Here is a 110,036-nt window from a genome sequence, read left to right as displayed (position 1 = left end):
AACAATAATAATAATAAAAATAAAAAAAACAATGGCTGGCTGGTGGGTATTTGTGGTTTTCGTTCGGATCGTTCGGTCGGTCCTCAATCATTCATTTTCTTTCTTTTCATCCATCCAGTGTTGCAAAAAACTCTAAAAATCCAATTTCACTCACTCACTCACCACCTAGAAGAATCACGAATTTGAATTCTGATTCCATTGTATCAGGTTAGCAAAATTGTTAGGCGAGGGTGGCAATCGTCCCAAAACAACAAAATTATGAGAAGACACTAACTATACAACACGATTGCATACAGGCATGGAGGAAAAATACTATCATCTCCCTCATACACTTGGGTGCGTTATTGGTAAACATGAAGGGCATCTCTTTCCACCACTTGCCAAGCAATTGGAATATAAGTTCAACAACAACATAACTTGGTGTTGTTGCTGGCATTGCTGATTGCCTAGTTGAAAATTTCGTTGACGTGCCTAAAAGATTTCACTTATTTCGTTCGTGTCGGTTGGGGTCGGTCCACAATGGAATTCGTTCGTTCGTAGTCTCGGCGGTGTCTTGTTTGTTGCTCACGACGCCGTGCAACCACCATCAGAAACGAGTGAAGTTCGTCGTTATACGATACTGTTTCCTTTTGTAGCTGGCTAGAGTGTTTGGACACCGTGTCAACAAACACATGACAACGAACATCATCCATCGTGAGGTCTACCGCAGAAGAAGAAAAGAAACTGCATTGAAGTTATTAGGTATTAGGGGTGTTCAATTTTCAAAATATGTTCCAGAACTTATTAATTATTAAAATATTGAAATAATAACAGATTTGAAGGGGATATACTTTTTGCCTTTTAGGATAAAACAGATATTATCGGATTAGGATAGGGAACCATATTGTAAAAAATCCCATCCCAATTTTTCCTTAAATAAACAGTAAGGATTAGTCAAAACTCGGGCGGGCCGACCAAATGCAAAGACCTAAAATGGTAAAGACTAGACAAAATGCATTCTGAGCAAATGGTTTGTGGCTATACTACCTTGAATAACAGCTCATGACAGAAGCATGTTAATATAAAAAAACACAATTATAGGAAATAATGACAAATAAAAGTTTGTATAATCCAAAATATTGGTTTCAAAATTCTATTCCATATACCTTCCCAAATAATTGGATACTGCCTTAGCGGTTTAAGTTGCTTAACATTGGTAACTATGTTGTTACGATATCATAACAACAGAGGTATTTTTCACAGGGTTGCCATATTTTACTCTGTCTTGTCCTATCTTTATACTTCTATGTCTTTGCCAAATGATACCCTACACCACTATGCATATTTAGTAGAGCTCCCGTGACAAAGGAATTTATTTAAAGTAGATCGTACCACCTATCAACTTTCGGCTTTAGAGTAGTTATAGTTTGGTTTCAGAGGGAACTAGTAAATGGGAGGCATATCCAATTCTGAATCGATATTCACCAAAATTGGATGGAGAAATTTTAATCTTTTATACCAAATAAGATTGCTATGGAAAGCATGATATCACTTCATGAAGGATTATACAAAATCGAAACGTACGTCCAACAATTCACTCCATTTGGGCTGAAATAAGTCATTACTTGCACAATAAATCTGAAATCGGTTAAAAGTATATATGGGAGCTATATCCAAATCTTAGCCGATCTCTATAAAATTTGGCAAAGGTATTTCCGAGCTTTATAAGATATCTGGTACCAAATATCACTGTTGTCGAATTCATATTACGAATGTGAGGGACTTAAATACCAAATCGAATGAAACATATATTTGGGAGCTATTGCTATATCTGAACCGTATGTACTTGCTTCTAGACTAAATTCGGTAGGATGTACCGAAATACACTGACACTGACCATACCATGTGGGCTGATATTAGCCATTATATGCACAATATATCTGAAATCGGATTAAGGATACAAATGGAAGTTATATCTAAATCTTAGCCGATCTCTACAAAATTTGGCAAAGGTATTTCCGAGCTCAATAAGATATCTGGTACCAAATATCATTGCTACTAAATGCATATGACGAATATGAGTGACTAAAACACCAGATCGGATGAAACATATACGGGAGTTATAGCTATATCTGAACCGATTTCCACCAAATTTTATTTAATGAAAGCAAAAAATGTCGGAAACAGCATCAAATTTTAGAATAAGTTTAGATTTGTTCGATTTGGTCACCTTTGGACAATTATGGCATTCAAACGGCCAACGAAACCGTCACACGCTACCCGAATGTTGTTCTGCGGTATATTGGCCCATTTCCGGCGAAGCGCTTGCTTGAGATGATCGATACTTTGGTATTTTTTAGTGCCAACCTGGCTTTCCAAGATACTCCAGACACAATAGTCCAACGGATTGGTATCCGGAGATTTTTGGGTGGCCATTGTGCGCTGGAAATGAAGCGAGGAACCTCATTTTGTAACCATTCTTGGGTGGCGCGTGCTGAGTGCGATGGTGCTGAGTCCTGTTGGAATGTCCAAGGTCTGCGGCCAAAATGTTTGCGTGCCCAAGGCTTTAATACACCCTCCAGAATATTTTCGCGATAATATTCGCCATTTATTCTGATGCCACGGTCGATTAATACTAGTGGAGAGAAAACATAGGCTGTTATGGCGGCCCACACCATCACCGTGGCCGGCGCTTGAGTTCTGGTGGCCAATCGAAGGTGCATATTTTCAGCTGACCTCTTTGGCAAGTAACCGCGATTATTTTATTTGTTTACAAACTGCTGGACATCTAATGGAATGTTTTCTCACCGGGGAAACTGAATTCGGCAGCTCACCACTTTCGGCCAAGCGAAGTAACTTTTTAGTTCTTTTGAGTCTATTTTCTTTACGTTACGGTGTAAGTTCTTGCACTTTTGGAATTTCAATGGCTTTACCTCGAGCTCATTTTTTAATATTTGCCGAATTGAATATCGCGATATATTCAGCTCACGAGCCATTTTCGGCCACTGCGACGCGGTTTTCGATCAAGTCGCTTCTTTACTTTTCGAACCATTTCTGCTGATGTTGCTGTTTTCTTCCCTTCCGTTCACTTCCTTGACTGCGCTACATTGACATCGGACTACGCTACCGCTCACGGTAACGAGCGATTGTACGAGACACAAAAGATTTATTCACATTTAAATGCTGGAGTGCTCTAACGATAGTCACTTGTGATTTTCCAGCCAAATATAAAGAAATCACTCTATCACGCTTGAATTCCATCACGAATAAATTTTTATCCGGAAAATTCTCACCAAAATGCTTTTGTACGCTTGTAAACAATATAATGAGCTGTCACTGTCGGACTAGTGGTTTGGAAATGACAGCAGTCTGAAATTGGTTGCAGTTTTTTAGTTTCACCCTGTATATAGGCAATTTGGGGCACAATTAATTCGAAATCGTTTGAAAATATATGAGAGCTATATCTAAATCTGATCCGGTTATCACCAATTTTAATGGGGTTCGTTATTGGGCCATACAAATATTGTTTGGAAAATTTCAGCTCAATCGGATAACAAATGCGACCTGCGTTTTGTTCACAAAAATACATGGACAAACGAACGGACTGACATGCATAAATCGTCTCAGAAAGTGATTCTATGAAGATCCTCAAAAGTAACTATGGGTCTATCTCGCTTCCTTCTTGAGGATGTTTGCATTTTCTATGCCGTTAAAAAATTATTGATGTTATGCCCGCATACATCGTTTGTCCAGTAAAAAAAACTCATTTTATATATCTGCCCCTTTAATGTGTCCATGGCTGTAGTTGCAAAACATATATGAAATTAAAGGTAGCTAATAAACCTGAATACCCCTAATGCATTACGTTGTGTTTCTGTTTACATTCAAGTCTTCAATGCAGCCGTACACACAAACGCATACGACTTTTTTTTTGGCGGGAATGGGAATATTGTTTTCATTGAACACATCTATCGACTGGCGATGTTCAGTTTGGTTCGTTCAACCTCCTAGAATTTCTGTTCGCCTGTTTTAAATAGAGCTCGATGACGGTTTGATATCGAGAGAGTCAAACGATACGAACGACCGACCATTTTGAATGGTTGTCGTCGGTCGGTCGGTCAGTGCTGTTTGTGTATGTCGCGGCAATTGGTTGGGCGCTAGCTAGTTCGATATGAATGGATGAGTGTGCAGTCAGTTAGAAACAAAATATCATTAAACAAACTGAACACAAAGCCAAATTTTAGCGTTATTTTTTTAAATAAAGAAATGGAAATAAATTAATTTTCGTTATGTTTGTATGTCAACATTTATTAACGAATTCAGAAAATATAATAGAAAAGTTAATAAAATATAAAAACTCCTATTTTTGTGTTAGAAAATAAATCGATTATTGGAAGTTGATTTATTTATTAAAATCAAAAAATCGATTTTTGTGGAATTATATGTATATTTTTGGTCTGTTCCAGAACTGCAAGAATGTAAAAGTTTTCACTAGGATAACCCATGGTACAATAAGGAGGTAGAACAGCTTCGTAAAACTACAGAAATACAGCCCTGATGCTATGCACGCCTCCCGCTTCAAAATTATAGGCAACAAGTTGTTTTCATTTATTTGATATTTTTTGTTCATTTTTCAAATGAGTCAAATAGCGCGAAAACTGAAAAGCCTGGATGTTCTCTCAAAAATGTAATCCTATGTTTTCAACCTTTCTATCCCATGGCAAATCTGATTAATATTATTAATGCGCGCCCCGCGCTCACGAAACCAACGAAAATATTTTGTTTTTATTTTTCAAAACAACAAATACATACACAAATTTGGCAGATGCCGGGCACACTTAAAAAAAGTGTAATCAGCTGGTAGCTTTACCTTACTGTTTTATTGCACCATGGGATAACCGAGTTTCCCTTTTGTGATATCGAAGAAAATTGCAAAACTATTAAGCTGGGAATACATAAAGAGCTTATTTGGCTGGCTTAAGTCATCGGCTGGCTTCTTCGGAAATGAACAAAAGAGCCTAGGGTCAAAATCGAACTAAGTCAACCTAAAACTCCTTTGTTCATCTACGAAGAAGCCAGCCGATGAATTAAGCCATCCAAATATGCTCCTTATGTTTTTCCAGCCTTAGATTTTTGCAGATACTGTAACAGATCATTTATTTATCCAATTAAATACTATCGTTGGTGACGATTTGAATAAGTACAATGCAGAGTAAAAGGTGAGAATACATCAAATGCTTTTTTGACTGGCTTAAGTCATCGGCTGGCTTCTTCGGAAAAGAATAAAGAAGCATAAGGTCAACATCGAATTAAGTCAACCTAAAACACCTTTGTTCCTCTACGAAGAAGCCAGCCGTTGACGTAAGCCAGTCAGAAAATGTGTTTTATGAATTCTCACCTTAAGGGTTGCTTAACCAATTTAGAGCTATTTGTATGTCTTCAAATATGTTTTAGTATCCAATTTTGTCCCTAAATGACTCTATAGTGGAATAAGCATTATAGACTTGGCTCAACCAGCTTAACTTCAAGAAGCTACGAAAAATGCAACTCTGTAACGAAATCTTATAGTGTCAAATATTTTTTTACATTTTTTAAACAAATTTCTTATATTAGGGAAAACCCCCAAAGTATGGAATTGCACAAAATTGAATCTAAAGGTGGGAATACCTAAAGCGCTTATTTGTTTGGCTTAAGTCATCGTAGAGGTACAAGGGAGTTTTAGGTTTACTTAGATCGATTTTGGCCTTAGGCTTCTTTGTTCATTTCCAAAGAAGCCAGCCGATGCCTTAAGCCAGTCAAATAAGCGCTTTATGTATTTCCACCTTAAGATATTAAGACAACAAAGTTTTTGGCCAATATTTTACAATTCTCTGAGATAATATCGAATTATGTTATTTTTTATTTAAAACAATACACACTCATATACAAATTGTGTATATGTTTTGACAGAAAAGGAGCACCAAAAGAAAAAAACGATTAAAAAACCAGTAAGAACTTTTATTACTCTCCAACTTTTGGAAAGAATTTGGAATATTCCAAAAAAAAAAAAAAAAATTCCATTACAAATTTTAAAGTAGCCGTCATATTGGGGCCTATACGAAGACGTAGACCTGCATAGCCAACTTTTGTCATAAGCCATTACAATATTCAAATAAAATAAAATAATCAAAATACCTTATATTGTGAGTTACTGTTATATGGAGGCTCTCGGAAGACGTGGACCTGCACAGACAATTTTTTGTCATAGGCTGTAATATACATTACGAACTTCAAATATTAAATTCGAAACATTATGTATAATGTCGCTAAAATCGTCAAAATACCAAATATAGGAAGGTTCTGATATATGGGTCCTACACGAAGACCTGGACCTGCATAGACAATTTTCTGTCATAGACTATAGTTCCTATTACGAACTCTTAATACGAAATTTGAAACAACTCCGGTAAATAATGTCGCTAAACGCATCAAAATACCGAATATTGGGAGGTACCGTTATATCGGGGCTATACCAAGACATTTGCCTGCATATGCAATTCTTTGTTCCAAATACCAAATTTTAAACAATTTCGGTGAAAAATGTCACTACAATCGTCTGACAGTACCGTTGTATGTGGGCTATACGATATCGTGGACCTATATAGACAATTCTCTTTCTGGGAGTGAAGTACTCATTTTGTGGATTTTCAGAAAATTTTATTGAAAAATTTGGGTATAATCATTAAAATACCGAATATCGAGGGTACCGTTATATGGGGACTATACGATATCGTGGACCTATATAAGCAATACTCTTCCAGTGGGTGAAGTACTCAGTACTCAGGGATCTCCTTGTGTAGAATTTCAGACAATTATATTGAAAAGTGTGCCTAAAATCATCAAAATCGGGGGGTACCGTTATGTGGGACCCATACGATATCGTAGACCGATATAGCCCATCTTCGAACTTAACCTGCCTGCACACTAAGGGCTGTGCAAAATTTTGGCTCCTATCTCAATTAGCAGAGGGACGGGTGGACAGGGCTAAATCGTCTTAGAATTTTGCGCTGATCAAATTTTATTAAATGAAGCAAAAAATGTCGGAACTACCATCAAATTTAAGAATAAGTTTAAATTTGTTCGAATTTGTTCTGGCACGAATTATGGCCTTCAAACGGCCAATGAAACCGTCACACTTGCTTGAGGTGATCGACGCTTTGGTATTTTTTAGTGTCAATCTTGCTTTTCAAAATACTCCAGACACAATAGTCCAACGGATTGTTATCCGGAGATTTTGGTGGCCATTGTGCACTGTAAATGAAGCGAGGGACCTAATGTTGTACCCATTCTTGGGTGGCGCGTGTTGAGTGCGTGCCCAAGGCTTTAATACACCCTCCAGAATATTTTCGCTATAATATTCGGCATTTATTCTGATGCCACGGTCGATTAATATGAGGGGAGTACGACCATCGGATGTGCACATTTTAAGCAGACCTCTTTGACAAGTAAACAAAATCATTTTGTTTGTTTACAAACTGCTCTGCTGGACAACGAATGTTTTCTCATGGGAGAAAACCAAATTCGGCAGTTCATCACTTTCAGCCAAGCGAAGCAACTCTTTAGCTCTTTTGAGTCTATTTTCTTTCTGTTGCGGAGTAAGTTCTTGCACTTTTTGGTATTTTAATGGCTTTACCCCGATGTATGTATCTTGTTATGTCTAAAAGTATTATTTCATATTACATCCGGTGGGTTTCTCCTTTGTACCCCTTGCATATTCTGGAACAGTGGATAAGTGTACCCATTCGATTTGCGCTGCTATTATTCAATTGAATTGCTCTAAGTTCAGTGTAAACGTAGCAAGAATAATCGTTAAACAGCTGTAAGTCGGGCTAATCGATACAGTGAATAATCGATTGTCATATTATCGAATAACATAAAAAGACGATACGTTTTGTTATGGTTTTTGTTCGATTGGTCGAAAGTAGACCTACACATCCCTATTTTTACCGCACGTGTTTGGTTTGATTTGTCGGTGCAGTGCATGCTGGAAAGTAAATTTTTGAAGTAAATCTAATTTCTGTGCCCTATTAAACCCCTAATTCCCAAAATGTCAGACAAGTAAGTGTGGCTTGAATTTCCCCACGGAGATTAATTATTAATTGGCCTTTTCCCCTCCCAAAGATATGCCGTGCCGAATAAATTGCCTGGCAAAACCGTATCGGTTTTGGCCCATCGCAAACGACGTATTTTGCAGGATAAGGCCACTTTGGAACAAAAGAAAAAGTTGAAAACCCAACGTGTAGCCAAAGCGAAGCAACATCACAAATTCCGTAGAGCTGAATCGTTTGTTATGAATTACCTGAAAGCAGAACGTACCTCGAATCGTATCAAACACACACTGCGCACCACGAACATTTGTGACACCAACGATTCGACAAAAGTCAATCAGAAACTGTTGCTGGTTATGAGACACGCTGGCAAGAAGATTTTCGATGAGACAACCAACAAAATTATGAAAACATTGGGTTTGACAAATCGCCATCATACCGTCTTCTTGGAGAATAGTAAAGAAAATCAAATTTTGTTGAAAGTTATTGAACCATTTGTGGTGTATGGTTTCCCAAACATTGCTACGATACGTGATTTGGTGTTTAAGAAAGGATTCGCCACAATCAATGGCAAAAAGACTCCGATTCAATCGAATACCATGATTGAAGAGCAATTGGGTGATAAGGGTATCATTTGTCTGGAAGATATTATCCATGAGATATTCACGGTGGGACCAAACTTCAATGCTGTCAAAGATTTCCTGTGTTCATTTTTGGTGAGTATTTTAAAGAAGGAGGTATAGTGGTATAGAGGTTTATGGAATGTTTAGTTTTATAGTGATATATGTTGGCCTACCAGGCAAGGAGAGGTAAATTAAGTGCTTGAACGGAAAGTTAAAGAAATTCATGGAAGATTATGAAAATACTCTCACAAGAAATTTGGCTCTGTATTTTGCGTTAAGAAAGGGGTGTAAGAATTAGCTTCATTTTTTGCCAGTTTTTTTTTATATTCAATGACTTAAGTCGGTTTTCAGACACAGACAATTTTTTTTAGAATATTTTCCCAGAGGTAGGCTCTTGTGTCCGGAACACAACAACATATATTTGATATGGGGAATCCCATATCTCCCGATTTACAAGCTTTTACAAGTCGCAAGAATATTTTGGTCTCAATGGCGGATTGTTGATTTGGATCTGTACATAAATTAATAGTGAGTTTCAGTATGGAGGGTATATTGAGTTTGTCATTCCGTTTGCAACTCCTCGAAATATACATTTTATACAAAGTATATATATTCTTCAGCATAAAACTCTATGTCGATTTAGCGATGTCCGTCCGTCTGTGGAAATCACTCTAGCGTCCGAACGAATTGAAGTAGATTGATAAAATTTTACTCAAATGTATATTATGTCTGCAGGACTTTTGGTATTGAAAATGGGCCATGTAGGTTCACGTTTTGGTATATCCCCTTATAACGGTACCTCCCTATAATCGGTATTTTGATGATTTTGTCGACAATATTCATCAGAATTTTCTCAAATTTGGTATTTGATGTTCGTAATGGGTGCTACAGCCTATGACAGGAAATTGTCTGTACAGGTCTAGGTCTTCGTATAGTCTCCATATAACGGCAGCTCCCGATATTCGGTATTTTGATGATTTTAACGACATTATTCACCGGAATTGTTTCAAATTTAGTATTTTAAGTTCGTAATGGGTACTACAGCCTATGACAGAAAATTGTCTGTGCAGAACCAAGTCTTCGTGCAGAACCTCCTGATATTAGATATTTTGATGATTTTAGCAACATTATTCAACGAAATTGTTTCAAAATTTGGTATTTGAGGTTCGTGATGTCCATGAGGTTCGTGATGTCCGTGCAGGTCCACGCTTTGGTACCTCCCGATGTTCGGTATTTTAATGATTTTAACGACATTATTCACCGGAATTGTTTCAAATTTTGTATTTGAAGTTCGTAATGGCTGTTACAGCCAATGACAGAAAATTGTCTGTCCCCCATACATCGGTACCACCCGATATTCGGTATTTTGGTATAGCCTCCATATAATGGTACCTCCCTATATTATTTTGATGATTTTAGCTAGATTATTCACCGGATTTTTTCAAGTTTCGCATTTGAATATTGTAATGGCTTATGACAAAAGTTGCTTATGCAGGTCCACTTCGTCGTGTACACCCCAAAATAACGGCTACCTTCGGTATTTTTGAGATTTTAATAGAATTTTTAACGGTTTAATTTTTTGAAAATTGCCAAATTCGTTCCAAATGGTGGAGGGTATTCAAAGTTCGGCCCGGCCGAACTTACAGCTTTCTTACTTGTTTGAAATCAATAGGACTAATCATTTGGAATACAAGAAAGTAAATCGAGTAGTCCATCTACAGATACCCGTCCGTCAGGAATGTCCAATTTAGATAAAGGACCCTTATTCGTTATTTTAATAGTTGTCACTACATTTTTTTAATTCATTCTTCTTTTTAATGTCATGTAGGTCAATTAGTGTTGTGTTGGCCATTGCCATTTTGAATACCTCTCATGATTAGGTGTCGATAGGGGACTGACAAACCCTCTGTTCCAATATCCTCATTAAGAAACAAATGAATTGTGTTGTTTAGTATAGAAAGAAGTACCTAAATTGAGAATAAATGTTTAGCTCCCCAAGGGGAGTTTTTAATGATTGATGGATTGTACACAATTATTCTAATAATCAAACTTTTCTCTTCTGCAAATCAAAAATGTCTTGTATGATAATAAAATTGGATTTATAATAAATATATAAATTTTAAATCTTATATTTATGTTTCTAACACATTACAATTTTATCTCTAATTTTAGTTATCAAGTCCCCGCGATGGCTGGAAAAATAAGGTATCGGTTGCATACAAACGCGGCGGCGAGTATGGAGATCGTGGTAATGCTATCAATGAGTTGATACAACGTTGTATATAAGAAATTCAAAGCTTTTCTTTTATTTTATATTTGGATTTGATTTTATATAAATAAATTTTTAGCGTTTAAGTGTCTCTTATATAAAAGAAAAAAAGTATGTAGTTATTTTAATAATGAAAAAGAAAAAACAATTAAAATAATTTTAAAACAAAACACAATTTTTATGTACTTTGAAAACAACTTTATATTGCTACTAGTTTAGTTATAAAGGAAGAATATGATATGATTGTATAAATACACTTAGAAAATCGAGTAGGTGCCGAGCTTAGAAGACTGGGGGATCCCTTATGAAGTGTAACTTTACAAGGAAATAAAGCCATGAACAAATGTTATTGTTATGTCGATATAAGAGAAGATTCCCTCCCCCATTATGAGGCGATACCCTTAATAGTTTTAAGGGCAGCATTTTTGTACCTACATATACATGTGTTGTTTTGTCTGACACACATAATCCAGGTGTCCTCATTGAGGTGATCCACACTGCACTTTGGGCACAACCGGCTGCAACTCAAAGTCCTTTTTTCTGCGTCATTTGCACATTTCTCTACATAGTGTCACAAAGGAATGAAGTTCAGACCGGAACAGCAGAGTTAAGAACTGAACAGTTTATGGCTTTTGTATCGTTGGTTCCAGCAAGTGCTTTGAGGACTTTAGTCCTGGACTTCAATTTCTGGCTAGTATAGGCGACGTGAGAAGAGCAGTAAAGAGAAGGTTGTGAGATATAAAAAATTGAAAAAAATGGATGAAACAATTCCATTTTACGGAACATCCAATATGATTTTGCAGTATTTGTCTAACATTAAGGCAGATTACGAGCCGACGCTTTACATCATTTGAAAGAGTGTGTTTCAGGATGTTGCATATCAGTATGGAATGTTCGGATGTGTAGAGCGCTTTGGGGGCGATCAAGAGCAGGCATAATTTGCCATTCTGGCCGGCTGCCCTGATTTGAGATGAAAAAACTGTAACCAACTTCATACTGCTGTCATTTCTCAGCCACTCGCCCGACAGCTGTTAAAATTATTCCAGTGACAGCTCATTATATTGATTACAAGCCTACAAAAGCATTTTGGTGAGAGATTTCCAGAAAAAAAAGTTATTCGTGATGGAATTCAAGCGTGATAGTGTGAATTCTTTATATTTGGGTGGAAAACAACAAGTGGCTTTCGTTAGATCACTCCAGCATATATGTTTTGTGTCTCGTACCATCGCTCGTTACCGTGATATTGTAGCGTAGCCTAACGTCAAGCAGGTGGTCAAAAGAAAACAGCAACATCAGCAGAAATGGTTCGAAAAGTAAAGATGCGAATTGATCGAAACCCGTCATCGCAGTGGCCGAAAGATGGCTCGTGAGCTGAACATATCGCAATAGTCCATTCTGCAAATATTGAAAAATGAGCTCGGGGTAAAGCCATTGAAATTCCAAAAAGTGCAAGAACTTACACCGCAACAGAAAGAAAATATACTCTAAGGAGCTAAAGAGTTGCTTTGCTTGGCCGAAAGTGGTGAACCGCCGAATTTGGTTTTCTCCGATGAGAAAACATTCGTTGTCCAGCAATTTGTAAACAAACAAAATGCATCTTCAGTTGGCCATGGCGATGGTGTGGGCCGCCATAACAGCCGATGGTCGCTCTCCTCTCGTTTTAATCGACCGTGGCATCAGAATAAATGCCGAATATTATCGCGAAAATACCTTGGAGGGTGTATTAAATTGCCCAAGGCAAACATTTTGGCCGCAGACCTTGGACATTTCAACTCAGCACGCGGCACCCAAGAATTTTTTCAAATTCCGTATCTGAAATTCGTAATGGATACTACAGCCTATGCCAGAAAATTGTCAGTGCAGGTCCATATTTTATAACCCCCATGGTACCTCCCTATATTCGGTATTTTGATGATTTTATCTACATTATAAACATATTTTCTTCTAGTTCCGCATTTGAATATTGTAATAGCTTATGACAAAAGTTGCCTATTCACGTCCACGTTGTCGTATAGACCCTTATATACGGCTTCATTCGGTATTTTTAAGATTTTAACAGCATTATTTAACGGATTTTATTTTTTTTTTTGAAAATTGCCAAATTTGTACCAAATGGTGGTGGGTATACAAAGTTGGGCCCGGCCGAACTTACAGCTTTTTTACTTGTTTTATCTCACCCTGTATTTGAACTTTTGGCCTCGACATTGGACAAAGACTTCCCATTCTGGACGACTGCGCTGATTTAAACCATCTGAAAACTCCTGCAATGCTGTACTTGTTCTACGCGTCCCCGAAACGATATTGGTGAGCACCAAGATCGAAGTGCTCTTTCAGGGACGGTGGTTACAATGATTCTAAAGCTCTTGTTACGGGACAGGAAATTTTGCGGCAGTGTTCTCCATCGGTAGCGGATTTATAGATTTCAGAATCGGAATTACACGGCCTACATTCCAAATATAAAGGAACAATCAATTAACTAACTGATAATTCTAAGATCCTGGTCAGGTAACCCAAATCCATTGCACCCACCTTCTTTAACATCAGCGTTGATATACGATCTGAGTCAAAAGGTTTGATCTGGTTTGGTGAACCCGTTGAATTAAGGTCAATTTACTTAGCTTTGATAAAGAAAATCACGGCGTTCCGAGGTTATTTACTCAGGCAATATGTTAATGATAATGTGCCGATGGTTATGTCTGGTGAACTGCGGTAAAGAATCACATTTGGAGAGTATGAGGTTAGCTTAAAGGATGCGCCGTTGTATAAACAACCACTCCACTCGGAGACCAATTGGTCCATTGTGTTCATCCTAATTTAAGAAGATAGGAGAATAGAATATAGGGGAAAGAAGAAAATGAATAACGGATAGTGAAGAAGCGAGAATCTGAATAAAGAGTAGATAAATTAGTAGGTTTGCATCCACGGTGTATCAGCGTGTCGTCCTTAGCCATTTTAGTCTTCTGGCTAACTGAAGAATGAGAGGAGAGGGAGGACAAGTCTGCAGAATTTACTTACCCAGTAGCCTCTGTCTCACACCTATAAGAGTTGGGCAGTGGCAGAGTAAGTGCTCCACCGTCTCAGTTTCTTCCTCGTCCTGACAAAGCCTGCAGTATTCAGTGTTGTTACCTCCCCCCCATTTGGATGTCATGGCCTTTATGTTGCAGTATCCTGTAAATAGGCCCACCACAAGCTTGAAGTCCAGCTTCTTCATGGATATGACTGACCTTATTCTTCTTTCGGAGTTCACCGGCCAAATCTTTTTGGAGTCATTACACCCCCTTCCAGTTAACTAGTTCTGATAAAATTTCACAAGATAATGCTTATGCAGTACTTGGAAGGAGTGACAAGGGTGGCTTCACTGAGCTCTTATTCTCTAGATCTACTGACCCAGATCCGCAGTATACAGGGACCCAACAGAGTCTGACAAACGATTTAACCTTTTCCAGACCATTCCTGCATTCCAGAACTTCCATAGATTTGATTGTAAATGAATTTAGAGCCTTCGGGGCCGCTTGACTATCGACATATATAGTCACCGTCCAGTTCACTGATTCTATTTGCTAGTAGCTCTATGGCCTTCCTGACAGCAAAGACTTCTGCCTGAAAAACGCTAGAGTCGTTGTTTATTTTGAAGGATTGTTGGATACTTAGACTTTAACAGTAGACCCCATCTCCCGTTCCACTTTCAATCTATGAATGACGGAGTGTCCAAATGGCTGACTCCGCCATTGTCCCAGTTCATTGAGTCGCAGGGCACACCTAGAAGCTTGTTCCTCCTAACGATTTTAAATTGAGTAGGGTGTCTAGTGTGGATTGGGGTATGCTCCTAAACGCGCCTGTAATTAGTAGCGATTCAACTCTTTGGACTTTATCGACGCTTTCACTGAAGGTAGTTTTCCCTAAGGAGTGCCATCAAACAAGCCCCCCATAGGTTAGAATTGGTCGGACGACTGACTCATTTAACCATTTGATTATGTGAGGCTTAAGTCCCCAGTTTTTTCCCTCGGAGTTTTTGCAGGAATAAAGTGCTATTAAGCCCTTCTTCGCTCGCTCCTCGATGTTCCTCCTCCAGCTTAGTTTCTGGTCTAGGACGGTACCGAGATATTTGGCTTCCGAAGAAAGGCTTATTGGTAGCGAAAAGTGTGGGATTTTCCGCTTCCTTGTGAAGAGTTCGAGCTCAGTTTTTGATGGGTTCACGCCAAGTCCATTACAGCGTGACCGTCTGGAGAGTTGGAGAGTATTGACTCGGACTTACTTTTGATGGGACGAGTGCACCTTCAATGGTCTCCAAATCCATTTTCTTGCATTTTAGATTTTTTCGGAACCTAGGTAGTCCCAGTTCAAATTTACCAGAAAGAAAAGTAAGTGTTGAGGGTCGGGGGTTAATGTGGCTTATTTTTCAGTTCAACCCTCAGAAACAGACTTTTTCCAAAGGCCAAATGAATTGAGGCTTACACGGTAAACAGACGCGGAAAGTTTGAGAAAAAGAAAAAAAGAAGAGTTTTATGGGAATGAACGGAATGGGACTGGTAAAAAACAATTCTTCGTTTGTCTACTCGTTCTCTATCTCAAAAAAAAAAAACTCACATTTCTTTTTTGGAAAATAAATTGAAATATATTTTCAAAATAGAGAAATCGTCAAATAATTTAAAAAAATCTATTTTTATTCATTCACCCCTCTTTCATGGAGACATTTGATTTCTCAGGCGATCAGGATCGCCCTCTAATAGAATATCAATCGATTTCATCGCAATGTTCCGAGGAGATAATAGAACGTCCTGAACGTTTACACGAATGGTTGAAAGCGCATGAAATCGAACAGTTGCATGAACGTTTTGTGGTGAAACACAAGCTAAGCTATGACGAATTGCGTGAAGAATTGGAAAATCTCAATATCACCTTTAACGACTTGGAATATCAGCGATTGTTTTTGAAAATCAATCAAAATCGTGATTTCAAATGTGATTGGAATGAATTTGTATCGTATTTGATATTTGGTTTTCAAGATGATGATCCGGCCGGGCAGAAGGAGGCTTTGACCTTGCCCATATCTTCGCCACCAATTGTGAGGAAATCGGAACATAAGTCGACTGTTTGTTGTATAAGTTTAATGAAAGTGTGTTCGGATTATTTGTTGAATGAGGCAGAGGAGCCGGAGAAGTCTGAGGAAGCGGAGGGTAACGCCAGTGGTGATGATGATGAAGATCTGGATGAAGAGGCCCTAGAATTGAAACGTAAATTGGCCAGTTTGTCGGTGAATGATACACCGGATAATACCGGGGTTTGGATAACCGGAAGTAAGGAGGGCCAGATACGTTTTTGGACGCCAAACTTGGAGCCACTGCGCAGTGGCATGTCGGAGAGCAGTAAGTTGAACATTTTTTTGGGAATCTCAAAATTCTTTAACATTTCTTTTTAAAATCTCCTCTGCCTCAACAGTCCACTTAAAAATGTCCACCTGGATTTTGGCAGTGCAGGCCCTTTCAGATGTCAGCATTGTTTGTACCTCCTCCACAGAGCGAGAATTACGTTTCCATGAAACCATAGCCTCCACCTTTACTCTGCGGATTGTAGTGCGCAGCATGCCCTTTGCCGTATGCTGTATGTCCTACAGCTTCTATCCGAATGGGCGAACCAATTCTCGCCTCATACTAGGAGATTATGGTGGCAATGTTCGCATTTTAGAATTTAATCCCCATTTAAGAGGACCATTTCAATCGAAACCTGGTGCGGCATTAGTTGAAGTCTTTTGGTCGGATATACTCAAGGTGAGGAAAGAAGAGCGGAACAGATGGGCATTTTGATTTTAAAATTTCTTTGGTTTTTTAGGGAAAACTTCCCCAGTTCATTGTCCATGAATATGCCAACATCCACAGCGAACTTATCCAACAGACTTTCTATTCGATGCGTTTGAATTCTTTATTCTCAGCTGCCGAATATCGCAATACCAAAAAATATCGCGGACGATGTCCAGGCCTCATTGTGGCCAATGGGGAGGAGAGAACGATTTTTCGTATACCATTGGTAGGTTGGAATTCGTCTCTTTTTTAATTTTCCTTTTTGCGAAAAGGTCAGGATCTCCCCGCAAATAAAAAAAAAATAGAGAAATAATTAACTGATTGAGAATCAACGTCCAGACGAAACGGCTGAGGCTAGAATCTTGAAATTTTGCACGAGGACCCGTCCTGGTGCGTAGGCGTGTGATAAGATTGGGTTTTCGGAAATTCGTACTGAAAGGATACGAAAAGTCCGAAAGTGTACTTAAAATTAAATACTTTGTATTGGACAAATGGAGAATTTTGAAATTTGAATTTAGAGTCACTGATGGCGTGCAAAATAGATGTAGCAAAGGGTTTTTAGAAATTCAAACTTTAAGGTTACAAAAAGTTCTGAAATGGTACCAAACTTCTAAAATGGTACCATTTGGTATTATTTGAACGGATAGAGCTAAAAACTTGAAATTTAGAATGAGAATCAAGGTTGGAAAGTAAGTTTGATATATAAAGGTGGTTTAGGAAATATGTACCAAGTGTGCGAACTGTACTAAATGGTACTAAATTTGCAACAATACGATTAATGGTCAATGGATGAAGCTGAAATTTTAAAATTTTGTATTGGGGTCCCTGTTGGTGGTTGGTTTGTGATAAAGAGGTGATTTTGGAAATGGGTACTACAAGTTCGCGAAAAGTATTAAATGGTACTATTTTTGGTACAATTTGGTATATGAAATTTGGCATTAGGGTAGCTGTTCAAGTGTAGTCAGGACACATGGACTTGGTTTCAGAAATGTGTACTATAATTGTACGAAAAGTACTTAATGGTACTATATTTGGTATTGGGTGAAGGGATAAAGATTAAACTCTGAAATTTGATATTTAGATTACTGATGGTATCTGGAATTGAGATATGGTGTGAGTTTCGGAAATGCGTCTTATATTTGTACGAAAAGTACTAAATGGTACTAAGTTTGGTTGTTGGGTGAAGGGATAGTGCTGGAAATATCAAATTTGATATAGATGTCACTGTTGGTGTCTGTGCTTAAGACATGGAGGTAGTATTGGAAATGTGTACGATAGTTGTTCGAAAAGTACAAAATGGTACTAAATTTGGGTGTGCAATAAATGTATGAAAAGTACTAAATGGTACTAAATTGGGTACTAGGTGAAGGGATAGAGCTGGTATTCTGAAATTTGATATAGATGTCATGGTTGGTGTTTGTGGTTGGACGTGGTTTTTGAAATGTGTACTTTAAAAAGTACTAAATGGTATTAATTTTGGTATTGGGTGAAGGAATGTGGCTGGAATTATCAAATTCGATATTGAGGTATCTGTTGGTATCTGGTATTGAGATATGAAAGTGGTTTTGGAAATGTGTACTATAATTGTACGAAAAGTACTAAGTAGTACTAAATTGGGTATTGGGTGAAGAGATAGAGCTGGAATCCTAAAATTTTATATTGAGGTCTCTGGTATTGAGATTTGGAGGTGGTTTGGAAATGCATATATTTGTACGAAAATGTACTAAATAGTGTTAAATTTGGTATTGTATGATGGAATAGAGCTAAAATCCTGAAATTTAATATTGAGGTCTCTTTTGGTATCAAGAATTGAGATATGAAGGTGGTTTTGGAAATGTGTGCTATAATTGTACAAAAAGCACTAAATGCTACTAATTTAAGATTACAGTTGGTATCTGGGATGGAGAGATGTAGATTGTTAGATATACAACAATGGTATGACAAAAACTAAAAGGTTCTCGTCAAGAGGAGAAGAATTTTTAAAGTTTAGGACTTCCTAACGAATACAACCTCTTCTGAAGTCTTTTATTGAGGAGAACCTCTTCTAAGGTCTTCTAAGAAGAAACTTTGTTTGAGGTCTTCTATAGAAGAAGGACCTCATTTGAGGTCTTCTATAGAAGAAGGACCTCATTTGAGGTCTTCTAAAGAAGAAGGACCTCATTGAAGCTCTTCTACTGAAGATGACCTCATTTGAGGTCTTCTATAGAAGATGACCTCATTTGAGGTCTTCTATAGAAGAAGGACCTTATTTGAGGTCTTCTATAGAAGAAGGACCTCATTTGAGGTCTTCTATAGAAGAAGGACCTCATTTGAGGTCTTCTATAGAAGAAGGACCTCATTTGAGGTCTTCTATAGAAGAAGGACCTCATTTGAGGTCTTCTATAGAAGAAGGACCTCATTTGAGGTCTTCTATAGAAGAAGGACCTCATTTGAGGTCTTCTATAGAAGATGACCTCATTTGAGGTCTTCTATAGAAGATGACCTCATTTGAGGTCTTCTATAGAAGATGACCTCATTTGAGGTCCTTTACAGAAGAAGACCTCATTTGAGGTCCTTTACAGAAGAAGACCTCATTTGAGGTCCTCTATAGAAGAAGACCTCATTTGAGGTCCTCTATAGAAGAAGACCGCATTTTAGGTCCTCTATAGAAGAAGACCTCATTGGGGTCTTCTACAGAAGAAGACCACATTCGGGGTCCTCTAAAGAAAACGACCTCATTTGAGGTCTTCTATAAAAGAAGACCTCATGCGAGGTTTTCTAGAGAAGATGACCTCATGTGAGGTTTTTTAGGGAAGATGACCTCATTTGGGGTCTTCCATAGAAGAAGCACCTCATTTGAGGTCTTCTATAGAAGATGACCTCATTTGAGGTCTTCTATAGAAGATGACCTCATGTGAGGTCTTCTATAGAAGATGACCTCAGTTGAGGTCTTCTATAGAAGATGACCTCAGTTGAGGTCTTCTATAGAAGATGACCTCAGTTGAGGTCTTCTATAGAAGATGACCTCAGTTGAGGTCTTCTATAGAAGATGACCTCAGTTGAGGTCTTCTATAGAAGATGACCTCAGTTGAGGTCTTCTATAGAAGATGACCTCAGTTGAGGTCTTCTATAGAAGATGACCTCAGTTGAGGTCTTCTATAGAAGATGACCTCAGTTGAGGTCTTCTATAGAAGATGACCTCAGTTGAGGTCTTCTATAGAAGATGACCTCAGTTGAGGTCTTCTATAGAAGATGACCTCAGTTGAGGTCTTCTATAGAAGATGACCTCAGTTGAGGTCTTCTATAGAAGATGACCTCAGTTGAGGTCTTCTATAGAAGATGACCTCAGTTGAGGTCTTCTATAGAAGATGACCTCAGTTGAGGTCTTCTATAGAAGATGACCTCAGTTGAGGTCTTCTATAGAAGATGACCTCAGTTGAGGTCTTCTAGAGAAGATAAGGTCTTCTATCGAAGACTTCTTCTATCGAATTGAAGATGACCTCATTTGAGGTCTTCTATCGAAGATGACCTCATTTGAGGTCTTCTATTGAAGATGATCTCATTTGAGGTCTTCTATAGAAGATGACTTCTTGGTAGGTCTTCTTTCGAAGATGACCTCATTGAGCACTTCTATAGAAGACAGACCTCATTGGAGCCTTTCTATAGAAGAAACCCTCATTGGAGCTCTTTTATGGAAGACCTCATTGAGGATTTTTATTGGAGCTTTTTTGTAGAAGAGGGACCTCATTGGGGCTCTTCTATGGAAGAAGGACCTCATTGGAGTTCTTCTTTAAAAAAGACCACGGTTGAAGTTTTCTATTGAAGAAAGCCTCGTTTAAGCTCTTCTGGAAGACCTCATTGGGGTTCTTCTATTTGTGCTCATTGCAGTTCTTCTATAAAAGAAAGAGCTGGAAGACTCTCATTGGAGATCTTTTATGGCAAAAGGACCTCATTTGGAGCTCTTCTATAGAAAAGGACCTCTGCCTTCTTTCATAAAATACGACCTCTTCTAAGGCATTCCGTAGAAGAGGACCTTTTATAAAAACTTAAATGGATGGCTTCATCGGAGGTCTTTTACAGAAGTCCTCTTCTAAAGTCTGCCGCCCTTTTTGTAAGTCGTCTATAGCGGAGGGCACTTCGGAGGCTTTCTGTATTTAAAACATCGTTGGTGCTTTGTTATAGACTATCTCATTTCAGCCGTTTTTTTGCAAGATCTCATAAAAGTTCTTCTTTAGAGTATGATTTGAACTCTTCTGTAGTCGAAGACTTGATAGTTTCCATATCAGAGTACCTTTTCTAGGGTCTTCTATAGAAAAATATATCTTTTCTGATTTTCCTACAGAAGACCATTTTATAACTCTTCTAAAGATGAATCCGGCTTGTCCAGATCTGCCAAATTAGATTCTACTTGTTTCGAACACAAAATACCTTGTGCTTGCAATTTTGCTTGAAAACGTAGCCAGAATCCTTAAAATACCTATAATTGGGTGATGTAGTTATTTGGGTGGGTATTTCAAAATCTGGAGGGGAATTGTTTCTAACAATAACTATTTAAAAATATCCAATTGCATCCTCTTCGGTGGGAAAATGTGAAGAGGCCTCTTAAAGCACTAATATCGGTCGGTACCCCAATATGGCGCTTTTGGAAAAATATGGACCTCTGTTGAAATTTTTAGTTGGGAGAGAGTTTCCAGAGAATTAGGAAATATTTCTTAATTTTAGTTATAGGAAATTGTGGATTCGTGCTGAAATATTTCTACAAGGATAGATTCTACCGAACCCTAGATTTTAGATTATAGCGGATATAGCGGTGGCTGATATCTCTAAAATACAGAACATCAATGAAACTTTCAGTGGTTCTTAAAAATGTCTCTTATATTGGATGGGAAGAGAGGGGAAGAAAATTCTCTTAAGTTTCTGTCCTTATTTTTGTATTCCCTCTCTTTCTCTCTGTTAGGGCGTCACTACATTCTTTGTGGATGAGAAGAACAATATTGTGGTGACCGGTGGGCCAGATACTTTTGTACGTATCTGGGATGTCTATATACCCAGTGAACCCTCGGGAATTTTGACTGGACACAATGGCGGAATTGTTATGGTTTTTGTGCAATCCGATGAGAAGAAAGTTTACAGGTAACCTCATGCAGTTTAAGGGTCCTCAGAGAGTCAATAGCATATTGATTTTTGAAATCCCTTTCCCCCCTAGCGTGGACTATCAGAAAATCATCAAAGTTTGGGATCTCACGGAACATGTGCTACTGCAGACCTATGGCGATTTGGTACGTCTGGTGCCAGGGGAAACAGATTTGGCCTATTATTATCACACTCACATGCGAGTGCTGTTGGTGGGTGGTAGGAAACTTGTAGGGGTGAAATGTAATCCACGGGTGAGAGTTGATCTTACCGATGGCAATACCCATGCTGCCCCGGTTTCGGTTGTGTTATATAATCGCCTCTTTCGAAATGTGGTAACATGTGGCCTGGATAGTTATATCATTGTTTGGGATCCATGGACGGGACGAAGGAAGATTATAATGAAAAATTGCCACACTAAGCAGATGTATGGGGAGAACATTGACATCGAAATTACGGCGGCATGCTTTGATCCGCTGGAGCAATTTTTGTTGACTGGGGCGCGAGATGGCTCGCTGAAAATATGGAACTATAATAATGCAGTGTGCATTAGGAACATGAGCATAAAGGCGGAGCATGAGGTCACCGCAGTCATATGGGTGGTGGAGAGGTGAGGTGAAGAGGGAGACATCCGAATTATCATATTATTAATTCTCTACACAGAATCCTAGCCGTGGGCTGGGACATGCAGGTCACCGAATTCAACGATGTCGAGGGTCGTGAATATGGTGATGCCAAAAAATGGCCCATGTTCCATACGGACGACATAACCTGTGCTGATGTCAAGCTTGGGGAGGGTGTAATAACGGCCACCTATTCGGGTGAATTGATATTTTGGAAATTGGAAACTGGTCAACCCTATCGCCGTTACAATGTTGCTACTCCGGAAAAATTTATCGAATTAAAATATCGGCGCAAAGAGGATGAGGACGAAGGCGAAGATGATGAGGAGACACGTCGTGCCAGTGAGAGGCGAAGACAATCCTATCATGTTAGTATATCACGTTATGTTCGCAAATCAATATCCGATCGAATTCGGGAGCTGGAAAAGAAACAAACTAAGAGGGAGCGATTTAAGGGTCGACGTTTAAGGGAGGCCGATGAAGGGGAGGCAGTGTATTTAGAACAGCAAAGCGAACGCAATGAAACTTTGCCCATGTCTGTGCAGGCGGTATTGTTTCTACAGACCCGGCCCATGACCAAGGAGCATGGTGAGGAGTCTTATTCCAAATTTATTGTGGAGAAAAATTCTCATCCTTGTCCAAATTTAGGCAGCGTTTTTGTTTCCCTGGAAACGGGAGTTATACAAATCTATTCCCACCACCATCACGGCGGCTACTTGGATCAGTTCAATGCCATTCATAAAACCGGTGATTGTGTGCTGTCCATGGCCACAGATCGCAAGAATCGCTACCTTTTCAATGGCACCGCTTTTGGATACATCAAGATTTGGTATATTGAGAACTTCGGGTGAGTTTTTATATCCAAAGACGTCTTGGTCTTCTATTGTAAAATCTTCGGTTCATTTATACGTATTCCCTCTGGGTTCTTCAATAAATGGAAGACCTTCTAAAAAAGACCTTTAGGTCTTCTATGAGCAGACCTCCAGGTCTTTTCTGAGCAGACCTCAAGGATGTTCTCTGAGCAGACCTCCAGGTCTCCTCTGAGCAGACCTCCAGGTCTCCTCTGAGCAGACCTCCAGGTCTTCTCTGAGCAGATCTCCAGGTCTTCTCTGAGCAGATCTCCAGGTCTTCTCTGAGCAGACCTCCAGGTCTTCTCTGAGCAGACCTCCAGGTCTTCCCTGAGCAGACCTCCAGGTCTTCCCTGAGCAGACCTCCAGGTCTTCTCTGAGTAGACCTCCAGGTCTTCCCTGAGCAGACCTCCAGGTCTTCTCTGAGCAGCTCTCCAGGTCTTCTCTGAGCAGACTTCCAGGTCTTCTAAGAGAAGACCTCGTCGTCTTCTATGAGAAGACCTTGTCGTCTTCTATGAGAAGACCTCGTCGTCTTCTATAAGCAGACCTCCAGGACTTCTATAAGCAGACTTTCAGGTCTTCTATACGAAGACTTTCTGGTCTTCTACACGAAAACCTTCTGGTCTTCTATACGGAGACTTTCTGGTCTTTTGTGAGAAAGCCTCCACGTCTTCTATGAGCAGACCTCTAGATCTTCTATGAGCAGAGCTACAGGTCTTCTATGAGCTGACCTCCAGGTCTTCTATGAGCAGACCTTCTGGTCTTCTAGACGAAGACCTTCTGGTCCTCTAGACAAAGATCTTCTGGTCCTCTAGACGAAGAGCTTCGGATCCTTCTGCTGGAGTTCTCCACAAGCTATCAAACCTGTTGACTTATGTTTGTACGTTTCTATACCCTCCACCATTCTATTGAGGGTATATTAGCTTTTTCATTCCGTTTGTAACTTCTCGAAATATTTAGAATAGACCCTACAAAGTATATATATTCTGGATCATCGCAAAATTCTAAGAGGATTTGGCGATGTTCGTTTGCCTATGTGTGTGTCTATCTGTGCGCCTGTCTGTCCGTCTGTCTGTTGTAATTACGCTATCTTTTGCATGAAGTGAGATAGTAGGCTAAATTTTTGCGCACATGTGTATTTTACCAGTAGGCAGGTTAAGTTCGTAAATGGACCCTCTTGGTCTTCTATTAGAGAAGACCTCTTGGTCTTCTATGAAAAGACCTCTTGGTCTTCTTTGAGAAGACTTCTTGGTCTTCTATGAGCAGACCTCCTGGTCTTCTATGAGCAGATCTCCTGGTCTTCTATGAGCAGATCTACTGGTCTTCTATGAGCAGACCTCCTGGTGTTAAATGAAGAAGACCTCATGGTCCTCTATGAAGAAGACCTACTGGTCTTCTATGAAGAAGACCTCATGGTCTTCTATGCAGAAGACTCCTTGGTCTTCTATGAAGAAGACCTCATGGTCTTCTATGAAGAAGACCTCATGGTCTTCTATGAAGAAGACCTCATGGTCTTCTATGAAGAAGACCTCATGGTCTTCTATGAAGAAGACCTCATGGTCTTCTATGAAGAAGACCTCATGGTCTTATATGAAGAAGACCTCATGGTCTTCTATGAAGAAGACCTCATGGTTTTCTATGGGCAGACATCCAGATCTTTTATGAGCAGACCTCCTGGTCTTCTATGGGCAGACCTCTTGGACTTCTGAGAGAAGACTTCTTGGTCTTCTATGAGAAGACCTTCTGGTCTTCTATGAGAAGACCTTCTGGACGAAGAACTTCTTGTCTGCTAGACGAAGGGCTTCTGGTCTTCTACGAAGAAGACCTGCTGCTCTTCTATGAGAAGATCTACTGCTTTTCTACGAAGAAGACCTTCTGTTCTTCTATGAGAAGACCTTCTGCTCTTCGGAATATTTGTCTTCTACTGTGTGTATGACCGAGTAATATCCCCAACAATTTATCAGTATTAGTTTTGTTGGTGGGTGGAATATCCTGTCACGAAGTATAAAGAAAAAAAAATGACAAAACGAACTAATATGAAATTCCGCAAAAACTTATTAAAATTATGTTTGCATGACAGTTATGACTGACTGACTACTGTTGGAATTGGGGGTGGGAAAACTTTGACAAACTTTGAAAATTCCATCAGACAACATTCTTTCTCAATAGTTTCGTTACGAGGGTTGTCTATGAAGTCCATAAATTTGATATGCGGAATAAGAGTTTATTATAAAAATAAAAATATGGTGTCCCAAAGGAACAGGGCCACCGAGAAGCAGTGGAGCTTTAAATAATAGCCTGCTTTCAAGTTCTTTAAGAAACCCAGTTTTAGATTAGAATATATGCCGATACATTCAATTTTTGGCATTAAGGTAAAAATTGAAATATTTGTTATAAAGATGGGAATACATAAAGTGCTTATTTGGCTGGCTTAAGTCATCGACTGGCTTCTTCGTAGAGGAATAAAGGAGCTTTAGGTTGACTTAGTTCGATTTTGGCCCTAGGCTCCTTCCGAAGAAGCCAGCCAATGCCTTAAGCCAGCCAAAAATGTGCTTTATGTATTTTCACCCTTAAGGTCTTTAAAACTTAGAACAAAGGAGAACCATGACCAGTTTTGCCATTTTTTACCATAATTATTATGAGACCTTTACAAGTTATTAAAAAAGAACACTATGCTACAAATATAGCATATGGCACGGTGCCCATACTACAATTTTATAGGAAATTTTTAGCTGGATTTTATCTTTATATAGGTCTTTCAATATGGGGTGCGGAACTGTTTAGAAGTATTGGATTTTTCATCCCAGACCCACATCGAAAATACATTGTAGTACAGTGTATTTTGTCATAATTTGCTCTGGTAGAAACAAGGTTATTAGGAATACAATTTGTGTGTTTCGATGGAGAAGGTGTGTGGGGGAGCTAAATTGTTTACATGTCTACCGAACAGAAACATGACTGGCACAATTAATGACATCTTTATGAATTGTCATTATTTTGTGGGAGGACGGTAGCAATCCTTCTGCTGGAGTTCTCTACAAGCTATCAAACCTGTTGACTTATGTTTGTACGTTTCTATACCCTCCATCATACATAGTATGGAGGGTATATAAGCTTTGTCAGTCCGTTTGCAACTTTTCGAAATATTCAGAATAGACCCTACAAAGTATATATATAATCTGGATTAGCGTAAAATTTTAAGAGGATTTGGCGATGCTCAGTTGCCTTTGTGTCTATGTGTGTGTGTCTATCTGTGTGCCCGTCTGTCTGTTGTAATCACGCTATCTTTCGAACGAATCGAGATAGAAGGCTAAATTTTTGCGTACCTCCCGATATTCGGTATTTGGATGATTTAGGCGACTTAATTCACCCGAATTGTTTCAAATTTTGTATTCGAAGCTTATAATGGGTACTACAGCCTGTGCCTAAAAATTTCGTATGAAGGCCCACATCTTCGAATAGTCCCCATACAACGCTACCTCTCGATATTCGGTATTTTGATGATTTAGGCGACTTATTTCACCCGAATTGTTTCAAATTTCGTATTTGAAGCTGGTAATGGGTACTACAGCCTGTGCCTAAAAATTTCGTATGCAGGTCCATGCCTTCGTATAGCTTCCATATAACGGTACCTCCCGATATTCGGTATTTTTATGATTTAAGCTACATTATTTACCCGAATTGTTTCACATTTCGTATTCGATGTTGGTAATGGGTATTACAGCCTGTGCCTAAAAATTTCGAATGCCCGGTACCTCCCGATATTCGGTATTTTGATGATTTTGGCGACTTAATTCGAAGTTGGTAACGGGTACTACAGCCCGCGCCTAAAAATTTCGTATGCGGGTCCATGTCTTCTTATAGCCCTCATATAACGGTACCTCCCGATATTCGGTATTTTCATGATTTTAGCGACTTTATTCACCCGAATTGTTTCGAATTTCATATTCGAAGTTTGTAATGGATGCTGTAGCCTACCTTACATATAAACGTGTTTTTTGGACATTTTTTTTCTTCCTTCCAAAAGGTGAAGGATATTAAAAGTTCGACCATGCCGAACAAAGCTGCTTTTTTACTTGTTTCATATCTCCCCCCCCCCCCCCCCCCCCCCCCTCTTAGGATACCGGAAAAGGATAAAGTGAAAGTTAACATGCCATTGTTGCGGTTACAGTTCATATTTTTGCGAAATGACAGATTTCTAACGAGATCCAAGAGAGCAGTACGTCATCAGACGGAGCCAATGCTGGTTAGCTCCTACAAGGGGCATTTGAAGGCCATCAATTCGATTGCCTATATAAATCAGACGAAAATTTTAATAACGTAAGTATCTGCAAGAATATTTCCGCTGATGAAGAGGAGATTAAAGAATATCTGAAATTCCAGAGGTAGCCACGATTGCTCCTGTCGTTTATGGTCACTGGGTGGACGTTATTTGGGCACCTTGGGTTCACCATTGCCCTGGATGAAAATATCCCCCTTCGAGTCAGTTGAGGAGAAATATGAGAAGTTTCGCATGCCACCGGACATAAAAAAGGTGGCCAGCTCAACAACCATGAAAGTAGGGAATCATTTTTTTCAAGACACCCCAAAATTTTAAAGGTTAAATTATAAATCCATCCTTACCTCCCCAGGTCATTACCGGTCAACAATTGGATACTTTCCCAATGTCATTGGCAAAGGAAGAAAAAACTCCATCGGATACAAAAGATGATGATGAAGAGGACGAGGAAAAGGATAACATTTCCCGAATGTATGGCAAATCGTTGCGTGCCCCAATTCTGGGTAAACATTTCCAATTGCCTGGTCGCAGTGCAGTAGAGCAGCGCATAGATTTGGATATAACTGCGTCTTATATTCCCGTCTTTACTCATCTGAAAATTCATGAGGCCAATGAGTTGACCAGGCCATCAACACCACCTTCGATTAGGCGGGTAGCCACCGAAAATTATATGGAGTTCTATGAACCCAAATCGCGAGGAGATAGAGATCTTCAAGGAGGCGCGACAGATCGGCGTGATAGTCTACGAGATGTAGATCCATTGAAGTCAAGACGGCATTCAGTCGGGGTTAAACCAACTGTGGCCTTTGGACCGAACGAGGAAAGGGGAGTGGAATGAAATGGAATTTATGTTGTTTTGTAAATATATTTGTTGTTGGTTTTTTGGAACTTTTCTATTTTCGAATCAGAAGAAGAAGATAACGAATTAGTTATGTTTTCGCATTTCCAATTTTCATCGATTTCAGAACAAATTCTTAAATGTATGCACAGCATTATTCCTGTGCCCTGTCTGAATCTTCTCAAGACCCGATGAAGAAACTGAACTTTCTATCGATTTTGTTCAATCACCTTAACATCAACATTCGGTTTTGGAGATCCCAGGCCATTGGTGATCTCTTGGTTGGTACGTGGTTTTCCCGTCAGATGAGGCTATCTCAGCTGTAGCCAGGGTCTTCATAAGGACCCACTAAAACCAAGAAGAGCCGTTCAGTTGATGATCAGGGAACGTCTACAACGCAAGTGGGTCTATGATCCCCATTCGAAGATGAACGGTTTGTAGATAGTCGGGAAATTTGATGAATGGTCGTGGACAGGGCTGCCAACTACATTTAAAGAAAAATCGTTAATTCTTCAGAAAAAAATTGAAAGAATCGGCATTTGCATTTTTAAATATTGGCAAGAAATCGGAATTTTGAGGCAGGAAGAAGATTTGAGGGAGCAGTAGAGCTAGAACTCTTAAATTTGGAATAAATGTCACCATTTGAGTGTATGATATATGATCAAAGGGTTTTTGGAAATTCGTACTAGAATTGTACGAAAAGTACAAAAATGTACTACATTTGGCACCATTTCGTATCATGTGAACAGTAAGAGCTAAAAACTTGAAATGGGAATCAAGGGAGGTAGTTTTGGAAGTGTGTACGAAATGTACTAAACGGTACTAAATTTTGTACAATTGGAATTGGGAGGAACGGATGAAACTGGAGCCGGAGTGAAGGATTATGGAGGAAGGCATATGGAGGAAGTTTCCGGAATTTGTACTTGTGTGCACGACTAGAACTAAATGGTACCAAATTTGGTACAATTTCGATTTGGGTGAACCTATAAAGCTGGAAATCTGAAATTTGGTAATAAGATTACTATGCTTTCTAGGAATGAGGAGTGTAGGTAGTTTTGGAAATTCCTACTTATGTGTACTAAATGGTACTAAATTTGGTACCCTTTGTATTTGAATAAGTAGAAGAGCTAGAATTCTTAAATTTGGAATGAGGGTCAGTGATGAAGTGTATGCTGGATGTACCAATGGTTTTTCGGAAATTCGAAAGTACGAAAAGTACTAAAATGTACTACATTTGGTACCATTTCGGTTAGAGCTAAAAACTTGAAATTTGGAATGCGAATCAAGGTTGTAGAGGAGTAGAGTCGATGTAGGTAGGTAGTTTTGGAAGTGTGTACTCATGTATAAGAAAAGTACTAAACGGTACTAAATTTAGTACAATTTGAATTGGGAGGAACGGATGGAGCTGGAATCCTAAAATGAAATTAACATTAGTGGCGGAGTGTAGAATTGGAATATGGAGAAAGTTTTTGGAATTTGTACCTATGTACACGAAGAAAACTAAATGGTACTAAATTTGGTACAATTTCGATTTGGGTGAACCGATAGAGCTGGAAATCTGAAATTTAGAAATATGACTACTATTGCATTCTAGGTCTGAGCAATGTATGTAGTTTTGGAATTTTGTTCTTATGTATGTGTACTAAATGGTAGTGAATTTAGTACAATTTGAATTTGGAGAAACGTATGGAGCTGGTATCCTTATAAATAAATTTAAATTTTTAATTAACATTACTGACGGAGTGTAGGATTGGGATATGGAGGAAGTTATCGAAATGTATACTTATGTACACGAAGATAACTAAATGTTACTAAATTTAGTACAATTTCGATTTGGGTGAATCGATAGAACCGGAAATCTGAAATTTGGAACTAAGATTACTATGGCATTGTAGGACTAAGGTATGTAGGTACCTCAGTACTAAATTTGGTACAATTTGAATTGGGAGGAACGGATGGAGCTGGAATCCTAAAATGAAATTAACATTAGTGGCGGAGTGTAGAATTGGAATATGGAGAAAGGTAGTGCAGGAATCCTGAAATTTAATTTTAAGATTACTATTACATTGTAGGACTGAGGTATGTAGGTAGATTTGGAAATTTGTACCTATGTGTACTTAATGGTACTAAATTTGGTACAATTTGTATTTTGGGAGAACCAATGGAGTCGAAATCCTAAAATTGGAAAATAAGTTTTCTATTAGACTGTATGATATAGGTAGCTAAGAAAATGTTTACTTTAGTGTACTAAATGGTACTAAATTTGGTCAATTTATTATTGGCGTAGGATATGTAGTTAGTTTTAGGAATGTGTAATTATATGTACTAAATTGTACTAAATAAAGTACAATTTGTATTTGGGCGAATCAACAGGGGTGGAATCCTAAAATTTAGAATTCAGATTACTGTGGGAAATTGTAGAATTGGGAAATGTAGAAAGCTTTAAAAATTCGTACTAATGTGTACTAAATTTGGTACAAATTGGAATTGTTATGAACCGATGGAGCTGAAATTTGGAATGAGAGTCAGGATAGATGCACCAAAGGGTTATTGGAAATTTGAACTTTAAATTTAGGATATGTTCTAAAATAGTACTAAAGTTCTGAAATGGTACCATTTGGTATTATTTGAGGGAATAAAGCTAAAACCATGAAATTTTGCATGAGAATCAAGGTTGGAAAATAAGTTTGATATATGAAGGTGGTTTTGGAAATGTGTACTAAGTGCCCGAACTGTACTAAATTGTACTAAATTTGAAACAGTTTGGTTTAGGGAGAACGTATGTAGCTGGAATTTTGAAATTTTTGTTTGGGGTCCCTGTTGGTGGTAGATTTGTGATAAAGAGATGTTTTTGAAAAGGTGTACTACAAGTGCACGAAAAGCACTAAATAGTTCTACGTTTGGTACAATTTGGCTTTGAGTGAACAGAAAGTTCTTGAAATCTGAAATTTGACATTAGGGTCGCTGTTGATGTGTAGCCAGGAAATATGGAAGTGATTGTGTAAGTGTGTATTACAATTGTACGAAATGTACAAAATGGTACTAAATTTGGTATTGGGTGAAGAGATGGAGATAAAATTCTGAAATTTGATGTTTAGATTACTAATGGCAATTGTGTTTGAGATTTGCCGGTGGTTTGAAAATTTCTACGAAAAATACTAAATGATACTAAATGTGGTATTCGGTGAAGGGATAAGACTGGAATCGCGAAATTTGATATTCAGGTTTGTATTGGTATCTGGAATTGAGATATGTTGGTGGTTTTGGAAATGTGTACTATAATTTTTATGAAAAACACTAAATTCGGTATTGGGTGAAGGTATAGAGCTGAAATCCTGAGTTTCAAATGGATGTCAATGTTGCGTCCTATATTTTTTACGAAAAATACTAAAATTGGTTTTGAGTGAATACAGGGTGAGGCAAAAAACTGCAACAAAGTCAAACGCCATCATTTTTTATATTTTTTACATTTTATTGAATTCCCGGCGAAGCGCTTGCTTGTGGTGATCGACACTTTGGTATTTTTAGTGCCAAGATAGCTTTCCAAAATACTCCAGACACAATAGTCCAACGGATTGGTATCTGCAGATTTTGGTGGCCATTGTGAGCTCGAAATGGAACGAGGAACCTCATTTTGTAACCATTCTTGGGTGGCGAGTGCTCAGTGGAATGGTGGTGAGTCCTGTTGGAATGTCCAAGATCTGCGGCCAAAATGTTTGCGTGCCCAAGGCTTTAATACACCCTTCAGAATATTTTCACGATAATATTCGGCATTTATTCTGATGCCACGGTCGATTAATACGAGCTGTCACTTTAATAATCAATCAACAGCAAACTGCCATTGGATGGTAAAGACTAATCAACTTCTTGACAGCGGCTGCTTAGGATGAAAATAATGAAAGACAAAATAAGAAAAAGTAGAAAAAATATGTGTCAGAGGAGAATTTTTCTATACGAAAAATGTCTGTACTGGGCCAGAGCCGAATTTTTTCCTACACGGAAAAAAGTCTCAACTGTGCCAGGCGAGACATTTTTTCTATACGGAGATTTTTTCTATACAGAAAAAGTATCTACTGTGCCAGGCGAGAATTTTTTCCTATACGGAAAAAATCTCCTCTATGACAGACGAGAATTTTTTCCTGTACGGAAAAAAGTCTCCACTCTGACAGCGGAGATTTTTTCCTATACAGAAAAAATTCTCCCCTGTGCCAGAGGAGATTTTTTTATACGGAAAAAAGGCTCCACTGTGGCAGAGGAGATTTTTTTCTATACGAAAAAAGCCTCCACTGTACCAGAGGAGATTTTTTTTATACGAAAAAAAAGTCTTCTCAGTTCGGGGCCTCAGGGGCCTGAGGCTAATTTTTCTATACGAAAAAAGTCTAATCAGGAGTCTGAGGTTAATTTTCTCCCATACGGAAAAAAATCTCCCCTGTGCCAAGCGAGAATTTTTTCTTATACGGAAAAAAAGTCTCCCCTGTGCCAAGCGAGAATTTTTTCTTATACGGAAAAAAAAGTCTCCCCTGTGCCAAGCGAGAATTTTTTCCTATACGGAAAAAAGTCTCCCCTGTGCAAGCGAGAATTTTTTCCTATACGGAAAAAGTCTCCACTGTGCCAGAGGAGATTTTTGCCTATACGGAAAAAGACTCCACTGTGCCAGAGGAGATTTTTGTCTATACGGAAAAAGTCTCCACTGTGCCAGAGGAGATTTTTGCCTATACGGAAAGAGTCTCCACTGTGCCAGAGGAGATTTTTGCCTATACGGAAAAAGTCTCCACTGTGCCAGAGGAGATTTTTGCCTATACGGAAAAAGTCTCCACTGTGCCAGAGGAGATTTTTGCCTATACGGAAAAAGTCTCCACTGTGCCAGAGGAGATTTTTGCCTATACGGAAAAAGTCTCCACTGTGCCAGAGGAGATTTTTGCCTATACGGAAAAAGTCTCCACTGTGCCAGAGGAGATTTTTGCCTATACGGAAAAAGTCTCCACTGTGCCAGAGAAGATTTTCCTATAATTTTAACAGCTCTCTCGGAGTGGCTTAGAAATTACAGCAGTCTGAAGTTGGTTGCAATTTTTTCATCACTGTATTCTCTAATTTTTTTTAACAATTTTTTCTCGGACTTTTTTGCGATTTGATGTCTGAAAGTAACATTAAATTTACTTTTAGGCAGAAGGTGTCAAAGGAGGGAATATTCTACACAAAATTTCACTATGAATCTCAGAATAAACAATATATTTAGGTACGATAGTTTTTAAAAAAATCTTATTCGAAATGCATGTACTACAAAGCAAAAAATCAACCCATTTCTTTTGTGATCAAATCAAAGATGCCCTGTCCCCTCTTTTCGCTGCCTCTCCAATTCTTCCTTATTCCAAGTTGTCAAACCAACCCGAATTCAAGGTATAAAATATATTTATTTCAAAATAAAAATAAACGTTAATTATTTTCACAATAACAAATGCCCGTTAAATGCATAAACAACCCCGTCCAACTTATGATTTACTTTCTATGCCACAATTCATGTAATCGAACAAATGTAAGGCAGCTGTGTGGGGCAGGAGGCGGGTCCAGTTATTCAAATGCAACATACAGGGCGGCAATGCCACATTTGTCAGCTCGCAACGATGGGCTTCAATGATTTTCTCGGCCACATATTTGGCATCCAACATGGCCAGCATGGAGGGGAATCTAGAATGGACACTCTCGCAGAGTCCGGTGTCAACGGCATATGGATAGATGACGGTGAATTTTATCTGAAAAAATATTGAAAATTATTATTTAAATTCCTTTCTCCCTCCATTTCTTTATTTCACCCACCAAATTCTTATACGGACCCAAATGCATTTCATTGTACAGGGCCTCCATAAGACCGCGCACGGCAAATTTCGATGCACAATATGGCACCAGGTTGGGTATACCAACCACGCCACACATTGACGACAGGGCTATGATGTGTCCACGATTTTGTTCCTTCATGTGCGGCAGGAAAGCTTCCAATGTCCAAAAGTGCGCGAAAACATTGATCTCAAACGTCCTGCGTATGTCATCTGGGGTTTGTTTTTCTAACGGTTTTGTGGGCATAATACCGGCATTGTTTATTAGCACCGATACTGGACCAATATCACGCTTTATGTGTGTGGCTAGATTTAATACTGCTTCGCGATCCGTTACATCGCAGCTAAGAGGGGAGAGAGTGAAAGGAAAAATTGTTATTCAAGGCAATGTGATATCATTTTTATGAATGTGAAAGGGAGGGAAAATAGAGATTTTTTGAATGAATTCAAAATCTGGGGTTCATGAATAAAACATTTTTTTCTCTGGTTCAGAAGGTCCTTGAAAAAAAAAAAATAAAAATCCCCAGGTCGTATCGATAGAATATTAATTTGATGGTCAGTACAACAAACCACAACGTTAACTTAGGTGGTACCGTTATATGGGGACAATTTAAACAAACAATTTAAAAAAAATATGTTTCAGTTCAGAGGGTGCTTGGCAAAACATTGTTTAAAAAACCCATCTTTCAGTTTTTTTTTTTCAATCCTGGTTTTTGGTTTAGATGTTCAATTCAAATATGTTTTTAAAATCGACGAAAATCCTTAAAAATAATATTTATATTTAAAATTTTCACATTTTTTACGATTTTTTGTCTCGGATGATTTTTGGAAAAAATATTCCTCAAAAAATCCGTAATTGTTAATCAAAATTGTAATTTTTTGTGGGAAAGGTACCAGAAGAGGTGGTCCGATATCATCTTCACACCATATCTTGTATTAGTAGAAATATTGGGATGTGGAAGTTTAAAAAGAATCAGAAATCAGATGCATATTTCGCGTCTTATTATCGTTAAGGTTATTCAAAATTTTGAGACCTGGGTAGGGGAGAGGTTGAGATTTACAGAAGGGTCCGATATATTCCATCTTCACACCAGATTTTGTGTTCATAGAAATATTAAAAGACAATCACTTATTAAGAGTTATAATTATTTGAAAACCCACCATCAGATACCAAGAGAGACCTAAATATCAAGTTTCCGGATTTAAACTCTATCCCTTTATCTAATACCAAATTTGGTACCACTTAGTACTTTTCGAAAAATTATAGTACACATTTTCCAAACCACCTCTAAGTCTCATCCTCAGATACTAACAGTGACTTCCATATCAAATTTCGGAATTTCAGCTTTATTATTTCACTCAAAACAAAAAATTGGTACTATTTAGTACTTGACGTACAATTACAGCACGCATTTCTAAACTCCATATCTCAACTCCAGATACCAACAGAGACCTCAGTATTAAATTTGACTATTCTAGCTCTATCCGTTCATTCAATACCAAATTTAGTACCATTTTGTAATTTTCGTACAAATAAAGGACGTATTTCCAAAATACCACCAAATCTTAAATATTAGATACCATCCAAATCTCAGATACCATCCGTAATCTAAATATGAAATTTCAGAATGTGATCTCTATCCTTTCAACCAATACCAAATTTAGTACCACTTATTACTTTTTGTACAATTATAGTACACATATAATATGTCATATGTCCAGGCTATACATGAACAGCGACCTTAATAACAAATTTCAGATTTCGTGCACTATCTCTTCACGTAATATCAAATTGTAGCAAAAATAGTACTATTTAGTACTTTTTGTATACATGTAGAATGTGTAGAATGTGTACAATCACCAACAATGAACCCAATACAAAATTTTTAATTTAATTTAAATTTCAGCTCCATCAGTTCACCCTAAACCAAATTGTTCCAAATTTAGTACCATTTACTATAGTTCCCTCACATAGTACAAATATAAATTGTTCTTTATTTAGTTCAATTTAGTACACATTTCCAAAATTATCTAGATATCTCAATCCTACACTCCGACAGTAATCCTTTTTCCAATTTTCAGGATACCAACTCTATTGGTTCTCCCAAAATTTAAATTGTACCAAAATAAATACTATTTAGTACACATAATTACGAAATTCCAAATCTACCAACAATCCTCAGTCCTGGAATGCAATAGTGAAATTATTTATAAATTTCAGAATTCCTGCTCTATCGAAACTGTACCAACATCGAAATTGTACCAAATTTAGTATAATTTAGTACTTTTCGTGCACATAAGTACAAATTTCGAAAACTTCATCCATACGGCAACCCTGTATTCGACGGACCCATCTGGCAACGCCATAACTTTTGACAAAGATGTCACATCGCTTAATGGCATACCGCGTTTGAAGCGTCAGTCCAAGCAGATTTTTACCATGAACCAATACACGCCACGCGAACTCTCTGAAATAGTTGAAATTTACATTCAACAGAAGAAGTCTATTGTGAAAACTCAACGTGGTTTTAAAACATTAAAAAATGTGAGAAGTTCGCCTTCTAAGAACACCATTAAGCGTTTATACGAAAAATGTTCGACTGGTAAGGCTCTTTCTAATCCGAAGAGGCCATATAAAAGTCGACCAAGGCGATCGGCCGAGAATATCGCTGCCGTACGAGCGAGTGTTGAGAGGTCCCCAAGAACATCCCAAAAACGCCGTTCTCAGCAGTTGGGCATGGCTCGGTCCACTTTACAACGGATTATTCGCATTGATTTGCATTTGTTCCCGTACAAAATTCAATTGACGCAAAGAATGTTGCCTGCGGACAAGCCTCGTCGATTGGAATGGGCCCAAAGGCCCGTCCTGCCAGTAATGCTAGTTTCAAATCTCAGTATTCCAGCTCCATTCGTTCCTTCAAATGCAAATTGTACTAAATTTAGTACAGTTTAGTACTTTTTGTATACATGAGTACACACTTCCAAGACTACATTCTTACACCGACTCATCTCCTTAAACTTGATTCCCATTCCAGACTTTAAAGTTCTTAACTCAAACTGTTCACATGATGCGAAATGGTACCAAATGTAGTACATTTAGTACTTTTTGTACATATATAGTGCGAATTTTAAAAAGTCCTTTGGTACATCTCTCATAAAATTCACTTGACTTGACTCACTTGACCCTTATTCCCAAGTTTAAGAGTTCTAGCTCCCCTGCTTTCTCAAATACAAATGATACCGTAATTAGTACATTTTAATACTTTTTGTACCGTTCTAGTGTAAATTTCTAAAATCCCAGCTTTTGCTGACCCTGCCGACCAAGAGTGACCCTCATTTAAAATTTCTAGATTTTGCTTCAGCCATTTAGTCTGGGCGTTGATGAATCGTTTAGTCAGTCAGTCAGCCAAGTACTTTATCCTTCTATTAATATAGATTACAGTGTACCAAGTTAGAACCCGAATCGGTCCATAAAGCCATTGAGAGTTATTATGCGCTACAACCAGGCAGAAAGACGGACGGACACGTCTAGAACGACTCGAAATGAAACGACTCGAAAATTGGTTGGTCCTTGGAAGAAAGTGTACTTAAAAAATGTACGTATGTTGGTCCTTGGAAGAAGTCCCATCCCTTGGAAAAAGTCTCCTTTAAAAAAACACGTTTGCAGGAAATCTTCTTAAATAAATACACGTCTTTTAGTCATTGGAAAAGGTCTTCTTTAAAAAAATCACGTTCGTTGGTCCTTGGAAAAAGTCAAATAATCTCTATTTGTTGGTCCTTGATAAAAAGTCTTCCTTAAAGGGTCCTTAAAAAATCAACGTTTGTTGGTTCTTGCAAAATTACCACCTTCTTGAAAACCAAAACCTTCTTGGTTCTTGGAAAACAGTCGTATTCCAAAAATTGTATTAGTTTGTCCTTTGGTAAAAAGTCCTCTTTTAAAAAGTGACGTTTGTTGGTCCTTGGAAAAACAATTCTCTTAAGAATCCATTTTTTTTGGTTCATAGAAAAATATCTTCTAAAAAATCCAGTTTTTACAAAAATATTTTTTTTGAAAAAATCCACGTTTGTTGGTCCTCAGGAAAGGGTCTTCCTTATAAAATCCAAGTTTGTGGGTCTTTGGAAAATCTATTCTCTAAAAAATCCCCTTTTTTTGGACCTTGGGAAAATATCCTTTATAAAGTCCACGTTCGTTGGTCCTTGGAAAAGGGTCATCCTTAAAAAATCCACATTTGTTGGAAATTGAATTGAAAAAATTATTTTTTTTAAAAATTTTCGTTGTGTTAGGTGTTGGAAAAATATTCGTTAAAATTCCTCGGTCCAAGAACTGCCTGCCCTTGAAAAACATTTATACCCTTTGCAACTTACATATAACTGTGCACCACGCCCCGATTGAGGGCCTTGGCCTTTTTCAATGTCTCCTTATTGTTCTTCTCGTTGATGTCCACACAGATAACGGTACTATATTGACTGACATATTGCATTGTCAATTCACGACCAATACCATGTCCGGATCCGGTTATCTGAAAGAGAAAAATTCGAATTGTTTTACAAAGTGTCACTGGGTTATCTATTGTACAGCTGCCACTTCTTACCAACACAATTTCACCACTGACATCTTTGGGAGTTTTCCCGACTACTTTCTCCACCCCGGCCTTGAATACTTCCAATGTCATTTGACAAATTAATACAATAAAATCGAATATGTCTTGTATTATATCAAAGATATGCTTGAGGGCCGGAGTTGTTCTGGAAAAAAAAAATAGAAACTAGTAAGGCAAAGTAAAAAGTGGGGCGGGCCGAATATATGATACCCTACACTACTAGACATATTTGGTAGATCTCCCGTAACAAAAGAATTTATTTCAAGTAGATCATACCACCTATCAACGTTTGGCATTAGAGCAGTTGTGATTTGGTTTCAGAGGAAACTAATGTACAGGGTGAGATAAAAAACTGCAACAAAGTCAAACGGCATAATTTTTACACTTGCATGAAAGCAAAAAATGTCGGAAATAGCATCAAATTTAGAATAAGTTTAGATTTGTTCGAGTTGATCACCTTTGGCACGAATCGTGGCCTTCAAACGGCCAATGAAACCGTCAGACCCTGCCCGAATGTTGCTCTGCGATATATTGATATTTTTTAGTGCCAACCTTGCTTTCCAAAATACTCCAGACACAATAGTCCAACGGATTGGTATCCAGAGATTTTGGTGGCCATTGTGCGCTGGAAATGAAGCAAGGAACCTCATTTTGTAACCATTCTTGGGTGGCGCGAGCTGAGTGCGATGGTGCTGAGTCCTGTTGGAATGTCCAAGGTCTGCGGCCAACATGTTTTGCGTGCCCAAGGCTTCAATACACCTTTCAGAATATTTTTGCGTTAATATTCGACAATTATTCTGATGCCACGGTCGATTAATACAAGGCTGTTATGGCGAACCACGGCTCACGGCCCACACCATCACCATGGCCGGCGCTTGAGTACTGGTGGAAAACCGAATATGGTGCACATTTTCAGCAGACCTCTTTGGCAAGTAAACGCGATCATTTTGTTTGTTTACAAACTGCTGGACACCCAATGTTTTCTCATCGGAGAAAACCAAATTCGGCAGTTCCCCACTTTCGGCCAAACGAAGCAACTCTTTAGCTCTTTTGAGTCCATTCTCCTTCTGTTGCGGTGTAAGTTCTGGCACTTTTTGGGCTTTACCCCGAGCTCATTCTTCAAGATTTGCCGAATGGAATATTGCGATATGTTCAGCTCAAGAGCCATTTTCCGGCAACTGCGAAGCGGGTTTCGATCAAGTCGCTTTTTTACTTTTCGATACATTTCTGCTTATGTTGCTGTTCCTTGACGTCGGGCAACACTACCAGCATCACGGTAACGAGCGATGGAACGAGACACAAAACACTTATTCACATTTAAATGCTGGAGTGCTCTGACGATAGCCACTTGTGGTTTTCCAACAAAATATAAAGAAATCACACTATCACGCTTAAATTCCCTCACGAATAACTTTTTTTCAGGAAAATTCTCAGCGAAATGCTTTCGAACGATTGTAAACAATATAATGAGCTGTCACTGGAATAATTTTAACAGCTGTCGGACAAGTGGCTTAGAAATGACAGCAGTCTGAAGTTGGTTGCAGTTTTTTTCATCTCACCCTATATACATCGGAGTCGAGTTGTATAATATGGAAACATACGTCCCAAAATTCACTCCATTTGGGCTGATATTAGCTTTTATTTGCGCCAGAAACCTGAAATCGGATTATAAATATATATGGGTGCTATATCCAAATCTTGCTGATCTCGAATTTGGCAAAGTTATTTTCGAGCTCTATAAGATATCTGGTATCCAATAACATTCTTGTGGAGTGCATATTAAGAATGTGAGGGGCTTAAAGCTCCAAACCGACTTTCGCCAAATTTGATGTACTTGCTCCTAGACTGAATTCGGCAGGATACGCCAAAATTCAGGTAATTTGGACTGCGATTGGCCATTTTGGTGCACAATTAACCCGAAATCGGTTGAAGATATATATGGGAGCTATATCCAAATGTGAACCGATATTGATACAATTTGGCACAGGCATTTTTGGGCTGTATCTGATATCTGATCCCCAGGATCCTTCATGGTGGGTCCATATTACGAATATGAGGAATTTAAAGCCCCAAATCGGATGAAACATATATATGGGAGCAATAGCTTTATCTCAACCGATTTTCACCATATTTGATGAACGTGCTTCTAGGCTGAATTCGGTCGGACGTGCCAAGATTCAGGTCATTTGAACTAATATTGCCATTTGGTGCACAATTAAACCGAAATCGGTTGAAGATACATATGAGAGCTATATCTAAATTTGAACCGATTCTCACCAATTTCAATGGGGTTCGTCCTTGGGCCAAAAAAATATTGTTTGGAAAATGTCATCTAAATTGGATAATAAATGCGACCTGCATTTCGTTGACAAAAATACATAGACAGACGGACGGTCGGACAGACAGACGGACTGATATTCATAAATCGACTTAGAATGTGATTCTATGAAGATCCTCCAAAGTAACTATGGGTCTATCTCGTTTCCTTCTCCATGTTACAAAGACATAATACCCTGACCACCTTGTGGTGTAGGGTATAAAACTAGAAAGTAATTTAATGGCGAATATTGATTTGAATCCCCATATAATCCGCTTGGAAATATTAATTTTAAAATAACCTCCATGGAGGACAAACATTCCTTTCCATTTGATTATAACAAACAAACAATTTCTCATGCTGATGTTTATATTTTTTCGATATGCAAAAATGACTTTCAAACTTACCCCGTTTTTATAACTTGGTCAGCCATAATTTATGTTTTTTATTTTCTTGTTGTTGTTGCTTGCTTTACAATTTTCCTTGGGAGGAGAAAAACTCAAGCCTTGTGCACTTGTAAAGCTTCCTTCCACAACAAACACTTCCGGCTAGCGGCGAATACTGACTGGTCAACTGAAATACTGCCACAATAAGCGATGTCTGTTGTGTTGCGTTGCGTTCGAAGCTCTGCCTCGCTATGTGACGTTCTCTGCAACCAAAGAAAATGAAAGGAAAAACAAAATTCAAGAAAAACACATCAAAACCGATTTTTATCTTCCACAAATAACCGAAGGGAGGGTAATAAACGGAACAAAAACTCGTTGCACGTTGCAAAGACTTGCACTTTCGTTTGCCACACAAATTGCAGTGGTTGTTGTTGTTGTTGTTATTTATGTTTTTTGTTATTGTTGCCTTGTTGGTTGCGGGTAATGGCACAAGTCTCCAACCATGTTATGCGGTAATGCGGCCACCAGCTGCCATAAAACTTGCCATCAAACATTGAATAACTTTTATTGTCGAGTGCAACAAATAAATAGAAATGGCAATGACTCTGAATGCTTGTGTTTGGATGCACCGAGGTGACCAGGTTTGGGTTGAGATTTGTTTTGAAGGACATAAAAAAGGAGATTTTTCAAGGCAAAACTTGGATTTTCAAGGAAGATTATTTCAACATCCAAATACGTAGCATTTTTATACCCTACACCACAAGGTGGTCAGGGTATTATGTCTTTGTGCATTTGTTTGTAACAAGCAGAAGGAAACGAGATAGACCCATAGTTCCTTTTGATGATCTGCATAGAATCACATTCTGAGTCGATTTATGCATGTCCGTCCGTCCGTCTGTCCGTCCGTCCGTCTGTCCGTCTGTCCATGTATTTTTGTAAACAAAGTACAGGTCGCATTTATTTCCCGATCCAGATGAAATTTTGCACAGATAATTTGTTTGGCCCAAGGACGAACCCTATTGAAATCGGAGATAATCGGTCAAAATTTAGATATAGCTCCCATATATATCTTCGTCCGATTTGCCTTTTATTGTGCACCAAACGTGTAATATCATCCCGAATTGTATGGAATTTTGCACATACAACCAAATTAGGCCTGAAAATAAATATGCCAAATTTGATCGAAATCGGTGCAGATATAGCTATAGCTCCTATATATATTGTTCATCCGATTTGTTATTTTTGTCCACCGCCGCCGTAATATGCACTCTGTAACAACAATATTTGGGGAAATATATCAAATGCAGCTCAGAAATACATTTGCTAAATTTTATCGAGATCGGTTCAGATTTGGATATAGCTCCCATATATAACTTCGTCCGATTTACCTTTTATTGTGCACCAAACGTCTAATATTTGTCCAAATGCGATGCAATTTGGCACTTACGACCGAATTGGGTCTAGAAGCTAGTATGTCAAATTTGGTGAAGATCTGTTCAGATGTAGCTATAGCTCCCATATATACTGTTCATCCGATTTGTCATATTTGTTACCCACAGCCGTAGTATGCACTCCGTAACAACGATATTCAGGGAAATATATCAAATACAGCTCAGAAATATCTTTGCCAAATTTTATCGAGATCGCTTCAGATTTGGATATAGCTCCCATATATATCTTTATCCGACTTCAAATTAATTGTGCACCAAATGGGCAATACAGGTCGGAATTTAAAAGACACAAATGCTTCGGCATATTAAGTCCTTTGAACTTTAAATTATAATTATATTCATAGCGTGTATGATTGAATTATCCCATATAAACTTTTAATTGTTATGTGGAGCTCTACTTATTTAGCAAAGTGGTGTAGGGTATCATAAAGTCGGCCCCGCCCGACTTTAAGACTTTCTTTACTGGTTAAAGACTATTTTTATATGGACCAAGATACGTGGATTTTTTAAATAATATTTTTGCCTAAGACCAACAAAATAATAGGGTCGACATTTTCAGTTTTCAAACCAAGTCAGGAAAAGTCAAAAGTCAGGCAGGGCCCTCTATTTGATAGACTACACCACTACGCATATTTAGAAGAGCTCCCGTAACAAAATAATTTATTCGACCTATCAACATTTGTCTTTAGAGGTGTTATAGTTTGCTATAGAGTGCATGATATCACTTGGAAAAGATTATATTAAAAACAAGTAAAAAAACATTAAGTTCGGCCGGGTCGAACTCTAAATACCCTCCACCTTAGGGTAAAGGAATCATTAGAACCCAATATGACCCACAAATACCAATTTTTAGACATATTCGTGGGAAAATGTGGCAAAAAACCATCAAAATACCAAAAATCGGGAGGTACCGCTATATGGGGCTATACAAAAACGTGAACCTATACATACAATATTTCGCCAACGGAGCTATAACCTTTTAGGACACACAAATATCAATTTTCAGACAAATCCGCGAAGAAATGTGGAAAAAATCATCAAAATACCGAATATCTGGAGGCACCGTTATATGGAGGTTATGCCAAAACTTGGACCTATGTTTCGCCAACGGAGCTAAAACCCATTATGACCAACAAATACAAAATTTTAGACAAATCCGTGAAAAAAAATGTGGCAAAAATCATCAAAATACCAAAAATCGGGAGGTACCGTTATATGGGGGCTATACCAAAGCGTGGATCCATACATACAATATTTCGCCACATGAATTAGGGCCTATTTCGACCTACAAATACCAATTTTCAGACAAATCAGTGAACAAATGTGGCAAAAGTCATCACAATACCGAATATCGGCAGGTACCGTTATATGGGGACTATACCAAAACGTGGACCGATATATCTCATTTTCAATACCAACCATCCTAGACACAATGCAAATTGTTCTGCTAAATTTTGACGCTCTACGCTCGTGATTTCAACAGACAGACAGACAGACGGACATCAACCTAGAACTTTATGCTAATTATGAATATATATACTTTATGGGGTCTACGACGAATATTGAGGGATGTTACAAACGGAATGACAAAGTGAATATACCCTCCTTTCCAAGGTATACAAATATATATCGCAGCCGAGTTCCACAAAATGGAAACGTGCGTCCCGAAATTCACTCCATTCGGGCTGATATTAGCCATTATTTGGCAATATACCTGAAATCGGATTAGGGATATATATGGGAGCTATATCCACATCGTTGTCGTTCTCTATAAAATTTGGCAAAGGTATTTTCGAGCTTTATAAGATATCTGGTACCAAATATCATTGTTGTCGGAAGTACGTGAACGGACAGACGGACGGACTGACTGACATGCATAAATCGACTATCTCGCAAGATAGACCCATAGTTACTTTTGAGGATCTTCATAGAATCACTTTCTGAGTCGATTTATGCATATCAGTTCGTCTCTCTGTCCATGTATTTTTGTGAAAAAATGCAGATCGCATTCAATATCCGATTGAGATGAAATTTTCCAAACAATATTTGTTTGGCCCAAGGACGAACCGTAGTGAAATTTGTGAGAATCGGTTCAAATTTTGATATAGCTTCCATATATATCTTATTCCGATTTCGGGTTAATTGCGCTACAAATGGCACATCCAATCGAATTCAGTCTAGAAGTAAGTACATCAAATTTAGAGAAAATCGGTTCAGATATAGCTATAGCTCCCATACATATATTTCATCCGATTTGAGATTTTAAGTCCCTCACATGCGTAATATGCACTCCACAAGAATGATATTTGGTACCAGATATCAGATACAACTCAGAAATAAGTGTTTAAAATTGGCTAATATCAGTTTAAGGATAACAGCAAGTGCTTCAAATTTGGTGAAAGTCGGTTCAGATATAGCTATAGCTCCCATATTTATGTTTATCCGATTTGTGGTAATATGGTCAATATGCACTCCACAATAATGATATTTGATACCGGGCATCAGATACTGCTCGAAAATACCTCTGCCAAATTTTATCGAGTTCAAATGTTTATATAGCTTCGATATACATATTCATCCGATTTTACGGTAATTGTTCACCATATATGTAATATCCTCCCAAATTGAATAGATTATTTCACATTCACCCAAATTTTACCATTTGGTGAAACTCTGACAGGTATATATCTATTGCTCCAATAAGTATTTTTATGCCCTCAGCCATATGGCTAGAGAGGGTATATATATCATTTTATACGGCCAAAACGTGCCTCATCAAAATAACAGTTTTAGACCCTAGGTCTAATCTGTTTCAGGACATTTAGAGTCGATCTAGCGATGTCCGTCCGTCTGTCTATCGTCTGGCTGGCTGGTGCGCACTATAACTCTCGAAGGGAGTATCCGATTTGATCCAAACTTGGTATTATTGTCAAACTTAGATCGAGTTCGGAGATGGGCAATATCGGTCCACTCCTTCCGGTACCATCCACACAAAATGTCAACATTTTCAACGAAAATAATTTACTGCACAGAAAGAGAAAGGATAATACGAATTTGCTCCTCCACTCCACTCCTCCCCAACAAATGGTCAAAATTTTGAATATCAATTAAGCTCATAAGACGCGAAATTATACATCCCAATATTTCCATAAACACAAGATCTGTTATAAAGATGGTAGAGATCGAACCATTCCTTCGTGTATCTCCTCGACAAAGGGTCAAAGTTTTGAATAGCCAAAACGATCATAAAATCCGAAATAAGCATCCGGTTCTCTTCAAATTATACACATCACAATATTTTTATTCACCCAAGGTCTGGTGTGGGGATTGGATATATCGGTTCACTTCTTCTGGTACCTCCCCCACAAAGTTTAAAAATTTTGAAAATCCATGAAACTCATAAAACGCGAAATTAACATTCGATTCCATTCAGACTTGGAACATCTCAATATTTCTATCAACACTATATCTGTTACTAAGATGATAGAGATCGGACCATTTCTTCTGATACCTCCTCCTCATAGGGTTCAAGATTTTTGGAAAACAAAACGCTCAAAGAAGGCGAAATATGCATCCAACTCTCTTCAAATCTCTTCACACCCAAATATTTTTGCTAACGCAAGATCTGTTTTGAAGTTGATGTATATCTGCCAACCCCTTCGATCTTCACCAAATTTGACATACTTCTTTCTAGACTCAATTTGGTCGTAATTTCATCCCATTTGAGCATTTGGTGTACAATAAAAAGGCAAATCGAACGAAGTTATATATGGGAGCTATATCCAAATCTGACCCGATCTTGATAAAATTTAGCAAAGGTATTTCTGAGCTGTATTTGATTTTATTCCCAAAATATTGTTGTTACAGAGTGCATGTTACGGCTGCGTAGGACAAAACTAACAAATCGGACGGGGGGGCTATGGCTATATCTGAACAGATTTCGATCAAATTTGGCATACTTAATTTCAGGGCTAATTTGGTCGTGTGTGCAAAATTCCATATTATTTGGACTGATTTTACACATTTGGTGTACAATAAAAAGCAAATTGGACGAAGATATATACAGGGTTGCCCATATTCAACGGACCCATCTGGCAACGCCATAACTTTTGACAGAGATGTCACATCGCTTGATGACATACCGCGTTTGAAGCGTCAATCCAAGCAGATTTTTACCATGAACCAATACACACCACGTGAGCGCTCTGAAATAGTTGAAATTTACATTCAACAGAAGTCAATTGTGAAAAAAATGTGAGAAGTGCGCCTTCTAAGAACACCATTAAGCGTTTCTACGAAAAATTTGCGATTGGTAAGGCTCTTTCTAATCCGAAGAGGCCATATAAAAGTCGACCAAGGCGATCGGCCGAGAATATCGCTGCCGTACGAGCCAGTGTTGAGAGGTCCCCAAGAACATCGCAAAAACGCCGTTCTCCGCAGTTGGGCATGGCCACTTTACAACGGATTATTCGCATTGATTTCCATTTGTTCCCGTACAAAATTCAATTGACGAATTCGTCGATTGGAATGGGCCCAAAGGGTCCAAAGGTCCGTCGAATATGGGCAACCCTGTATAGAAACTATATCTAATTTTTTACCGATTATCTCCAATTTCAATAAGGTTCGTCCTTGGGCCAAACAAATGATTTGTGCAAAATTTCATTTGGATAGGGCAATAAATGCGAACTGTACTTTGTTCACAAAAATACATGGACAGACGGACAGAGGACGGAATGTGATTCTGTGCAGATCATCAAAAGGAACTATGGGTCTATCTCGTATCCTTTGGCCAGTTACAAACAAATGCTCAAAGACATAATACCCTGACCACCTTGTGTTGTATGGTATACGTATGGAACATTTCGGTCCGCTATATCTGTTACCATACGTATATTTCCACAAAAAATTCCACATACCTCGTATAAGTATAGAAGATAAGGTCCAGATCTGGCACGAATTGGTCAATATTGGCCAACTGCTTCGGAACCTCCCCAAGAAAAGAGTCAACAGTTTGAATAATCAAGGCTAGGGGTATAAATCTAAACTTTTTTTGCTACGGGAGCATAATGGTGTAGGGTGCCATATAGTCGGTCCCGCACGACTTTTGACCTTTCCTTACTGGTTTCAAATATATTAGACGTGATTTAAAAAATAAATATATAAATAAAATAAAAATGATTCAACTCAAGCTTCTCACATCTCTATATTTTTGACAATCTCATATCCGGCATACGGGTGGAATTTGTCGGCGCACTTATTTTCATATAATGCGTATGTAGTACCTTATATATACTACTCCGCTTTATACAGGTGAGAAATGAAAAATATCGGCCAACTCACTTTCGTTCCTTCCCCTAAAAAGGTTCTGAAATCATCTCGACAATTGGGTGCAAACACATCACAATTCTCAAAAAAAAAAACCTTTTTTTTCGAAATGTTGCAATTTTATCAGGTGTAAGGTGGTCTTTTCCAGAAATTGATATAGTTTCTTATCTAAAAGTCATAAATATTTCCATTATTACTCAACCCACTCCTACAAAACTTAAACCCCATGACATACATCTATTAGACAATCCTTTGTCATCAGTTCGAAAATATTTTCATAGCCGGAACAAACACCAACAACGCAATGCGGAAGTTTTTTTGTTTATTTAATGAGCAATACAAGTTGGTTGCATGGCGCCGAGAGATAGAGAGATATAATTTGTGGCACAAACATGAAGAAGACAATAACAATAACAACAACAACAAAACCACACTCGCAACAAACGTGCCATTCATACAACATCCATTACTGCAGTTTTGTAACATTTCATTTGGGTTGCAATATGTTGGAATGTTGCAAACAACATGTATGCAACCATGCAACACAATTGGACTAGAGCAAAAACTTGTTGCAACATTTGTTTTGCACTTAATTTTAATTGTGACAATTAATTTTTTGCTCTCTCTCTCAAATTACGTTTCAAATTTTATTTCACTTTCAATTTCAAAATAAAATTCACAAAATTTAAAACACCGCCTACCGAACTATTCGGGCGCCCGTTTCCGATGCGTTTTTATTTCCAAGAGAATTCAAACCGCCTTGTTTCGCTATCTAACCCCAACTGATTCAGTTGAATGCAGGCAGCTTTCGGAAAAGCCAGTTGGCAGTTGGGTTTAGTAGCACCGGGGTATCTTTGCAAAAAAACAAAAACCTCGGCTGCAGTTCGGCTGTTGTTTCAAAAAAGCCTTTGTAAATGGATATCGGAATTATGCGTTGATGGGTTCGTTTGTTCGTTTGTGTGTTGTGGATTTACTGATAGCCTATGTTCGTCATACATGCGGGTTAAAAGTTCGTTGGTTGTATTCTATTTTGCATTTAATTACGTTCTTATCGTCTAGGTGGTATACCCCCAGAATTGGTAATAGCATACTTTTGTTGAAAAGTGTTGAGCCGAAAAGTGGTATCATACCCCTACGCTACACCACAAGGTGGTCAGGGTATTATGTCTTTGTGCATTTGTTTGTAACGGGCAAAAGGAAACGAGATAGACCCATAGTTCCTTTTGATGATAGAATCGGATTCTGAGACGATTTATGCATGTCGATTCGATTCGATTTATGCATGTCCGTCTGTCCATGTATTTTTTTAAACGCAGTACAGGTCGCATTTTTTGCCCGATCCAGATGAAATTATGCACAAATCATTTGTTTGAACCAAAGATGAACCGTATTGAAATTGGAGATAATCGGTCAAAATTTAGATATAGCTCCAATATACATCTTCAACCGATTTCGGGTTAATTGTGCACCAAATAGCCAATATAAGTCCAAATGATCTAAATCTTGGCACATCCAACCGAATTCAGTCTAGAAGTAAGATCATCAAATTTAGAGAAGATCGGTGCGTATATAGCTATATCTCACATACAGGATGAGATGAAAAACTGCAACTGCAGCTTCAGACTGCTGTCATTTCTAAGCTACTCGTCCGACAGCTTTTAAAATTATTCCAGAGACAGCTCGTTATATTGTTTACAAGCGCACAAAAGCATTTTGGTGAGAATTTTCCAAAAAAAAAAGTTATTCGTGATGGAATTCAAGCGTGATAGTGTGATTCCTTTATATTTGGCTGGAGAACCACAAGTGGCTACTGTTAGAGCACTTCAGCATTTAAATGTGAATAAATATTTTGTGTCTCGTACCGTAATACTGGTAGCGTAGCCCGACGTCAAGGAACAACAGGAACGGACGGAAGAAGAAAAATGGCTCGTGAGCTGAACATATCGCAATATTCCATTCGGCAAATATTAAAAAATGAGCTCGGGGTAAAGCCATTGAAATTTATAAAAGTGCAAGAACTTACACCGCAACAGATAGAAAATAGACTCAAAAAGAGCTAAAGAGTTGCTTTGCTTGGCCGAAAGTGGTTAACTGCCGAATTCGGTTTTCTCCGATGAGAAAACATTCGTTATCCAGCAGAGCAGTTTGTAAACAAACAAGATGATCGTGTTTACTTGCCAAAGAGGTCAGCTGAAAATGTATACCTTCGGTTGGCCACCAGAACTCAAGCGCCGGTCATGGTGATGGTGTGTGCCGCCATAACAGCCGATGGTCCCTCTCCGCTCGTATTAACCGACCGTGGCATTAGAATAAATGCGGAATGTTATCGCGGAAATATTCTGGAGGTGTATTAAAGCCTTGGGCACACAAACATTTTGGCCGGACATTACAACATTACAATCCGGCTTGGACATTACAACAGGACTCATTACCATCGCACTCAGCACGCGCCACCAAAGAATGGTTACAAAATGAGATTCCTCGCTTCATTTCCAGCTTTTTTTTATTTTTCCAGTAGGCAGGTTAAGTTCGTAAATGGGCTATGTAGGTCCACGTTTTCATATAGCCCCCATATAACGGGACCTCCCCATATTCGGTATTTTGATGATTTTAACGACATTATTCACCGGAACTGTTTAAAATTTGGTATTCGAAGTTCGTAATGGATACTACAGCCTATGACAGAAAATTATCTGTGCAGGTTCACGTCTTCGTATAGCCCCCATATAAGGGTACCTCCCTATATTCGGTATTTTGATGATGTTAGCGTCATTATTCACCGGAATTGTTTCAAATTACGTATTTAGAGTTCGTAATGGGAAATACAGTCTGTGACAGAAAATTGTCTATGCAGGTCCACGTCTTCGTATAGCCCCCATTTGCCAGTACCTCCCTATATTCGGTATTTTGAAGAGTTTAGGTACAATACCCACCGAAATTGTTTGAGATGTCGTATTTAAAGTTCGTAATGGATGCTACAGCCTATGACAGAAAACTGTCTGTGCTGGTTCAGCTCTTCACACAGCTCCGATATAACGGTACCTCCCTATATACGATGTTTTGATGATTTTAGCTCATTATTCACCGTTTACTTCAAGTTTCGAATTTGAATATAATTATGACTTATGACAAACAATGCCTATGTAGGTCCACGTCGTATAGGCACCAAAATATCGGCTATATTCGGTATTTTTAATATTTTAACAGCAATTTTTAAGGATTTCCAAACCCGTTCCAAATGGTGGAGGGTATTCAAAATGCTTTTGTACGCTTGTAAACAATATAATGAGCTGTTACTGGAATAATTTTAACAGCAGTCGGACGAGTGGCTTAGAAATGACAGCAGCCTTTTGTTGGTTGTAGTTTTTCAAATGCCTCGGCAAATGTTAGTAGCAATTGAATCAGAGGAGGAGAGAAGCTCTACTAAATATGTTAAGTGGTGTAGAGTATCATAAAGTCGGCGCCGCCCCACTTTAGGACTTTCTTTACCGGCTTTTTTTTTTCAATGCGTCACAACCAACCAATTGTAGTCGCAACAAAAATATCGCATTTCTGTTCTATTTTGACCAGATAATTTTATGCAAATTTGATTGGTTTGGCATATTTAAATTGTTTTCAAAAAAAAAAAAACATGGACTTTATTTTGTTGAAATATTCGAAAACTTGCTGTGAACAGGTCAATCACTTGACTTCGTCGTTCTGTTTTTAATTTTTTTTTTTGGGTGTTAAAACAAATTAGATATGTTCGAATTTGAAAAGTTCGAAACGCAATTCTGACGGGGGTCTGCCGGGCATAAATGTTGTTCTATGTGTTCTTTCATAGACATTCCGTCTGTGTTCACATGAGACAAGACAACTAATAGCGCGTTTTCATAAAAACTTTAGTTCGGATTAAGTCTTATTATCGGGATTTATTAGCTTCATATGGTATTATTCAATTAAATTTATAGAGTGTCTATACTCCAAAAAAAAAAAAAAAAAAAAAAAAATATTGAAAGCAAAATCTAGCAGATTATGACAGTACAGTTTAAAATTAAAGACATGTATATCGACTTTTCAAAATGTTTACAGCTGAAAGTAACCTAAAAGGGGGGAAAGGATCTTCCCTCTTAATCCAATACGTGGATTATTTTGGTCCTTTTTTCCAATACGGTTAAAAGTCCGTTAAAATGAGATCATAAAGACAAGAAAAGTCTGCATCTTACCTAAACGCCTGGAATTCCTTAAAGTTTATGTAAAATTCTCCTTCGATTCTAAGGCACAATCTTCATTAAAACTACATTTTTTGGAAAAGGTGTTAAAGGAAAAAACAGTAAGGAAAAGTCAAAAGGGCCGACTACACCACTATGCATATTTAGTAGAGCTTCCGCAACAAAATAATTTATTTTTTAAACCCTACAACACTATGTGTTGGGGGTATTATAAGTTTGATTGGGCCAAAAATTATGTAACACCTCTAAATATTGGTTTCCCACATAGGAAAGTATATATGGATCTTCCTATCTCGCCGAGCTGAGTCGATCTAGCTATGTATGTCCGTCCGTCCGTCTGTCCATGTTAATTTGTAATCACTCTACAGGTCGCAATTATGGCCCGATCTTCACGAAATTTAGAATAGAGGTGGGGCTAGGGTCAGAATAGAACCCTATTTCTTCTGGATATGATCGCATAATATTTAGGGGTTGAAATGGACCAAAAACTGAAAAAATTCCTGATTTTGCAGTTGCTCTACAGGTCACAATTATAGACCAATCAAAAAGGAAGTTAGCATGGGGCTAGAGGGTAGAAGCCTTCCAATTTGGATGGTCATCGCGTAATATGTAGTGGGTGAAATAGGCCACAACATTTGTTTTAAATAAAAGTCAAATTTCCCATTAAACCGCGAATAGTTTTGATCCCGGCGAAATCACAATGAACGAAAAGGCCAATTCTGACCGTTACGTAGATGCCGATAGTAAATATACTGGATATATATAGCGAAATATATACAATATGTATATACAAAGGAAGGGGATGTTAGCTAGAATGGTTATATCTCATGAATGGCTGCACCGATTTTGACACATTTTGTCAATTCAGAATGCCCTCTTGACATAAAAGTATAAAATCTAAAAAAATCGCATAATAAGATGCCTATAATGGTGATAATATTGATTTTGTACTATTATGTGATTTTTTTTATTTTTTCATATTTTCATCGCATGCGATTCTTTCAAATTGACTTATAATATTGAAGTGTAGATTTTGTAATATTTTTCCACCTTACAACACAGGTTGGGGATACAATATACAGATTGCAATTATCGTCCGATCCTCACGAAAAGGGAAGGGTTAGGCTCAGAAGGGCTAGGCCTTTTATTTTCAAAGATGTCCGCGATATATTTAGGGGTTGAAATGGACCAACAACTAAAAATGTTTCTGATTTTGCAGCTGTTATAAAGGTCTTAAATAGAAACCAAAGGACACGAAATCTCGCATGAAGTTAGAGTTTAAGATAGCGGGTAGAATGGATCACTATTTTTGTCTGAAAAGTACCAACATTACTTACAGGCGATATCCGAAATACACAAAAGGTGAACTTCTGGCTTTTTTTTGCTCATTTCGTTGACGAATATAGCCAAATATCGTAGACAAGAAAATCCTACAGATGAGTCTAAATTTTGAGATACAGAGGGGTCTCTTGTTTTTGGAGATTATCGCAAAATAAACCAAAAACAGAAAAAATGTCCTAATCACACAATTGAAGCCAATCGACACGCATTGAAGCCACAACAACTAACAGCACGACGGAGTACGTAAATATAGGGCAAATGTCCCTGTTCAAAATGCTAAGGGTAATATCTGGGCAGTGCTCCGGGACATAATTTTAAAAGCGAAATCTTCCAAAATGGATTTGGACATAAGGGGGCTTCTAACATATTGTAGTGTTGTAGGGTATCACATGGTCGGCCCCGCACGCCTATAGCCTTTGCTTACTTGTTTTAATAATAATAATTATTATTATTATATGGGCTGATATCAGCCATTATTTGCACAAAAAGCCTTGAAATCGGATTAAGGATATATATATATATAGGATATATATATATATATATATATATATATATATATATATATATATATATATATATATATATATATATATATATATACGACCTACATCCAAATCTGAACAGATCTTTATAAAATTTGACGGAGGTATTTCCGAGCTCTATAAGATGTATGGTATCAAATATCGTTGTTGTCGGACTTGAACACCAAATCAGATGAAACATATATATTGGAGCTATATCTGAACCGATTTTCTCAGAAATTAATGTTCTTTCTTCTAGTCTGAATTCGGTGTTTTCTACCGAAATACAGGTCATTTGGACTGATATTGGTCATTTGGTGCACAATTAACCCGAAATCGGTTGAGGATATATATGAGAGCTATATCCAAATCTGAACCGATGTTGACAACATTTGACACACTCATTCGGAGCTGTATCTAATATTTGGTACCAAATATCATTGTTGTGGAATGCATACTACGCTTGTGAGGGACTTTTAACCCCAAATCCGATAAAACATCTATACATGGGAGCTATAGCTATATCTGAACCGATTTTCACCAAATTTGAAGTATTGGTTTATAGGATGAATGCAGTCGTAATTGCCGAAATTCGGTCCATTAAAGCTGATGTTAGCCATTTGGGGCACAATAAATCTGATATCGGATAAAGATATATGTGGGAGCTATATCCTAATCCGATCTCGATAAAATTTGATAGAGGTACTTTTGAGCAGTATCTGATATCCGGTGCTAAATATCATTCTTCCGGAGTGCATATTACGCATTTTATCCCAAATCGGATGAAACATATATATGACAGCTATAGCTATGTCTGAACCGATTTTCTCCAAATTTGATTTACTTGCTTCTAGACTGGATTCGGTGTTATTTACCGAAATACAGGTAATTTGGACTTACATTAGCCATTAGGTGTGCAATTTACCCGAATTCGGTTGAAGATATATGGGAGCTATATCTAAATCTGATCCGATTATCACCAATTCAGTAGGGTTCATCCTTGGGCCAAATAAACATTGTGTGCGAAATTTCATATCAATCGGATAATAAATGCGACCTGAATTTTGTTCACAAAAATACATGGACGAACTGACGGACTTACTGACATGCATAAATCTACAGAAAAAGTGAATTCTTTCTCCCTGTTAAAAACAAATGCACAAAGACATTATACCCTTATCACTATATGGTGTAGGGTAGTTAGGTTACTTTTCGATGCAAACTTTCAAAATGGCGATACGCTTTTATTTTTTGCTGGATTTTCGGGTAATTATTGAAAAAAAAAAAAAAAATAAAATAAATGTTGACGCACAGTGAAATTAACACTTAGAAATTAAAAGATATAGTATTGTCCTATGTTAAAGTGCCATAATAGTACTTAATAAAGTCTGCAAAAATACTCCTAATTGGTAGAAGCTATTCTCTCTTTAAAAAAATATTTCTACCTTCTAAGGTCTGTTTATTTCTTAAATTCTTTTATCCTCTACTCTTTGGCCTCTGACTGGACAGTCTTCGTCTGGAGATTAAAGATTTTGAATCAGAAAACGAATAACTTAAAATATTCACTCATACATTTCTTCTGTCAAACAACGGCAAATCATGCTCCTGCAATCTCTGGTGGCTGTCAGCGTTGCCTCTCTTCCTTTGCAGAGAATATGTTGCTGTTATTGTTGTTTGGTTCATTGTTTTGTTTATCAGTCGTCGCTAAAGTCAAGGTTGGAGTTGAACATAATTATTTTGTTGTGTTCTTTTTTTTTTTTTTTGTAAATTTCACTACAATCTTTTGTTATGTTGTTACATTTGTTGTTTTTTTATCACAAACTTAGCAAGACGTTGTTTTTGTATTTTTTTTTATGATGATAAACCAGTTTGAGGAGTAATTTCAATAAAAATGCAATTATTTTTATTGTTATTGCATGAAGCTGGATTGAGAATTTTTATGGGCAGGATGGCTAGAAGCTTCGATTTTATTTTTAAATTCGATGAATCAACTTTAAGTTCAAAATAAAGGGTTTCGTATCAATAGCTGAAGTTAGAGGAGCAGGTTAGCTAGGTGATAAAATCCATTTAATATATAAATATCTGACAATGGGACCTATAAAGTTTTCTATTTATTGAACAACTAGTTTTTTCCCTTCCTTTACAAGGGAAGGCCCTCTTTTTGCAAAAATCCTCCGGAATTTTATACTTTCTTAAAGCATATTGGTATTAATAGAAGCTCTCTAGAACTCTTTCTGCAAATGGGCGCTACTTTATTAGAATGGAGCTACTTTCTTGGAGAAAGAAGGATCTTCTCTTTAGGAACAGTGACGTAACGAGTAATGCATTTCGTAACCATTTCACGAGAACGGGTGACAACTAGAAAACCATTTGAGAATAATAGGAGCTCCTTAGTCCATTTTCGACCATTTTGTACAAAAACGTCTCGTTTGGTCCATTTTTTCAAGAAAGGTATATTCAGTACCCTTTGTTTTATAAAATATATCTTTCGGTTTGATATAATGATGCGTCTGTGCTCTTCCTAGGAAGAAGTGAAACATTTTAGGAAGAGGAAAGAAATATTTAAACAGAGAGAGAGAGAGAGAAAGTGTAGTTAGCAGGATGGTTTACCTAGGCAGGGAATGTATTTGGCAAACATGTAAAGATTAATGGGATCTATGACTGAAAAGAAAGTCAGACGTTTTTATCTATCACCTACCACTTTCATCCTTCTTGGAACCGTAAGTATAAATAGTCAGAGGAGGTTCCCATCAGTCTGGAAGTTTAGCAGTACATCCAATGTAGATTGGGGAGGGGAAGATCGTACCGAAGTATTTGGAGCACGAAGAGAGATTCAGTGTAACTCCATCCAGTACTGGCAGCGTTTCTTTGGGAATAGTACAAATTTAGTCTTTGGTCAAGGGTCAGAAATATCATCTATCACTTATCAGCGTCACTACATCATCGGCATATGCGACTGGTCGAAACTCACAATTATTTCAGTAATCGCCAAAAGCCAAACCAGGGGTGAGAGAACTCCTCTCTGCGGGGTTCATCTGCTATCAGTTTTCCTAATGGAACTCTTTTCCAAGCTCAGGCATAACGAGCATTATGGATCAAATCCAGCTTCACATTTTTAAAAGTCCCCTCTATGGAAACCTACAAAGAAAAGTTGGAGTTTTCCATATTTTTCTCAATGAATCCGACAACTTTGTGTATGGCTTTCTCAGCTAACCGACCCTTGACATAAGCATGCTGTGATGTATTTTTATACCCTACACCATAAGGTGGTCAGGGTATTATGTCTTTGTGAATTTGTTTGTAACAGGCAAAAGGAAACGAGATAGACCCATGGTTCCTTTTGATGATCTGCATAGAATCACTTTCTGAGTTGATTTATGCATGTCAGTCCGTCCGTCCGCCCGTCTGTCCATGTATTCTTGTGAACAAAATTCAGGTCGCATTTATTATCCGATTGAGATGAAATTTTCCAAACAACATTTGTTTGTAATCGGTAAAAATTTAGATATAGCTCTCATATATATCTTCGTCCGATTTGCATTTTATTGTGCACCAAACGTGTAATATCAGCGCGAATTATATGGAATTTTGCACATACAACCAAATTAGACCTGAATATAAGTATGCCAAATTTGATCAAAATCGGTTCAGATATAGCTATAGCTCCGATATATATTGTTCATCCGATTTGTTATTTTGGTCCTCCGCAGCCGTAATATGCACTCCGTAACAACAATATTTGGGGAAATATATCAAATACAGCTCAGAAATACATTTGCTAAATTTTATCGAGATCGGTTCAGATTTGGATATAGCTCCCATATATAACTTCGTCCGATTTACCTTTGATTGTGCACCAAACGTATAATATTTGCCAAAATGGAATGGAATTTGGCACTTACGACCGAATTAAGTCTAGAAGCTAGTATGTCAAATTTGGTGAAGATCGGTTCAGATATAGCTTTAGCTCCCATATATACTGTACATCCGATTTGTCATATTTGTTACCCACAGCCGTAATATGCACTCCAACGAGTGCATACCCACGATATTCAGGGCAATATATCAAATACAGCTCAGAAATATCTTTGCCAAATTTTATAGAGATCGGTTCAGATTTGGATATAGCTCCCATATATATCTTTATCTGATTTCAAATTAATTTTGCACCAAATGGGCAATACGAGTCCGAATTAAAAAGATACAAATGTTTCGGCATATTTAGTCCTTTGAATTTTAAATTATAATTATAATCATACGAAGACATCGACCTGCACAGACAATTTTCTGTCTTAGACTGTAGTATCCATTATGTACTTGAAATACCATATTTGAAACAATGCCGGTGAATAATGTCGTTAAAATCGTCAAAATACCGAATATCGAGAGGTACCATTACATGGGGGCTATACGAAGACGTGGATCTACATGGCACATTTTCAATACCAAAAGTCCTGCAGACATAATATACATTTGAGTAAAATTTTATCAATCTACTTAATTTCGTTCGGAAGCTAGAGTGATTTCCACAGACGGATAGACAGACGGACATCGCTAAATCGACATAGAATTTTATGCTGAACAATTTTTTTAGCCAGGCTAAAATTTAAAATTCTTTCTATTAGAAATCCTGCGTTTTAGTTATCATAAAGGCGACTAACCTCTCTAAGGCAAAGTGTGCTCTTTAAGAAACACATTTTAAAATGAAGCTCTCGTTAGAACTGGTTTTAAGAAAATTGTATTCCTTTGGTCTCTTATCTTAGAAAATGTTGTGTTTACACTTCCATTGCACTGGAACTGACTTTCTGCAACCAAACTGAGCTAATTTGACTTTTAGGAAAAAGTGCTGGAAAGAGCACAAACTCTTCCCTGAGGGCAGAGAAGATTTCCCCATTGAATCCGACTGAGAGGGAAATTAATAGGAGTAATTGGAATGTTGGGGATGGGGAGACAATGCATTGAACATACACCTTGGCGTAACCAAAATATCGAACTTATACAAGATGCTTCGTAGAACATTGGCCCTTTAAAAGGTTGCCTTGTTGCACATTTTTTGAAGAAAGTGTATTCTTTAGAATCATTTATTTTTGTATGGATGCTCTTTGGATCGCACGGTTTTAGAAAGGATGTTACTTTGAGTCTTTTTTATGGAGAACCCTTTTTTTTAGAAATTTAACACTTGCATCGCATTTTGTTAGGAGGTTTGTCCATTAGCACCAATTATTTTGGAAGGACACCTTTTTGAGATTGCTTTCTGATTAGATAACTCGTTTCCATTTATTTATGGGTTTTGTATTTGTAGAGTTTTGACCTTTACCTCTCTCCCAGACATTTCTCTCTGTTCAAGAATAAAAATAATTAAAAAAATTCCATTTAGATTGTTGACGGTTTTTTATGCCAACCTTTGGCAACTCTTATCTAATATCCAAATTTCCTCACACTCACACTACACCTCACACCCACTCAAAAAAACTCATTTTACCAAAACTTCAACATTTTTTGTTTATTTACATTTGCATGTACGCTCCAGGACCGTAAATAAATAATTATAGATTTTCTTTCATTTTCACTGAATATTTTGAAGGGCGTTTAATCGAACAGTCACAGCCAGTCAGTCAGTCAGTCAGCACATAACAAGTGCTACAACTCAAAAAAAAAAAAAAAAACAACAGCAATAACAACAATAATAATAATTATCAGCAATATTTGACACGATTTGATTGAAATAACCGTCATCGGTAGTCATTGATTTCGAATGCCCTGCCCCTCAAAATAAGCGATTGATTTTCTCCATTTTTTTCATGGCAATTTTCCATGAAAGTTTTGTCGTTGGTGGTTTGGTGCACAAAAATCAGACACGAGACTGGAATTGTATTCAAATAATGTTTGGGTATGTATGTCCTGGTGTGATAATTATCTATGAGATCCATTGAAATTAAAGAGATACCCCTGCTGTGGTTGTTTGTGGGAAGGGGGAAAGGTATGTATTTTTAGTATTCGGGTGATACTTTACATACTTATTATACAAAAAAACATACACACATATAAAAGGGAATCAGGTATGGTAATGGTGGCATTGGCATAGTCGTCTGAAGAAAATTTACTTATTGTTATAATAATTGTAGAAAAATATAATAATTATTATATTAAATAGTTATAAAAAAATATAATTATAAATTTAATTTTTTTTTTGTGTAGCAGTTGGGAAAAATGCTCGCTCTTGATACCGACTAAAAATTCACATGTTAACCTTTGGGAGTTGCTACCACCTCGGCACCACTCTCGTATTATTTCAAGGTGGCTCTCGGGCTTCTAAGACCTTCTTCTTCTAGCTTGTTTACAAGCTCCACTATTCGTTTACAGGTCTTAGAGGAGTGCCTCAGCCCCACTTTTTATTCCCTACACCACATAGGAAGCGAGATAGACCCATAGTCACTTTTGAGGATCTTTATAGAATCACTTTCTGAGTCGATTTATGAATGTCAGTCCGTCAGTCCATGTATCCGTGTGAACAAAATGCAGGTCGCATTTATTATCCGATTGAAATGAAATTTTCCACACAATATGTGTTTGGCCAAAGGACGAACCCTATTGAAATGAGTGATAGTCGGATCACATTTAGATAAAGCACCCATATATCTTCAACCAATTTCGGGTTAATTGTGCACTAAAAAGCCAATATAAGTCCAAATGACCTGAATTTTGGTACATCCCACCAAATTGAGTATAGAAGCAAGAACATCAAATTTGGTGACTATCGGTTTAGATATAGCTAAAGCTCCCATTTACATGTTTCATCCGATTTGCGGTTTTAAGCCCTTCACATGCGTAATATGCATTCCACAAGAATAATATTTGGTACCGGTCATCAAATACTGCTCGAAAATACCTCTGTCAAATTTTATTAAGACCAAATAGACAATATCAGTCCAAATGCCCCGAATTTAGGCACATTCAACAGAATTCAGTCTAGAAGCAAGTACAACAAATTTGGTGAAAATCGGTTCTTATATAAAGCTATAGCTCCCACACACAGGGTGGGGATAAAAAAACTGTAACAAAGTCAAGCGCCATAATTTTAACATTTTTTTTTAATTTTGTTGAATCAATGCAAAAAATGTCGGAAATAGCATCAAATTTTAGAATAAGTTTAGATTTGTTCGAATCGGCCTTTAAACCGTCACACGCTGCCGAATATTGCTCTGCGGTATTTTGGCCCATTCCCGGCGAAGCGCTTGCTTGAGGTGATCGACACTTTGGTATTTTTTTTGTGCCAACCATGCTTTCCAAAATACTCCAGACACAATAGTCCAACGGATTGGTATCCGGCGATTTTGGTGGCCATTGTGGGCTGGAAATGAAGCGAGGAACCTCATTTTGTAAACATTCTTGGGTGGCGCGTGCTGAGTGCGATGGTGCTGAGACCTGTTGGAATGTCCAAGATCTGCGGCCAAAATGTTTGCGTGCCCAAGGCTTTAATACACACTCCAGAATATTTTCGCTATAATATTCGGCATTTATTCTAATGCCACGGTCGATTAATACGAGCGGAGAGCGACCATCGGCTGTTGTGGCGGCCGACTCCATCACCATGGCCGGCGTTTGAGTTCTGGTGGCCAGCCGAAGGTGCACATTTTCAGCTGACCTCTTTGGCAAGTAAACACCATCATTTTGTTTGTTTACAAACTGCTTTGGTGGACAACGAATGTTTTCTCATCAGAGATCGAAGAAAACCAAATTCGGCAGTTCACCACTTTCGGACAAGCGAAGCTACTCCTTAGCTCTTTTGAGTCTATTTTCTTTCTGTTGCGATGTAAGTTCTTGCACTTTTTGGAATTTCAATGACTTTACCCCGAGCTCATTTTTAAATATATGCCGAATGAAATATTGCTATATATTCAGCTCACGTGGCATTTTTCGGCCACTGTGACGCGGGTTTCGATCAAGTCGCTTCTTTACTTTTCGAACCATTTCTGCTGATTGCTGATGTTGCTATTTCCTTCCGTCCACTTCCACTTCCTTGACGTCGAGCTACGCTACCAGTATCACGGTAACGAGCGATGGCAGGAGACACAAAAGATTTATTCACATTTAAATGCTGGAGTGCCCTAACGATAACCAATTGCGGTTTTCCAGCCAAATATAAAGAAATCACACTGTCACTGGAATAATTTTAACAGCTGTCGGACGAGTGGCTTAGAAATGACAACAGTCAGAGCTGGGTGCAGTTTTTTCATCTCACCCGGTATCTTCAACCCATTTCGGTTTAATTATTCACCAAATGGTAAATATAAGTCCAAATTACCTGAATCATAGTGCATCCCGCAAAATTCAGTCTAGAAGCAAGTACATAACATTTGGATGATATGCATTCGACAGCATTGATATTATATTTGGTATCTGATATCTTATAGAGCTCGGAAATACCTTTGCACAAATTTAATCGAGTACGGCTAAGATTTGGATATAGCTCCCATATATATCCTTAATCCGATTTAAGGACGTGGACCTGCACAGACAATTTTCTGCCATAGGCAGTTGTATCCATTACGAACTTCAAACACCAAATTTGAAATAATTCCGGTAAATAATGTCGCTAAAATCATCAAAATACCAAACATCGGGAGGTACCTTTATATGGGGGCTAAACGAAGACGTGGACCTACATGGCCCATTTTCTGTCTTAGGCTGTAGTATCCGTAACGAATTTTAAATACCAAATATGAAACATTTCCGGGTGAATAATGTCGCTGAAATCATCAAAATACCAAATATCGGGAGGTACTGTTATATGGGGGCTATACCAAAACGTGGACCTACATCACCCATTTTCAATACCAAAAGTCCTGCAGACATAATACAAATTTGTGTAAAATTTTATCAACCTACTTCATTTCGTTCGGAAGCTAGAGTGATTTCCACAGACGGACGGACATCGCTAAATCGATATAGAATTTTATGCTGATCAAGAATATATATACTTTGTGGGTTCTAAAATTTATATTTCGAGGTGTTGCAAACGGAATGACAAACTTAATATACCCTCCATACTATGGTGGAGGGTATAAAAATTACTTATGCAGATCCGCGTCGTCGTATATCCCTAATGTTACGGTTTTCATTAAAGTGGCATTTTTCGTTGGATATTTTTGAAATTATTCAAGATCCTTCAAAATAGTGGAGGATATAAAAAGTTCGGGCCGGTCAAACGTAGCTGCTTCTGTACTTAGCTGATTTTTACTTGTTTTTTTTTTTTTTTTTTTTTTTTTGTAAAAACGAATCTTTAAACAATATTTGTTTGAATCGAACTTTTACTAAGAAACGGTCGTTAAAACCACTCTCTCTCCCCCTCTATATCTGTCAAACAATTGTCTCCTAAAATCAACATTTCTTTGAATATATATTTTTAAAACTGGGGTAAAATCTCTTTTTCCACTTGACTTTGTGTGAAGTAATCAAATTGGTATCCCTTTGACTTCCACAATTGGCTGGCAACTCTTTTTCTTCAATTGTTTTCTGAAATTTGTTAGCTGCCTAAAAGCATGCTTCAAAATATATAGTATGCACTGTTTTCTCACTTCATACATGGAAGCAGCCCTTTTTGGTTGATTCGCCAGCCATCCAGCCATTCAGTCATTTCAATGAAACCATTCAATTTGTTTTGTTTTTTTGTTTAGTCGTCAACGTCGTCGCTATACGAAGAGATGACGTTACGCTGATACGGGCCGATTTTGTTAGCTGATTTGCCAGAAGACGACGACAAACACGTTCTCGTTCGGGTCTGTAGATGGTTGACGGTTGAAGTTGAATTTAATTCCATTTTCCATTTATTTAGAATGGCATCGTCCTAGCGGCCAGGACGACGGTTGACGGTTTATCGTGTTTACCATCAATAACAAACAAAAGTTATTGTCGATATAGTGTTGTTGTTGCTGTTGTTTTTAAAAAGTTCGCCATTTGAAAAAAACAAAACAAAGAAACAGAAAAAAACAAAACTTTTATTCATTTATATGTTCTTGAAAAGAAATACAATTGGGGTTCAGGTGTGTGTAAGGAACTTTCCTTAAAGAAGTCCTTGGCAATATGTAAACATAATTAATGTGTTCAATAAGTGTAAACAAATAGAGAAAAACAAAACAAGACAACAAGCCATACGAAATGCAATCAGGGAGTTGTTCATCGAAGATGTTGAGAAATGACCGGCCCTAAGAAAGAGGAATTGTAGCAGTACGAGTTGGAAGGGTAAGATGAAATCAGATAGGAAACAAGTTAAAAAACAGTAAGTTCGGTCGGGCCGAACATTGAAACTAATTTGTAAATTTTCAAAAAAAAAAAAAAACAAAAATCCATAAAAAAATCTGTTTAAATTTTAAAAATACCGAATATAGCCGTTTTAATGGGGTCTATACGATGTGGACCTACAAAGGCATTGTTTGTCATAAGCTATTACCATATTCAAATTCGATAACTTGAAATATACGGTGAATAATGTAGCTAAAATCATGAAAATGTCGTATTAAGGGAGGTACCGTTATATGGGAGCTGTGTGAAGACCTGGACCAGCCAGACAATTTTCTGTCAGTGGCTGTAGCATCCATTACGAAGTTTAAATACGACATCTCAAACAATATCGGTGGGTATTGTAGCTAAACTCGTCAAAATACCGAATATAGGGAGGTACTGATATATGGAGCCTATACGAAGACGTGGACCTGCATAGACAATTTTCTGTCATAGACCGTAGTATCCATTACGAACTCTAAACACCAAATTTGAAACAGTTCCGGTGAATAATGACGCTAAAATCATCAAAATACCGAATATTGGGAGGTACCGATATATGGGCGCTATACGAAGACGTAGACCTGCAGAGACACTTTTCTGTCACAGGATGTAGTATCCATTACGAACTTCAAATACCAAATTTTAAACTAGTCCGGTTAATAATGCCGCTAAAATCATCAAAATACCGAATATTGGGAGGTACCGATATATGGGCGCTATACGAAGACGTAGACCTGCAGAGACACTTTTCTGTCACAGGATGTAGTATCCATTACGAACTTCAAATACCAAATTTTAAACTAGTCCGGTTAATAATGCCGCTAAAATCATCAAAATACCGAATATTGGGAGGTACCTTTATATGGTGGCTATATGTAAACGTGGACCTACATGGCCCATTAACGAACTTAACCTGCCTACTTAAGGATAACTCCGAATTCAAGCAATTTTTTTGCATCCGCCATGTTTCGGCAAATGTTGGAGTTTTGAGTACTTATTATGTAGAAAGGCGGTTCGGTACAGATCTTAAAAAATGTCCTCTCATTTAATTTATTGCGAGGGTCTAGGTCACTTATAAAATCTCTTGCCTCACACTGGCGTGAAGATAAAATCGTAGAGTTAAATGAGGACATAGCATATCACAAGGGTTTCTTACTCTCATTATTTTTGGGTAGATTTAATTATACCCTACACCACATAGTGGTAAGGGTATTATGTCTTTGTGCATTTGTTTGTAACATGGAGAAGGAAACGAGATAGACCCACAGTTACTTTTGAGAACCTTCATAGAATCACTTTCTGAGTCGATTTATGCATGTCAGTCCGTCTGTCCGTCCATCCGTCCGTCCGTCCGTCCGTCCGTCCGTCTGTCCATGTATTCTTCTGAACAAAATGCAGGTCGCATTTATTATCCGATTGAGATGAAATTTTCCAAACAATATTTTTTTGGCCCAAGGACGAACCCTATTGAAATTGGTGAGAATCGGATCAAATTTAGATATAGCTCCCATATATATCTTCATCCGATTTCGGGTTAAATGTGCACCAAATATCCACTATCAGTCCAAATTACCTGAATTTTAGCACACCCAACCGAGTTCGGCCTAGAAGCAAGTATATCAAATTTGGAGAAAATCGGTTCAGATATAGCTATAGCTCCCATATATATCTTTCATCCGATTTGATCTTTAAGTCCCTCACATTCCTACTATGCACTCCACAACCGTGATATTTGGTACCAGGTATTAGATGGAGCACAGAAATAGCTGTTTTAAATTTTATCGAAATCGGTTCAGATTTGGATATAGCTCCCATATATATCTTCATCCGATTTCTGGTTAATTGACCAACAAATGACCAATATCAGCCCAAATGGCCCGAATTTTGGCACATGTGACCGAGATTAGCCTCAAAGCAAATACAACAAATTTGGAGAAAATCGGTTCAGAAACAGCTATAGCTCCCATATATATCTTCATCCGATTTCGGGTTAAATGTGCACCAAATGTCCACTATCAGTCCAAATTACCTGAATCTTGGCACACCCAACCGAGTTTGGCCTAGAAGCAAGTATATCAAATTTGGAGAAAATCGGTTCAGATATAGCTATAGCTCCCATATATATCTTTCATCCGATTTGGTGTTTAAGCCTCTCACATTCGTAATATGCACTCCACAAGAATGATATTTGGTACCAGATATAAGATACAGCCCAGAAATAGCTGTTTTAAATTTTATCGAAATCGGTTCAGATTTGGATATAGCTCCCATATATATCTTCATCCGATTTCGGGTTAATTGACCAACAAATGACCAATATCAGCCCAAATGGCCCGAATTTTGGCACATGTGACCGAGATTAGCCTCAAAGCAAATACAACAAATTTGGAGAAAATCGGTTCAGAAACAGCTATAGCTCCCATATATATCTTCATCCGATTTCGGGTTTAATGTGCACCAAATGTCCACTATCAGTCCAAATTACCTGAATTTTGGCACACCCAACCGAGTTTGGCCTAGAAGCAAGTATATCAAATTTGGAGAAAATCGGTTCAGATATAGCTATAGCTCCCATATATATCTTTCATCCGATTTGGTGTTTAAGCCTCTCACATTCGTAATATGCACTCCACAAGAATGATATTTGATCAGATACAGCCCAGAAATAGCTGTTTGTAATTTTATCGAAATCGGTTCAGATTTGGATATGGCTCCCATATATATCTTCATCCGATTTCGGGTTAATTGTGCACCAAATGGCCGATATAAGTCCAAATGGACTGAATTTTAGTACGTCGGACCAAATTCAGCCTAGAAGCAAGTATATCAAATTTAGTGAAAATCGGTTCAGATATAGATATAGCAACCATATATATGTTTCATCCGATTTAGTGTTTTAGTCCCATACATTCGTAATATTCACTCCACAACCGTGATATTTGGTACCAGGAATTAGATGGAGCACAGGAATAGCGGTTTTAAATTTTATCGAAATCGGTTCAGATTTGGATATAGCTCTCATATATATCTTCATCCGATTTCGGGTTAAATGTGCACTAAATGGTCAATATCAGCCCAAATCACCAGTCTAGAAGCTAATACGTAAAATTTGGAGAAACCCGGTTCAGAGATAGCTATAGTTCGTAAAATGCACGATAGAATTAGATAGATTTTGATTTTGTACCAAATATCTCATAGAGCTCTGAAATGCCCTGTATAAACCTTTTTACGAGAGCTCTACTAAATATGCATAGTGGTGTAGGGTTTCATATAGTCGGCCCCGCCCGACTTTTGAGCTTTCCTTACTGGTTTTGAATTATAGAATTTCAGCGGAGGCTTAATTTCATGTTTCTCAGACAGCAGGTAGGCCATAATTGAACAATTCTCCGCTACATAAGGACCCCTTTTAAAGTCAGCTTATTTAAAGTTCTGATAGAGTCGGAGGTTAAATAGCTCCAAAGATATAACCCCATCTTAGGCAACTCCCTTTCATACACTATACAAAAATTTTACTTATTTTTTAAAGTCCATGTTCAAGTGGCGCCCAAACAAACAGCCAACGTTAGCTCCTTGTTCCTACTTTTGATTTTATCCCTGACGACTATCAAACTTCATTCTTATTATTTTAAGATAGCTTTCGCTTTGAATTTTAGCTTTCGCCCGAGGCTCAATTTCATGTTTTTCAGATAAAAGGCTGGTGTATGCCATCAATAGTAGGACCTGACGCCATTATCGTACAATTATCCGCAACATAAGAATCCCTCATGAAGCCAGCATATTAAAGAATCCGAAAGTGTTCCAGGTTAAACAGCTCCAGAGATATAAGTCCACTTTAGGGAACTCAAATTTTGGCACTACAGAACTCTTACTTATATTTTTTTTAATTCCAAGCTGAAGTGGCGCCAAAACAAACAGTTGGGGAGCCAATGTTACATATTTCTCAGAGGCTAGTTCGTTCGACAACCTTGTACACCATTACGAGGATTTACAACCATTTGAGGCCTATGATTCATCCCTCAAAAAATATCCTTAAAAATCCACGTTTCTGAATCTGAAGGTCCCTTACAAAATTATTCTTAACAAATCCACGTTTCTGAATCCGAAAGGACCTCAAAAATTATTCGTAAAAAATTACGTTTCTGAACCTAAAAGTCACTCAAAAATTATCCTCGTTACTGAATCTAATGTAGCTCAAAGACAACCATCCCTAAAAAACCACGTTTCTGAATCTGATAGTATTGCCCCTCAAAAAATTTCATTAAAAAACCATGTTGCGAAATCTGCAAGTCCCTCAAAAATTCCTCGTTTCTGAATCTGAAAGTTCCTCAAATATTATCCTTAAAAACTCCAAGTTTCTGAGTTTGAAAGTACCCCCAAAAAATCTAAGTTTTCTAAACTGAAAAAATTGTCCTTAAAAAAACAACGTTTCTGAATCTAAAAGTTCCTCAAAAATTATCCTTAAAAACTTCACGTTTTTGAATCTGAAAGTCCCTTAAGAAATTATCCTTAAAAAATTCACTTTTCTGAATTTGAAAGTCCCTCAAAAATTATCCTTAAAAACTGCACGTTTCTGAATCTGAAAGTCCGTTAAAAATTATCTTTAAAAAATCCACGTTTCTGAATCTAAAAGTCCTTCAAAAATTATTCTTAAAAAAACCACTTTTTTAAAAAGGTTTGCCCTTTAGTAAGAGATCCCTAAAAATGAATGTTTGGTCCTTGAAGATATATATTCTTATAATATAATTATATCTTACAAAGAAGATATAATAAAATATTCTTTAATCTTTTGCTCCTTGCAATAAATATTTTGTAAGAATCCAGATTTTTGGGCGATGAAAAAATGTTGTTTTCAAAATTTATCCTTGAATGAAAAATGTATCATTTTTAAATCCCTAAGTCTTAGTCCTTGGGAAAAAATTCTTTCGAAAATTCACAAAAAATATTGCTTTTACATTTTGTGGGTCCTTGGAAAAGTATTCTTTCGAAAATCCACAAAAAATGTTGTTTAAAAAATCCACATTTGTTGGTCCTTGGATAAGAAGCCCTCTATAATAAATTACGTTTTTGGTCCTTACAAAATTATTCTTTTAAGATATCTATATCTGTTAAAAATCTTTATTTTCCATGTTAAAAAAATGTTCTTTTTAAAATCTAGTTGTCCTTGGAAAGAAGTCTTCTTTCTTTGTAGGTACTTCGGAAAACTATTAAGAAATCCTCGAAAAAAGTCTTTTTAAAAACCCACCATTTTTTTGTCCCTAAAAAGAGGTCTTCTTTAAGAAAAAAACACGTTTGTTGGTCCTTAAAAAAAGACTTTTTAAATACCTAAATTAACATTTAACAAAGGTCCTTGGAAAAATTTATTTTCTTTTTAAAAAATCCTCGTTTGCTGGTCCTTTAAAAATCGATTTTATGAAAAATCCGCGTTTTCTGGTCCTTGAAAAAACTCTTCTTAAAAAACTCCTTTTTGTTGGTCCTTGGAAAAAATTTTCTTTAAAAAATCTTAAAAAGAGGACTTTTTTTTTATAAAATTTTAGTTTGTTGGTCCTTAGAAAAATGTCTATTATGAAAAATCCACGTTTGCTGGTCCTTGCAAAAAATTCTTCTTTAAAAAATCCGGGTGTGTTGGTCCTTGGCAAAAGTCTTTTTTGAACAAACCACGTTTGTTGGTCCCCGAAAAAAGTCTTCTTAAAAACACCCGATTTTGTTGGTCCTTGAAAAAAGTCTCCTTTAAGAAATTCTCGGAAAAAATTCAGATTTTATTATCCTTCGATAATAGTCTTCCTTAATCAATCTACGTTTGTTGGTGCTTGAAAAAAATTTGGTTGTTGAAAATATTTTCTTTTGAAAAAAATCCAGGATTTTTGGTCCTAGGAAAAAATATTCTCTACAAATTTCTCTTTTGTTGGTCCTGGGAAAATATATCTTGATATCCCTCTAATTTCTAATTTCCCCTAAAAATATACTTAAAAACTTCAAGCTCTTCTAGTCATTGATAGCTATTCTAAAAATACAACTTCTTTGGTCCTTGACAAAACAAAAACATATGTGAACACATGGCAACCCTTTATTAGAAACACATTAAATTATCGATATGTTAATCAAAACAAAACAAAAACAACAATAAAAATGTAATTTTCAATTTATGTATTTTTAATTTCCCATTGTTGTTCTTGTTGTTGTTTCAGACTGGCGCGCGATAATATCTTGTCCAATGGCAACGGAATACCAACTGTCACCAAAACAAAGGGGAAATCAGGAACAACAGCAGAAGAAGCAGCAACAGAAGACAACATTAAAAAGTAAAAGCCATCACCACCAGGGTCAGGAAAAACAATGGCCTGAAGGAAAATCGATAACAACAAAGAGCGGTGGTGGCGGTGGAGGTGCCGACGGCCACGTGACTAACGGCAAAACAAAGCTGTTGAAAAAACAGACACCTGTTGTGGTCTCAGCTGAGGGCAATGACGACGAAGTAGTGGTGGCACGACCATTGAGCAGAACCCAGCAAAATTGTGGTGTGGCAGAGGAGGCGGTATTTTATGATGACATTTTTGATGGGCCACCCCCCGATTATCGTATCTACCAAGAGGGTCAGGTTAATGAGTTTTTTGAGGCAACAAAAACAACAGCCACACAGGATATTGCCCCCAAGACGGTGTCCGAAATATGTCTGGTTAATGATCATTATATATTGGTGAAAATGCCAACCCAGCGAGAGGTTGGAGGAGAAATTATTCGAGAGGGTTCTAAGGGATGTCAAGGCTCCAACACCACTATGGCGGACCACAAAAATAAAGGCATATCAATGAATTACTGGCGTAAAAGACCTCAACGCCTAAGGAAAATTGCACCCATCCGGGGTGGTGAGTCATCGGATCATTTGGATGTCATTGTTGAGGAGGAGGATAAGGGCAGGGCGGACAGTAAAAGTTCCAAATCCCTACATTGTCTCAATGTAAATTCCTGTTGGGGTTCCAAAACGGATGATATTGAAATCTATGAAAGCAAGACAACCATACGAAAGACACCCGCCTTGGCCCAGGGCATCATCATGGTGAAAAGTGAAGAGGAGAGGGAAAAATCTGCGGAGAAATCCACTCAGACTCCTTTGAAGGATCAGAACAATAGAGTACCCGATATAGCAACTATTTCCGGTTCCAAGATAATGTCTTCCTCGGTGCACAATCAAATTTTATTGCACAACTCGGGGTCTCTGATAGCCGATAATGGTGACCCCAAACAATGGACTCTCCAGAATTGCCGTAAAAATACCACTCCCCGTCGTGGCAATCGTTTCCTCTGGCTCCTCCTGCCATTCCGTAGTAAATATCGCCGGACCAAAAAAGCAAAACCAAAAATTCAAGCAGTCGTCTATAAAACCTATTTCGTCAAATGGACCAAACCTCCGGAAAGTCTAAATCATGGCTTTGGTGGGGCCCAATCATCAAAATTAAGCGAATTGGGAGCGTCCGTTTTAAGACGCTGTCGTTCGGCAATATTTTGATATCAATTTATGTACCAGTACATGTTTAAGAAGGAAATAAAAAGAGAAAAGAACTATTTTTATAAAATATTCGAGAAAAAATATTTTTTAAGGGACTTTTTTTCAAGGACCAACAATTGGGATTTTTCGATGAAGACTTCTTTCCAAGGTCCAACAAAATAGGGTTTTTTATGTAGACTTTTTTTCAAGGAACAACAAACGCAAATTTTTTTAAAGAAGTATTTTTTTCATGGACCGATGAAATTGGCCTTTTTAAAAAGTGATCACAAATAATAGCTAAAAACGGCGAAAACGCAATATTTAAGGAGTTATGGCCATTTTAAAATATGATCCAATTCATGCCTTAAAAAGTGATCACAAATAATAGCTAAAAACGCCGAAAACTCAATATTTAAGGAGTTATGGCCATTTTAAAATATGAACCAATCCATGCTTTAAAAAGTGATCACAAATAATATCTAAAAACGCCGAAAACTCAATATTTAAGGAGTTATGGCCATTTTAAAATATTTAATAATTCATGCTTTAAAAAGTGATCACAAATAATAGCTAAAAACGCCGAAAACTCAATATTTAAGGAGTTATGGCCATTTTAAAATATTTAATAATCCATGCTTTAAAAAGTGATCACAAATAATAGCTAAAAACGTCGAAAACTCAATATTTAAGGAGTTATGGCCATTTTAAAATATGAATCAATTTATGCCTTAAAAAGTGATCACAAATAATAGCTAAAAACGCCGAAAACTCAATACTTAAGGAGTTATGGCCATTTTAAAATATGAATCAATTTATGCCTTAAAAAGTGATCACAAATAATAGCTAAAAACGCGGAGAACTCAATATTTAAGGAGTTATGGCCATTTTAAAATATGAACCAATTCATGCTTTAAAAAGTGATCACAAATAATAGCTAAAAACGCGGAGAACTCAATATTTAAGGAGTTATGGCCATTTTAAAATATGAACCAATTCATGCTTTAAAAAGTGATCACAAATAATAGCTAAAAACGCCGAAAACTCAATATTTAAGGAGTTATGGCCATTTTAAAATATTTAATAATCCATGCTTTGAAAAGTGATCACAAATAATAGCTAAAAACGCCGAAAATTCAATATCTAAGGAGTTATGGGCATTTTAAAATATTTAATAATTAATGCTTTAAAAAGTGATCACAAATAATAGCTAAAAATGCCGAAAACTCAATATTTAAGAAGTTATGGCCATTTTAAAATATTTAATAATTCATGCTTTGAAAAGTGATCACAAATAATAGCTAAAAACGCCGAAAACTCAAGATTTATGGCGTTATGGCCATTTAAAATATGAACCAATTCATGACTTAAAAAGTGATCACAAATAATAGCTAAAAACGTCGAAAACTCAATATTTAAGGAGTTATGGCCATTTTAAAATATAAACCAATTCATGCTTTAAAAAGTGATCACAAATAATAGCTAAAAACGCCGAAAACTCAATATTTAAGGAGTTATGGCCATTTTAAAATATTTAATAATTCATGCTTTAAAAAGTGATCACAAATAATAGCTAAAAATGCCGAAAACTCAATATTTAAGGAGTTATGGCCATTTTAAAATATTTAATAATTCATGCTTTAAAAAGTGATCACAAATAATAGCTAAAAATGCCGAAAACTCAATATTTAAGGAGTTATGGCCATTTTAAAATATTTAATAATTCATGCTTTAAAAAGTGATCACAAATAATAGTTAAAAACTCCGAAAACTCAATATTTAAGGAGTTATGACCATTTTAAAATATTTAATAATTCAAGACTTAAAAAGTGATCACAAATAATAGCTAAAAACGCCGAAAACTCAATATTTAAGGAGTTATGGCCATTTTAAAATATGAACCAATTCATGCTTTAAAAAGTGATCACAAATAATAGCTAAAAACGCCGAAAACTCAATATTTAAGGAGTTATGGCCATTTTAAAATATTTAATAATTCAAGACTTAAAAAGTGATCACAAATAATAGCTAAAAACGCCGAAAACTCAATATTTAAGGAGTTATGGCCATTTTAAAATATGAACCAATTCATGCTTTAAAAAGTGATCACAAATAATAGCTAAAAACGCCGAAAACTCAATATTTAAGGAGTTATGGCCATTTTAAAATATTTAATAATTCATGTTTTAAAAAGCGATCACAAATAATAGCTAAAAACGCCGAAAACTCAATATTTAAGGAGTTATGGCCATTTTAAAATATGAACCAATTCATGCTTTAAAAAGTGATCACAAATAATAGCTAAAAACGCCGAAAACTCAATATTTAAGGAGTTATGGCCATTTTAAAATATTTAATAATTCATGGTTTAAAAAGTGATCACAAATAATAGCTAAAAACGTCGAAAACTCAATATTTAAGGAGTTATGGCCATTTTAAAATATGAATCAATTTATGCCTTAAAAAGTGATCACAAATAATAGCTAAAAACGCCGAAAACTCAATACTTAAGGAGTTATGGCCATTTTAAAATATGAATCAATTTATGCCTTAAAAAGTGATCACAAATAATAGCTAAAAACGCGGAGAACTCAATATTTAAGGAGTTATGGCCATTTTAAAATATGAACCAATTCATGCTTTAAAAAGTGATCACAAATAATAGCTAAAAACGCGGAGAACTCAATATTTAAGGAGTTATGGCCATTTTAAAATATGAACCAATTCATGCTTTAAAAAGTGATCACAAATAATAGCTAAAAACGCCGAAAACTCAATATTTAAGGAGTTATGGCCATTTTAAAATATTTAATAATCCATGCTTTGAAAAGTGATCACAAATAATAGCTAAAAACGCCGAAAATTCAATATCTAAGGAGTTATGGGCATTTTAAAATATTTAATAATTAATGCTTTAAAAAGTGATCACAAATAATAGCTAAAAATGCCGAAAACTCAATATTTAAGAAGTTATGGCCATTTTAAAATATTTAATAATTCATGCTTTGAAAAGTGATCACAAATAATAGCTAAAAACGCCGAAAACTCAAGATTTATGGCGTTATGGCCATTTAAAATATGAACCAATTCATGACTTAAAAAGTGATCACAAATAATAGCTAAAAACGTCGAAAACTCAATATTTAAGGAGTTATGGCCATTTTAAAATATAAACCAATTCATGCTTTAAAAAGTGATCACAAATAATAGCTAAAAACGCCGAAAACTCAATATTTAAGGAGTTATGGCCATTTTAAAATATTTAATAATTCATGCTTTAAAAAGTGATCACAAATAATAGCTAAAAATGCCGAAAACTCAATATTTAAGGAGTTATGGCCATTTTAAAATATTTAATAATTCATGCTTTAAAAAGTGATCACAAATAATAGCTAAAAATGCCGAAAACTCAATATTTAAGGAGTTATGGCCATTTTAAAATATTTAATAATTCATGCTTTAAAAAGTGATCACAAATAATAGTTAAAAACTCCGAAAACTCAATATTTAAGGAGTTATGACCATTTTAAAATATTTAATAATTCAAGACTTAAAAAGTGATCACAAATAATAGCTAAAAACGCCGAAAACTCAATATTTAAGGAGTTATGGCCATTTTAAAATATGAACCAATTCATGCTTTAAAAAGTGATCACAAATAATAGCTAAAAACGCCGAAAACTCAATATTTAAGGAGTTATGGCCATTTTAAAATATTTAATAATTCAAGACTTAAAAAGTGATCACAAATAATAGCTAAAAACGCCGAAAACTCAATATTTAAGGAGTTATGGCCATTTTAAAATATGAACCAATTCATGCTTTAAAAAGTGATCACAAATAATAGCTAAAAACGCCGAAAACTCAATATTTAAGGAGTTATGGCCATTTTAAAATATTTAATAATTCATGCTGATCACAAATAATAGCTAAAAACGCCGAAAACTCAATATTTAAGGAGTTATGGCCATTTTAAAATATGAACCAATTCATGCTTTAAAAAGTGATCACAAATAATAGCTAAAAACGCCGAAAACTCAATATTTAAGGAGTTATGGCCATTTTAAAATATTTAATAATTCATGTTTTAAAAAGCGATCACAAATAATAGCTAAAAACGCCGAAAACTCAATATTTAATGAGTTATGGCCATTTTAAAATATTTATTAATTCAAGACTTAAAAAGTGATCACAAATAATAACTAAAAACGCCGAAAACTCAATATTTAAGGAGTTATGGCCATTTTAAAATATGAACCAATTCATGCTTTAAAAAGTGATCACAAATAATAGCTAAAAACGCCGAAAACTCAATATTTAAGGAGTTATGGCCATTTTAAAATATGAACCAATTCATGCTTTAAAAAGTGATCACAAATAATAGCTAAAAACGCCGAAAACTCAATATTTAAGGAGTTATGGCCATTTTAAAATATTTAATAATTCATGTTTTAAAAAGCGATCACAAATAATAGCTAAAAACGCCGAAAACTCAATATTTAATGAGTTATGGCCATTTTAAAATATTTATTAATTCAAGACTTAAAAAGTGATCACAAATAATAACTAAAAACGCCGAAAACTCAATATTTAAGGAGTTATGGCCATTTTAAAATATGAACCAATTCATGCTTTAAAAAGTGATCACAAATAATAGCTAAAAACGCCGAAAACTCAATATTTAAGGAGTTATGGCCATTTTAAAATATTTAATAATTCATGGTTTAAAAAGTGATCACAAATAATAGCTAAAAACGTCGAAAACTCAATATTTAAGGAGTTATGGCCATTTTAAAATATGAACCAATTCATGCTTTAAAAAGTGATCTCAAATAATAGCTAAAAACGCCGAAAACTCAATATTTAAGGAGTTATGGCCATTTTAAAATATTTAATAATTCATGGTTTAAAAAGTGATCACAAATAATAGCTAAAAACGCCGAAAACTCAATATTTAAGGAGTTATGGCCATTTTAAAATATTTAATAATTCAAGACTTAAAAAGTGATCACAAATAATAACTAAAAACGCCGAAAACTCAATATTTAAGGAGTTATGGCCATTTTAAAATATGAACCAATTCATGCTTTAAAAAGTGATCACAAATAATAGCTAAAAACGCCGAAAACTCAATATTTAAGGAGTTATGGCCATTTTAAAATATTTAATAATTCATGGTTTAAAAAGTGATCACAAATAATAGCTAAAAACGTCGAAAACTCAATATTTAAGGAGTTATGGCCATTTTAAAATATGAACCAATTCATGCTTTAAAAAGTGATCACAAATAATAGCTAAAAACGCCGAAAACTCAATATTTAAGGAGTTATGGCCATTTTAAAATATGAACCAATTCATGCTTTAAAAAGTGATCACAAATAATAGCTAAAAACGCCGAAAACTCAATATTTAAGGAGTTATGGCCATTTTAAAATATTTAATAATTCATGTTTTAAAAAGCGATCACAAATAATAGCTAAAAACGCCGAAAACTCAATATTTAATGAGTTATGGCCATTTTAAAATATTTATTAATTCAAGACTTAAAAAGTGATCACAAATAATAACTAAAAACACCGAAAACTCAATATTTAAGGAGTTATGACCATTTTAAAATATTTAATAATTCATGTTTTAAAAAGCAATCACAAATAATAGCTAAAAACGCCGAAAACTCAATATTTAAGGAGTTATGGCCATTTTAAAATATTTAATAATTCATGTTTTAAAAAGTGATCACAAATAACAGCTAAAAACGCCGAAAACTCAATATTTAAGGAGTTATGGCCATTTTAAAATATGAAGCAATTTTTTATTAAAAAAAAATAATATTTCTTTCGAATATGATTCGAAAGGTTCTACTGTTGTTGTTACAATTTTAAAACGACAATTAAAAAAGCGGCCGGACTAACACAGTCATTAATTACTAAATTGCAGTAATAGGTCTAAATAAATCACACGCGTACCGGTAGAAGGAAAACTAATTTTCAAAAATAAAAAAAGCCGAACACTGCAATGCAGTGCCAACAAAATGAACACCTCCTTGACGTCAACCTAAAGTCCAAGCACTTCATCATGTTTGACATGCATTTGGATGGCTGAGCAGAGGGTTTTTATTATTTTTGCCAGTGCTGATGGTTGTGTTCGACCACCAAAAGGAGGTGATTTTGTGGTTCTGGCCAGCCAGCCAGCCAGGTAAATAAAGGCTAAATGTCGGACAATGTCGTTTTATACACTTGACCAGTAGAACACATAAGAAGTACACAGTCACACACACATCTATCGGCATAATGTGAGCAAAAGTTTTATATTTTAAATGCACGCTACTCCAGCCAGGACGAAGGAAGGAGAACCTCTTTAAAGGGAAAGGATTTCATGACATTCAATAATTAAGCCGGCAACAAAATAGTAAGAATGTGTGCAATTTAATTGTTTTTGTTATTGTTTTTCTGATTGTTGTGATTTTGTTGCCATTTTGCATGGCCCATAAACGTTAAACTAAGTGGGTCAAATTATTTCCCCTAAATGGGTCAAAATAAATCTGTGACATTATGGAAATGTGTGAAACAAAAAGAAAATTATAAAGGCTATGGTATCTGTAATTGAAGTGAGAAGCGAGGAGTGAACTCCACATCACTTCATCTACTGAAGAAAAATAATTAAGAGCTATTTAGTAACCGAAAAGGGGTTCTTCAGATTAGAGCGTTCCTTAGTTCAACAACTAGATGATTCATAACACTGTACAACAAATTAATTTTGTTTTCTAGATTAACAGGAAAAGTCCAGTAGATTATGAAAATGGAGCTAAAAATAAAAGATACATGCAAAGGCGCTCAGCGGGTCTGAGATCCCCAAATAGCAAAACGGAGAACGGAATTAAGGGAAGCATTCTATCGCTCTGAAATTTTACTCAGGCATTTATATTACGCCTAATATGTTTAGTATTACCGGCCCACATTTCGGTAAGGCCCCCATATGGCGTTTCTTCCCGCTTTTCGATATTTTGAATGTTTTGACCACAATTTTTTTTTTAACAAAATCATGTGTAACTCGACATTTAGAGCTCTGGGTGGATATAATCTAACATTGCTAAAAAATGATAAGATTGCTCCACTATTTGGCCCCATATGTACCTCCTAATTTTCGTTATTTTGAGATTTCGGCCACAATTTCACACCCAATCATGAGTAACTTGACATTATGAGTTCTGAGCTGACAAAATCTCGCCCTACTAAATTTTGTGAACATAAATTCACTATTATTTTGGGAATCCCAAAAACGAAGGTAAATTAAATTCCTCAGGCATATGGCTAGAGAAGGTATATATCATTTGATACGGCCCAAAACTGTGTCTCATAGAAATATCGGTTAAGGACGCTAGGTCTCTTTGGATCAAATCCATTTTAAGACATTTGGAGACGATCTAGCTATGTCCGTCTGTTTGCTGTCAGGTGCGCACGATAACTCTCGAAGGGCGTATCCGGCTTAGTCCAAACTTAGTAGATCGTAATATTATTATCAAACTTAGCTCGAGAGCGGAGATGGACAATATTGGTACACTCCTTCTGGTACCTCCCCCACAAAAGGTCGAACTTTTCAATGAAAATATTTTACTGCACAGAAAGAGAAAGGACAATCAAATTTTGCACCAACTTTGCAAATCCTAATATTTCCATCAGTGCTAGGTTAGGTGCGAAAATGGAAAATAGCTCAAAATTTCGGTCCACTCTTTTGTACGTCCCCCACAAATGATCAATATTTTGAATAATTATAACTCTTATAAAATGTGATGTTAGTGTCCAAATGTCTGCAAATTAGCCATCTACCAACAGAAGATCCACTGTAACAATGGGATATATCGATCACCATCTTCTAGTACTTCCCACACAACGGGTCAAAATTTTGAATATCCATAAACACGAAATTAACATCCGATTCCATTTAGACTTGGTACATCTCAACAATTCCATTAGCACAAAATCTGTTATAAAGATGGTAGAGATTGGACTATTCCTTCTGGTACCTCACCCACAAAGGGACAAAGTTTTAAATAACTAAAAAGACCACATAATCCGCAATAAGATTCCGGGACTCTTCATATTTTATACATCCTATTATTACTACCAATACAAGATTCACTGTGAAAATATGATATATCACTCAAGTCCTTGTGGTGCCACACCCATAGATTGTCAAAATTTTGAATATCTATGTGCCTCATAAAACGCGAAATTAACATCTGATTCCATTCATATCAAGATCTGTAATATTTTAACATGTTCTAAAAATTATCACATATCTCATACAACGTGAAGGAATTAGTCCAATATAGTTCAAACCTAGCATTCCACAATATTTATATCATATTTATTTGGGTCCGATAAATAAAAGGAATATTAACCTATTTCATCGGAACACACTCCATAGAGGGTCAAAAATTTGAATAATCATACATAATTGAACCTCGACTGAGGTTATACATCTGTTGACAAAATCGACTGATACTTTTTAGCTTGCTTTTGCGTTGAATCTGATATCTGGTATCAAAGAATTTTTTTTTTGTCGAGTGAATATTACGCATGTGAAGGACTTTAAACACCAAACATATGAAACATATGTATGGGAGCTATAGCGATATCTGAACCGATTTTCAAATTGCAGGTCATTTGGACAAATATTGGACATTTGGTGCACATTTAACCCGAAATCGATTGAATATACAGGGTAAGATAAAAAACTGCAACAAAGTCAAACGCCATAATTTTTACATTTTTTTTAAATGTTATTGAATGAAAGAAAAAAAATATCGGAGATAGCATCAAATTTTAGGATAAGTTTAGATTTGCCGGAATTGGTCACCTTTGGCACGAATTATGGCCTTCAAACGGCCAATGAAACCGTCACACGCTGCCCGAATGTTGTTCTGCGGTATTTTGGCCCATTCCCGGCGAAGCGCTTGCTTGAGGTGATCGACACTTTGGTATTTTTTTAGTGCCAACCTTGCTTTCCAAAATACTCCAGACACAATAGTCTAACGGATTGGTATCCGGAGATTTTGGTGGCCATTGTGCGCTGGAAATGAAGTGAGAAAACACATTTTGTAACCATTCTTGGGTGGCGCGTGCTGAGTCCTGTTGGAATGTCCAAGGTCTGCGGCCAACATGTTTGCGTGCCCAAGGCTGTAATACACCCTCCAGAATATTTTCACGATAATATTCGGCGTTTATTCTAATGCCACGGTCGATTAATACGAGCGGAGAGCGACCATCGACTGTTATGGTAGCCCACACCATCACCATGGCTGGCGCTTGAGTTCTTGTGGCCAACAGAAGATGCACATTTTCAGCTGACCTCTTTGGCAAGTAAAAACGATCATTTTGTTTGTTTAAAAACTGCTCTGCTGGACAACGAATGTTTTCTCATCGGAGAAAACCAAATTCGGTTGTTCACCACTTTCGGCCAAGCGAATCAACTCTTTAGCTCTTTTGAGTCTATTTTCTTTCTGTTACGGTGAAAGTTCTTGCACTTTTTGGAATTACAATGGCTTTACCCCGAGCTCATTTTTCAATATTTGCCGAATGGACTATTGCGATATGCTCAGCTCACGAGCCATTTTTCGGCCACTGCGACGCGGGTTTCGATCAAGTCGCTTCTTTACTTTTCGAACCATTTCTGCTAATGTTGCTGATTTCTTCCATCCACTTCCTTAAGGTCAGGTTACGCTACTAGTATCACGGTAACGAGCGATGGTACGAGACACAAAAGATCTATTCACATTTAAATGCTGGAGTGCTCTAATGATAGACACTTGTGGTATTCCAGCCAAATATAAAGAAATCACACTATCACGCTTGAATTCCATCACGAATAACTTTTTTTTTCTGGAAAATTCTCACCAAAATACTTTTATACGCTTTTAAACAATTGAATGAGTTGTCACTGGAAAAATTTTAACAGCTGTCGGACAAGTGGCTTAGAAATGACAGCAGTCCGAAGTTGGTTGTAGTTTTTTCATCTCACCGACTCAGAAAGTGATTCTATGAAGATCCCATAAAGAAACTATATATCGGTCTATCTCCTTCTCCATGTTACAAACAAATGCACAAAGACATAATACCCTTGTTCGTGTAACGGTCTTTGATCAGTCCTCGGAAAGTGGGGAGCGTAACCATATCTTAAAAACAGTTCTCCAGGTATGAAACCGCTTAAATGGTTTGCTATGAGAAAACAAACAACAGTTTCCAGATTATTTTAGGAAAATATTTTGGGACTGACTCAACAAAAAATATAATTTGTTTTTAAAAAAATTCTAACATTTTTCCATCATTAATTCAAAACTAGTAAGCAAAGGCTATAGTAGTGCAGTGTCGACCATGCGATACCCTACAACCCTGCGATATGTTAGAAGCCCCCTTATGTCCAAATCCATTTTGGAAGATTTCGCTTTTGAAATTATGTCACCAGGGACATTTGCCCAATATTTACGCACTCCGTCGTTCTGTTAGTTGTTTTGGTCCATTTTACAGCTAAATATAATCCAATGGTGATCCAAAATGCCAGAATTCTTCCCTGTGTTTAATTATCTTCTCAGGCATGTCGAAAGGCTTCAATTGTGTGATCGAGAATTTTTTTTCTGTCCTCTTATGTCCTAATCCATTTTGGAAGATTTCGCGTTTGAAACTATGTCACGAAGCACTGCGCAGATATTACCCTTAGTATTTTGAACAGGGACATTTCCCCAATATTTACGAACTATTTTGTTGGTCAATCTCAACCCCTAAATATATTGCGGACATCTTTGAAAACAAAAGGCCTAGCCATTCTGAGCATAACCCTACCCTTTTCGTGAGGATCGGACGATAATTGCAATATATATACAATATCCCCAACCTGTGTTGTAAGGTGAAAAAATATTACAAAATATACACTTTAATATTATAAGTCAAATTGAAAAAATCGCATGCGATAAAAAATATGAAAAATGTTTGTGATTTCGGTGGGATTAAAAATATTCGCGGTTAAATGGAAAATTTGATTTTGTTTAACTCAAATGTCATAGCCTTTTTCACCCACTAAATATTAGCCGATGACCATCAAAATTGGAAGGCTTCTGCCCAGCCCAAAGCTCTAGCCCCATGCTAACTTTCGCGTCGATTGGTTTATAATTGTGACCTGTAGAGCAACTGCAAAATCAGGAAAATTTTCAGTTTTTGGTCCATTTCAACCCCTAAATATTATGCAAATGCTATAGTCGTGCAGGGTCGACCATGCGATACCCTACAACCCTGCGATATGTTAGAAGCCCCTTTATGTCCAATTCCATTTTGGAAGATTTCGCTTTTGAAATTATGTCACCAGGGACATTTGCCCAATATTTACGCACTCCGTCGTGCTTTCAGTTCTGTGGTCCATTTTACAGCTAAATATAATCCAATGGTGATCCAAAATGCTAGAATTGTTCCCTGTCCAATTGTGTGATCAGGAAATTTATTCTGCTTTTGGTTTATTTGAACCCATAAATATTTTGCGATCATATCCAAAAGCAAGAGACCCCTCTGTATCTCCAAATTTAGATTCATCTATATGATATGCTTGCCTACGACATTTTGCTATATTCGTCAACGAAATCTGCATAAAAAGCCAAAAGTTCGCCTTTTCTTGAGATATAAGCATTCTAGCTGATATCTCTTTGTATTTGTATTCTTTTGTATATATCCGATATATTTATTATCGGCATCTACGTAACGGTCAGAATTGTCCTGTTCGTCTATTTGTGATTTCGCCGGGACTAAAAATATTCGCGGTTTAATGGAAAATTTGACTTTTATTTAACACAAATGTTATGGTCTACTTCGCCCACTAAATATTACCCGATGACCATCAAAATTGGGAGGCTTCTGCCCAGCCCTAAGCTCTAACCCCATGCTAACTTCCGCGTCGATTGGTCTATAATTGCGACATGTAGAGCAACTGCAAAATCAGAATTTTTTTCAGTTTTTGGTCCATTTTAACCCCTAAATATTATGCGATCATCTCCAAAAGCAGTAGGGTTCTATTCTGACCCTAACCCCACCTTCATTATACCCTACACCACAAGGTGGTCAGGGTATTATGTCTTTGTGCATTTGTTTGTAACAGGCAAAAGGAAACGAGATAGACCCATAGTTCCTTTTGATGATTTGCATGGAATCACTTTCTGAGTTGATTTATGCATGTCAGTCCGTCTGTCCATGTATTCTTGTGAACAAAATACAGGTCGCATTTATTATCCGATTGAGATGAAATTTTGCAAACAACATTTGTTTGGCCCAAGGACGAATCCTATTGAAATTGGAGATAATCGGTCAAAATTTAGATATAGCTCCCATATATATCTTCGTCCGATTTGCCTTTTATTGTGCACCAAACGTGTAATATCAGCCCGAATGGTATGGAATTTTGCACATACAACCAAATTAGGCCTGAAAATAAGTATGCCAATTTTTATAGAAATCGGTTCAGATATAGCTATAGTTTCCATATATATTGTTCATCCGATTTGTTACTTTTGTCCTCCGCAGCCGTAATATGCACTCTGTAACAACAATATTTGGGGAAATATATCAAATGCAGCTCAGAAATACCTTTGCTAAATTCTATCGAGATCGGTTCAGATTTGGATATAGCTCCCATATATAACTTCGTCCGATTTACCTTTTATTGTGCACCAAACGTCTAATATTTGCCCAAATGGGATGAAATTTGGCACATACGACCGAATTGAGTCTAGAAGGTAGTATGTCAAATTTGATGAAGATCGGTTCAGATATAGCTATAGCTCCCATATATATTGTTCATCCGATTTGTAGTATTTGTTACCCACAGCCGTAATATGCACTCCGTAACAACAATATTCAGAGAAATATATCAAATTAGGCCTGAAAATAAGTATGCCAAATTTGATCGAAATCGGTTCATATATAGCTATAGCTCCCATACATATTGTTCATCCGACTTGTTATTTTTGTCCTCCGCAGCCGTAATATTCACTCTGTAACAACAATATTTGGGGAAATATATCAAATGCAGCTCAGAAATATCTTTGCCAAATTTTATCGAGATCGGTTCAGATTGGGATATATCTCCCATATATATCTTCATCCGATTTCAAATTAATTGTGCACCAAATGGGCAATACAAGTCCGAATTTAAAAGACACAAATGCTTCGGCATATTTAGTCCTTTGAATTTTAAATTATAATCATAATCATAGCGTGTATGATTGAATTCTCCCATAAAAACTTTTAAGTGTTATGTGGAGCTCTACTAAATTATCAAAGTGGTGTAGGGTATCAAAAAGTCGGCCCCGCCCGACTTTAAGACTTTCTTTACTGGTTTTCAATTTCGTGAAGATCGGTTTATAATTGCGACCTGCAGCTTGATTACAAATGAATATATAAAGATGGACGGAGAGACGGACGGACGGAGATACATAGCTAGATCGGCTCAGCTCGGCGAGATAGGATGATCCATATATAGTTTCCTATGTGGGGACCAATATTTCGAGGTGTTACATAATTTTTGACCCAACACATAGTGTTGTAGGGTATAAATATTTCAGCTGACTCTTTTTAAACAACATTTTAAAATTGTATTTTTTTACTTTAAAAATTATGTTAATCATTAAAACATTTATTTATTTACTATTACAAAACATTACAACATTTAAAATTTACGTTACGAGAACTCAGTTGTCAATTTGGTCAATTATTTCAGTTATCAACTCAAAACACTCCCATTTTTTGCTACCGATCATCGTCATCATCACTGCATCCAATTCAGTCTAAATTTACATAAAATACTGGACATACAGGGCAGCTGCCAATGTCAGCAGCGATACACCGAGACCAGCAACGGAGTTACATTTGGGTTCCTGACAAGTGACACAGCTGTCCAATTTTGTGGCTCCAGGTGGAGAGACACCATCGCAGGTGGCAATGCCATTCACTTTGGTGATGCAACCCTTTTGGTATTTGGTTGTGGTAGTGCCATCTGTAAATGAAGCCAAGTAGTTGATAAAAAATTGATTTTGAAATTTTCAATTTCAGCTTACCCTCATAACGCATTGTAAAACAGGCATAGGTCGCATCAGCAGCTCTCGTCTCAGGGGCTGTGGTCGTTGCAGGGGCGGGCGCATTGTTGCCGGGGTTGTCATAGCAATTTACCAATTTGGTCGTCTCACTGCTTTGACATTCGGTGCCAACGCATTGATAGCATTCGAATTCATTGGCGCGAACTGAAAATTAAAAAAAAATATTGAAAAAAATATTGTAAGAAAGAATAAAGGCAACAAAATTTCAGAATAAAGGCAACATTTTGTACTAAAATGTACTACATTTGTTAGCATTTCGTATCATGTGAACGGTTCGAGTTAAAAACTTGATATTTGGAATGAGGATCAATGTTGAGGAGTATAGTCGATGTAGTTTAGGGAGTGTGCACTTATGTGTACGAAAAGTACTAAATGGTACTAAATTTAGTACAATTTGAATTTGAAGGAAAGGATGGAGCTGGAATCCGATGTAGTTTAGGGAGTGTGCTCTTATGTGTACGAAAAGTACTAAATGGTACTAAATTTAGTACAATTTGAATTTGAAGGAAAGGATGGAGCTGGAATCCTGAAATTTTAAATTAACGTTATTGACTAAGTGAAGGATTTGGATATGGAGGTAGTTTTCGAAATTTTTACTTATTTGCACGAAAAGTACTAAATGGTACTCAATTTGGTACAATTTCGATTTGGGTGGACCGATGGAGCTAGAATTGCGAAATATGGAAATAAGATTACTATTGCATTCTAAGACTCAGGAATGTAGGTAGTTTTGAAAATCCTTACTTATGTGTACTAAATGGTACTAAATTTGGTACAATTTGGATTTGGTTGAACAGTTAGAGCTGGAATTTTGAAATTTGAAAATAGGATTACTATTGTATTCTAGGACTGAGGAATGTAGGTAGTATTGGAAATTCGTACACATATGTACTAAATGGTATTAATGTACTAAGTGTGTGAAATTGTACTAAATGGTACTAAATTGGGAATCATTTAGTTAAGGTTGAACGTATGAAGTGGAAATTTCATTTTTTTTGTATTGGGCCCTTTTTGTGGCAGGTTTCTGATAAAGAGGTGATTTTAGAAATTTGTACTAAGTGTGCCAAGTGTACTAAATAGTACCATATTTGGTACAATTTGGTTTTGATTGAACTGATAGAGCTTTAAATCTGAAATTTGATACTAGGGTCGCTGTCCATTTGAAGCCTAGACAAATGGAGGTGGTTTCGGAAATTTATTCTATAATTGTACGAAAAGTAATTTATTCTATAATTGTACTAAACAGTACTAAATTTGGTATTGGTTGAAGGAATAGAGATAAAATTCTCAAATTTGATATTAAGATAACTGTGTTTGAGATTTGACAGTGGTTTGGAAATTCCTACGGAATATATGTACGAAAAGTGCTAAATGGTACTAAATTTGGTATTCGATGAAGGAAAAGAGATGTAATCTCGAAATTTGATAATGGGATTGAAATTTGGAGGTAGTTTTGGAAATGTGTACTATAATTGCACGAAAAGTACTAAATAGTACTAATTTTGGTATTGGGTGTAAGAATAGTGATACAATTCTGAAATTTGATATTGAGGTTACTGTTGGTATCTGGAATTGAAATGTGGAGGTAGTTTAGCAACTGTGTACTATAATTGCACGAAAAGTACTAAATAGTACTAAGTTTGGCACTGGGTTAAGGGATAGCGCTGGAATCTTTAAATTTGATATGGTTGTCACTGTTGGTTATTAAGTTTTGAAAATCTGTGCTTTAATTGTTCGAAAAATAATAAGTTGTACTAAATTTGGTATAAGGTAAGGGGGTAAATCTTGAAATTTGCTATTAAAGTCTCTGTTGATATCTAGAATTGGGATATGGAGCTTGTTTTAAAAATGTGTACTATAATATGTCGAAAAGTACGAAGTGGTACTAAATTGGGTATTGGGTGATAATATAAAGATAAAATTCAAAAATTTGATATTATGTCTCTGTTGATATCCGGAATTTTTCGAAAAGTACTAAATGGTACTAAGTTTGACTTTGAATGAAGAGATAAGGCTGGAATACTTAAATTTGATATGGATGTCACTATTGGTGTCTGTGGTTGAGAAATGGATCTGGTTTTGGATATGTGTAGTTGTGTATAATTGTATTAAATGACACTAAGTTTGGTAATGGAGAAAATGAAAGAGCTGAAATCCTGAAATTTAATGTTAAGGTCAGTATTGGCATCTGAAGTTAATAAACGGACATTGTTTGGAAAATTCGTACTATAATTGGTCAAAATGTACTAAATACTATTAAATTTAGTATTAATTGAATGCCGAGAGCTGGATCTAGAGCTATATTTAAGCATGAAATCCTTTTCTCCCCAAAATTCTACCAATAGAACGCACAACAGGCTAGTCCCTCTTTTCTAACCTAACTTAAACAGAGGCGTCAAATTTCTACACCTTTCACAATTTTATGAAATATTTGGATTAAGATTCCCTGGAGCTCTGGAATTTAAGTTATCTGGTGTACGTATGTATGTTACAGAAAACAATACATAGAAGACCCATTTTAGGCTTAAGACCGTGTTTTATAAAAATTTATGCGCAAATCTTCCACAAAACATTGTTTTAAAAGAATGACATCAAAGACAAAAATATTCTTTATCAAATTTCATTTTAAGTCAACAAAGGCATCGGAGAAAACCAAATTCGGCAGTTTACCACTTTCGACCAAGCGAAGCAACTCTTTAGCTCTTTTGAATCTATTTTCTTTACGTTGCGGTGTAAGTTTTTGCACTTTTTGGAATTTCAATGGCTTTACCCCGAGCTCATTTTTCAATATTTGCCGAATGGCATATTGTGATATGTTCAGCTCACGAGCTGTTTTTTGGCCACTGCGATGCGGCTTACGATTAAGTCGCTTCTTTACTCTTCGAACCATTTCTGCTGATGTTGCTGTTTTCTTCCGTCCACTTCCTTGACGTCGGACTACGCTAACAGTATCACGGCAACGAGCGATGATACGAGACACAAAAGATTTATTCACATTTAAATGTTGGAGTGCTCTAAGTGGCTATCGTTGTGGTTTTCCAGTCAAATATAAAGAAATCACACTATCACGCTTGGATTCCATCACGAATAACTTTTTTTCTGGAAAATTCTCACCAAAATGCTTTTGTACGTTTGTTAGCAATATAATGAGCTGTCACTTGAATAATTTTAACAGCTGTCGGACGAGTGGCCTAGTTTTTATCAATATTTTTGAAAAAGGACCAAAAAGACCTCTTCGTTGACTCGCTTGAGGGTTAACATTTTCGACGAAAATAATCCTCATAAAGTTGTCAATAATATTTCCGAAGACACTATGTACCTAACATTAACAGATCCTAAGAAATCTTAATTCGAATATTTACTAAAAATGTAATAGAGGGGGAACTTGCTTTTGCCCCCTTTCAGGTTACTTGCGATCATGATACAATAAAAAGGTAACGTAGAGCTACCGGCTGGTTACAATTTTTTTTCGAAGTATGCCCGACTTGTGCCAATTTTGTGTATGTATTTATTGTTTTGAAAAATAAAAACAGAATATTTTCAAAATCAATGATTGGAAGACGCGAACATTGCGGGACGGGCATTGAAGCTATTCGCCTCCGTTGACATATAATTGAAAGATTGAATTATTTAGATCATATATTTGAAAGAAAATCCAGGCATTTCATTTATATTTGGCGCTGATTTTAAAAATGAGGAAAAAATATTGAATAAATAAAAACAACCTGTTTGCATGCAAATTTGACAGGAAGCGGGCACAGCCTCAGGGCAGTATTTATGTATTTTTTACTAAGCTGTTCTGCCTCCTTATTGTACCATGCTTGCGATGTTAACTTTCAAACCCCCAGATACAAATGTCTTTTATTTTAAGATCTTCTTTCATTATTTTCGGGTTTTTATACCCTCCACCATAGAAAGGAGAGGGTATATTATGTTTGTCATTCCGTTGGTAACACCTCAAAATATACATTTTAGACCCCACAAAATGTATATATTCTTGAACAGCATAAAATTCTATGCCGATTTAGCGATGTCCGTCTGTCTCTCCATCTGTGGAAATCACTCTAGCTTCCGAACGAAATGAAAAGATTGATAAAAATTTACTCAAATGTATATTATGTCTTCTAGACTTTTGGTATTAGAAATGGGTCATGCAGGTCCACGCTTTGGTATAGCCCCCATATAATTGTACCTCCCTATTTTCGGTATTTTCATGATTTTAGCGATATTTTTCACCAGAGTTGTTTCAAATTTGGTATTTGAAGTTCGTCATGGATTCTACATCCTAAGACGGAAAATTGTCTGTGCAGGTCCAGGTGTTCGTATTGCCCCCATATAAGTGTACCTCCCAATATTCGGTATTTTGATGATTTTAGCCGCATTATTCCGGAACGCGGAATTGTTTCAAATTACGTATTTAGAGTTCGTAATGGGAACTACAGTCTATGACAGAAAATTATCTGTACCGGTTCACGTCTTCGAATAGCCCCCATATAATGGTACCTCCCAAAATTCGGTATTTTGATGATTTAAACGATATTATTCATCGGAAAATTGTCTATGCAGGTCCACGTCTTCGTATAGCCCCCATATAACGGTACCTCCCTATATTCGGTATTTTGACGATTTTAGCGTCATTATTCACCGGAATTGTTTCAATTTTGTATTTGAAGTTCGTAATGGATACTACAGCCTATGACAGAAAATTGTTTGTACAGGTCCACGTCTTCGTATAGCCCCCATATAATGATGTTAGCGATATTATTCACCGGAATTGTTTCAAATTTGGTATTTCAGTCGTTGTTCAACTGTGTTATTGAATAGACGTGGTACCGCAAAAAAAAAAAAAAAAAAAAAAAAAAAAAAAAAAAAAAATCCAATTCTTTTTTTTCTTAAGATCATAAAAACAATTTTGAAACAATTTACAACACAACATTTACCCAAAACCGTAATAAATAAATCCAGCAACAAAATATTGTGCTTGCACTGCCTGCATTGCATGCAGTGCTTAAACATTTCTTTCAAAGACCAAGCAATAAACCACTTCTATTATCACTATGAGTTTTAAAGCAAAACCAACAACTACCGATGGTCGATCTCTTGGGTCCAGTGAAGATGATGACGACGATGACAATTGGCAAGTTGTTGTTAGTAAACGAAAAATGCCAGGAACACCTTTAGGCAACTCACCAAAAAGAAAACAATTTGAAGACAACCAGCCATCGACATCAAACCGATTTAGCGTTCTTACGAGTAGTGAAACTGATAACACCAAGGGCACAGAAACACAAACAATACCAAAACCTCCGCCAATTTTCATACCTAATGTGAATAATGTTAGCAAAATGATGGACAATCTAAGTAAAGTTATCCCAGTGGAACATTTTAATTTTAAGGCATTACTTAGAGGCGAAGTCCGCCTGATGATCAAAAACGTAGAGTCATTTCGTAAAATTATTAAATACTTTGAAGAACATAACATCTCATACCATACATATCAGATTAAAACGGAAAGAGCATTTAGAATAGTTATTAAAGGGTTACATCATTCTACTGACATTTCTGATGTTAAAGCATTTTTAATGAGTAAAGGTCATGAGGTTAGAAGTGTGAGAAATATTATTAGTCGAATAACTAAGTTGCCCTTGCCAATGTTTTTCGTGGACTTGGATCCCAAACATAACAATAAAGATATATATGATATTCGTTCAATATACAACAACAACATTACTATCGAGCCTCCTAAACGTTTCAATGATCTAGTACGTTGTCTTCGATGTCAGGATTTCGGACATACTAAATCCTATTGCAGGAAGCCCTATAAATGTGGTAAGTGTGGTCTGGGTCATCCTACTTCTGAATGCAAAAAACCTGCAGACACACCACCAAGATGTGTACATTGTTTAAATATGCACACATCTAGTTATAAAGGATGTCCCGTATATCAAAAACTTATACAGAAAAAATCAAATCTTACCCACAAGAGAAATTTCGGGTTCACCGAAAATAATGTCAATACTGTACAGAACCCAGATACTGGAATGTCTTATGCTCAGATGGTACGAGGAGAAGATTCGACAGAAGTAAGTGTACTCAGCAAAATAGAAGCTATGATGGCAAAACAGATTGAGTTAACAAATTCTTTAATTAATATGATGTCGCTTCTTATGACTAAATTATGCAAATAGATCTTGTAATTGCTGAATGGAATGCCAATGGTGTATCAAACCACAGAAATGAAATTGAGCTTTTTCTACACAATAACTACGTAGACATTCTTTTAATATCTGAGACCCATTTTACCAGTAAATCATTCTTCCAAATAAAAGATTACGATGTACTAATTGCCAATCACCCTGACGATCGCGCTCATGGTGGAGCAGCAATTATAATTAGATCAAAAATCAAATACAAAGAAAAACAGTCAATAACTGAACCTTACTTACAAGCTGCTGGTATTAATATTGTATGTGAAAATTCAAACATTTCCATCTACTCCGTTTACTTTCCTCCAAGATATAACATTAAATGTAACCAATATGAAAATTTTTTCAAAAGCCTCGGAAATAAATTTATAGTCGGCGGCGACTTCAATGCCAAGCATATATGGTGGGGCTCTCGACTTTCAAATCCGAAGGGACGAGAGCTCTATAAATGTATTTCAGGAAATCAATACAATATATTAACTACTGGTAGTCCTACATACTGGCCAACAGATGTTCATAAAATCCCAGACCTTTTGGATTTCTTTGTTTTTACTGGAATCTGTCATTCGATGTTAACTATAAATACATGTGATGATCTAAATTCTGATCACACTCCAATCATAGCAAATTTTAGAACCACAAATTTAGAAAAACATGAGAATCAACAGCTAATCACTTCTCGTACTGATATCAGCATATTTCAAAAATACATTCACGACAATATAGACCTCAATATATCGATTAAAAATTGTAAGGATATTGAAGATGCTATAGAAAATTTTATTAATACAACACATCATGCGGCAAAATTAAGCACTCCGAAACGAGTTGATATGTATCAGTCTGGTTTTCACATTACCTGCGAAATAAGAAGACTTATTAGAGAAAAAAGGCGTTTACGTAAAGTATGGCAAACAACAAGGCAACCCTCCGATAAAACAATGTTTAACCGAGCAACTAATCAATTAAAATTACGACTTATGGAGTATAAAAATGAATCAATTGGAAACTTTTTAATCAATCTGAATCCTGTCGAAAATAATGAGCACAGCTTATGGAGAGCTACTAAATATCTCAAAAAGCCTAAGAAAAGAAACGTTCCAATTCAGAAAGCTGATGGATCTTGGTGTAGAACAAAGGAAGAAAAGGCCGAGGAGTTTAGGCGTTATCTTGAACTCACTTTTACGCCATTTGAGTTGTGTGATAGCGACCAAGATAGAAACATAAAGGAATTCCTAGACATCCCGTGCCAAATGTGTCGGCCAATAAAACCTTTTACTTATCAAGAAGTAATGAAAGAGATAAAACAACTAAACAAGAAAACTCCAGGGTACGACATGATAGATTACAAAGTTATTAAAGCTTTACCGAAAAAGGGAGTAGTATTCTTGACCCTTATCTTTAACTCGATGATTAGACTTTCACACTTTCCTAGGCAATGGAAACATGGTAAAATTACGATGATACCTAAACCAGGTAAACCAGAAAATAGTGTATCTTCATACAGACCTATTAGCTTATTGCCTGTCTGCTCCAAACTATTTGAAAAATTGTTTAAAAAACGACTACTTCCGATACTTCAAGAAATAAACATCATACCTGATTATCAGTTTGGATTTCGTGAAAAACACGGCACACCAGAACAATGCCACAGATTAGTAAAAGTAATAAGGGAAAGTTTGGAAAGTAAAAAATTTTGCTCTGCTGTTTTTCTGGACGTAAAACAAGCTTTTGATAAAGTTTGGCATCAAGGATTGTTGTACAAACTTAAACATCTACTTCCTACCCCATTTTATTTGTTATTAAAATCGTATCTATATAAAAGAACTTTTTATGTAAATGTGGATGGCGAAGTTTCAATTAATGGATCAATAAAAGCTGGTGTACCACAGGGAAGTGTGCTGGGTCCAGTACTATACACAATATTTACAGCCGACATGCCAGTAACGGAGGATGTTACAGTAGCAACTTATGCAGATGATACAGCAATTCTTGCCACAAATAGGAGTACCTCATCTGCTTCACAGTTGATTCAATCACAATTGAATCTGACAGAAAAATGGTTGAACAAATGGAATATAAAAATTAACACAGAAAAATCAACACACGTCACATTTACTTTAAGGAGGGGAGAATGCCCTTCCCCAACTCTAAATGGGTGTGTTATCCCATCCGCTGATTCTGTAAAGTACCTAGGTCTTACACTTGACAAGAAACTAAATTGGAAAAAACATATAACCTCCAAGAGGCAACAACTGAACGTAAAAACTAAAAGAATGTATTGGTTACTCGGTTCGAAATCTAAGCTAAGCTTGAACAATAAACTAATTTTATACAAAACCATTCTAAAGCCCATTTGGACTTATGGCATACAACTATGGGGAACGGCTAGTAACTCAAATATTGAAATTTTACAGCGATATCAGTCGAAAACGCTAAGACAAATAACTGATGCACCTTGGTATGTTAATAATAATTCAATTCACAATGACCTCAAAATTCCCAAAGTTAAAAATGTTATTAAAAGCATTAGCCAGAGCTATCTTAGCAGATTAAGTTATCATCCTAATGTATTAGCTATAAATCTGTTAGATGATACAAATGAAACTAAACGATTAAAAAGAAATCACATTTTAGATCTCCCTTTTATGTAGATAACAATAACTAATAAAATCGACAATGAAATATGTATGAGATGTTGAGTTCGTTGGAATTTAACACATCTGTTATTCTTAAGTATTTTTTTTTTATATTTGCTTATTGTTTTGCTTGTAAACAGATCGCAAATAAAGAGAATTGTAATAAAAAAAAAAAAAAAAAAAAAAAAATTTGGTATTTGAAGTTCGAAATAGATACTACAGCATGTGACAGAAAATTGTCTGTGCAAGTCCACGTCTTCGTATAGCCCCCATATAACGGCACCTCCCAAATATTCTGTATTTTTTGAAGTTCGTAATGGATACTACAGCCTATGACAGAAAATTGTCTTTGCAGGTCCAGGCCTTCGTACAAGCTCCATATATATGTACCTCCCTATATTCCGTATTTTGATGATTTTAGCAACATTATTCACCGATTTTTTATTCAAGTTTAGCATTTGAATATTGTAATGGCTTATTGCCTATCCAGGTCCACGATTGAAACAGAATTTTTAACGGATTCTATTTTATTTTTTTTTTTTGAAAATTGCAAATGGAGGAGGGTATTCATAGCTTGGCCCGCCCTAACTTACAGATTTATTACTTGTTTTTTTATTTATTTATTTTTGTTTTTTTTTTGGGGGTGAATTTTTGAAGAAATGTATTTTTTTCTTTTTAAATTCATTTTTATTATTATTTGTTTTTGGCACACCTCGAAATGCCGACAAGGTGTTAAGATTGGAATTGGGTGGTAGATATGTTACATTTTCCCTCTAAAATTGAACATGTGAGCCAAAATGTTTTCAAATAGACGTCACACCCAAGCCGATATTTAATTACAAGCCCCTCTCCCTGTGTGTGTGTGTTTACACACACACAGAAATCTCTAATCTTTAATTGTATTTTTTTGCATGGAAGGTCTTCATGCAAAACCTTTGCACGACATGTGATTAACTTATCTTGAATTTTGAGTCACATTGTCCAATTGAATTGATCATAAACTGACATTTTGGGCTCTCCGAGGGAGAGAGAGAAAACTATCTCTCTTGAAAAGGGTATTAAAATATGTTATTTTGATATGGCTTGCATGTGACAAGGCTTGAGATATTTTTCACAATTTTGGGAAACATTTTTTTTATCAGCTGATTATGGTGTCACGATGCAGGGTCTTCAGGGTGTGTAATGAAGTCCAGGGTAACTACAACTCCTTGTAACACTTTTCCACGATTTGGGAAATTTTCAAGTTTATTTTGAATACGCTGATCACAATATCACTCAGAGCTATTTTTTTATTTATTCCGGTTTTTTTTTCCAATATTTCCTTAAAAAAAATTGGATAAATAATCTCTGTTCCATAATTGTCTTAAAAACTATCACAGATCTTCTGTTTTTTCTTTATCACCTTCACTGCCCGCCAAAACAGCTGCCACAATTACGAGCGTTACAATTAGAAATTTCATTTTTTTGTTTTCTTTTTTCGTTTCGACACCACGACCAACTAATCGGTTCGCTCTCTTCGCGTTAACCCAAATCTAAAATACAACTGCCAAGTTTATTATATTTCTACATGTATTTATAGATTTCGAAGGAAAAAACTTAAGGGGGAGAGGAAATACCGTCAATCGATTCAACACCAATTGTTAACGGCTATGATAAACATAACGGACAAGATAAGACAAGATTGACATTAAACAAAAATATAAAAAAAAATTTGTGCGTGTGTGTGTGACAATAATTAGTAATTGGATCCAATTAATATCTGTCGTATGCGAGGAGGGGGGAAACTGGGTGGGAAAAGACTTGGTGATTTTGCGAATTTCAATAAAAAGGGAAAACCAGACGGAAAATATACATATTTTTATACCCTACAACACATAGTGGTAAGGGTAAGGCTAGAAAGCGAAATAGACCCATAATTACTTTTGAGGATCTTCATAGAATCACTTTCTGAATCGACTTATGAATGTCAGTCTGTCCGTTCGTCCGTCTGTCCATGTATTCTTGGGACAAAATGCGGGTCGCATTTATTATCCGATTGAGATGAAATTTTCCACACAATATTTGTTTGGCCCAAGGTCGAACCCTATTGAAATGTGATAATCGGATCATATTTATATATAGCTTCCATATATATATCTTCAGCCGAATTCGGGTTAATTGTGTACCAAATGGCCGATATCAGTCCAAATTACCTGAATTTTGGTACATCCGACAGAATTCAGTCAAGAAGCAAGTACATCAAATTCGGTGACAATCGGTTCAAATATAGCTTCAGCGCCCATATATATATATATATATATATATATATATATATATATATATATATATATATATATATATATATATATATATATATATATATATAAAGAAAAGTATTTGGTATCAGATATAAGATACAACCCAGAAATACCTCTGTCAAATTTTATCAAGATCGGTTCAGATTTGGATAGAGCTTCCATATGCATATCTTCAACCGAATTTGAGTTAATTGTGCACCATACGGCCAATATCAGTCCAAATTGCCTGAATTTTGGCATATCCGACCGAATTTAGTCAAGAATCAAGTACATCAAATTTGGTGAAAATCGGTTCAGATATAGCTATAGCTCCCATATATGTGTTTCATCCGATTTGGTCTTTAAGTCCCTCACATTCGTAATTCGACAACAATGATATTTGGTACCAGATATACTACAGAGCTCGGAAATACCTCTGCAAAATTTTATCGAGATCGGCTAAGATTTTTATATTGCTCCTATATACAGGGTGAGATGAAAAAACTGCAACCAAATACAGACTGCTGTCATTTCTAAGCCACTCATCCGATAACTGTTAAAATTATTCTAGTGACAGCTCATTATATTGTTTACAAGCTTACAAAAGCATTTTGGTGAGAATTTTCCAGAAAATAAGTTATTCGTTATGGAATTCAAGTGTGATAGTGTGATTTCTTTATATTTGGCTGGAAAGCCACAAGTGGCTAAATAATAAATGAATAAATCTTTTGTGTCTCGTACCATCGCTCGTTATCGTGATACTGATAGCGTAGCCCGATGTCAAGGAAGTGCATGGAAGAAAACAGCAACATCAGCAGAAATGGTTCGAAAAGTAAAGAAGTGACTTGATCAAAACCCTCTTCGCAGTGGCCTAAAAATGGCTCGTGAGCTGAACATATCGCAATATTCCATTCGGCAAATATTGAAAAATAAGCTGGGGGTAAAGCCATTGAAATTCCAACAAGTAAAAAAGCTGTAAGTTCGGCCGGACCGAACTTTGAATACCCTCCATCATTTGGAACGAATTTGGCAATTCTCAAAAATAAATAAAATTCGTTCAAAATTCTATTAAAATTTTAAAAATACCGAACGTAGCTGTTATTTTGGGGTCTATACGACGACATGGACCTGCATAGGTATGTTTTGTCATAAGCCATGACAATATTCAAATGCGAAACTTAGAAAAAACACTCGGTGAATAATGTCGCTAAAATCATCAAAATACCGAATATCGACAGGTACCGTTATATGGGGGCAATACGAAGACATGGACTTGCACAGACAATTTTCTGTCATAGGATGAAGTATCCATTACGAACTTCAAATACAAAATTTCAAACAATTCCGATAAATAATGTCGCTAAAATCATCAAATTACCGAATAGTGGGAGGTGCCGTAAAATGGGGGCTATACGAAGACGTGGACTTGCAGAGACAATTTTTTGTCATAGGCTGCAGTATCCATTACGAACTTCAAATACCCAATTTCAAACAATTCCGATAAATAATGTCGCTAAAATCATGAAAATACCGAATATCGGAAGGTACTGTCATATGGGGGCAATACGAAGACGTGGACTTGCACAGACAATTTTCTGTCTTAGGATGTAGTAGCCATTTCGAACTTCAAATACAAAATTTGAGACAATGCCGGTGCAGAATGTAGCTAAAACCATCAAAATACCGAATATCGGAAGGTACCATTATATGGAGCTATTCGAAGACGTGGACTTGCACAGACAATTTTCTGTCATAGGATGAAGTATCCATTACGAACTTCTAATACCAAATTTGAAACAATTTTGGTAAATAATGTCGCTAAAATCATCAAAATACCGAAAATAGGGAGGTACCATTATATGTGGGCTATACCAAAACGTGGACCTACATCATCCATTTTCAATACCAAAAGTCCTGCAGACATAATATACATTTGAGTGAAATTTTATAAATCTACTTCGATTCGTTCGAAAGCTAGAGTGATTTCCATAGACGGATAAACGGGCGGACATCGCTAAGTCGAAATAGAATTTTATGCTGATCAAGAACATGTATATTTTATGGGGTGCAAATGTAGATTTCGAGGTGTTACAGACAGAATGACAAACTTAATATACTCTCCATTCCATGGTGGAGGGTATAAAAAGTGTAAGAACTTACACCGCAACAGAAAGAAAATATACTCAAAAGAGGCTAAAGTGTCGCTTCGCTTGGCCGAAAGTGGTGAACAGCCGAATTTGGTTTTTCCCGATGAGAAAACATTTGTTGTCCAGCAGAGCAGTTTGTAAACAAACAAAATAATCGTGTTTACTTGCCAAAGAGGTCAGCTGAAAATGTTCACCTTCGGTTGGCCACCAGAACCCAAGCGCCGGCCATGGTGATGGTGTGGGCCGCCATAACAGCCGATGGTCACTCTCCGCTCGTATTAATCGACCGTGCCATCAGAATAAATGCCGAATATTATCGCGAAAATATTCTGGAGGGTTTCGTGAGTTTGAGTACGTGGATACCTGCCTCTTTGGCTTAACCCCACGGTGCTCTAAACACTGGGTGAATACTATGCGTCTACCAACGCCCCCACATAAGTGAGTACCAATTGTTCACACGTATTTGGACGTGATCACCCCCTTGGTTAGGGGCAGAGCCTATCTAAACTCCTGCCTTTCTATGGGTCAGGCACCCGGTTGAAAATGCAACTCCACATTCGAGTTAAACTCTACCCGCGATTTGGGTACAAACCACAGCCACCGCGAAGCTCCCACAAGGGGGCCAACACCAACTGCCAGGCTAGGTCCAAGGACCTAGGGGCACCTGGCACCCGCGGTACCAGAATATAGCCTCCGGTCAGGCTTCGTAACCGAAGTTACTACCAGTTGGACTCCAAACAATCCTGGACTGGTGACCAACGCCATCACAAACCAGCAATATTAAAAACAAAAACACATCAACAGTGGACACACAGACAACGACTCAGTCTCCCTCACGGGTGACTTGCGACCAATAGATGGCCATCACCTTCACAAGCAGAGACAAAAGACACAACAATAAACAAGACCCTCCTCACGAAGGATCCCACGACATGACACAGTGGAAAGGCAGATCTCAAAAGACACCAACCAACAACGAAGACACTAACAGCAAGCCACAAAAAACCAACAACCACCAGGGAAGACCGGCAATTTAAAGCCTGGACAGGCGCAGCAATTCTGAAACAAATCAGGGCACAATTACGAGGTGGTTAGCTCTCGGTTTCCAGAGCAGCAGTCCTTCTTCTATTAAAGACCTCTTTGGAGAACAAGTCCAAAGCTTGAAATGTACCCTCGTCATCCAGACACTTACTATAGTCCCATCGGTCATTAACAAGGACAATCCCCATTCTATTAATGTCACGTATGTCATCATACAATGGACACTGCGTCAGCACATGCGCGGAGTTCTCACGACCCCTGCCACATGCACATTCAGCAGTGTCAGACAGGCCCCTAGTATGCAGAAAAGCATTTAGGGAACCATGTCCAGTCAATATGAATCCAAGACTAAGGCCAAAACCAAAGCTTGGACGATTCATAACGAACGTCACATCTGGGATAAATCCATATGTGACTCTCCCGTTCTGGCTCTCATTCCACCTATTTTGCCACCTGGCGATCATACGCTCAAGAAGAAGAGCCTTGTTTCTCGCCATATCACGAGACACCTCCAACTCCGACACCCAGTCTTGCTCCGAGAGAGGTAAACCTCTCTTGATCTTAAATGCAATTCCCCGCCGTGTTACCTCTAGATCCAAAGGAGGAACACCTAACAAGACCTGGAGCGCGTCCGTCGATACCGTCCTACAAACAGGCATACAACCAAGCAAAGCCACTCGCTGGCAGGTCAGAATTTTCCTAAGCCCTGCAGCAGACATCACTGTATTATACCATATAGGTGAACCATATGTTACACAGGCAACAAATAGCCCCCCATATATGGTGCGTACAGCTCGTCTGCTGAGTCCCCAATCACTCCTTAGGATCCTTCTGACTTTACCCACCACAGCGAGCAGCTTGTCATTCACATATTTAATGTGCGCCAGGAAGTTCATCCTTTCACCAACCATAATACCTAGGTATTTAACTTTTGTCTCATACTTCAAACTCCTGCCGTTTGTCCTTATCAATGGAGGACGACCATGTGATAATTTGCCTTTAAATAGCATCATAGACGTTTTGTCTGCGGCAAGTTCCACACCCACATTAAGACCCCATTCACTAGTAATGCTTATCGCTTCTTCTCCTCTTCTTTCTAATTCAGAACGGGACTGTCCTTCAATTACGATAAGCAGATCGTCAGCATATGCACAGACTTTGAAGGATTGCGAGAGAGTGTGCAACAGGGGATCCATCATTATGTTCCATATGTATGGACCACAAATGGAACCCTGTGGACAACCTCTCGTAACCCTTCTCCATACTTGGCCACTAGCACCTTCTACACACGCATTTCTGTCCGAGAAATAGCTCCGCCAAAGGTCAATCTCCCTACATCCGATCTCTTCCAGTCTACCGATAACCTTGTCCCAAGAGAGGTAGTCAAAGGCACCTTTGAAGTCTACAAATATACCAAGGACATATTTAGTAGACGACTGACTTACCACACTCTTAACATACATCCAGGCATCCTCAACGCTACGACCCTTCTTGAACCCATACTGGTGTATGGAGGACCTTTCGCCGTAGATTTCCATCAGTCTCGACACCAGTATTCTCTCAAGCACTTTTGCAAGTACTGGAAGAAGACTGATGCCGCGATAAGAACGAGGATTTCTCCTGTCCTTATCAGGCGACTTCAGGAGGACCACCACACGAGCTCTCTTCCACACCATTGGAAAACTTCGTTCTCTAAGGCAACCACTAAGAATGGTCTCCAGGTATTCCGGAATCCCTTTCCAGACAGCTTTCACCATCCTTCCAGTAATACCATCAATACCTGGAGACTTACGGCTTCGAATTCTACCCACACTCTCGGCAATCTCAGCGCTGTCCAGAGGCGGAGGGTCAATTGACTCCCCGTTTAAGGACACAGAGGTAGCCTCCACAGCCTCAGGAAAGAAGTTTTCCAATAGGATTGCCACACTTTCACTCCAAGAAGACAGCACATTAGATGCCTGGAAGGATGTCAAGTCAGTCTCCCTTTCCCTACCTCTACATATGCGATAGACTCTTCCCCAGGGGTCATCACGGTTACCACGAACAAAGTTCCTCCAGTCCTCATCCTTCCTTCTGGATATGCTGTCCTTATACGCTCTGAGAGCAGACAAGTATTCGGCTTTTCGCTGGGAAAGATCGTCAGCATTGACCCGTCTTGACCTCTGGAATCGCTTCCTGAGGCGGCCAACAGATCTCCGCATCAGATCCAATTCATGTGTCCACCAGCTTACCTTGCTTGGTAAGGCCTTACGACGCCTACCAAGCAAGGCATCATTCACCTCGCATATCCATCGGTCCAGACTACTAACTTGAGCTTCAAGTGTCAACCTTCTAAATTGTTCAAGTGGTTCTACCACAGCTCTCAAACATTCAGCATAAATGCCCTCGTCCACTTCACGATCGTACCAAGATCTGGAATGCTCAACCGTCCTAGGACTCATATCACATGAGACCTTAATGTGGATCAACCTATGGTCACTTACACCCCATTCCTCCGAGATCCACCAGCTAAATCTAAAGGCAGCAAAAGCTGCACGATTTGCAGCAGTGACATCTATGTCGCTTACACCGTTGGGCCCATCAAAGGTATACATGTCACTCGGCTCATTTAAAACTCCCACGCTCATCGCAATCATCCACTCACTAAGCATCTCTCCTCTCATGTGGTTCTGATACCCAGACGAGTGTCTGGACATCTTGGAGAACCACATGGAGGAAGATGCGTTCGCATCCAGGCTGAGGATGAGCGGGTTATTACTCGCGAGGAGTAACACCGTATCCATGTACCTGAGATAGGGATCCAACGGTGCACTAAATCTGCAATAGATGCTAGCCACAAGAATTCTGCCAAAACCTCCTTCAACAGAGACACATGTCCCCCACATACTCCTACTGACCACCGTACAGTCCAAGCTAGGATCGCAGACAATGACTGCTGCGTCTCCACGAGAGTCTGCGAAGATCCGCATACCCATAGGCAAACCTCGAACCACACCACCAACCGTATATGGCTCCTGAATAAGAGCAATGACAGCTCCAATACTACGTAGCGCCTGTCCAAACTCATGCATCACAGACCTAGAACCCTGACAATTAAGCTGGAGTATTTGCAGCTCCATTAGTGTCTAGCGTTCGCCCTCGCCATCATCGCCGCATACAGGGGACACACTGGGGAGATCATCATATGATCAGCTGGAAGGCCCTTGAACTCACAGTTCCTGCAATGACTGGGATTTGAGCACCGGGATGCTAAATGACCAGCCAACCCACAGCGCCGACAGATATCTTCGGTCATCCTGCAGTTCCTCACCCAATGGTCAAAACCGAAGCACCGGTGACAGGAAGGAACAGCATCCAGGACACGGGCAATGAACCTGAACCACCTTATGTACACACCCTCTTCCACAAACTTCTCCATCACCCTGTTGGTACACTCAAGGGTGACATTGACGGTCTTATCAGGATCACATTTCCACGGTGTGGAAACCAACCTCACCGACTTCCTGTACATCTCAGGAGACATTACTGCTTTCAAGTTCATCTCATACATCTCCGTCATAAACTCGTCTGGGCTAATCTGGGAGTGTACTCGATGAACAACCACTTTTGGTCCCAATCTGTCGTTGACACTGACCTCAAGACCAACCTCCTGGAACTTTGCATTGGACGCAATTCTCTCCCTCTCAGCAACTGAGGGAGTGCGTATGACAGCACCACCATCACGTGTAGGTTTTACTCCATGGATTCGCACGCCCATCTCTCCCAACGAGGGACCCACTTCATTTACCACCTTCTTTACTACTTCCTTGGAAGTAGTTCCCTTCTTCCCTTTTACCACCACAGACCACGTCTCAATGGGCTTAGGGATAGCCACAGGTACAGCAGGCAAGGTGGCAACAGCTCCTGACGAAACAGGGGGCCTCATGGCAGGGGCCGCAGTTCTCATAGGAGGCCTAGAACTAGGCACGCCACTGGCCTCATAGACATCAAGTCTTCCCCTCAATCTCTCGTTCTCTGCCAGCAACTCCATCAGCAGCGTCTCATATTTGCCAGCATGGGCAATAATAACCTTGGCTACATCACTACTGACGCCTCCGCCTAAGGCTACTTCGACTAAACTGTCGGTAACTTGCTTCAACGCACTCACACCTACTCCTCCTCCAACAACAGTCTGCTGACTACGCCTACGCGGTCTGCTCTGCCGCTTACTCCCAAGGGCTTCAACCTCACTGTCGCTCAAGACTACCTTCGCCGCAGCAGCGTTGCTGCAGCTAGGTCCGTCGCTAGCCAAAACACCCACACCATCGGTTACTGCACTAGCAGCATCACCCACACCTTCAACACCCACAGCTTTCCTCTGCGCAAGCGGAGTACCGGCTTTAAAGCGTTTCGCCCCATCACCTCCTTCTTCACCAGAAACCTCACTGTCTGTGTTCCGCACAATCTTCCTCGCAGGGGGAGGCTGCATCACCTCCTCAATGCCTGACGATTCGTCCACCGTCATCTCCGTCTCAACCACAGAACCGTCAGCCAACACACTCGTCTTCTTCTTCCTCACTCTCTTAGTCATGTTGACTTAGTCCAGCCAACAACCAAGTCAGCAATGAACACTATTGTCCAATAGATGGCGTACAATAAATAAGTATAACTACTTACCGACACCAACTAATGCGGCACAAAATAGCATTCAACTTAACCACACTTTTGTATGGAAGCCAAGCTCCTCAATGACCAGAGCACTCCGACCAAGAAACCAATGTCCAAAACGTTAACCAAACTCGATAGCCAAAACACTGCACTTGTCAATTCCAGATTCCAAATGTCCATATACCACTCACTGGCGCGCGCACTGAATGTCTGCTGCGGTGAGACACCAATGGTTTACCCCAAAGGATTCCCCACCAACAACTTAATACAACTGACAGAGTCAGAAAATTTTTATTTCGCTGAAGAGCGAGACAAGAAATTTCACGATAGATTCACTCGAAATTTTAAACACTTTTTCACTAAGCAAAAATACCACGTCTTCTCTCGTCAAACACTCAACGTCGAAAATATTCTGGAGGGTGTATTAAAGCCTTGGGCACGCATACATTTCGGCCATAGACCTTGGACATTTCAACAGGACTCAGCACCAGCGCACTCAGCACGCGCCACCCAAGAATGGTTACAAAATGAACTTCCTCGATTCATTTCCAGCGCACAATGACCATTACCAATGGCGGACACCAGTCCGTTGGACTATTGTGTCTGGATTATTTTGGAAAGCAAGGTTGGCACTAAAAAATACAAAAGTGTCGATCACCTCAAGCAAGCGCTTCACCGGGAATGGGCCAAAATACCACAGAACAACATTCAGGCAGCGTGTGACGGCTTCTTTGGCCGTTTCAAGGACATAATTCGTGCTAAAGGTGACCAATTCGAACAAATCTAAACCTATTCTAAAATTTGATGCTATTTCCGATATTGTTGCTTTCATTCAATAAAATTTAAAAGAAAAAAATTAAAAAAATATGGCGTTTGACTTTGTTGCAGCTTTTTTATCTCACCCTGTTTATATATAATTTTTTTAATTGTTTTTAAGAAATTTATAAAAGTTATTAAAAATATATTTTGGAGAAAAATATAGTCATCGATTTTGTATTTTTTTTTAATTTTTTTTAATATTTTTCTACAATTTCCGAAATCATTTTTCGAAATGTCCATTTTTCCTCTACAGACACTGAAATACAAAATTTTCTTAATCCCCATGAATTTAAAACCGTTCTGTTTTACTTTCCACAACAAATCCCCCATTCGAGGAAGTCATTAAACTCTTGGTACATGAATACCATTCCATACCACAACTCGAACATTTTGTGTCACAATCAGCAGTCCGTCTGTCAGTCAGTCACCTGATTAACTTCTTGACTTCAATTAATTACAACAAGAAAACATGGTGAGGCACGTTATCTCTGTTCCGAATGCTCGTGGAAGAAAAAAATAACAACGGTATCAATCAAATTATAAATAATACAATGGTGAAAACCATTCCCAGTATTTGTCTATTTCTTGTTCAACAAAAATATTGGTTAATTGAAAAAAAAAAAAAACAATAATAACAAATTGTTATTATCAGACAACTGACCGACGGCCAATTGGAAGTAGGCTGAAAAGTTCAGGGCCTATAGGTGCTATTTCTGTCATAGGGTGTACGAACTTCTAGTACCAAATTTGAAACAATTCCGATGAATAATCTCGCTAAAACCATCAAAATACCGAATATCGCGAGGTACTGCTATATGGGGGCCATACGAAGACGTAGACCTGCACAAACAGTTTTCGGTCATAGGCTGTAGTATCCATTACGAACTTCAAATATCAAATTTGAAACAATTTCGATGAATAATCTCGCTAAAACCATCAAAATACCGAATATCGCGAGGTACCGCTATATAAGGGCTATAAGAAGACGTAGACCTGCACAAACAATTTTCTGTCACAGGCTGTAGTATTCATTACGAACTTCAAATACCAAATTTGTAACTATTTCAGTGAATAATGTCGCTAAAATCATCAAAATACCGAATATCGGGAGGTACTGCTATACGCTATATATATGAGGGCTATACGAAGACGAAGACCTGCCCAGACAATTTTCTGTCTTAGGCTGTAGTATTCATTATGAACTTCAAATACCAAATTTGCAACTATTTTGGTGAGTAATATAGCTAATATTATCAAAATACTTAATACAGGGAGGTATCATTATATGGGGGCTATACCAAAACGTAGACCTGCACAGACACTTTTTTGTCTTAGGCTATAGTATTCATTACGAACTTCCAATAGCAAATTTGAAACAATTCCGGTGAATAATGTAGCTAAAATCATCAAAATACCAAATATCGGGAGGTACCGTAATATGGGGGCTATACGAAGACGTGGACCTGCACTGACAATTTTCTTTCATAGGCTGTAATATCCATTTCGAACTTCAAATACCAAATTTGAAACAATTCCGGTGAATAATGTCGCCAAAATCAAGAAAATACTGAAAATCGGGAGGTAAAGTCATATGGGGGCTCTAAGAAGACGTGGACCTGCATACGAAATTTTGTTGCCATAGTTTGTAGTATCCCTTCAGATCTTCCAATGTCAAAGTTGAAACAATTCCGGTAAATAATGTGGCTAAAATCATCGAAATACCGAATATCGCGAGGTACCGCTATACGAGGGCTATAAGAAGACGAAAATTTCGAACTTTTGTGAAGGAGTTACCAGAAGAAGGTGGACCGATGTTGCCCATCTCCGAACTCGTTCTAAGTTTTATAATTATATTACGATTTACCAAGTTTGCACAAAATGGGATCCCTTCGAGTGTTATCGTGAGCACTGGCGAAGGAGGCAGACGTGCAACTCTAGATCGACTCCAAATCCTAATTTTTGGGTTTTTCCCTAATATTTGGGTCTTTGGAATAAGCTTCCATGAGCTTTGAATAAGCTTCTTAAAAATATCCCTTTTTTGTGCTTAAAAGATCCTCATTTTTGGGCCCTTGGAAAAAGTCTACTCAAAAATATCCCCATATTTGGTCTTTGAAAAAGTCTCCCTAAAAATATCCCCATTTTGAGTCCATCGAAAAAAAATCATCTTTAATATATTCTCATTTTTAGGTCCTTGGAAAAAAGTCTTCTCAAATATATACACATTTTGGGTCCTTCGAAGAAGTCTTCTCAAAAGTATTCCTAAATTTGGGTCCTTGGAAAAAGGCCTTCTTTTAAAGATTCTGATTTAGGGTTCTTTAAAAGATCCTCATTTTCTGTGTCCTTGAAAAAATATTCCGAAAATATCCCTATTCCGGGTCCTATTTTTTTCGGGTACTTGAAAAATTCATCTTTAAAATATCCCCAGTTTGGGTCCCTGAAAAAAGGCCTTCTTTAAAAGATCCTATTTTTTGGGTCCTTGAAAAAAGTCATATTTTAAAATATCTCCATTTTGGGTCTTTGGAAAAAAGTCTTCTTAAAAATATTTCTATTTTAGGTCTTTCCAAAAAATATCTTCTTTAAAAGATCCTCATTTTTTTGGTCCTTGAAAAAGCCCTCTTTTAAATATCCCAATTTCTTCGAAATATTTCGATTTTGGATTCTTGGAAATGTTTTCTTAAAAATATCCCATTTTGGATCCTTGGGAAAAATCTTTAAAAGATTCTGACCATGAAGGCCCTTGGAAGAAGCCTTCTTAAAAATGTCCCTATTTTGGGTCTTTGAAAAAAAGTCTTCTTTAAAAGATCCTCATTTTTTGGGTCCATGAAAAAAGTTTTCTTTAAATTACCCCAATTTTGTGTCCTTCAAAAAAGGCTTCCTTTTCGTCTTTAGAAAAATATCCCCATCCCTTTTTAAAAATATCACAATTTTTGGTCTTTGGAAAAAATTCTTCTTTAAAAGATCCCCATTTTTGGACCCTCCTCTCAAAACTATCCCCATTTCTTGGATCCTTGGAAAAAGTCTTCTTTAAAAAAATCCACAATTGTTGATCCTTTGTAAAGGTCTTCTTTAAAATACACCCATTCGGTGCTCCTAAAAAAATATTCTTAAAAATCTACGATTGTTGGACTTTGGAAAAAAGTTGTCTTAAAAATATCACCATCTCGGGTCCCTGGTATTCTTTAAAAAAATCCACGTTTGTTGGTCTTTGGAAAAATTCTTTTTCAAATATCCCGATATTGGGTCCTACGTTTTTTGGTCCTTGGAAAAAAAGTCTTCTCAAAAGTATCCTCGTTTTGGGTCCTTGAAAAAAAGTAATGTTTAAAAGATCCTCATTTTTGGGCCCTCGTCTCAAAACTATCCCCATTTTGGGTCCTTGGAAAAAAGTCTTATTTAAAAAATCCACAATAGTTGATCCTTTGGATTTCTTGGAAAAAAATATTCTTAAAAAAATCTACGAATGTTGGACTTTGCAAAGAAGTTGTCTTAAAAATATTCCAATCTCTTGTTCCTGGTATTATTTAAAAAAATCCACGTTTGTTGGCCTTTCGAAAAAAATATCTTTTTCAAATATCCCGATAATACGTTTTTTAGTCCTTGGAAAAAAGTCTTCTCAAGAGTATCCCCATTTTGGGTCTCTGAAAAAAAGTCTTCTTTAAAAGATCCTCATTTTGAGTGCTTGGAAATTTTTTTCTAAATCTTTATTTTTTTGGTTCTTGAAAAAGGTTTCTAAAAAATATCCACATTTCTGGTCCTTGGGAAAAGTGTTCTCTTTAAAAATCCACGTCTGTGGGGCCTTGGAAAGAGTTATCTTTCAAAATCATCATTTTGGAAAAAAATTCTTATTTAAGAGATCCTAATTTTTTGGGTCCTTGAAAAAGTCTTCTTAAAAATATCCCCAAGTTTGGTTTTTGGAAAAAGTCTTCTTT

At 37.2% G+C, this 110,036-nt stretch overlaps 5 protein-coding genes across 8 annotated transcripts; 3 read left to right on the top strand and 2 right to left on the bottom strand.

Annotated features, from left to right (window-relative positions):
* Positions 1 to 7,925: 7,925 nt before the first annotated feature.
* Positions 7,926 to 11,133, top strand: LOC101888458 (uncharacterized). The gene is made up of 3 exons (XM_005176205.4): positions 7,926 to 8,076; positions 8,140 to 8,782; positions 10,862 to 11,133. Exons 1-3 carry the CDS (start codon positions 8,066 to 8,068, stop codon positions 10,973 to 10,975), a joined length of 768 nt encoding a protein of 255 aa, XP_005176262.1. The 5' UTR covers positions 7,926 to 8,065; the 3' UTR covers positions 10,976 to 11,133.
* Positions 11,134 to 15,574: 4,441 nt separating this feature from the next.
* On the top strand, positions 15,575 to 28,506 carry LOC101890352 (WD repeat-containing protein on Y chromosome). Its single transcript, XM_020039518.2, has 10 exons — positions 15,575 to 16,324; positions 16,398 to 16,726; positions 16,788 to 16,982; positions 21,693 to 21,868; positions 21,942 to 22,478; positions 22,532 to 23,079; positions 23,140 to 23,338; positions 27,459 to 27,659; positions 27,723 to 27,897; positions 27,971 to 28,506. Exons 1-10 carry the CDS (start codon positions 15,643 to 15,645, stop codon positions 28,454 to 28,456), a joined length of 3,528 nt encoding a protein of 1,175 aa, XP_019895077.1. The 5' UTR covers positions 15,575 to 15,642; the 3' UTR covers positions 28,457 to 28,506.
* A 5,341-nt stretch (positions 28,507 to 33,847) lies between these two features.
* On the bottom strand, positions 33,848 to 49,221 carry LOC101890521 (epidermal retinol dehydrogenase 2). The gene is made up of 6 exons (XM_011297256.3): positions 49,069 to 49,221; positions 41,613 to 41,854; positions 38,880 to 39,033; positions 38,653 to 38,807; positions 34,271 to 34,631; positions 33,848 to 34,206 (listed from the first exon to the last, which is right to left on the bottom strand). The coding sequence occupies exons 2-6, from the start codon at positions 41,636 to 41,638 to the stop codon at positions 33,946 to 33,948; spliced, it is 957 nt and encodes a 318-aa protein (XP_011295558.1). The 5' UTR covers positions 41,639 to 41,854; positions 49,069 to 49,221; the 3' UTR covers positions 33,848 to 33,945.
* An 11,026-nt stretch (positions 49,222 to 60,247) lies between these two features.
* Positions 60,248 to 72,295, top strand: LOC105262366 (uncharacterized). Of its 4 annotated transcripts, XM_020039528.2 has the most exons (3): positions 64,021 to 64,219; positions 64,276 to 64,682; positions 70,910 to 72,295. In XM_020039528.2, the coding sequence occupies exon 3, from the start codon at positions 70,936 to 70,938 to the stop codon at positions 72,226 to 72,228; it is 1,293 nt and encodes a 430-aa protein (XP_019895087.1). In that variant the 5' UTR covers positions 64,021 to 64,219; positions 64,276 to 64,682; positions 70,910 to 70,935; the 3' UTR covers positions 72,229 to 72,295. The 4 variants fall into 4 exon arrangements, with proteins under 4 accessions (XP_058980511.1, XP_019895087.1, XP_011295563.1 ...); XM_059124528.1 differs by lacking the exons at positions 64,021 to 64,219; positions 64,276 to 64,682 and adding an exon at positions 60,248 to 60,330; XM_011297261.3 differs by having other exon boundaries at positions 64,021 to 64,682.
* A 13,537-nt stretch (positions 72,296 to 85,832) lies between these two features.
* Positions 85,833 to 96,743, bottom strand: LOC101888624 (uncharacterized). The gene is made up of 3 exons (XM_005176206.4): positions 96,583 to 96,743; positions 86,297 to 86,479; positions 85,833 to 86,235 (listed from the first exon to the last, which is right to left on the bottom strand). Exons 1-3 carry the CDS (start codon positions 96,638 to 96,640, stop codon positions 86,033 to 86,035), a joined length of 444 nt encoding a protein of 147 aa, XP_005176263.1. The 5' UTR covers positions 96,641 to 96,743; the 3' UTR covers positions 85,833 to 86,032.
* Between the last annotated feature and the right edge of the window lie 13,293 nt (positions 96,744 to 110,036).

This window comes from Musca domestica, unplaced genomic scaffold (genome assembly GCF_030504385.1).
Source record: "Musca domestica strain aabys unplaced genomic scaffold, Musca_domestica.polishedcontigs.V.1.1 3, whole genome shotgun sequence".
NCBI classification, from domain to species: domain Eukaryota; kingdom Metazoa; phylum Arthropoda; class Insecta; order Diptera; family Muscidae; genus Musca; species Musca domestica.
The sequence above is the reverse complement of the archived record's forward strand: the minus strand, read 5'-3'. Positions and strand labels throughout refer to the sequence as shown.

What these genes read in the sequence shown, in the direction of transcription:
- LOC101888458 (XM_005176205.4), top strand. An exon ending in ATTTCCTGTGTTCATTTTTG is followed by an intron (nt 8,783 to 10,861) that starts GTGAGTATTTTA and finishes CTCTAATTTTAG; the next exon opens with TTATCAAGTCCCCGCGATGG.
- LOC101890352 (XM_020039518.2), top strand. Translation starts at nt 15,643, where the DNA reads ATGGAGACATTTGATTTCTCAGGCGATCAGGATCGCCCTCTAATAGAA. An exon ending in TGGTATATTGAGAACTTCGG is followed by an intron (nt 23,339 to 27,458) that starts GTGAGTTTTTAT and finishes CCCCCCTCTTAG; the next exon opens with GATACCGGAAAAGGATAAAG. An exon ending in CAGACGAAAATTTTAATAAC is followed by an intron (nt 27,660 to 27,722) that starts GTAAGTATCTGC and finishes CTGAAATTCCAG; the next exon opens with AGGTAGCCACGATTGCTCCT.
- LOC101890521 (XM_011297256.3), bottom strand. Translation starts at nt 41,638, where the DNA reads ATGGCTGACCAAGTTATAAAAACGGG. An exon ending in TCAGTGGTGAAATTGTGTTG is followed by an intron (nt 38,808 to 38,879) that starts GTAAGAAGTGGC and finishes TTTCTCTTTCAG; the next exon opens with ATAACCGGATCCGGACATGG. An exon ending in GGCGTGGTGCACAGTTATAT is followed by an intron (nt 34,632 to 38,652) that starts GTAAGTTGCAAA and finishes CTCCCCTCTTAG; the next exon opens with CTGCGATGTAACGGATCGCG.
- LOC105262366 (XM_059124528.1), top strand. Translation starts at nt 70,936, where the DNA reads ATGGCAACGGAATACCAACTGTCACCAAAACAAAGGGGAAATCAGGAA.
- LOC101888624 (XM_005176206.4), bottom strand. Translation starts at nt 96,640, where the DNA reads ATGAAATTTCTAATTGTAACGCTCGTAATTGTGGCAGCTGTTTTGGCG. An exon ending in TGTTTTGGCGGGCAGTGAAG is followed by an intron (nt 86,480 to 96,582) that starts GTGATAAAGAAA and finishes TTTAATTTTCAG; the next exon opens with TTCGCGCCAATGAATTCGAA. An exon ending in TTTTACAATGCGTTATGAGG is followed by an intron (nt 86,236 to 86,296) that starts GTAAGCTGAAAT and finishes CTTCATTTACAG; the next exon opens with ATGGCACTACCACAACCAAA.